At 38.1% G+C, this 144,179-nt stretch overlaps 6 protein-coding genes, 1 long non-coding RNA gene and 1 pseudogene across 8 annotated transcripts; 3 read left to right on the top strand and 5 right to left on the bottom strand.

Annotated features, from left to right (window-relative positions):
- Positions 1–593: 593 nt before the first annotated feature.
- ptgfrna (prostaglandin F2 receptor inhibitor a) lies at positions 594–28,426 on the bottom strand. Its single transcript, XM_059499581.1, has 8 exons — positions 28,065–28,426; positions 25,926–26,297; positions 24,001–24,417; positions 12,085–12,507; positions 9,020–9,424; positions 7,439–7,546; positions 2,783–3,082; positions 594–2,193 (listed from the first exon to the last, which is right to left on the bottom strand). The coding sequence occupies exons 1-8, from the start codon at positions 28,111–28,113 to the stop codon at positions 2,027–2,029; spliced, it is 2,241 nt and encodes a 746-aa protein (XP_059355564.1). The 5' UTR covers positions 28,114–28,426; the 3' UTR covers positions 594–2,026.
- Positions 28,427–37,184: 8,758 nt separating this feature from the next.
- LOC132094652 (hepatic and glial cell adhesion molecule-like) lies at positions 37,185–39,407 on the bottom strand. 2 transcript variants are annotated; one of them, XM_059499320.1, is made up of 6 exons: positions 39,280–39,407; positions 38,548–38,835; positions 38,152–38,400; positions 37,962–38,048; positions 37,576–37,707; positions 37,185–37,315 (listed from the first exon to the last, which is right to left on the bottom strand). In XM_059499320.1, coding segments are annotated over exons 1-5 (684 nt in total). In that variant the 5' UTR covers positions 39,338–39,407; the 3' UTR covers positions 37,185–37,315; positions 37,576–37,705. The 2 variants fall into 2 exon arrangements, with proteins under 2 accessions (XP_059355303.1, XP_059355302.1); XM_059499319.1 differs by lacking the exons at positions 37,185–37,315; positions 37,576–37,707 and having other exon boundaries at positions 37,726–38,048.
- An 839-nt stretch (positions 39,408–40,246) lies between these two features.
- Positions 40,247–43,008, bottom strand: LOC132094653 (hepatic and glial cell adhesion molecule-like). The gene is made up of 5 exons (XM_059499321.1): positions 42,734–43,008; positions 41,942–42,229; positions 41,569–41,817; positions 40,750–40,890; positions 40,247–40,520 (listed from the first exon to the last, which is right to left on the bottom strand). The coding sequence occupies exons 1-5, from the start codon at positions 42,786–42,788 to the stop codon at positions 40,432–40,434; spliced, it is 822 nt and encodes a 273-aa protein (XP_059355304.1). The 5' UTR covers positions 42,789–43,008; the 3' UTR covers positions 40,247–40,431.
- Positions 43,009–44,763: 1,755 nt separating this feature from the next.
- cd58 (CD58 molecule) lies at positions 44,764–53,315 on the top strand. Its single transcript, XM_059500773.1, has 7 exons — positions 44,764–45,083; positions 45,790–46,080; positions 47,959–48,204; positions 48,290–48,394; positions 50,252–51,544; positions 51,967–52,203; positions 52,443–53,315. The coding sequence occupies exons 1-7, from the start codon at positions 45,032–45,034 to the stop codon at positions 52,628–52,630; spliced, it is 2,412 nt and encodes an 803-aa protein (XP_059356756.1). The 5' UTR covers positions 44,764–45,031; the 3' UTR covers positions 52,631–53,315.
- Positions 53,316–54,007: 692 nt separating this feature from the next.
- Positions 54,008–64,022, top strand: LOC132094918 (immunoglobulin superfamily member 2-like). The gene is made up of 9 exons (XM_059499582.1): positions 54,008–54,210; positions 56,785–57,153; positions 57,452–57,868; positions 58,547–58,948; positions 59,575–59,955; positions 60,105–60,479; positions 61,104–61,487; positions 62,760–63,143; positions 63,504–64,022. Exons 1-9 carry the CDS (start codon positions 54,105–54,107, stop codon positions 63,707–63,709), a joined length of 3,024 nt encoding a protein of 1,007 aa, XP_059355565.1. The 5' UTR covers positions 54,008–54,104; the 3' UTR covers positions 63,710–64,022.
- Positions 64,023–66,728: 2,706 nt separating this feature from the next.
- On the top strand, positions 66,729–68,440 carry si:dkey-11f4.14 (uncharacterized). The gene is given in 5 exon segments (XM_059500774.1): positions 66,729–66,786; positions 67,033–67,323; positions 67,904–68,092; positions 68,095–68,148; positions 68,418–68,440. Coding segments are annotated over 5 exon segments (615 nt in total).
- Positions 68,441–76,589: 8,149 nt separating this feature from the next.
- Positions 76,590–78,646, bottom strand: LOC132094654 (eIF5-mimic protein 2-B-like; annotated as a pseudogene).
- Positions 78,647–78,913: 267 nt separating this feature from the next.
- Positions 78,914–79,780, bottom strand: LOC132094656 (uncharacterized). The gene is made up of 3 exons (XR_009422368.1): positions 79,721–79,780; positions 79,247–79,320; positions 78,914–78,941 (listed from the first exon to the last, which is right to left on the bottom strand). It is a non-coding gene; the product is annotated as an uncharacterized LOC132094656 (long non-coding RNA).
- Between the last annotated feature and the right edge of the window lie 64,399 nt (positions 79,781–144,179).

Below are 144,179 nucleotides of genomic sequence, written 5' to 3' on the forward strand. Positions count from 1 at the left end.
ATCTAATGCTGGTTTGCCTAAAGCGTTCATACCACTGATCTATCATAGATACCTAGCCATCAGTGTATTTATATTCTGGGTTGAAATCAAACCAAAGTACACAAAGATGTACAAGACAAGAAATAAGCCTTCTCCCACTGGCCAGTGTGTGATAATACACAGAAAACCCAGTCGTTCAAATTAAGGATAGCGAAATTAAGGACTGCAAATTAGGAAAATGAAACTCTTTGTAAGGACATGCCTCAGTGTCAAAGGTCAAGCCTCCTCAAGGCTCGGGTGCTTAAGCGAGTTAAAAATTTGTTTAACAAGTTCTGATGCTCTAGAAATAAACTCTGCCTGACATCACACAACTAAGAACCTTCATAAGCACTTAAATAATAACTCATCATTTTATATATTAAAATAATATGAAATAATCTGAATAACAAAAATAAAAAACAAGGAGTAAATTTAAATGTATATTTATAAAAAAAGAAAAAGAAAAACAGAGTTCAAGTCAAAGAGATTAAATTAAGTAAATGACGGTAAAAAATGAAACTGTCAATTGTGAGGACTGCAAAGAAATATGATGCAATTTTATGCATATAAAATGCATCTTCATTAATAATTAAAATGACACCAAAGCCTTTCCCAGGGGCTTCTCATCAGATTTAGCATAAACAGAAATCTCAAATCAACACACTGTCGTACTTTTTTAAATTTTGTTTTTATTGAGAAATATTTGTTTTTGTTGGTTTGCTATTGAGAGCAAGAATGAGTCGGTCAATGAATAACAAAACAACAAAAAAAAGAAAAATACTTATTGCAAGGGTTGGTAAAAGCACATACAATTTCTCACAACTAAAATAAAAGAACAATTCTTAAAAAACAAAAACAAAAAAAGCAAACATCCATTCAATAATATCCATAAATGAACTAAAGTAAAACATCTTGGTGAAATTACTTTTAACATCCATCTATAAATGTGGCTCTGAATATATTCTCTCTCACTCTGAGATACAGTAAAACAGCCTCTCGCTCATACCAACAGCTTCCCTTCTCAGAAAATACTGATCTGACCACATTGTGGATAAAGAGAACATTTGAACAAAAGGATCTACAACAATCATGTTAGTGCGGGTCAGTTGTGTCAGTATAATGAGTGCATTCTGACAAGAAAAGAAAATGCAAGTTCGGGAAACAGATGCATTTTGGCATTCCTTTTTGTTTGTGGGCAGGAAAGAGAGAGTGAGGAATGAGTTAATGACAACAGTGTGGATATCAGTTATCAGGGCTTTTGAAATGCCTAACAAGCAAACTTTAAGGCAGAGCGCTTAAAGCCAAGCCACGGTTTGACAAACTGTTTGGTCAGTTCCCTCAAGTGGTCACTTCTGGATCCCAGAATGATGCAGTGCAGCCTTGAAGCACCCATCCATCAGACATATTTCCTTTAGCCTGTGGATCAACACTATGCTTTGCTGTGGAGAGGAAGGGTCAGTCATTTTCGGTTCCCTACTGTTGACGGCATAACTCTGATAGACAGGCAGAGCAGGGGGCACGGCAGACCTCCGACAAACAAAGCCTCTGGGACTGCAGCGGTTTAAAAGGTCAATCTAAAATTGGAGTTTCTGTCACACTCACAACTGACAAGTTTTTGGCTCTTTCGTTAGAGTCCTTCCTATAAAATGCTATAAAATAATCATCCTCATCTGTACAAACTGCAACATTGCTGGTTTGGCCATTGTGCAGCCCAAAGTTTGTACTTAACAAAATATTTCATTCCTGGTGCTCTCATCCTATCAGCAGTCAGGATGTGTAGAGGGGAAAAAACATTGGATGCTTTATTCTTAAGAATAATAAGTCTATTGCTCCTAAGTGGGAATATGGAGACGTCAATTGGAGTGGCTCAATCCTCGGAGTGTATATAGACAGGTTCTCCATCTCTTATTAAGTAATGTGCATATCCACATTCTGTTTGAAAGCATAATACATCAAGTCAGTCGAAGTGGTTTTGGGCAGGGCCACAGCAGTGCAAAGGGGGACTGGATTAATCCATATCCAGGTCCATAAGCTTGTTACGGGGACGGGGCGTGTGAATGGGGTTCCTGGAGAAACAGCAGTGGGCGACAGCAAGACCCAGCAGCACTGAGAGAAGACCAGCGATCACAGCAGCAGCCAAACCATATCCCACTGGCATCATCAAAGATTCCCAGACTGCAGAATAACAAACAGAATGATCGCTGTCAATCACAAACTTTCATAAAGACACCAGATATGACAATATAAATGCTATGGAAGCAAAGTTTGGGAGGAGCAGCTGGGGATCTTTATTTCAGAAGAGTTCCTGTAGTTTTTGACATAAACGGTGAAGAGAGGATATGAAGTCATCAATTTTAAAAATGTTACATTTTATTGCCAATAAAGCCTCCCAGACTCTGTAGAAGTCTCCATCCCAGATGTTCCTCCCAAGCTTGCTATATTGGTAGACCGTGGAAACCTTCATGAAATGACTTAATAGCCTTTCTCCTGGGAGTGCCACATTCTTGCAAAGTTTAGCTCCACCACAACTGTCTGCATGTTTCTAGTAATACTGAAAACCTTGATTAGCTTGGTTCAGGTGTGTTAACATGTGGTTGAAGCTAAAATCTGCAGGATGGTAACTCTCGAGAAACAGGGTTGGAAACCCCTTTTCTAAAGGTATACTTGCAGAGACAGTTTTTTTCCCTGCTTGCTTTCTTTTGCTCACGTATCTGGGAACTGGACTTTAACAATTCCCATCCCTAGACACAACCAGGATTCTTACATTCTGTTTTGACGGACAGAAATGATGAAGCAGAGGTGAGGTCCTTCTCCTTGTTCCAGGCTCCAGTAGCAGGGGACAGGAGCCAGGGTGTGGCAGAACAGTAGTATTCTCCAACATCTCTATCCTTAATCTTGTGTAAGCTCAGGACAAACGTGTTCCTGTCGATGCGCTCCAGACTGGTGTCATTGGAGTCGATCTTCTTTACCACTCCCCAGCGGTCCATGCTGATGAGAGGTTGGACTCCGTTATCTAAAGCCCAGTCTGTTTTCTGGAACCAGCGCACTTCAAATGCCATATCACCTGTGGGACGGAGAGAGTAAAACTAATTATTTTAGCCAGCATGGAATTTAAATTTCCATTTAAACCTCTTCTGTTTCAGAATCTAGCGTCAAGAGTTGCTCTACAATATTTGTAACCCAAAATCGTTTTTCAGTCAAAAACATGTCTGATTATAGAAGGTAAATAGGTTTTGGGTGGGATTCTACACTGACTTTAATCATGAGAGGTAGTTTAACGTGAATGCCAAGGTGGAGTCAATACGATTGTTCATAGGCGTTCTTATGTAATGCTCCAAACAGTCGTGCTGTTGCTGCGGCTTATTCAAGGAAGTGTGTGCCATAACCACAAGGGTATTCAAGTAGTGTATGGAAAGAAAACAAAGCTAAACGGTGTCTTTCAAGTGGTTCAATGTTGTATATACTCCCTGATGATCCAGAGCGAGGCAGCAGAAGTCAGCCAGACTCAGACAGGTCTATGCACGCTGTCCTCACTACTATGTGTGGAATCTCAATGAAGGCCACTGTGTAATCAGAAACTGACAGCCATGAGCACAGCTCAAGCCCACCACAGTTCACCACAGCATTCTGCTACTCATCAAGTACAAGCCAAGAGTACATCTCATAGCAGAATCCAGTGACAACAGCAGAGCTTATGATTCTTGAAGCGTATGGATCATCATATTTATTTATGAGTTTGTGACATTTAAATAGCTGCAGAATTGTTTTAGCTAAATCTTGAATTTCTTACACTATATACTAATTTTCTCTGACATTTTTTAAATGTATGTTTATGTATTTTTATTTTTTTACATGGTTTGGAAATACATTTATTTTCAGTGCTGTATTTATTTGATGAAACTAGAGTAAAAATGGTTATATTGTAAAATATTTCAATTTCAAACAACAGTTAGTATATATTTGTATTCCTGTGAAGCAAGGCTGAATTCCAGTCTTAACTTCACATACTTCAGAAATAATTCTAAAGTGCTGACTTGGTGCTCAAATACATTTCTTCTTATTAGCAATGTTATAAACAGTTGTGCTGCTTAATATTTTTGAAAAAAAGAAGAATCTATGAGTAATATTTTGCAACAATGTGGAAGTCTTTATTGTAACCTTAGTTAAGTATTATAACTTTTCTGCTATTTCATCTTATCCCTATTATAAATTTAATTAATTAATTAATTATTATACAGTAATCAATTATCTTACAAATAAATCTCCAAATTAAATTTAAGATCCATTCCAACCAAGACTCTAGATGAGAAATTAAGGAAAGGCTTTGAAACCGTGGCCCTGAATAGCTTTATTTACATAAATCCTTTCATCAGTGGATGAGGAATGACAAGCACTTATTTCTGGCCTCGAGTGTGGATGAACAGCATAAAAGCTAAGTCGATTGTTCCTCACATTTGCTGGATGATTGTGTCTTTACTACATTTATGCTGTCGGTGGTGATTAATGACTGAACTGTACTTCCTCAGTTGGACATCTACAGCTGCAAGACATTACGAATCATGCGAGAGAAATGCATCAAAGCCTTATAAAGTGATTCTCAAGCTTTTTTTTTTTTTTACCAGTTAGGCAACAGTGAATTAAAAGCCTTTAAATGATAATATTATGTTTGATGCAGAAAAGCTCTAACAAACAACCACAGCTGTGTTAGACCCGCTTCATATTATCATCTCATTCATAAAATAAAAATAAAGTAAAAGTTAAAAAAAAAAGATCAAATAAGACAGATGGAGCAGCCACTAATTACTATAAGGGTATCATTTATTATAAATCAAACAATTCCCCAGTGGGAAAAAAAGCTATTATTATGAAAGTGAACACATGTCATTGTTTCACAATGGCCTCCTAAATGTAAATGCCTAAAATAAAATAAATTAAAAATACTCATAGTGCCTTCCGCCTGAAATGTTTTGTGTAGGACTAAATACATTGGATGCTGTTAAACTGCACAGGCGTTTTCTATGAACCTGAGATCATAAGGAGCCTAAGGAGAGCAGCACTGCCCTTATTCTCAACCACTGTGAACAACAACCAGGCCAAAATTAGCCTTAAAACAAGGAAATGTTCTTTCTGCTCTAATCGAGCCCAGAATAAACGAAGAAACCCTCTCAGAATTCATGAGTAACTCTGACTGTGCTCATGGGTACTTCCATCATCCGGCCTTCCGCTACCTTTCAGCTAAAGCACATGTTCTTGACTGTATTACTCGAGTACATTAGTCAGCCTGTGTGCAAGAACAAGCAATGCAGACATTAAGATTTATGAATTTAATTAAAAATTAAACATTGTAATGTGACTTCCCAATACAATGCTGTAGATGAACAGTTCACCCAAATAGGTGAATATTTCATTCCCAACTTATATTCTACTCGTATTCAGTGGAACACAAAAGTAATATTCACGCAGCTCATGGCAGATAATTAAGACAAAAATGACAATTCTGGCATCATTTACTTACCCTCATGTTGTTGTTTATTTCTTCTTTGGAAGATAAACTGATCAATGTTCCACTGAAAATGGAAGCCATTGGGCTTATTTGATTGCCAATGGTTTGGAACAGCATGAGGATGACTAAATTATGATAATTTTGGTTTATGGGTGGACTCTCTCTTTTTATTATTCATTTATTTATTTATTTATTTTTTTTTTGTCAAACAAAAATTATTAAAGCTTTGGAATATAGTGAAAGACTTGAGGGTGAGTAAATGATGACTGAATTTTCATTCTTAGGTCAATTCTCCCTTCAATGGGAAAATCCTCAGAGACATACAGTAGTGTCTATTGCTGCTTGACTCCCTAAGGATCACTCTAAGAGAAACACAATAGAAAAACAATAGAAACAAAAACTTCTCTTCCTTCAGGGCCATGAGCTTTTAAAAACCAGCACAAAAGCATCTCTCGTTTCTCTATACTGTATTTTGAAAGAGAGAAGTGTGAACATTGTGCTGACATGTATCTATGAGTACAGCATGTGTGTACCTGCCTGTGGCTACAGACTGATGAGGAAGGAACGTTGTACTTCGTGTTTCGGAGTATTACCCAACTTTTTTGACTGATACAATCACAGCAGGCAATGTGACCAACTGCAGCCCGCAGCTCTGTATCACTAGGATCACTTAAAGTAAACATCCAACCACTCACATCTAATACAACTTTCCTAATAACTAATTATCTAACACATTTCCTGTAGAAAACAGCAGTGCTTGAAAGGCAGCAATGTAACAGTTTTATATTTCACAGACAAGCAATTAGTCTCTCCACACCAAATCAAATTTTTAATTCCATTCTACCGATTTTCACCAAAAATCTTTGGAAAAATGCCAAAGTGCTAACCTTTCCAAAAGCATGCTTGTTCTGTTGACCACGGCAGCCTCAAATGTAAAGTTAATGCACTTTTGTAAAACTGCTAAATGCTCTTTATAAAGACACAAGTAAATGTCCTACCTCACATTTCCTACTGTGCATACAGTATTTATGAGTAACTATTAACCAACAGGAAGAAAAGGAAAATATGCTTTGTCACTCCCATGCAGGATGTGACTCAGAGTAAAGTTCAGGAGATAATTTCCATCTGGTTCAAATTAGTTTATACTATCAACTGTGAATAACCACAAAAAACACACCCAACACAAACAATATATGTATTCCCTGGGAATCAAACCTATGACCTTTTGCACTGCTAACGCAATTCTCTACCATTGAGCCACAGGAACACTTCACTAATTAAGAAGTTAAACATGGACACTGCTGTTAAAACATGCCACCCAGACAGCCTACAAGGTCAGACTGGACTAAGGCAAGAAACTGAGCAATGAATAGACACTAAAATAACTGGTGAAAGGCTAAAGTGTTTAACAAAAACCTTTAAATAATTAAAAACACCTAAGAAAGCATTCGGTTACTTCTGAGATTCTGTTCCTTTTATACATCAGAATGTGACATGAAATGAACTGGGAGATTTAAGTTCACTGGGGATGCATCTCAAAAAAAATCTGTCAGGATGGAACATCAAATATTTCCAAATATTTCGCCCCCAAATAAAATCTCTCATTACTTCAATGTGTCCAAAAATAAAGATACAGTGACCTTAAAAAGCATTTGGAAATAAACCACAATTAAAAGGAATGAATGTCAATGGATTAGACAACAAAACCGCAAACTACTGTACTTAATGTAAAAGTAAGATTAACAAAAGGTTCAACAACAAGAAGTTTGTTGTTGGATAAAAGGGTTTTACATTTTAAAGGAGAAAAGCTCCAGTGACATTTATTTAAATACTATTTAGCTTAGAAATTCATTTCTCTTAAACTTTCTATAAATTTATATTATAATTAATTCTATACATTACACAAACAGTACTTGCCAGTGTTCGGAGAAGCTTGCAGGATGGATATGATGCACTTCATGTGGACTGTGTTTCCCGGTAACACATTGTTTGCTTCTGAATGAATGGAGATGTTGAATACTGGGCCTGCAGGAGAAACAAACATTTGCTGTTTAAAAACTCTAGATTTCAGAGTCAACTGGAAGTTGAGAACGTAAATGTGTATATATATAAGAAGAAATTTATTCAACCTTTCGTTTGAATTCATTTACTAACATGCAGAGAGTGTTTTTTAAAATGTTTTTTATAAGGTAGGATGCTAATTGAAATTAAACCTCAAAATGACTGATTTGTAAAACTCTGTGCTACAAAAGAGAGACTTGCCTCTTAATTGATTTTTAAAAGTTTGCCATTAGCATGTTGATAAGTTAATGATGCAATGTTTCACATAAAATACAAAGCACACACAAATATTGGCTACAATGGTTCATTTGAATTAGTCTAGACTATTATTATAGATACTTATCCATAAACAAATGTTGATGAATAAGAGATAGAGAGCAGGGATGAAATTTTATATTATAAATCTAGAAACTATTTATTATTTCAGCACTTCCGGTTCCATCGTCCTGACGTTAATGGATTTTTTAATGGGCTTTTGGTTAAAAGCCTGAAATAAAGTCTATGGTCAACACAAGTTCAAGATATTCTATACATCATTAATAACCTCTTGTGATTTTTTTTTAAAGCTTTTGCTTGTCATGAAAAAGGTGGTTGCTAACAAGTGGCTAAATGGCATTAGGGAAACTAAACATCATTATTTCGAACAGGTAGACTCATCTACTCACTAGTCCACAGCCGTATCTTAAAATTATCTTAAAATGTCGCTCTTGCAAACCATCCTAACAAACTTTTAGGGACATGATTTTTAGTGCTAGTGATGGTAAAGTCATGAGACCGTGTTGTAGTTCATTTGTAGCCTTTTTACTTCTGCCGATTGGGATTAGGCTATAAAATTAATAAAAGTTGTGCTCATTTGTGAAGATTATCATGAGGAACAAGCATGTAAGAATCAAACCATTGCTGACCACAAAACTTGTTTCCCACAATAATCCAAAAGCAATTGGAAAAAATCATTTTTGATTTTGTTGAAGGAACCAGGGTGATGTGAACAATTAGGCTGGCCAATAAAACTGCAACTGTGCAACATCACTAAGAGTATTTTTATAATCATCCTTCTACTTGTTTTGTCCGCAATCGTGGGTTTAATTTTCCCATTATGTGATCACCTTCACTTTGAAGGAAACATTTTTGAATTTGGTCTTAGTTTAGCTTTAAAAACCAGCTTTCACATGAGAGCATATCTGTGATGTTTTGTTATACTGCCTATAAACGAAAGAGAGTGAGCGATAAAGAGAGTCTCTGTAAGCAGCAGGAATCTGCCCTGAGGGCGACACTATAGAGGTCTACTCATCCAGAATCAGACAGAAAGAGGGAACTACAGAAAGTGTGTGAGAGGGTAACATGACCTAAGCTGTAAACATAGCCTACAGACAATTCAGCATCATCCTTTTGAGTATTAAAGCTCACTTAGGTGTAGAGTAGTTAGCATGATAATACCTGTGTGTACAAAAGCGATCTCAATCTTATTGGACTCCGCACTGATGGCTTTGATCCAGTCTTGGCTCTGATGCCGTGTCCAGGCTGTGACTTCACAATAGTATAACCCACGATCTGTGACCTGGGCCCCATACAAACGAAAGCGGTACTCGAGCTGCCCGGTCTTCTCCAGAACCACACTGTCAATGCGGCTCGGCTCGCTCCACTCCTCTAGCTGCAAGACTGAGTCCTGACTGAGTGACAATACTTTTCGGGACTTTCCTCCCAAGGTCTCCTCGAAGCGGATGAGGACAGAGTAGCCGGGATTCTTCAGGTTCTGACCAGTCACCCGACAGCTCATCTCAAATGTGGATCCAGCAGTCGAGGCTTCTCTCACACGATGGGCTACTACTTGCAAATCTGGAACTAAAAAGATCAAATAAATACTCATTAAACTATTGCACAATACAGTTTGAGTACAATGAAATAACTTTCCGCAAAGAGTATTACCTATGTAATATAATTGTGAGCAACTTCAGTTAGTTGACCTGAGAATGAAAATCTTCTACTCACCCTCGAAGCATCCTAGGTGTATTTGACTTTCTTCATTCAGAATAATCCAATCGAAGTTGTAATAAAAATTGTCCTTGCTCTTTAAAGCCGTTAAATGGGGGTAAGCGGGTGTTTGTTGAAAACGGTTCAGAAGACGTGAAATAAAGTGACCGAATCTGTAATAAAACATCCATCACATAGCTCCCAGGGGTGAATAAAGCCCCCCTGTAGCAAATCCATGTGTTTTTGTAAGATAAATATCCAGATTTCAAAGACAATAAACACTTTTTTTCTAACATCTGCTGACTGTAGGACATCGAAGATGTGCAGGCATAAGATGTAAGACGTATGCGTCGCACCCGTCTCTGGGAAATGTAGAAGCAAAGGAAACAAAATTTCCTTACTTAAGCAAAGGAAAAACAGTCTCCTCATGGTTTATTTTGAAATATAATGACATTTCTCTTTACAAATCCTCGTTTTGTGCTTCTAATTCGTGGCCTAACCACACTAACCACACAGCACTGACGAACTACAACATCTGCACGTCTTCCGGTTCACAACAGACAGCAGAAGTAAGAAAAAAAAGTGTTAATTACGTTTGATATGTGGATATTTATCTTACAAAAACGCATGGATTCACTACAGGGAGCCTTTATTCAACCCCCAGAGCTGTGTGAGGGACGTTTTATTACAGATGTGTGTACTTTCTTTGTGTGTACTTTCTGTATTTCTTGTCTTCTGAACTGTTGACAACAAACACCAGCTTACCCCCATTGAAAGGCTTGGAAGAGCAAGGACAATTTTTAATACAATTTCAATTGGATTATTCTGAAAGAAGAAAGTGACGTACACCTGCAGTAGGATGCTTCGAGGGTGAGTAGAAGATGGACGAATTTTCATTCTCGAGTGAACTAACCCTTTACTTTATTTTTTAGATATTTATATTTCTTAAGTGTTCCTTAAAAAACAGACCCTAATTTGGTGGCTCTGCAGTCTTCTAAAACCAATTGGATAGAGATTTATTGAAAATCCTTCAATATTATGAGGCTTCTTATCATGTTTTGGTAAAGATTGACCATTTTTAGGAATAGCTTCAAAATATAATCATAGTAAATGAATTTTGTAGATAAAACTAGTGTGCCAAATTGCAAATTTTGCTCCTTGTTCAGTGGTTGCCACCATATACATTTAGTCAGTATCAGATATAGTTTCAGTACACAGCCTAAGCTAAATCAAGGGTGCAATAGACCAAGACAGAGTGACCATTGTGAGCTACATATGTCTTCACATAGAAGATGTCATCACAAAGACACAATTAAAGCCATTTACTCCAATCCCTTATTGAGAGCTGAAAAATGAGAGACACTGGAGACTTTCAAACAACAAGCTTTGATGCATTCTTTTTAAAACAGTGCACTAAGTGCTACAACTGTCACAGTTGCTGGAAGCACCTAGCTCATGGGGTAAAAATGAAATATCTAAAGAGTGACCGCAAATCCTAAAAACAAGCTGGGGACAGTTAGTTACTTTGTTGCTAAAGGCCAGAAAACATACTATCTAAAAGCTAAGGAGGGCAAACAATTTTAGATAAAAAAGACTGTGTGGTTGATTTCTGAATTCAATACAAAATGCGCGTTGCATTATTAACTTTTATGCAGTAAGCAGACATTAGCATTAGTGTTCTGTGTCCAATTTTGCCTAGAGATCAATTACAGTCAAAGTGGAGCAGCATTTTTAAGATGATATTGCTAACTCTTGCTACTTGAATAATAACACATCTGATTTGAAGGAACAGGCATTTAAAGTAACTCTATAGACCTTATGTAGCTCTGCCCTTTGTTAGAAATTCACTTGTTAGCTGTTTCTATCCACCTATTTTTAATCTGCATTTTGGAATATTGCGTTAAAATAAAAAATAAAAACACTGGATGGAAACGCCAAGATGCTAATTCATTTTAAAAATGCACATAAAAAACTGTGCGCACAATTGATGGTTTAAACATTTTATCCGATAAAAAAAAATTGCATAAACTACGATGGAAACACATTTACTGAATAAATTTCACCATGTGCATCAAAAAAAGTCATGTAAATTTACACGATAACCAGTGGAAAGATCTCGTTGCACAGCATCTGAAATTTTGTTTTGGTTATTCCGAAATGCCTGAGAAAAGTCTGTTATCAAAGTATTTCTGTATAATTGTCACGACTGCGTTCCCAAACAGCAGCAGGCATCCACCTCCGGAAGCAAGGACAGCATTTAATGTGTTTCGTCTGCTCACTCTGAGGCACAAGTAATTTATCATATATGAAAATTATTATTTTCAGTGGCTTCTTATACTTTCCTTAGTGATATTTAGTGTCGGTTAACCAGAAAGGACCAACAGGACCAAAATGTGTTAGCCAAGCACTCAGGTTTGCATACTTGCTTAAAGAACGTAGGAATGCTGAAAGAATGTCAAAGTGTTTCATAGCCAAAAAACAGACCTAAAAGGAAGCTTCACAAAAACAAATGCCCCAAATTTAGAGCTTACTCTTTGGTGTCCACTGAACAGTGACAGGCGTTGACTGGACTTCCATAGCTTTTTCCCATCCACTTTGCTGCGTGGGTTTCCATGCTGTTACAGCACAGGAATAAGAGCCCATGTCTGCATCTCGAGTCTGAAGCATTCGCAGAATGAAGATGTTAGACTCTCTCCTGGTCACTGCTATGTCCCCAGTGTCCAGCCTCTGCTGGTACCGACTGTCTGCAATCAGCGCTCCTTGTTCATTCAGGGAGGCTATAGTAAGTTTCTTCTGAGATACATCTCCAGATGTGTTTGTAGAGTAAGACCAGGTCACACCCAGGAGGCCATCTTGGAGGTGGAGGAGGTCAACCACATCACAGCGCAGTTCAGTGGGCTCGCTGGTGGACTGAGAGTTCAGAGACGCTGTAAGGGTCACCTTGAATTGCAGCTCTGTGAGAGAAGAAGGGAACATAAATGACGTCAGTCACAGACTGTGAGACATGAGCAACTTACAAAAAAACATTTGCATGCATCTTTTCATGAGATTTCAAATGTATTGCCCAACCCATTGGTCAGCCAAACAGACAGTCCCACCTCAAACCCATACCACCGTTCAACAACCCAAGTAATGTAAATCACAGCATTTACACTTTTTGGGGAAATCAACTCACAAAGGAAAATAAAAAAATTAAAAATTCCATCGTCACATTAAACTGATTTCACAAACCTGTCTTGCAACTCCACTCTGATTTTAACTTCAGTACCAAAATTAACAATTTAATTCAAAAATGATTCAAGGAATTACTTCAGTCACCACTTGCTTTATTGCTGTTCCACTCAAAGAATAATGAAACAAATGTATTTCAGTTTTAATAACAAAAGAAAAAAATGTGACGCTGAAGACTGGAGTAATGGCTGCTGATAATTTGGCTTTGCCATCAGAGGGATAAACTACATAATATTACTGTTTTACTGTAGCCTTGGTGAGCATAAAATACTTTTCACAAAGCACAAAAACTTTTATTGTATGTATGTAAAGTGGTTTACTGTGAATTGTTATATTTGTGTGTACATCTATGTGAAAAATATTTTAAAAAAAATTATTTACTTTAATTTAGTGAACAAAGTGTTTTACTTTTTGCAGGAAACTTTTTGAATCTTGGTTCCAAATACTTTTGCTAAAAATAAATCAACTGCCATTCCAGATCAAATACATTTAAAAAGATACGGTTGTATCAGGAATACCACCCAGTCATAGTGACTGCAGTGCAGAGGTATTGTAGTCGACCTAGTTTTTTGTCTCTGGATATGAAGGGAAGGGCAAGGGTGCACATTCTCTCAATTTGCAGCTGTCATTGTTCAAGCTATGGTAAGCTCACACACACACAGGTCTGGCTTTGTGTATTTGACACCAGGCCAGCTCTCACACTACCACTTAAGTAACACATTGTGCCCAGCTGTTGTGTACTTTGAGAAAAGACACCTGTTTGTATGGTAAGAAAACACTTTTTTTAGTTCTCTATTGTAAGTACGGAACTCCTAAAGACAAAGGACCTGAACTGATAAAATTAGTCTCTGCAGATGTTTAACTAGTTCCTCTACACTCTTAAAAAATAAAGGTGCTTCACAATGCCATAGAATAACCTTTTTGTCTAATAGTTCAATAAAGAAACTTTAACATCTGAAGAACCTTTCTGTTTCACAAAAGGTTCTTTGTGGTGAAAGGTTCTTTAGATTATAAAAGGGTAAGAAAGAGATGGTTCTTTAAAGAACCTTTGACTGAATGGTTTTTTGTGGAACCAAAAATGGTTCTTCTAGAGCATCGCTGTGAAGAATCTTTTAAAGGGGTCATCAGATGCCCATTTTCCACAAGTTGATATGATTTCTTTAGGGTCTAAATGAAAAGTCTGCAACATAGTTTGGTTAAAATTGGCAGTGTAAAAACACCTTTTACCCGGTCAAAAACAGCTCTTTTCAGAACAAGCCGTTTTGTATCATTTTCCTTTCAATGTTAATGAGCACTGCTGACCCCGCCGCTCTCATTCGAGCTACTCTCTGGGGGACTGTTCACTTTAGATGTATTCATCGTGGCGTCACACAGACAGCCAGGCATCTGAGATCGGCTCGATGTAAAAAAAGGGGTAAAGATTGGAGCGGATTATTATAAATTAATTATTATTTTTTTTATCATTACAGGGTGGTTGTGCACACACTGCCAACACACATTTCAGTTCAAACAACTTTTAAAAGTGCATGCAGCATCATATGACCCATTTAAGCACCTTTATTTTTAAGAGTGTACTCCTCCCTAGTGTAATCTTAAACCGACCCATAACACATTATACAAAATACATGTACTTCCTCCAGCACTGTTGCCAAAAACATCTTTAAAAAAACAGCTATCATTGGGTTATAAAATAAAAAGCTTGAACAAAGAGATCCGATCCTTATGCACATTGCATTAAGCTGTATTATGTAGCATAGCTTTGAATAAACTACTACAAGAAAAAAAGGAAATTCCCCAAGCTGAATTCAAAGTGCAGTTAGAATATGCAAAACAGTGATTAACATTTAACGTTGAGGGAGAAGACTTCAAAAATAAAGCAGCATGTTGCACAGAAATCCTTGACATGATTCTATCACCAGGGGCAAACATGGGGAGGAAAAAAAGAAAGAAAAAAGCCAGTAGTGTGCTGGTGCTCTGGATGCAAGCACGCAATGAAGAGTATAAAAAAATTTAACAGAGACAGAACTCTACAATTAACAGTTGTAATGTTTCTGAATGAGCAATCAGAATGAAAGGAATGCATCAATGAGTCCTCAAGAGAGGAACTTTGGTACTGTCAATATATATATATATATTTGTATATATATATTTGTATATATATATATTTGTATATATATATATATATATATATATATATACATAGTTTTGGAAAGAAGTTTCTTCTGCTCATCAAGCCTGCATTTATTTGATCAAAAATACAGAAAAAAAATTTAATATTGTGATATATTATTACAATTTAAAATAATTGTTTTTAAATTTATTATACTTTAAATTATCATTTATTTCTGTGATGCAAAGCTGAATTTTTAGGATCATTATCACATGATCCTTTAGAAATCATTCTAATATGATGATTCATTATCAAAGTTGGAAACAGTTCTGCTGCTTAATATTTTTTTAGAACATGTGATACTTTTTTAGGATACTTTGATGAATAAAAATGAATGAAAATTATGATTTTTTTTTGCTTTCTTTTTTTGTGATAGTAAAGAAAATATATTATTAGAATATATATTAGAATTTTTGCAGTTCCTTTTAACCTTTTATTCATCAAATATATTAGACAGCAGAACTGTTTCCAACACTCATAATAAATCAGAATATTAGAATGATTTCTAAATGATCATGTAATAGACTGGATGTTACATGTGACACTGAAGGCTGGAGTAATGATGCTGAAAATTCAGCTTTGCATCACAGGAATAATTTTTTTTTAAGTATATTCAAATAGAAAACTATTATTTTAAGTTGTAATAATATTTCACAATATTACTGTTTTTTTCTGTATTTTTGATCAAATAAAGGCAGGCTTGATGAGCAGAAGAAACTTCTTTAAAAAACATTAAAAATAGTAATGTTTCCAAACTTTTGGTCTGTACTGTATATATATATATATATATATATATATATATATATATATATATATATATATATATATATATTGTAGTGTGTGACACCTCTACATAACTGAAAGGTCCAAGCTAATTATGCATTATGCTTACAGAATTTAAAAGATAACTTTTCTGTATATAATCAGAATGCAGGAGTTTAACATTCCCTTTCTTAAGATGAAGGCACAACTTTGCAATCGCTTATCTAATCCTTAACCATACACAGGGATACTTGCTTCAAAAGGTACTTATCTAATTATATCTGCTTTATAGTATAAGTGCTAGCTTATACTTTTAGACAAATTGCATACCGGATGGCTTTTTAAAAAACAACAGTTTGTTTTGTAAGCTGCTTTCGATAAGTGTCTAATAAAAGAATGCAAATGCACAAAACAGCCTTGAAACACTGTCCAGTGTGACATGCAAAACTACTTGAATAACATGCCATTTTCATGACTTCATGTTGTACTTTTCAAAAATTGTTACAACATTTAAAGGTGCCATAGAATGCAAAAATCACTATTATAAGGTGACTGAACACATGTTGTGTGGCCACAGTGTGTGAAAACAACCAGCCTATAATCGTAAAAATACACCAACACATTGTTTTATAACCTCAATAATTCATAAACGGTCTATCCGCACTATAGCAGTTCCAGATTTCTCACTATGATGATGGCATAGAGGCATGAGCAGCAACTCATTTTCATTTAAAGGGGACAAACACAAATAACAGTGTGTTTTGGCTCATACCCTAAAAATGGCAATTTCAACATTGTGTTTCATTTTCAAAAGTGGTCCTTTAGCTCAATTGATAGAGCGTTGCGCTATCAAGTGTAAGGTTGGGGGTTCGATTCCCTGGGAACACATGATAGGTAAAATTTGATAGCCTGAATTCTAGGGATGGGTATCGTTAAGGTTTTAACGGTATTACTACTCTTACCGATACTGCTTAATGGTCCGGTACTTTAACGGTATTCTTATCGGTACTTTGTGTTGTGTTACTTTGTGTTGTGTTAGGCAGTCGAAAACTTTGCATTTCTCTGCCTGCACATAATGCACTTTTGAAAGATGCTTTGACAGATTGCTTGTGTTTCCGCCCTTACATGCAAAAATTTGCACTTATGACAACCAGCGTTTTCTGCATCAACTCTAGTGAAGTATAACCACACTTTGGAACGTTTTGCTTTCTCCGCCATCGTCACTCTTTCTATTACGCAGGAGTTTTCATACTGTAAGGGGCCGTTCACATATCGCGTCTAAAAACGCGTAGAAAACGCTAGGCACGCCGCTTTCTGATTTTTTTCCCAAAAGCCTTCGGGCACTTGTGATCCTGAGGAGTCTGCCGTTGCTAAGCAACCATGACCTGCTCTCTCCATGAAGACGCGGAAATTTCAGCAATGGATAAATGGATTTGCAGCACTAAAAACTGCTTGCAGTAGCACTGCTACTAAATTAATTTAAAAATCCACATACAGCTATCAGCTGTTCCTTCATCTTGACTGAGCTTTCAACGTTGTTACGGAAAAGGTGAGGAAGTTACATGACCTGCGGTGCGCTTGCGGCATTCTGAAAAGTTGAGATGTTTTTAACTTGATGCGGTGCGGACGTGCCTGGAAAAAACGAGCTCGTCGCACCGTGTGCGCGTCATGACCGCGTCGCTTGCATTATGAGCGCGCATACCGCATGCCTACATTTGAAATAATGAATTTGAGCGCGCAAAAGACGCGATATGTGAACAACCCCTTATGCGTGTGTGTGCGCAGCGCTCTGTCTTCTTGTGTGTGTGTGTGACTGACAGACAGCCTCCGCGGTGCGCATGAGAGATCTCGCAGATCTCACAGACAAACGTCTTAATATGATCGCACATTAGAAATGTTTGGTAAGATAAAATGTGCACAATTACATTAAGCAAAAATATATAGTACATTAATTTTTTCCCCTCCAGTACCAAAAGCAGAACCGATACAGTCAGATCTTACTGATACTACAGTCTTTCATAATTTAGCCCCGGGGCCATTTTAATACCGGGTTTCGGTACCCATCCCTACTGAATGCACTGTAAGTCGCTTTGGATAAAAGCGTCTGCTAAATGCATATATTTAGTTTAATTTAACAAGCTATGAAAAATTATCTGTGGCGTAATGAATTCTGAGATAAACTTCATATACACACACTGGGGACATCAGAGAACAATTTAAACTAGATAAAAATATTTGTCAAGACAAACTTCAAGTTGGCTTGAGAAAGTCGGACCAGAAATTTTGAAAAGGTTTAAAAAGTTTTAAGTTTGATGGTTTTCAGTCTGAAATAGTATTATTTTTAAAAGCATATAGTTTGAATGACTGAAGGCAATACAGTCTGTCAGAGTTAGGTGTTAAGGTGTTGCTATGCAGTTAATAGGGTATCTGGGATGGTTGCTAGGGTGTTACTATGCGGTTGGTAGGGTACCAGGGGCAGTTGCTAAGGTGTTGCTATGCGGTTGCTAAGATACTCGGTGTGGTTGCTAGTAGGGCTGCACGATGTGTTGTTTAAGCATCGATATTGCGATGTATGAATCCACGATAGTCACATCGCAGGATGTGCGATGTAGGCTGTCGTAGTTGATCCGTTATTCATTAACTGTACGGGCCAGCTGCTCCTCCGCCCTTGACGAATGTGATTCGCAGAGACCGCGAGAGAGAGAGCGCGCGAGAGAGAGCGCGCGAGAGAGAGCGCGCGAAAGAGAGAGTGAGAGAGAGCGCGAGACAGAGAGAGAGAGCGCGCGCACGAGAGAGAGAGAGCGCGAGAGCGTGCGAGAGAGAGAGAGAGAGAGAGAGAGAGAGAGAGAGAGACAGAGGGAGAGAGAGAGCGCTTCAAACAACACGATCGCTGTCTTGCTCTCTTTCCCTCGCGCATATTAATCAATTGATACGATGGTGTCGATGTTTAAAATGAGAATTTGTTTGTAAGAAAAAATTAGATTAGATTTCATATCGCAATATATATCGCAGAAAAATAAAATATCGCAATGTCATTTTTTCCCAATATCGTGCAGTCCTAGTTGCTAGGGTACCCAGGATTTTTGCTAGGGTGTTTCTATGCGATTGCTAGGGTACCCGGAGTGGTTGCTAGAGTGTTGCCATGCAGTTGCTAGGGTACCTGGGATGGTTTGCTAGCATGTTGCTAGCATGATTACCAAGTTAGTAGCATTTTCCTAGCAAGTTACTACCATGCCACTAGCATGATTAGCACGTTAATAGCATGTCATTGGCATGTTTTAGCATGTTCCTAGGATGATTTACAAGTCATTTGCATGTCGCTAGCATGATTAGCAAGTTACTAGCATGTCATTAGCATGTTTCTAGCATGATTAGCTTGTTGTTAGCATGTTTCTAGCATGATTAACTTGTCACTAACATGTTCCTAGCATGATTAGCAATTGACTAGCATGTCGCTAACATGATTAGCAAGTTAGTAGCAGGTTGTTAGCATTTCTCTAGCATGATTAGCTTCTCACTAGCATGTCCCTAACATGATTAGCCAGTTACTAGCATGCCACTAGCATGTTTCTAGCATGATTAGCAAGTGACTAGCATGTCATTAACATGATTAGCAAGTTACTAGCATGCCACTAGCATGTTTCTAGCAAGATTAGCAAGTGACTAGCATGTCACTAGCATGCATCTAGCCTGATTAGCATGTCTCTAGCATGATAAGCTTCTTACTAGCAAGTCCCTAGCATGATTAGCCAGTTACTAGCATGTTGCTAACATGTTTCTAGCATGATTAACAAGTGACTAGCATGCCCCTAGCATGATTCACTAGCATGATGAGCATGTGACTAGCATGTTTCTAACATTATTAGCATGTTAGATAACTAGCAAGACAGACGGATATAGTCAGATGAGTATAAATGCATTCTATGGCATCTTTAAAATGAGCTAGAGTTTGTCAACTTCCTATAGAGTCCAGCCCTACTTTACATATGTAAAACAGGTTTTTTTTTTCTCCTGCTATCACATGACACTGCAAAGCCTTAGAAACAGAATCTTCTTCCCTTTCATTAGTCAAGCCACTGTAACTGTCATGTACCGCAGGAAAATAACTGGATCAATCATTCACAGACAAACAACAGGTTAGAGATTATCCATCTCCGCTGAAGCCAGAGTGAACTATGCACAGACACAAAGAGTTAATTTACTTCAACAATGGACTAAAGGAAAAGAAAACGGATTCATAAGTGACAGTGTCTTTAAATAAAGTCATTAAACTGGTTTTGTTTGATCAAATATGACTTCTTAAAACATGGTCGCCAAGATCTGCTTTCCATTTATGAAGGGTGTAATGCAGCGCACACAGATAAAGCAGCCAGTGGTAAACTTCAAAGATCCCTCACACATTGTAGCACTGCAGTCTGGAGGCCGGTAAGAGATAACATCAGGGCCAACAGCAAACAAAACTGGCTAAATTACCGACAGAAACACTGATGTTAAAACTTCGTCCAGTACTTTCTGAAGTAGTTTTGACAGCAGGCATCTAGTAATCTTACATAGTTTAAAGGTGAAATAGGGAAGAGTATGCTTGGGGAGAAAGTATGTTTGCACGTCTGGAAGTGTTTGGGACTTTCTGTTCCCCTGGGGGAGTTTCTAGTCTTGTGAGCAAGTCAGAAATAGAAACAAAAAAAGTGATTAGCTGTGCCACCAAACATAATGCTAAATTATCTCTCAGTTGTCCATGCATGCCGTGTTGTCAGTAAACTATATAGCAAAATCTAAAATGGTGTGATCTGCACCAAAATTGACACTGCACCATTTTTTACAGAACATAACTCAGATAAAATGCCTGAAATGGTGTAATTACTTAAGTTTGTCCATTGATTGCTACCTGGATAAAACGCTTTAAAGATTAAGTCTATGGAAAACCACTGAAACTTTAAATGGCCATTTCTCCATAATGGTGCGGCAATCTGCACCAATTTTGGGAATCCCTTCAGCTCGAGGAACCCTCTTGAACATGAATAGAGAAAATACACAAAAAATGTGTATGTTGGTGGCAAAAGTTGTAGTTAATGGTTTGTTAATAGCAAAAATTGGACTTTTAAATAAACTGTGACCATATTTTGTCCTTTTGGACTACATTGGGCATCCTTAGATGTTATGACTTTGAACAGAATCAGTCATTTTCAAAATCTGTAATCCCTCAGGGCCTCTTTACAACTTCAGGTCAAGCTGAGATGAAATGAACACATTTTTTTAAATGAGAGCCTCATGAAAGAACTTGGATGGGCAGGAGTGCTTTTAATAAAAAACTATAAAAAGGTCACAGCCACAGTCTAGAAATCCCTTAGAGTGTGCTATCATTGTTCGTAAGGCTATATAATAGCAGGGACTTAGAAAGCAGCATCGTCTCCTGTCTGGTGTCTACAGGCAATAATTTATCGTACAAATCCCAGCATAAATTACAAAGAGTTCAAGGAATGTTTTCTGCAACCCAGACAACCATGCTAATCTCAGGCTCAGACGACAAACCTACAGCATGTTTTCTAATGCATATTGCACACAAAATACAAATACTGAAATGTTCCAGGTTGATTTTAAATCAGCTAGACAATCTATTTTTCTCAAAACAATCTCTCTGATTCAAATTTCCGCAAAAGTTTTGAGGCTGAACAATTCATTTAAAGTCCATCAGTTTAACACTAATATTGGACATAAACTAACACTTTAAATATAAAGTATTTCAAAACAGGTAAGTTCATATATCTGTAGTAAAGTTGAAATGCTGCATCATTCATACAGCGCTCCAGACCGCGCGTCACATGACGAGACCGACGCACCGCCACAGAAATGAGATGCATTCTCACATAACTGTGGCATTAACCTCAGTTAGTGAGGGCTCGTTTAAAATATTACACATATATAGGCCATTCAGATTACTTGTTAAAGTGTCATGAAATACAATGTACGTCTGTTTGTGGACGGAGACTTTGTAATGGCCAAAACTATGTATTTTGCATGCATTATATTATAGTGCGGTGTGCATGAAACTAATATCAAGGTGGCAGAGCGAACTTATCCATAGTGGTTCTCACATAGTCCTTCTACATCATCAGCACATAGTGAGTGTTATAAGTTAAGTGATCAGTCTTTAAGAGAAGGACTACGTGAGAGCCTTTATGGATGTTATTATTTTGTCTTTTCTTTATTTGTAAGCCAAGAAAGAGTTAATCTCTCATGTTAGGAAGAGCGTGTTGCCATGTAGCAGCTGTTAAATGTGTGGGACACCAACTCATCGTTTTCTATCTCTTTTATTTCATGGATTTAACGAGTTATCCGAGTCAAAGCATTACAACTCAGCGACTAACGTTACAGGCTCTAATCCTCTATTGCGCGCACGCGCTGTGTGTGTGTGTGTGTGTGTGTGTGTGTGTGAGTGAGAGAGAGAGAGAGAGAGAGAGAGAGAGAGAGAGAGAGAGAGAGAGAAATGCAATGCTGAAGTGAAATAGCTGGGCAGTTTGATAACCGAATTATAATAGGCTGCCTAATAAAAATAAAAATAATGGTTATTATTATTATAAACTAATACATTAATAGGAGAAAGATCCTAATATCATCTTGACTATCGACAGAGAAATCTGCTTACATCGATATTTCTGACAATCGTCGATACACGATAATATCGTCTATCGGTACAACCCTAGTCAGTCACACACATCACAGCGAGTCTTTACTTGATTTGAGAAGCTTGTTTTTTTGTAAAACTATAAAAACTAAACTTAAAACTCGTCCTCGTATACCAAATATGCCCATTGTCAAGCATTGTGGCTGGGGGTATTACCTGTACACATCAATGTAATGTGTGTTTGGTAAAAACATGAACTATCACTTATTTGGAGGGGGGGGGGGCTCTAAACCAGTGTGCATCAGCTGCTCACTACAGACCAGAACAGTCAGGTGCTGGAAATAAACGTACCATTCATTTTGTTCTTCTAGAAACTGATTTAACAAATAATGCTTTCAAGTCATATTTACTTCCAGCTCTGAGGTTAAGAAACCGTATTCTACAGAAGGCAATAATCAGTGTAATTTTTTAATTTAATAAATAAAATTTACTTAAAATGCCATCATTTCTGCTGGAGAACTACATTATAATCCAGAAGGAAAAATCAACCAGTGACAGAAGTTGCTGTTGCCACTGAAATGGAAATTGTGGCAAAATTGTACAGCAGTGTCCACCTACTCCCATGAAATGTAGAAAATTATATAAGTGAGTATATCGAGACTCTCAAAACTACTTTTAAGCTTATTGCTAAACTTTTTTACTGCATCAGTTTATAATATTGATTGAATAAAAATGGATGAAAATTAATTAAAAAAAAACATTTAACTCTTTCCCCGTGATTGACAAGTTATCTCATCATTTAGAAGACAACGCTTCCCCACCAAAGACGGGTTTTTACGAGGATCTCTTATGTGAACAGATGCATTTCTGCATATGAATATTAAAAATAATGCGATCATCAGCAATAGACAGCATATAAATGAAACTGCATAATTTTACGGAGTAAAGTTTTGATCCAGGAAGTGGTATATGTCTGTTTTGGAGTTGTTGATGGAAGCGATTTACTGGATTTATGCTTTGATAATCATACTAAATATTATCCAGATGTAGTTTTAGATTTAAAAAAAAAAATCTTTTGCTCAAAAATTATGCATTTGTATGAAACCTACCTATATTCAATGGTTGATTTAAAAAAAAGAATGCTTTAAGCCAGAATAAAAAACGGAGTGTTTTTTTTTTTTTTTTTTGTGGAGGCTCTGATATTTACTTTGTTGTATTGCATATTAAATTATTCATACAGCAAAATATACTGGAGGCCATTAAATTAAGTGAAAATCATCAAAGTCGCTTGCAGTGGCTGGCAAACTTTTTTCAAAAATGCTGGCAGGGAAAGAGTTAAGATCCGAAGCAAAGCCACTAATTTAAGGGGGCATTACTGTTGTGCTTTATATTATTCTGCTGGAAATGTCATTACAACTTCTTCACAGTCTCAAGTGTTCAGAAATGGAGAATATTCAAATCTTGTAAAAGAACTGCATAGTAACAGGCTATCAGGGATTAATCACAATACCAGCTATTTTTAAAAACACAACCTAATAATCATGTCGCTGGTAATAGAATCATCAGTGTCTTTATGTTTTCGTGAACCAAGACCCATGATTGTAGTCACAATCAACAAACTTGCATGATCGGGAACTGAGGAGAGAATGAGATGTGACTCACCTGTGGGTGTAACAACAACCTTTCCCATTTCCTCAGACTTCTCCAGAATCATGCGCCAGTTTCTTCCTTCTTCACCCTGTCTGACCCACTCCTGGGCCACACACACATACTCCCCTTGATCTGATGGCTTTGCTCTTTTCAGGACCAGTCCGTAAAAACCACCTCCACGGAGGTCCAACTGAAGTCCACCATCTGTGTAACGCCGAGTGTAGTTGCGTCCTACTTTGATCTTATCATCAGGCCCAAATGTCAAGATTTCCTCCAGCGGGCTGCTCCCTTTCCTGATGGACCAAGTAACGGAGAGGAAGGTGTGCTCCGTGAAGCCCCGTGTTGCATTGCACTGGAGTTCCACTGATTCTCCCTCAGACACCGCTGATTTGGGAATGGCTGGAGCCACCTTCAGACTGTCCCCGATCACTGGACACAACAAATGACACTTTAAAGCAGGCAGAAGAAGGGCGCTGTTTCAAAAGCTTTCAAAAGTGAAGTGTGTGATTTCCACATTGCCAAAAAGACTTGCAAAAATAATGCTGAGACATAAAGTTTACTTTGATTTATATATAAAAAAAATAATATATAAAAAATAATAATAAAAAAGTTTTCCTGACAAAAAGTAATTCCTTAACAGTCCTCTCTAAGGCCTGACACCAAACAATTCCCAGAGGGAAAACAAAACTTAGAAATAAAAGGAAAAGCTCCAGATACGAACATTATCTCATTTACTGATCCAGAAAATCTACAAATAAGGCCGGATCAGTAAAATGGAATCTTACATAGGCAGATATAACAATTCATTAAACATTTTGATCTATTCTTCATATTTTATGCTCCTTGTGTTGTTCTGTTTTGATTGTGCTATTATGTTTCTATTGGTGGTGGTGGTGCAGAAGAGTTCTTTTTATCCATCTCCAAAAGTGGAGCTTCAGAGCTCCTCTGTTAACCTCCACAGGCTTTTCTCTAGCCGACAGAACAAAGAATAAGTCTTTGTATTTTTGTCTTCAAGCCTTGCAGTGCATCACGTTCCATTTATACTTCAAGTGCAACCTTGTTTAACTTTATAAACTTACTGTATCATATCGGATACATCAACAGGATCCAATTTTTGCTGAAAGAACTATTAGTACACAATCTTTTAAATGCAATCTGTCATCTGGTTGATAGTCTTTACATTTGAAAGTAAAAGGTTAGTTAAAAGGTTTTTTTCAGGTTGTGGCTCATATGTCTTTTAACTGTGAAATCTTTACTAATTTTGACGATGTAAATGTAAGAAGAAATTCTATATTTAGTAATATTTGTGCTCCTCCTTGAGTATTAGCTTCATATTCACCTACTATAGTAGCCATACAAGATTGATGTATCATGTTACATTTAGACTTTGTTTTTTATATTTAGCCTAAGATTCAATAAACTTTTTTAATCTTTGAATATGTGAGGTTTTGCAGGGTTAAGAAGTTGGAGTGTAAGAGTAGCCTGCAATTTATTTCCATCAACTCAGTTTGCTTTTGTCTGTATTTGACAGTTAGAACAGGCCTCTGCCGTTTTATTTTCATTTGCATTAGATAAGTTATCATTTCTTTGAAGTTGAGATTTTGTTGTTCCATTTAGGTGACCAAGGCCTTTTCAGTACCAACACAGATTTATAGAGCACAGGGCAACTGATACAAGCACAAAATATCACTCAATATATAAGTCTATCACTAACATTGTCATTCTGTCTAAATTTAAATACATAAATACTAAAAGGAGGATAATATGAAAAAATAAACCTGTTTTGGGGTGAATATTAGTACATTAGAGTAGTAATATGTACTCTTAAGGTACCCTTTGAGGGTGCTACACCAAAAGGTAAAGGTTTTGCATATTGTTTTTTCTAAAAGTGAAGTAAAGATCTTTAAAAAGTAAAGTAATTTAAAGGCTTGACTTACCTTTGAGCTCCACATCGGCGTAGTAGTTCCCGCTGATGACCGAATCTGTGCTCGGGGTACTGCAGCGATACATGCCACTGTCTGTTGCTCTGACCTTCTTGAATTTGAGTTCAATAGCAGCATCTCCCAGCTTTTTATAACTGATATCACCACTGTTAACCCGGTCCCTCACTGAAGAGTCCACAAAAGTACCATCAAAGGTGGAGATGAGCTGGAGCAATTTATCTCCAGCAAGGACCAAAGACCACTCAAAATCCTGATCGCGGGGTCCCTGGTAGTCAGACACATCACAGTGAATGGAGACAGCTTGCCCCGCGACATGTACCAGAGGACCGACTGGAACCTTCACCACACGGCCCTCACAGAACGACACTGAGAGAAGAAGAGAAGATTCCTCAGGAAACTAAAAACAGGAGCTTGAGTTCTGTGAGACACATTAATGGACCACTGGGGAAAAAACTGTTCTGAAGTGACAATATGATCAAAAACAAAGTATCAGTCAAATATCAGTATCAGAGTGCAGGATGAATCATTCAAATTGTTGGTCTGTTTCAAAAAATGTATTAATTAATAAATGCATTTATCTGTTTAAAAAGTTTTGTTAGAACTACACTAGCACAAAGATGACCTTGAAGAGATGCGGCTATTTATGGAAATGTTAATTGTTAATATCCATATTAGGTTATGGATGAGTTCAAAGCACCGGAATGAAAACACACCATCTTATCTAAAAGTGAATATTAACATTTTATTGTGTTGCGAATTAAGTCCTCTGAGACGAATTATATCAGCATGGCAGCTGAAGAGAGAAAATTCACGAAACACGGAACAAGCCGGAAGATTTCACTGGAGGAAACAAGCCGAAAAGAAGAGCAGAGGGACATAAACCAAAACTGAGAGAAGGTGACATGTCAAAACTTGCCTCTTCATGAGGGACTGGCTGTTCTCATAAGGCAGATGATGTAATTCAAATAACAGACAAACATATTAGACAAACATAGTAGAAACTAGTGAAATATTTGGTAAATTAACCTTCTGTGTTAAGGGTCATGCAATTTAGGTCAAAAGCTGTAGTATTAAAACGGGACACAGTGAAAGTAAGTGAGTGCGAGCAGATCAGAGCTGATTGCATGATTGATAATGAATAGGAACATGCTGAAACAAAATAGGAAGAACAAAGGAAACACTAAACAGCAATTCTAAAGTCATGTACTGATGTGATGGAAAAATAAATGAGGTTTTAATGATCATGTATAAGGAAGAAAATTCTTCTTGTATCTTTCGTTGTTGACGTCAAAAGTCAAACTTGAATTTTTTTGTCACATGACAAAAGGTTTTAGACAAGCAAATTTTGGTGAATTATCAGTTTAGAGCATGGAAACTGACACTCAAGCGACACTTTTAAAAGAAATTGGCAAATTAATAATTTTCAAATGCTGTTGGACTTTTACAGTTTATTAGTAACATTAAGGTAACTGGTTAATGTTAAGGCCATATTTGTTACTTTTGTATGATACACTTATTTGACACATTTTAGTGTGCAGTGTTCTGAAGCAAAATAAGAACCACTAATAGGTAAACATGATTCTTGAAAAACAGGTTTGTGCTATCTGCTTGCAGTAAACTTATTTTACACCTGAACTAGCCCCTGGTTCACTTCACAGCCCTAAATTAGAAGCTAACTGAGACCTGGAGCATTCACACTGTACATCACACACATACAGTAACTTAGCTCTGAAGGTCGGGGTTTGGCGATTTGGTGATTAATCTTAAAAGAAAAAAAAAATAACTTAAGTTCATTAACAGACCAATGTAATATTGTTGGTTAAAAGTAAATGGCCTATAGGCCTAATGAGGAAAAAATGTAAACGCCTCTCTTTAGACCGAATTAAGACTTCTACTGAAATGTGAGGTCGATCTGAAAAAACATTGAGGTGAATTGTGTCATAAAATAATACAACAAACACCAATATTAAGAGTTTACAATAAAGACACAATGTTTGTCTATAACGCTTTTGTCGTTATCCAAACTAATTGAATGCAAACATACACTTTTTCCACGCGTTTTATAAACCAACCTACTTGTAACCTTAAAATAATAAGTACAGGCGTTTTTTAACCTAGAACTGGTCAGCTTACCAAGAGCAATGATCAAAATCACAGGACGGAGTCCCGTTCCTTTATCCATGTTGTGAAGGCGCGTGTTTTTCCCACGGGATCGCCTTTGTCATTCAAACCGGCCAGAGAGTGTGAAAACCCCCCGTGAGAGAGAGGTGAACGAGACTATATCCCGTTACTAAAGTTGAATTAAGTTTTGCGAGAGTCGCGCTGTTTAGTCCGTTAGCGTTGAGAATGCTGGTACATCTGCGCATGCTGCATGATAAAACTCAGGACAGAGGGTTGGCTTGGCACAGTCGTGTCCGGAAGTGGATGTGTGTGTGTGTGTGTGTGTGTGTGTGTGTGTGTGTGTGTGTGTGTGTGTTCTCTCTATTGGAGAAGGGAGGGGACACGGCCGTGCTGTTCGCCGCAGGTGAAGTACGCCGCTCCCGTCGCTGCGCAGCGCTGAGTCGTGACAGTGCAGGCAAAACACAGGCACTAATTATCTCCCAGAATAACTCCAAAAGCCCGGAGAGACCCCCGAACCACCCACTTATATCGTCACATGTTCCCAGAACGGTGAAGAATGAATCATTTATGGCAAGAAATCGTCCTCATTAGCCTCTCCGTCCTTTCATCTCTGAGAGAAAGACATTGAATATCCGCAAATAGATTTTTTTTAAATCATATTTAGACTGCTTTCATATAGCTATTTTATACATAAATACACTGAAAACCAAAAATTTGAATATTTAAAATAAATAAATAAATAATTCATCTTAGAATGAATTACAAGTTTTAGGATTTTTAAATAGAAAGGCAAGTGTAAAATGAACATGAAGTCTTTTAAATTCTGCACTTTAATGCACCAATCAACAATCAGATTTTAATATTTTATTTTATTTTGAGTGGAGCACAAATTGAAATTTGGATTATTCTCAAATCATGCAGAATAATCAGGTTTTACACAAACTCAAAGAGTTTATTGCATGCTGTTATTGAAAAAATATTAAATAATAATAATTATATAAAAAAAGATTATTAAATTCCTAAGTTGATAGTCGCTTTCCAGAGCCTTCACTTTAAACCTGAGCAACATTTAAGAAACACCTGAAGACAAACCTTTGTTTTTGTGCACTAAAAGTAAACTAAAACCATAAAACAACCAAAAAAAATAAAATAAAAAAACTATCTACTTGTTTTCCTCTATGTGTTTATATATCTATTATATATATAGTATCTGCACTGCGATATACTGATGTTCCTCAGGGGTAAGATGTTTAAAATAAAATCTATTTAATCTACTAAAAAATCTACTAAATAATTTAAAGCAAATGATAAAATAATTTGCAATCAATAATATGGTATTCAAATAGAAAAGAAAACACAAAAGAAGCATTATCATCAGTGCTGGATCCCATTGTAAATGCTTATGTATATCTGTGAACATACCTGGCGTATACTGTACACAGACACACATATGAATTAGTGTACAAACATCCCAGATACTCAGGATGTTATATAGAGGTCAGGTGATGAAGTGGGCATGTGTTCTTTAAGGTCAGTGTACCTTTTGGTAAGTCAAGTCGATGTATGTGCTACTATTTTTACTTGTTGATGCAGAGCATATGGTTGTTGGCCCAGGACCCCAGTCACACTGCAGTGACCTCCTGCGACACACACACGCATGCACAGCATGACCATAAACCCAAAATCCGTTAAGGTACAATCACACTCCTTTTTCACAGTCCTCCAGACCTTCGTTGAGAACAGCTCCTCCCAGTATTAACACAACACACCCTTCAGACATGCCTATAACAAAAGACCAGCTAGCTGGCTCTGTGCTGGATTTACTGTACGGCCCAACCCAGATTACCATACTGTACGCAAACATGAATACTACTGTGACAGTGACTAATGACAGTGGGCTGTCAAGCAAACTCATAATGTTCTCACCAGTACTGAGTCTGATCTTAAGCTTAGCAAATTGACCACGTGTTACTCATTTCAAACCTAAATACTAATACTATCTGCACTTAGTCATGCTATTCCTGTCAGTACATAACAGAATAGATAAGGTAGAGAAGAACAGAACAGCTCAGAGGAGAGTTATGTTGTTCTGCCTCATCTTCATATAATCAAAAAGTCGGGATGGATAAGTTTGTTATTTTACAATGAAAGTGATATACTGATGTACTGATGTTATTGAGGAAAGAAGAGAGATAAGCAGAGAAACTATTGTATATCAAATGCAGGCTAAAGTTTTGTGAATCAAACGTAGATTGACCAAAAGCTCCCTCTAGTGCTGATAATCTCTTTTTTTCTTGCAAGTGGAAGTAAAGCAGGAGAATGTGTCTGGTGTTGTTTATAAACTCATAACTTAAGTAGCCTAGTTAGTTGTTAAACTACAGTAAAGCTAAGCTACCCTATAGCAGGAATTAACTTAAAATGCAATTAAATTTATGCATTTAGCAGACGCTTTATTTTCTTTGTATTTGAAAATTATCAATCCAAGGTTTCCAGAAAATTATTAAGCAGTGCAATAGTGTTCCACATCGATAATAAGTAATAATAATACATGATAAATTAATAATAATAAAAATAATAAATTAATAATGGTAACAATAAATAATAAATACTTGTTAAGCACCAGATCATCATATTAGAAGGATTTCTGAAGGGTCATGTGACACTGAAGACTGGAGTAATACTGAAAATTCAGATTTGACATCACAGGAATAAATATAATTTTATGATATTTCTAATGCATCTCATTTTTTTATATAAATATTATGATTATTAAAAGTTTTAAATCCTTATATAATTAACATTCAAATAGTATGTAGTATAAACATACAATTTAATAAATTCTACCTCAGCTAATGTTATAATTAATTTCTTTTTGTTTTTAGATATAATAATCAACACTCAAAAAAAAAAAAAAAAAAAAAGAAATGTAAACGAGGTGTGGACATACTGAATGACTTGCTTGAAGTAAATGTAATTCTAACTCTCATTTTATTTAATACCTCCCTATGTTGATTATGGCCCCCAAGCCACCAGGGGGCCCCCTTGCTCTCAGTCAAATCATGTAACGTGTCTGTTATAATAATAATAAATAAATAAATAAATATATATATATATATATATAATATAAAATATATATATATATATTTAAAAAGTATGCTTAAAGCGGCATATACAAAACCATACAACAAACAATGTGTCTTTAGTAATATAGAGACTTCTGCTGGATGTGCTCGATACTAAAAAAGAGTTGTGAGCATATTGAGCTGTAAAAGAGACACAGACACAGAAGTATAGGACACTTGGCTTCAGGTGCATGCTTAAATGGATAAATACACACACAAAAATATGTTGAAATATCACATTCATGAGTTTTCACTTAAAAAAAATTCAATTTTGTCATAAGTGAACATAAACAAAAATATTGGATGTGGATCAGTATGAATCTGTGCATTCAGTCTTAAAGTAACAGCAGCATACTAAACCTAAATGTTTATTATTTAAATGTCTTTGTCATGTAAAGTTACTCAGAAAGGAAGGAATACAAGAGAATCATTCATTGCTCTTCACTAAGTAAGTTAACTAACTTTAAAAAGAGTGAAGACTGTTATTTTTACATTTGATTAATTAACTGATAAGGGCCCCCTTACAAAATTTAGCTTAGGGACTGGAACTGAGAAATCTGTTTTATTGTAGTCTTTTCAGGGTTGAAAGACTGACTGAGTGGTTACATGAGACAAGATATGTTCATTCATGTTTATTTAATATTATAACTAAAAAGGAAGGGATGATTGTGTTCACTCGCTCTCTGCGCTGCTGTTTAAACTGAGGCACTTTCTGTCACACCACACCAAAGAGTGTCAAAACTACATGAACTGTTTGAATTTCCTGAATAAATTATACAGTATTTGAAGAAAGAGACATGACATTCAGCCAAGTATGGTGACCCATACTCAGAATTCGTGCTCTGCTTTTAACCCATCCAAAGTGCACACACACAGAGCAGTGATAACACACACACACACACTGTGAACACACACCCGGAGCAGTGGGCAGCCATTTATGCTGCGGCGCCCGGGGAGCAGTTGGGGGTTCAGTGCCTTGCTCAAGGGTTCCTCAGTCATGGTATTGCAGGTGGAGAACTGTACATGCACTCCCCCCACCCACAATTCCTGCCGGCCCAAGGCTCGAACTCACAACCTTTTGATTGGGAGTCCGACTTCTCTAACCATTAGGCCACAAATTAGACAAAGTCTCTTATTGAATGTTTATACAAAACTAGAAGTTCACGTTCATTGGAATTAACTTGAAACTTCTAGTTTTACACATACTGGGGGACTTGGGGGGCGCTGCACTGTGGCAACCAGTAGAAGCAGTAGCGTAGAAGTAGTAACGTTCTTTGTTCGTTGTTTGTTGTTTGTTTGTTTGGTTTCTTTTTTTTCCCTCCATTGTCTACACTGAACTATCATGATGATATATCGCACGTTGGTGAACCATCTGATCGTTTGCCTACTCTTTGGATATCTTGTGAGAGGACAGCATGGGCGCCTTCACTATAGCCGTGACTTTCTTATGGAGTGCCGTGTTTTTGACTAAGGCACGTTGGATCAAATCCGCGACTGGCCGGCAGAAATTTTAAGGACTGAGTTTTCCACCGCGGGCACAGAAAAGACTACTAGCCAGAAGGTGAGGAAACGGGGAAAGAAGGGGGGACTGCGTCAGAGACTGCGTAAACGGGGATTGAATCTTATTCCACTTGCTTCAATAATTTTAGCCAACTGCCAGTCTCTCAGGAATAAACTGGACGAATTACAATCAAATGTTCGGTTTCTTTCGGATTATAGGAATGCATGTGTTATTTCCTTGACTGAGACTTGGCTTAAAGAACATGATTTAGACTCTGATCTGGAAATTGAGGGCTTTGGTGTTCCAGTGCGGTTGGATAGGGATGCCACTGTGACTGGAAAATCTTTGGGTGGAGGTGTATGCATCTATGTTAACCAGCGTTGGTGCAAGTCTGTGATTCTGAGAGAATCTGTGTGCAGTCCTGACATTGAACTGTTGTCGATATCATTTCGCCCCTTTTACTTGCCTCGAGAGTTCCCACAAATATTCATTTCTGTTGTATATATTCACCCAAAGGCTAATGTGGAAAATGCATCTGACATTTTATGTAAAGTGGTGCACCGGCTGCAAAGCATCTCCCCTGATGCACCAAACATTGTGATGGGAGATTTTAATCATTGTAAAATGAAGACATCACTTAACCACTTTGATCAATATGTGGACTGTCCAACCAGATATGGAAAATGTTTGGATCTGTGTTATGGGTCTATTAAAGGGGCATATAAGTCGTCTTTGAGAGCCCCCTTGGGCCAGTCTGATCATAATGTTGTTTATCTGGCCCCTGTTTATAAACCCACCTTGAAAAGGGAAAAAACAGAGAAGATATTAGTTCCTGTGTGGTCTGAAGACTCAATTGAAGAGTTGAGGGGATGCTTTGAATGTACCGATTGGGAACTGTTTAAATCCGAGTGTACTGATGTAGACGATCTTACTGAAACTGTGACTAATTATATTGTATTTTGTGAAGATTTGGTAATTCAAAAGAAACCTTGTATAGTTTTCCGAATAATAAGCCTTGGATCACTAAACATGTCAAAAACTCGATTAATCGAAGGAATATTTATTTTAAACAAGGTGATAGTATTCAGTACAAAGAGGCTAACAAACTAGTTAGAAATTAGGTGAAATTAGCAAAATTACGGTATAAGGAAAAGATAGAAACTAAATGGGAAGTCTCATGTAGCCTGGGATGGAGTAAAATCTATAATTGGAATTAAACAGAAGAATAAATGTATTACTTTAGGAGGGAAATCTGATCATGAATTAGCTGATGATTTTAACTCTTTTTAAACACGTTTTGATAATCATGATTTTTCAAAAGATTTATCTGATTATTGTGGGAATTCAGTGACTCAGAATACTGTTAAATTTCAAATTAATAAGGCTGATGTACGTAGTTGTTTTGGTCAGGTTAAGGTTGGGAAAAGTCCAGGCCCTGATTATGTTGGTGGTAGGCTGTTGAGGAATTGTGCAGAGCAGCTTTCAGGGATTTATTCATTTATTTTTAATGAATCATTAAAACTTTCTAAAGTCCCTCATCTATGGAAAGATGCAATTGTGGTGCCAATTGCGAAAAAAAGAAATTCTCCTTCTCTTAAAGATTATAGGCCTGTTGCATTAACCTCTTTGGTTATGAAATCTTTTGAAAAAATAATAAGGAAGGAGATTTTAGCCTCAACACAGTCAGCACTTGACCCTATGCAGTTTGCATATAGATCTGGTAGAGGAGTTGATGACGCCACTTGTACCCTACTGAATATGATTTTAAGACATTTGGAAGGAAAAAAGAATCATGTACGTTTGCTATTTATTGACTTTTCTTCTGCTTTTAATTGTGTTCAGCCTTTTATCTTGGCAAAGAAATTGAGAGATAATTTTCATTTAGATTTAAACATTGTGCGTTGGTTGGTGGATTTTTTAACCAATAGATCCCAAAGAGTACGTGTCAATGGAGTGTTGTTGAATGTATTATTGTCTTCCACAGGTACCCCACAGGGTTGCGTTTTGTCCCCTCTTTTGTTTTTTAATGGGAGACACCGTGATTGTGTCTCTTCTTAATGAGTTTGAATCAGATTCTGGTCCAGTGACAGATCATTTTATCCAATGGTGTGATGCTTCATTTTTAAATATTAATGCTTCGAAAACAAAAGAGATGTTCATTGATTTCCGTAAGAAGAGCTCTGTACCTGTGTTGCCCTCTGTCATCAAGGGACATCAGGTAGAAGTGGTTACCCAGTACAAATATTTATGATATAAATTACAAATCTTTGTATTTATGATGATATGATGATAAATTACAATTTGAGGCAAACACTGATATTATTAGAGGAAAAGCTCTTCAGCGTATGTATTTTCTAAGGAAACTTCGATCCTTCAACATGGATGTTTCTTTCATGAAAATGTTTTATACTTATTTTATTGAAGCGGTTTTAAGTTTTTCTATTGTTTGTTGGTATGGTAATCTTAATGTTAAGAATAGGAGGAAGTTGTCAAGCATATGTCACAAAAACAAGAGCACACACACACACACACACACACATACATACATATATATATATATATCCTGAAGAAGTTTGACTTTGTTTCTTATCAAAAGTATTGATTGATTGATTGATTAAACTTTATTGTCCTCAAGGGCAATTCTTTGTGTAGACAGCAGTATACACATACATATAACAACACAACACACAAATTACAATAACTCATTTAAAAACCTAAGTGCAGTAAGATAGTGGGGATCGAATTAAGGACTATCACACAAATTTATGAGCATAGGACGACTAGGAAGGGCCAGTTAGTCCTTTCCGATGTCACTCATCCACTGTGTGTTGATCTTCAATTACTTCCTTCAGGACGGAGATTTAAACTCCCCTTGTGTAAATCAAATAGATATAGAAATTCATTTATACCTGCTGCAATTAGGTTTTTAAATGAGTTATTGTAATTTGTGTGTTGTGTTGTTATATGTATGTGTATACTGCTGTCTACACAAAGAATTGCCCTTGAGGACAATAAAGTTTAATCAATCAATCAATCAATACTTTTGATAAGAAACAAAGTCAAACTTCTTCAGGATATATATATATATATATATGTGTGTGTGTGTGTGTGTGTGTGTGTGTGTGTGTGCTCTTGTTTTTTTGACATATCAGGACACAACTCTGTATAATGACATGGGTATGACACAGGTATTACATTGTATATTCATGAGATCGTTTTACTCATTTTGAAAGCGTGTGGAAATATGTTACCAGTACGTTCCATTTACTCTTCACAAGAGCATAACCAAGGTTATCTTGAGACTGCAGAGTTTCTCACGTGGAGCTCAGATGAGAAATTCAGTTATTCCCAGTGAGGTAGGCAGACGCTAACACACATACCATCACAATCACACATCTAAAGCAAATGTCACAATTATGTTTCCCTTCACCACGTGTGAAACCTCAGGGCAACTCATGCTGTGGTTTAATTTGAAATGTTACCTTCTTATTTGAACGGTGTGAGTCACAAAAAAAGACTTAAGTTCACAATTTTCATAAAGTGAGACCCAAATCTTTTCATGAATATATAATGTTCCTTTTAAATACCTTTGCTAACTTAAACTTAAATTTGTTCAGCTGTATGTTTCTTGATGCTTTTGAAGAGTAAGTGTGTAGTAAGTAAGGTGTCATGTGACTAATGGACTGAGCGACTGTGTGTGAGAAAAATAAGTATTGTTGTGTGTTCTTTTTTATCTGGAGCACATCTTGCGACCACAATTTAGTAACATCAGTTAAAACAGGAAAAGTGCAAGTTCAAGTCAGTTGTGCTTGCATGTACAAAGGTGGTCTTGCAGAGACAAAAAGTCACGTAGAACTGCATATACTCGACGGAAATGACCTAGATTCAGTGGAATCATTGGTATTTACAAAGGAATCGTTGAACTTAAGTTTAAGTTCTAGACATTTTTTTATTATTATTATAATCTAGGAGTTAAAAACTTCATACAAACTCAAACATACAATACCAAACCAACATTTTAATATAAGGCTTTCTTTTGATCCGGCTTAAAGATGACTTTACAATTATTATAAATTGTAAAACATAATACACACACTGCCATTCAAGATAATGCAATAATAGATTTTATATTAATGTTTTTTAAACAAGTATCTTATGCTCATCAAAAATACAGTAAAGACAATAATATTGTGTCACATGATCCTTCAGAAATCACTCTGATATACTGATTTGCTCTCCATTTTCATCAATTAGTATTGGGGATCAGTTATTAACAATGGCTCTTATTATTATCAATGTGGTGCTGCTTAATATTTTTTTGTGATACATTTATTATTTTAGCGTTGCTGAACCGAGACTCAAAATTATATTATTTTATTTATTATTTTTATTTTTTTAATTATAAATTTAATTATAAATTCTATATACAAACAATGTTCCATTCAGTCTTGGTCTTGGTCTCAATGTTTCTGGAAGGCCAGGTTATGGGGGTCCCACACAAGAGGGACCTTGGGTGCTGGGTAACGGTGGAAGAGGACGCTGGCTTTTAGAAGACCTCTGAGATGTGGTTTGCATGTACTGCTCATCAGGCGGATCTGTGTGATCTGGCATTAGAGATGTAAGCCGGTACTCTTCTTCCTCTGCCCAACAGACAGATACAGGAGAATGAGAAATCACTGGTTTTAAATGAGGGAGAATTGGTGAATATTTTAAGAATATTTTAATTTAAATTTCAGAATAATTAGAACGTTTTTTTTTTTTGCTCCTGTATTTACTTGTCGTTGTAAAACATAACCACGCTGATATTATTACCTCCATCACACCTAATAGATGTTCTCATCTGTTTAAAGTCAGAATACAAAGACAATATGTTTCTGAATGTAGTTCACTGTAAGCGTACCTTTTGCCTTCCTCTTGTTTCGTCTGTACCATCGGCAGACACAGATGAGGCAGATGATGAAGAGTATGAGGAAACTTCCTCCTCCTATCAGGATCACCAGCATCAACCACAGTTCCAAGCCTAGAAATGTCTCTAAGGAAGGATAAAAAAACAAACAAACAAACAAATAGAGTGAATTATCAACAATATCATGACCAGCATTTATAATTTTATGAAAGATGAGTAAATTCTTGACATTGTATCCAACATTCTGGGATTCAAAAACATGATTTTGCTTTTTTCATGAAGGGCAATATAACATAAATGGATAATAAACATTAGTCAGCAGATCTTTGTTATTTTACATGTCACTAAAGGTTAATAAAAGGAGCTCCATGGTCAGGAACATGAGCAATTACCTTTTATATTTTTATTTTCACTCTGGTTGTTCATTTCTCTTGTTTTGTCTTCATTGGCAGTTGTTGTGTGTAAATCTTTAAATGGGTTATAAAACATATTTTAAGAGTCCACATTTTTCATAGACACCAATGTTGTTATGCATGAGAATATATATATCAAGTGATTTTGATACTGGACCTGTTACAACGCAACCTGGCTTAACTACTTCTGCTGACTTCTTGCTTATCTGGTTGCTGACTGTGCATGAGAAATTATCTCCAGATTTGAGCTCAGATGAAGTGACATGTAAAAAGAGACGAGTCGCACTAGTCTTAATGCCATTTTTCATCCAGGACACAACCACCTCAGCATTGTTCACTGCACTACAATTCAGATTTACTCCTTTTTCGACACACTCAAAGAGGACTGTAGGTTCAGGCACTGGCTCTGAAACGCACACAACAACAACAAGTCTTATTGCAGAAACACACTTGATCTTGTATGATTTTCTGGGGCAAACAGAGAGGAGAGAAATGAGATTTGACCAGAATGCATGTTTGAATAGTAACAGGACACAAGCTGTACAGTACATACCCAGAACACAGAGCTGTTGCACGGTTTCCGTTATTAACTTTCCATCTGTATCATAGATGATGCCCTTGTACTCTCCAGATTGATCTTTCTGTATGTTCTCCAGTATCAGAGATCCATCTTCACTAACGTTGAGCTGGTTGAGCTTAATTTGGGAGCCTTTTCTTAAATAAACTTTCTGTTTATCATGTGTCCATTTCAGTTCATTGTCCTTTTGTAATATTGCATCATCAAATGAAATCACAACTTTGTCACCCACAGCTTTGTAGATACATGAAGAGACAAATTTACCTAAAATAAAGTGGTATAAAAATTGTAAGCAAAAGTATCAGTAATAGAGAGAAAATGTTGCTGTGTGTTTCGTATGTATCATTCACACAGTCACCTTGACCTTCATACTGCTGCCATTATTTGATTTAACACATTCATGGGAAAAAAAGACAATCAATCTTACATATTGATACATATGACAGAGTAAATAAATGATTCACACAGAACCGTATGAAATGCAATGCAGCAAAGATTGCAAGCAAAAAAAAAAAAATCCATAAAAAGAAAACCGTTTCTGTTACACATCTTTGATGACTGACAAAGTAGAATTTCACCAAAAACCATGCAAAATATTTCTTATGTGGTTTACTGATAATTGACTTGACAAGAAAATCTGATCAGACAAGTGACATAGGAAATATAAAGATAATAATAGGCCTATAATATAATTGAACAACAACCTACCAGCGGAGAACATGAAGATTAAATTGATGAGGAGAGTTATGATCCGGTTTGGCAGCATTTTCAGGCAGATTTCTGAGTGAGTTGTTCTGTTTTAAGATGTCAAGCTCACAGTGGCACAGTTTCCTGTTCGTTGCGTCTCTGAGTGTGTGGGGGTGAGTGGCAGTAATTCAGTACTGTTCAAAGTTTTGGGTAGATTACATTTATAATAATTATTTTTTATAACAATTAATTAGATTATTATAAAGATTGGCATATTTTTAATATTAGTTAAAAACTTAAAATTGTTTTTAAGATTTAATTTGATGCGTTTTTGCTTTTAATTTGATAGGACAGTGTAGAGAGTCAGGATGCAAAGTGGGAGAGAGAAGAGGACGAGTCGAGAAAGATCCTTGACATATTCACACAATAGCGCTGTATGTCTGTTTTAATGTGTAAAGCTTTATGTGTTTTAATTGACATATTTATTATGTATCTTCTTTGTTACTCCTAAATCTCGATATGAATAGTTTAGAAACATTAACATATGCTGATGATTAATTAAAGAAGTCAGATGGCTAGCAAGGAGTGACCACATGTTTAGAGTGTCCTCTCGCCTCGGTCCCGAGATATTGGGACTGACTCCAGCCCTAGAAGATGGACTGGATTGACCAAAGATAGCCATATTTCACATATTAACACAAATCAGGACCAGTCGATATATTTATTTAGCAACAGATAACAATCATTGCACAATCTTTTTAAACAAAAAGAAAAGTATGCTCACTCTGCATTTTCTGACAAGGTTAATAGCCTCAAATTAATTTTATCTCACACAATTAGGTTTCCAGTACTAGTTCAGTGGAAGATGAAGTGCTATTACTTTCTCAGTGCAATGCTGCTATCTGGAGGAGATGTGAAGAGAGGCAAAAGCAAAGAAATCATGCAATGCTTATGTTTAGTATAAGCCACTCTATATGTTGCTACAGCAGATCAAATGTACAGGTCAGTGTGAAGCATAGAAAACTCCCGCAGGGTTAATGTTAACGCAGGGCAAACAAGTGCATGGCCAGTAGGAGCGCCAGATGAAAATCCATTGAAAAAAATCCTTTTTAAAAACTGTTAAAATGCAGAAAGATGTCTGTTAAAGTTAGGGTTAGTTTAACCTATTTATAATTAGCCAAAAGAGGTTACTGGCTTTTGTTGGTCATCTGGCTGATTTAAGTAATGTGGCATTAAAGAGACAAGCTGATGCTGTTCTTCCCCTGAACAAAAGAGAGAAACAGTGGAATGTAATTGGTTGTTGTTAATGAACAATTCAACAATATTCAGACTCTATAAGTTGCAGTTGTGCTTCCTCTATTTTAATGTGTCATTGAGAAACACATCCACATGATTATCTCAGTCACACACAAAAATGGATGTTCTAATCTTTTCCAAGAGTGTATGAAAAATCAGTATTTGACAAATGTATTTGGAAATAGTTTACTATACGTTTTGTTTTCCTCTTGCTTGATCTGCAGCAGCGGGAGACACAGACGAGGCAGATGATGAAGAGGATGAGGAGGAAACCTGTCAGGATCACCAGCATCCACCATAAATCCAAGCCAAAGAGATATTTGTTCTCAGAGTTATCTAAGAAAGGATAAAAATAAAGTGAATTATCAACAATATCATGACCGGCATTCATAATTTAATGAAATGCCAAATTATGCAAAAACGAAAGATGAATTAATTTCAGTCTATAACGTAAAAGATGATTTAGATTTAGCCACTCGTTATCACAACATAAACACCTAAAACACCTGACCATCTTTTCATCTAAGTTGAAAGTATGTTATTGTGTGAGGAATGAGACTAATATGTAATTTCAGAGACATGAAACACAGTGATGCAGATGTGACTACAGTCAGTTATAAGGGTTAGCATCATTATTCAAAAATATTTCACAGATCAGAAAAAAAATACTGTGTAAAACAGTATGTGATCACTATAATATTTTAACAATAATGATGTAATTTTCTGTAATATGTGTATCTGATTTCATTTGACAAATGTTTGAGGTTAATAAAGGGAACTTGATGATGGATTTTTTCTCGGTGGCTGTTTTGTGGTGAAACATGGTCATAAGGAACTTTGTGAGGGAAATAGACAAAAACCATTTGTATTTTCATTTCCGCTGTTGATCTTCACTACGTGTCTATTGGCATTTGTTGCAAGTAGACCTATAAAACCTGGACCTTTAAAAATGAGTTTCATCGAAACCAGTATTGTCATGCAATATGTGTGTCAAGTGATTTTGATATACTGGACCTGTTTCAGAGCACTCTGGCTCAACTTTTTTTGCTGACTTCTTGCTTATCTGGTTTCTGACTGTGCATGAGAAATGATATCCAGGTTTGAGCTCAGACGAACTGATGTGTAAAACAGCATGTGTCATGTTAGCCTTCTTGCCATTTTTCATCCAGGACACAACCACCTCATCATTGTTCACTGCACTACAATTCAGATTTACTCCGTTTTCCACACATTCAACCAAAACTATTGGTTCAGCCACTGGCTCTGAAACACACACAACAACAGCAAGTCTTATTGCAGAAACATACTTGATCTTACAAAACAAATAAAGAGGAGAGAAATGATATTTGTTTGAATAGTAACAGGACACAAGCTGTACAGTACATACCCAGAACACAGAGCTGTTGCACGGTTTCCGTTATTAAATTTCCTTCTACATCATAGATGTTGCCCTTGTACTCTCCAGATTGATCTTTCTGTATGTTCTCCAGTATCAAAGATCCATCTTCACTAACGTTGAGCTGGTTGAGCTTAATTTGGGAGCCTTTTCTTAAATAAACTTTCTGTTTATCATGTGTCCATTTCAGTTCATTGTCCTTTTGTAATATTGCATCATCAAATGAAATCACAACTTTATCACCTGCAGCTTTGTAGATACATGAAGAGACAAATTTACCTAAAAAAAAAAAAGTGGTATAAAAAGTTCAGCAAAAAGTGGACCCAAAGTATAAAAATGTTCCCATGTGTTGCATTTCAAGCTCACAGTACCCTTGACCTGTAAATATTGCTGACATGAGATTTAACACTTTTGTGAAAAAAACAAAACTTTAAAATGTTCAAACTGTTTTACATATCAATCTGACATGAGAAACATATAACTAAATTATTCATATAGAATATGAAATTATATTAAATGTGAAAGAATTTTACTTGCAAGAAAATACAATTATTTTACAACAATCTACTATCTGTATCTAAAATGCAGAAAATACGTTTCTGTTTCTGTTTTACAACATTTAAGAATGATAAATTAAACTTAAATTTGATCTAAAGGCAAAAACCATGCACAAGAATTTTAATGTAGGCTATACTTATAACTCACTAAGAGGAAAATGTGCCTGTAATCAGACAAGTGGGATTGCAGAAGACATTTAGGCTATAACACTTAACAACAACTTACCAGGGGGGAACATGAGGATTAAACTGAAGAGAATTGATGTCAAGTTTAGCAGCATTTTCACTCAGGTCTCTGAGCTGCTCTGTTTTAAGATGACAAGCTCGAAGCTGTGTAAGTTCCTGTATGTGCATCTCTGTGAGTGTGTGGGGGTGAGAAAACATGATTTCACCAAGTAAAACATGTTCCTGAATTAACATCCGTGTTGATGCTGGAACAACATTTCATCCAACCAATACAGTAAAATCTGAAATATTTGAGAGGTTTACAGTTAATGTCAAATTTAGGCTTACAACAAGGGTAAGGGGCTTCTACACAATTTTTATTCACTTATCATTTCCCTCTGGTTTTATGCATATGTTTAAGTTAACGTATTCAGAGGTGCTTATAGAATTAGATCATATATATATATATATATATATATATATATATACATATATATGTGTGTGTGTGTGTGTGTGTGTGTGTGTGTGTGTGTGTCTGTGTGTGTGTGTGTGTGTGTGTGTGTGTGTGTGTGTGTGTGTGTGTCTGTGTGTGTGTCTGTGTGTGCGTGTGTGTGTGTGTGTGTATACAAACACTGCCGGTCAAAAGTTTGGGATCAGTAAGATTTTTTATATTTTTTTAAAAGACGTTTATTCTGCTCATCAAGGCTATTTGATCAAAAATACAGAAATACATTTTATTTTGTGACATATTATTGTATTAGTTTTCTATTTTAATATACTTAAAATATAATTTATACATGTGATCAAAGTTTGATTTCAGTATCATTACTCAAGATCATGTCACATGATCCACCAGAAATCATTCTGATATGCTGATTTATAATCAGAGCTGGAGACTGTTGTGTTGCTTCATATTTTCTTTGGAACCTGTAATATTTTCTTTAGGATTTTCTGATTAATTAAACTTTAAAAAGAACAGCATTTATTAATAATAATAATAATAATAATGTAACAATATAAGCTGCTATTCAAAAGCTGATACATTTTTTCTTTTTAAATTAATACTTTTATTCAGGAGGGATGTGTTAACTTTTCGATTTTGAATAAACGCTGTTCTTTTTAACTTTGTATTCATCAAAGAATCAAAGAAAAAAGTATCACAGGTTCCAAAAAACAATATGAAGCAGCACAACAGTTTCAACGCTGATGATAAATCAGCATATTAGAATGATTTCTGAAGGAGCGTCTGACAGTAATGATGCTGAAAATTCAGCGCTGCTTCACAGAAATAAATGATATTTTAAAGTATATTAAATTAGGAAACCAATATTAGAATATTGATATTCACAATATTACTGTTTTTCTTGTATTTTTTATCGAATAAATACAGCCTTGATGAGCAGATGAGACTCCCTTAAAAATATGAATATATATATATATATATATTCATGAATATACATACATACATATATCATATACATATATGAATATACATACATATATCAAAATCAAATAAATTTAGCTTGCACAATTAGGTTTCCAAAACCAGTGCAGCTGAACATGAGATGCTGTCATTCTTTCGATGCAATGCTGCCATCTGGAGGAAATGTGAAGATAGAGGCAAAAAGGCAAAATGCAAATATATTATGCAATCCAATCCCAAGGTTGAATGTACAGTATATAACTCCAGATAGGGTGCAATATAATTCAAGTACACATGTCGCTTAACAGATCAAATGAACAGGGCTCATGTATTCATGACCAGCTGAATGCCCCAAAAGAAAGTCCACGAATAAATAAATAAATAAAACATGTATTGCTTTTTTTTGTTTATTTATTTAAACATTTCAATATATTTTATAATAGCCTACTTTATATTTCAAAATGAAGATATCCTTTTCAAATCACGGCCAACAAACAGCAGGTTCTCAATCTGACAAATGTGTTATTTAATTTACTAATAAAGCATTTGTGTTTGTGTGTTTGTATGTGTGTGTGTGTGTGTGTGTGTGTGTGTGTGTCCTTTCCTAGTCGCTTTTAGTGTGAATATTGCCATGGAAGAAGTATGAAAACAAAGCAGGAACAGGAGCCTGTTTGGTTACTGATCGATGCACTCATAAAGGTGCGTTCACCTTCTGGCTCCGCCCATTTCAAAGGTCGCTCGAGACCTTTCGACGGGGATTTTTACTTTCTTTTCTCACTGCCTCAGAACACTGTGGCAACCTTTAAATGTTTAATTGGCCTGTTTTTATCTTCCTGTTTAGCCTCGACTGTCGAGATTAATGTAGCAAATGTGTTTTACCTTCCAAATCGCCATTAAGTAGCTCTTCCCACACAGAAGAAACACTATCGAGTGAAGATGGCAGATGTTATGTTTTTGGTTTATTTTACATGTTTCTGTTTGTATCAAGGTAAGTCCGGAATCTTTTAAACATGTAGTAACTCGTAGCATGTAGTAACTTTTTAAACGAAGTAACTTATAATACAAGGAAATACTATTTTAGACCCGCCAGGTGCAAGTGTCTGGTTTGTCGAAACGATGACAGGCATTCAGGGAAATATTTCTTTACTGAGTCGTAGGCCAAGTTAAAGAATTCTGGAGATGGTTTCGAATCATTTTAGACAGTAGAATAACATTAAGGCATAGTTGAAGCATAGTTTAACAAGATTAAAAGATAAACGAGTAGTATCCTGTAAACTCTGCTCTCTTTAAATCAGGGTCTTACACTGAACTTTATACTGAAAAATGTACTATGTATTTTTTTTGTGCATATACTGTAAAGTACAATAATGTACTTTAATGCACAATTGGATTATTTACAACAGGATTAACTTGTGTGTGTGTTCCTTGTTATTGTTCAATTTAATTTGACCAATTACAAACAATGTATTACAATATCTTTACTGTTATGCAGTAGAGATTGCTTTATCACATTAATGACAATCATTGTCACTCAGAATACATTACTGTGTCCAAGTGTATTTCGCTATAGATTATTAAACATGCTTAATAATCTTTCATCATAATATAAAGTTTTGTATTTATCTTTAGTGATAGATGGCCCGGATATGTTTTTCTGAGTTGTTTCACTAATGGGATTTTTTCATCTTCTTTAGATTTAGTTTTCTGTGATGACTATGGCGAAAGTGGAAACAAGATCACACTAAATCCAGTCATCCGTGGAAAACCTGAAGAAATACTGTGGACACATAATGGAAACAAGGTTCTGGAGTATGACGGGAGGCAGATGGCCACATATGGCTCATTTAAAGACCGTGTAGATCTTGATTTTGAAACAGGACAGCTCACAATAAGAAAACTTAACAACCAAGACAGTGGCACATATCAGTCTGAAATTGTGATCAGTAAGAAGGTTCATACCTCCAGTCATACTTTGGCAGTTTTGGGTAAGCTATCTATATATCTCAGATGATTATGTGCAGATTTGTGCCTTGTAGTCTCCTACAGTGGATTATTGTGAATTGACAGTATACATGTATATCAGGTTTAACTGTTTGACTTCCTGTAACAATCATTTTCAGTTCAAATTGGAGAAGACATGAACAGCATGCACTTAGACCTACTTTACAGTGGCATTCATAAAGTTTAGGTGTTGTATCTAATTGTCAATGTAATAATAAAACCTTTGTAATCGTCGGGAAGGAGGAGGCGGGAACCGGCGGACAATCAAATGAAACTTTAATAATAAAATAAACACAAAACAGCGCATCAGCCCCTCACGGACGACTGATGCGCACAAAATAAAACCAAAACATAAAATAAAGCCCAGGCCCGGTCCTCTCTCATCCTTCACTTTCGTCGCTCCAGTTTTCTATCCTTCCATCTCTGTGGGACTCAAGACCGGTGGTGGGTCGCAGGTGTCGCTGATTCCCCAATCACTCCACCGGCCTCGCTCGTGTTCCCACGTCCCTCGGGCCCGCCCCACTCGTCGCATACCCCCATCGCCCCTCGCAGGCCGGGGGGTACCCGCTCACAGGGACCTGTGGGAACCTGGGGCTAGGACAGACGAGGCGAGAGAAAAGGAGATGGAAGGAGGAGCGACAGAGAGGGGAGAGAGGAAAAAAATAAATAAATAAAAATCCGGTTCCCAGACGCACTGCTGCTCGGCCCTCCACCAACTGGTTGATCTCCTCCGCGGTGCCTGGCGGTGGCACTGGGCGGCCCTCGGCGGACGGCACAACACTCCTTCGCCGCCCAGTGGACGGCGACGGCTCCTCCGGTTTTGGGCAGCCGGCAGCAGTCCCCCGTTCCCTGCTCCTCCCCATTCAGGCGGACGGCAGCAGGCTCCGGCTCTCTGGCGAACGGCGCCGACTCCTCCGCTCCCTCACGGACGGCAGCCGTCTCTCCACATCGTGGGCGGCCGGTAGCGAGCTCGCCCGTCCCCGGCAACTCACTCCAGCCCACCGCCTCGAGCGTCCATGGCAGCATCCTCCTCGCCTGCCCGATGGCACCGCGGATTCACCACAGCGGCGAGGGATCTTCAGCAGCGCGTCCCTCCTTCTCCCGGGTTTCGGCACCAGTGTAGTATGTTCGTGGGTGGAAAGGAAGAGGAAAAAGGGGTCGGCTGGACTGCTGACGTATTTATTAACTTAAAATAACTGAAACTTCACAAACACCAAATGGTGACTTTTACTTTGACACGTTTGCACAACACTTTCGGTTTACGCCTTCCGGTTTTCGTTTCCAGTTCGGGTCAGCAGTCTGTCTCTCTCTCCTGATCGGTCCTCAAGTCCAGCAGGGCCTGGTGTTGTTCGCGGTGCAGGACCGCGAGGGAGGCGATGATGTCCGCAAGCGGCGTGGAGGACGGGCTTTGCATGGCGGCGGCGGCGGCGGCGGTCCTTCTTCCTTCCCGGGTTTCGGCACCACTGTAATAATAAAACCTTTGTAATCGTCGGGAAGAAGGAGGCGGGAACCGGCGGACAATCAAATGAAATTTTAATAATAAAATAAACACAAAACAGCGCATCAGCCCCTCACGGACGACTGATGCGAACAAAATAAAACCAAAACATAAAATAAAGCCCAGGCCTGGTCCTCTCTCGTCCTTCACTGTCGTCGCTCCAGTTTTATATCCTTCCATCTCCTCTGTGGGACTCGAGACCAGTGGTGGGTCGCAGGTGTCGCTGATTTCCCAATCACTCCACCGGCCTCGCTCGTGTTCCCAAATCCCTTGGCCCCGTAAATTTTAATTGTTGAATGATAATCTCAGAATGACAAAATATCAGCTGGTTATCACTAAATATCTGCCTGCTTCTGTGTCTTAGATGCTCTGCCAGAGCCTCTGGTAACCTGTGAAGTGAACAAGACTTCAAATGCGAAAAAACTGTCCTGTTCAGTGGAATCCCAGACTGAGCCGAGCTATGAATGGAGTGGATCTAATGTAAAACAGCCAGGGCCAATACTTGTTGTTAATGAACAGGAGGAAAACCTTAACTCAGTCTTTACCTGCACTGTCAAGAATAAAGCTGGAAGCAGGACCACAGACTTTAATCTGCAAGACTGCACCACAGGTGAGCTAGTAAATCATTCAACACAATACCTTGAGAGTTTGATGATAGATGCTGTAAACTGTTTCTTGAATGGTTTTGTTTGCAGGCAGAGCAAACCCTGCTGTGGTTGTTCCAGTTTTAATAGTTACAGTGCTTCTCATTCTGCTTGCTGTGCTGGCATTTTACTTCTACAGATGTAAAAGACAACAGTGTAAGTGCCATGAAAAAATATTCAACATATCACCATCAAAACGCATCTTTAGTTGACTCCCATGTCTCACAAAGATTATAGTGCATAGATTAACATAATTTTCTTTTTGTCATGTACAGTCATGGCCAAAAGTTTTGAGAATTACATAAATATTGGAAATTGGAAAAGTTGCTGCTTAAGTTTTTATAATAGCAATTTGCATATACTCCAGAATGTTATGAAGAGTGATCAGATGAATTGCATAGTCCTTCTTTGCCATGAAAATTAACTTAATCCCAAAAAACATTTCCACTGCATTTCATTGCTGTCATTAAAGGACCTGCTGAGATCATTTCAGTAATCGTCTTGTTAACTCAGGTGAGAAAGTTGACGAGCACAAGGCTGGAGATCATTATCTCAGGCTGATTGGGTTAGAATGGCAGACTTGACATGTTAAAAGGAGGGTGATGCTTGAAATCATTGTTCTTCCATTGTTAACCATGGTGACCTGCAAAGAAACGCGTGCATCCATCATTGCGTTCCATAAAAATGGCTTCACAGGCAAGGATATTGTGGCTACTAAGGTTGCACCTAAATCAACAATTTATAGGATCATCAAGAACTTCAAGGAAAGAGGTTCCATTCTTATAAAGAAGGCTTCAGGGCGTCCAAGAATGTCCAGCAAGTGCCAGGATCGTCTCCTAAAGAGGATTCAGCTGCGGGATCGGAGTGCCACCAGTGCAGAGCTTGCTCAGGAACGGCAGCAGGCAGGTGTGAGCGCATCTGCACGCACAGTGAGGCCAAGACTTTTGGAAGATGGCCTGGTGTCAAGAAGGGCAGCAAAGAAGCCACTTCTCTCCAAAAAACATCAGGGATAGATTGTTCTTCTGCAGAAATTATAGTGAATGGACTGCTGAGGACTGGGGCAAAGTCATATTCTCCGATGAAGCCCCTTTCCGATTGTTTGGGGCATCTGGAAAAAGGCTTGTCCGGAGAAGAAAAGGTGAGCGCTACCATCAGTCCTGTGTCATGCCTACAGTAAAGCATCCTGACACCATTCATGTGTGGGGTTGCTTCTCATCCAAGGGAGTGGACTCACTCACAATTCTGCCCAATAACACAGCCATGAATAAAGAATGGTACTAAAACACCCTCCAACAGCAACTTCTTCCAACAATCCAACAACAGTTTGGTGAAGAACAATGCATTTTCCAGCATGATGGAGCACCGTGCCATAAGGCAAAAGTGATAACTAAGTGGCTCGGGGACCAGAATGTTGAAATTTTGGGTCCATGGCCTGGAAACTCCCCAGATCTTAATCCCATTGAGAACTAACAAAAACTCACTAATTCTGACAAACTCCAAGAAGTGATTATGAAAGAATGGGTTGCCATCAGTCAGGATTTGGCCCAGAAGTTGATTGAGAGCATGTCCAGTCGAATTGCAGAGGTCCTGAAAAAAAAGAGCCAACCCTGCAAATACTGACTCTTTGAATAAATGTCATGTAATTGTCGATAAAAGCCTTTGAAACGTATGAAGTGCTTGTAATTATATTTCAGCACATCACAGAAACAACTGAAACAAAGATCTAAAAGCAGTTTAGCAGCAAACTTTTTGAAAACTAATATTTATGTAATTCTCAAAACTTTTGGCCACAACTGTACATGCACGAGAAGTAAGGAAGCCCTCCACTAGATACAGTGGAACTTGAAAAAGGTAGGATAAGAATTTTTGAAAACTTAGATAAGGGAATTAATAGAGCATGAGCATTTATATAATGAATTTTTTTTTTGTATTTTTTTGCTCTTATTGAGAATGAATGACTTTCAAGGTTGACACTTGAATCTGTTGTTAATGTCTCTGAGTGGTTTGTTTTAGCTTCATCTCAAGCCACACTCCCTTGCTGTAACAGACTTACTGCTCCAAATAAAAAATGGGATCAGGAAAGTGAATTGGAGAATGGATATGAATCTCATGAAGGACAAAAACTTTTGAAGCAAAATCCGCAATCTGCTACAACAGGAAAAAATAAAGACGACACAGGAAATACAAATGGAGAACTTGACGAATATAAGGAAAACAGCGGAAATGCAGATGAAGCAGAAGAAAGCGCTAACAGCGAAGCTGAAAAAACAAACACAGAAATAGAGAGCCAGAAATTCTTAGAAACCCAAGAAGAAAAGGAGAAAAGTCAGATACTAAAAAATAAGAGGGAAGATGAAGAAAAGAAACATGAGGATCCGTCTCGGAATCTAGGAGGGCAGGAAAATACAAATGCAGATAAAAATAAGAACGACGATGAAGAGAAGGAACATGAGGATCCGTCTCGGAATCTAGGAGGGCAGGAAAATACAAATGCAGATAAAAATAAGAACGACGAAAAAGAGAAGGAACATGAGGATCCGTCTCAGAATCTAGGAGGGCAGGAAAATAAAAATGCAGATAAAAATAAGAACGACGATAAAGAGAAGGAACATGAGGATCCGTCTCAGAATCTAGGAGGGCAGGAAAATAAAAATGCAGATAAAAATAAGAACGACGATAAAGAGAAGGAACATGAGGATCCGTCTCAGAATCTAGGAGGGCAGGAAAATAAAAATGCAGATAAAAATAAGAACGACGATGAAGAGAAGGAACATGAGGATCCTTCTCAGAATCTAGGAGGGCAGGAAAATAAAAATGCAGATAAAAATAAGAACGACGATGAAGAGAAGGAACATGAAGATCCGTCTCAGAATCTAGGAGGGCAGGAAAATAAAAATGCAGATAAAAATAAGAACGACGATGAAGAGAAGGAACATGAGGATCCTTCTCAGAATCTAGGAGGGCAGGAAAATAAAAATGCAGATAAAAATAAGAACGACGATAAAGAGAAGGAACATGAGGATCCGTCTCAGAATCTAGGAGGGCAGGAAAATAAAAATGCAGATAAAAATAAGAACGACGATAAAGAGAAGGAACATGAAGATCCGTCTCAGAATCTAGGAGGGCAGGAAAATAAAAATGCAGATAAAAATAAGAACGACGATGAAGAGAAGGAACATGAGGATCCTTCTCAGAATCTAGGAGAGCAGGAAAATAAAAATGCAGATGAAAATGAGGAAGACCGGGAACCTAAAGTGAACAAAGAGAAGGAAGAGGAAAACAAAGAAATAGACAACACGAACAAAGGTACAGATTATAAACTTTTCTAGAAAAACAAAACTTTGCTTGCTTTGTATTTCAATCAACTAATAGACCTAAATATTGTACACTGACAATCTCAAGTTAAATTTGCTACCAGACATCAGTTTTGATGTAAGTGATGTTTAATGATGTCATGGGTGTCCAGCCTGATGTCATTCATCAAGAAGAGCCATATTTGATTGAGATTGTAGCATTTTGAAGAATTGAAAAGTGAAAAACTATTTAAATTTCAGTCTTGTTTATCACACCAAGCAATCATGAGACTGAATTAAACACATGAAATGTATAGACAACTACAGACAACTTATCATACTTTCATTGTGATTTTATGGTGCTTTTTTGTCCTTTTTGGAGCTTGGTAACAGAAACACACACTGTGTCATTTTTATTTTTATTTTCAAACATAGAGATTGTGAGTCCACAGTCTGCTGTGACAGGAAGAATTAAAGTGGACACAGGAAATGTAGAGGAACAACTACACAAAAATGAGAAGAGCAGCCAAAAGGAAAATAGTGACCAGTCAACTGAGCAGCAGAACAAGGGCCTATCTATTAATGAGGATGACCAGAGGCCAGAAGGGGAAAGGGAGGAGGAAGAGAAAACTGAAAAGAAAAACCACGAGGTGACTGGCATACTACACACAGGTAAAAATACAGATTATGTTTATAAAGAGAAACAAAACCTCTTAGAGAAATCACTACAGTAGTAAATATCTGATCTGATGTTTTGCTCACCATTTTTTAGCTGAACATTTTAATCCACCTTTGCATAGCGAAGCTCCCAATGATCCATTTTCTTTCTATTCAGAAGTTTATATTGATTTAGTCATTAGTATTTTGACTTGTTGGATGAGATTTTTCATCTTGTTTATTTTTTGTTATAGATTCACCATCTAACCTGGACACCAGAATCCCATCTTCAAACCTGAAAGTGGAATTTGAAAATAATCAAGCTGCATCCTTACCTCAAGAGGAAGATGATGATGGTGAACAGACAGATAAGAGCAGCGAGTCAGAACAAGGCAGGAAGGAAAAAAAGGATGTTCCAGAAATTAAAGAGACAAAAAAATAACTTTCTAGACAACACAAACAATTACCTATATGTGGCCAGAGGACAAGAAAGCAGAAACAGAGACCAACAGCTTCCCAAAACATGCAATGAAGGAAGATCATAGTTCAGAAATTAGAGAACAGTTTTTAAACAAATAGTTTTGTACAAATTATGATGATAAAGTTTATAGTAAGGAAAGCAAAATGGGCTCAGTTTTATCAGCTGTGAAAGAGGAAGAGAAAATCTGTCAACTAGAGCCATGTGAAGGAAGTAAAGTTAGTTAAGACACTCGAGGGTGGAAAAGATGAAGTATGAGCTTGAACAAGGTGTGGAGAAGTAATATTCAAATACTTAAGCATAAAAAATAGGGCTGTCAGTTTATTAATGTAGAACAAATAACTTAGTAAAATTAATTTTATATAACTGATTGTACTACATGAAGAAAAAAAATTGTTTATGTAAATATGTGTAAGTAGAATACCATTACCCCCTTGTATATTTCCATGAAATTTCTTTAAAGCTGTCTGTCTGCATCTGTATACAAACCAACTATCAGAAATAGTAGATTGAGCACTAAACACATCCTTTGTGAATGGCCACTATAAGTCTACTTCAGACTGATGGACAAACTCTATTGGACAGTGTATTGGTGTGGACTGTTGTCCAGTAAAATAATTTAGCAGACATAAACATTATATTGACAGTCTTTTCATGTCTGCTCAGTGTATCACTCATCTGCACAACAATGTGATACGGAGGCAGCAGACTATAGGCAGCTCACTAGGTTTAGGAACAAAGTCACCAAAAAGAATGCAAGGAAAAGATCCTGAAGAAGTTATGAAGACACATATTGTGAAAATTATAAAACTGTTGTATATACCTGTGGATTTTATATAATCATGTTCATTTTGAATAGGTGAATATTAGTCATGATTTAACTCTTCTTTTTTTATGATTTTTTTTTTTTTGCCAAAATCATATCTGTGGTGTGATAAAAGTACTGTAATTTAGAGCATGTTGTCCTCAAAAAGCATATAGCGGGGAACCCAGAATCAACAATTGTGTGTGTGTGTGAACTTCTTTTAACTTTTTTTTATACAACAAATTAACAAAATAAATGTTTTGACCAAATTGATTTTTTCTTTTTTTAAATTGATTAAACTAATCTAAACATTAAAAATTTTCTTGGCTGGTTTCTTGCCTTAAAACAGGACATGTAGGGCAGCTACACAGGAAAGGAAGCCATACAGTTTGGGAAAGACACACGAGTAAATTATGAAATAATCACTTTTAGAGTGTTTTGATGGTTTCAGGATAATATTCAAAATAATATATAGTTTAATTTATGTTACTGAGAAATTGGACCATCTCTTTATCTGACAATTCCTTTTTTTCCCAGACGTGAAAGAGTTTCGATGTGTGTTTCACAATCGCTTGCGTCAAAGAGGATCTGTCAGGTTTAGGCGCTCTTGTTAAAACCTGTATAACTGCAGAGATGAGGGAGAAAGCGGAAGGATCGATCAGTTCAAGGATGATGGACCTTTGGTGCCGACTGTGGCACCTGCCACTAATGCTGTATATCTCGGGACTCCTGCAGTTTGGTAAGACTGAACACAATTTTACTATAAATTACAAATACATAGTCCGAATTGACATTTTTCTCTTAATTTAAGTGCATGCATGGGTATAGGCTACCTATAGGCTTATGTTCTCTTTCTGTCATTGACGACGTAAAGTTGTAGAATACTTTAAATGCTCACACCAAAATGAAAACGGTGTCCTCGTGTTGACCCAAATCAAACAGAATGTGGAATGCAACATGTTAATAAACATTAAAAAGAAAAAAAACAAGCTGCTGAACGATTTTCAGTGAACGACTTTCACGAGGCTCCAAAACTTACAAAACGATACCATGAAAGTTAATTGTTTTATGCGCCTTGTAAAATATATTCTGAAGCGAAACAATACCTTTGTGCCATTTAAGTGTTATTAACGTTAAGCATAATGTTGTAACAACATAAAAAGGTTGTTATGGCAAAATAAACCCGGAGAGGGTCAGATCAGATCTCGACGCGAAGCTTCCGTGAAGAGGTTAAAAGCGATGAGGTCATACAAACGAACAAGTGAAAGAACGACGACATTCTAAAAGACACGGATTTCACCAAATAAATGATTACTTGGGCGTGAAATATTAATTTGAGTGGGGGGAAAATCACAAACTCTTGCCTGTTTATTACAGACTAAACTCTCAACAAGGGTACAAAAGCTGTCACTGGGGCGGTACCCTTTCACCAGGTAACCTACACCTTTGTATCTTATTAACCCCTAAAGGGTTTCCTTAAAGATACATAGACCTAGTAACAAAAGTGTTCATATTAGTACTCAATCGGTATATTAATAGCTAAAGCATAGCTTATGAAAGGATAGGCTTACATCGTTTTTTTTTTTTTTTCGTTTTTTTTTGTAATCTGTGTAATCTGTAAACAAAACACTTCTGGCAACACTACACAATAAAACGAACTTCAAATATGGCAGTACCTACTACAAAATGTGCAGCTTCCCTTTTCACAGAATTGTTTCTACATCGTAAATCTAACGTTTGGTTGCAGTTTATTGTATGCTGTCCGTGTTGTTACCGTGTAATTGTACATTGCAGTGATTAGTAATATTAATTAACAATATTTACTATAGGGTTATAGTTAGGATTAGGGTTTGGTTTAGGTTTATTAAATGCAATTATTGAATTTAGTGTTGTTACTATAGTGAGTAGGCTACATCCCAGATAGCATACATATCCGGGCCTCATCTGGGCCAACTATGGCACATCTGGCTCAGTTCTGGCAGCGGCAGAGGTTATCTGGGCCATCTCTGGCCCACACACATCAAGCCGGTTTTAGTTTGAGATGTAATGTGTAAAAAGGACAATGTAAAATAAACCATTAACCAATATTTTTTTGTATAATTAATTTATAATACTGTACTTTGCGATATAGTTTCACATTGGCATTACATTTCAGAAAACTACTTAAAAATGTTTTGTGGATGTTTATAAAAATGGCAAATTCTCTCTTTAGACCACAGTTATAAAAACAGTATATTGCTTTTCTCTCTCTCTTTTGGAAAGTCATAGGCATGTGATTGTGGATTTTTATGTATTTTTATTTTGCTTCTAGTACAAACGGGAATTAAATTTTCACACACATACATTTGTAGATCCCATTCACCACTATAGACATTTACCCAACTATGGCACTTTTGTTTCTGAGAACCCTACTTATGCCACTTATACAATGCTTTATTTACTATTAAAAAAAAGGGATGGGGGAGGGGTCATACTACTTACGTTTGATCTGCTAGTCATGGGACTTCATGTGGAGAATTCATGTTTTTGCATAATGATGTATTTAAAAGCTAATGGCCAAATATCAACAAGCTTGATATTCATTATTAATTACTCATTAATTATACACTAAACCTCTCTGTTGGTCTATAACTGCATTTTTTCCTCTCCATGTTTGTAGATCTGATCTACAGTTCTTGAGGGTCATTTTATCTGTTAGACCAGTGTTATTCAAATCTTGCCCTGGAGGGCCAGTGCACTGCAGAGTGCACTCAGCACCTAAACATGTTAATCAATGGTAGGTAGGTTTGATCAGGGTTGGAGCTAAACTCTGCAGTGCACTGGCCCTCCAGGACAAGATTTGAATAACCCTTTGTTAGAGTATGCATGAGTATTCATTTTAAATTTCCACCAGGAATATTCGAACATTTGTGAACGTTTGTAATATTAATTTTAACACACTAGGATTTGTGAACAAACACATTTCATTATACCAAATACACAAAATAATGTTCTTTTTAGTAATATCACATGATCCATTTAAAACTACTGCTGGGTTGAAATGATAAAATGAACCCAAAATGGTTTGTAAATTAAAAGAATAATTTTAATACATGCAGAATGATTACAGTAACAACACAAGCAACCATAATAATCAAAAGCTGAAATTTATTGATATACAGCAACACCTAAAAATGGACAAAAATACAGGCAAAGTTATAGTTATACACTATGTGCATGTGAGTGAGAAAAAAAATGCAAAAACAATGGCAAATCAAAGTGAAATTTATCTTAAAGGTTTGCCTCTAACAATCTAATGCCTCTCTCCACACAGATCTGTGCAGTGGTCAGATTCAGGTCCAGATCCAGGAAGGTCCTCTGTTTAGAGTGAAAGGATACCCCATCTCCATATCCTGTAATGTTACAGGGTTTACAGGCCCATCTAAGCGGGATTTTGAGTTCATTCTCAAGAAACCAAATATAGAGTTAAATATAATCAGTACCAGTGACCCAAACTTTGCCTACGGAATATTCTCCGATAGAATAAGAAAAAAAGAGATTTATGTTGAAAGGCTGTCAGGATCTTCAGTTGTCTTGTGGATCAAAGATTTACAGGAGAATGATGCAGGTGATCTGCTCTGTGGGACCATACACACAGGTGGTACATATTTCGGAGATTATGATGATGAAGCAAAGCTTAATGGTAAGATATCTATTTATTTTGAGGGTTTGGGTGATTAATGAGATGATCTGAGAGAAATCTATTATTTAAAATCCATTCACATTCCCATGTATCCCAAAAGAATGTCTTTGGCTGTAAGATATATTCATATTAAACACTACTGCATCATCCATCAGTCACTGATGTAGTATCCGCTGATATCAGTTCTCTAGATGCTGGTACTGGCTTGAAAAATGCATATTGGTCAATCACTTTTTTTTCACTTTGTTAATACATTTTCAATTGCAAAAAAGAAATAAAAAGACTGTTTTCTCCACAGTGATTACAGACACCCTGGAGGCATCGTACTCGGGTTCTCCCTCTCAGAGCTTGTCTGAAGGTGATCCTCTTCAGCTTGAGTGCCAGGTCTCCAGCCAGACTTTTCAACACACTCATCTGTCGGTCACCTGGTTTCTCCATGGTGAATTGGATGAAAACCCCCGGCCAATCATTACCCTGGACAAAGATCTGACTGTAAAGCCAGGAGCTGGATTTGAGGATCGCTATCGTGCTGGTCTTATCAGCATGGATAAGGTGGAGGACACAACCTACAGACTGAAGATGCCTCAAGTGCAGCAGTCCGACCAGGGGAAGTTCTTCTGCAAAGCCATTGAGTGGATCCAAGACCCAGACCGTTCCTGGACACAGATTGCCCACAAAACCACTGCAGCATGCGATGTGGAGATTAAACGAATCGGTGAGATTTATATTCTGTCATTTAAACCAGAGGCTCTTGTAGATTTTACACTTAGTGACTCAACACAGTTCAGTGTACAAAAGTAAACATTGATGTTTATTATAATGTATGCCAATTTTTCATAAATTCATAAAAGGTCTCTTAAATTTTGATATTTTAATGGTTTCTATCAACCTTGAACCTGTATTTAATGTTTTCCGGGTCGTATTTTCTAGAGTAGTATTTTTATGTTTTTTATGTGTTTGTTTTGTTTTTCATGTTTTTTGAGGATGAAGGCCACAGCATAACTATGTTAGCATTTCTAGCTCTCATCAAATGGCAAATTAATTTTTGTCATACTGACTTGTTATACTGCAGAGTTGGTTTGGATGCATAGCTTTTACAAGAACAAGTTAAGGGAAGTATTTTCCCTCCTATTTAAAAGTTGTTAAGTATTCATATTAAGTATTCATACCTGTCTTTACTATACATGATTGTATTGTTAGTTGAATTCTGTTGGCATTTATTTTTATAGTAGGGTTTTGCTGTCTGTGTATCCATCACCCATTGAGAAACACTGATACAAACTATACAAGTCAGAACCTGTTGTAATGTCTGAGTGAGTATGAGTGCAGTCATACACAGGAAGTTGTGTAAGAGAACATGTTTAATCTCATGCTGTTTTCTGTGTCTCAAAAGTGGCCCCTGATGCCGACTCCTTCAGTGTTAATCTGAAGGCTTCAAAGGGGCCACTACAGGAGGGAGACGCACTGGACATCCGCTGCAGTGTGAATGCACAGAACCTTCCTGGTCATTTCTTCTCGGTGACTTGGCTGAAGGACCAGCAGAGAGTGGCCCAGATCGGATCCTCTGGGGTGCTCACCGTTTTTGACAGTTACAAAGAGCGAGAGAATGCAGCAGAGATGAGAGCAGTGAAAACCAGTCACATGGACTACCTGCTGACCATCCGTTCGGCTCGGACTGAGGACCACGGCCAATACCAGTGTGAAGTTTGGCAGGAAAACATGAATGAAGATGGCACCTTCAAAAAAATACAAAAACAAATATCCAGTCCAGAGACTGTGAGCATCACAGCTAAAGGTAATTAATGACAAAACTGTTTCTCCTATACAGTCATTGTAGAGTTTGCTAAAGTGTTCTGAATCAATGCATTGCTAGGGAATTGCAAGGTTATCCAGGGGGGGGGGGGGGGGGGGTGAATATGTTAGAAGGGTGCAAAACTAGTTGAATACTATGGCTAGCAATTAAAAAAAAAAGTTTTGCATTTTTTTGTGGTACATAATCTAGTCACAGGGGAAGTCGTGGCCTAATGGTTAGAGCGTCGGACTCGCAAACGAAAGGTTGTGAGTTCGAGTCTCAGGTCGGCAGGAATTGTGGGTGGGGGGAGTGCATGTACAGTTCTCTCTCCACCTTCAATACCACGACTTAGGAGCCCTTGAGCAAGGCACTGAACCACCAACTGCTCCCCGGGCGCCGCAGCATAAATGGCTGCCCACTGCTCCGGGTGTGTGTTCACAGTGTGTGTGTGTGTGTGTTCACTGCTCTGTGTGTGTGCACTTCGAATGGGTTAAATGCAGAGCACAAATTCTGAGTATGGGTCACCATACTTGGCTGAATGTCACCTCACTTTCACTTTCACTTTCAGTTTTCCCAAGGAATGCTTGCATTACAAGACATTAATTTTGCCTGTTTTTCTGTCTGGTCAGAGAGTAATCTGGCAGTGGTCATGCTGATGAAGGATGCGGTGACTGAGGGAGATGCACTACATGTCTCCTGCTCAGTGTCAGGATTCAAGGGTCCTTTATCAGTGTCATGGCAACACAAGAAAGACCCGGGGGCTTCCTTCAGTGATGTCGTTAGTCTGACCCATGAGGGAGTGATGAAAGATGTTGGGGCAAGGTATCAGAGCAGAAATGTCCAAACATTTCATTCTCCAGCTGGAAACTTTACTCTACAGCTTGGTGCATCTTCAATATCTGACAGTGGAGAATATAAGTGCATTGTGTCTGAATGGACAGTACAGAGCAATGGAGAGATGAAAGCCATCACCCAATCTCAGCAAAAAGCCATTACAGTTAAATCTGTTGGTAAGATTACTATATGATAACATATTATTCTCAGTAACAGAGAAAACTGTCAAGCAATTCTGTCATAAATTATTTGTCATTACTCTGCTCAAATTTGTTCTGTTACTGATGTTAGAATTGTAATAATCACTGCAGACGTTTCTTTTCAGATTCTCTAATGGTGGTGAGCTTGACAAGTCGTACAACAAAGGTGCCAATAGATTCTCCAGTACAACTGCTATGTCGAGTCAGAGGGCCTAAAGTGTCTTTGGCTCTACGCTGGATGTTTCAGCCCCACAATTCATCTGTTCAAACAAATATTTTATCCGTAAGTCACACTGGAGAAATGACCTGGAGAGCAGATCAGAGAAACTATCAACTGAACATTCAAGCACAGCCAGAGGACACTCGTTTCACTCTCATGGTGCCAAGAGCCAGCAAACAGCAAAAAGGACAGTACCAGTGTCAAGTTGATGCCTATCAAAAGGATGTACAGAAAGCCTTTAAGAACTCCAACCTGTTAGCTGTGATTGTACACAAACCTGGTAAATACAGCTACTTATTCAAAGTGTATTATGTCGAAAAGATACATTGACCTTCAAATATTTTGACCTACTCTAATCTTTATACTCAGTACCCTATCCCCAAACTGTTAAACTTACCTCAAACCCATCCTGGTCACATTTTATTTGTGTCCTTGTTACATATAATTGCACAGATAAGTCTGATTTAGTGTTATAATCACTTGTAATAATGCATAATTCACTGTTATTACTGTTTTTAGTAAATACACATAGTTCTAGAGACATTACTGTTGTTATAAAACACTATAAAAATAGTGATAAAGAATGAGCAGGTGTGTGTGCGAAATTTTGACATTTGGTACACGAAAGAAAATTGTGATTTTGATTATACCAGGTCTTTCAAAATTACAACATAATTGGACACTAAACCATGGCACCACAAACAGAAACACAAATGAGCATTAATGTGACACACACAATGCTAATATACATACCTATAGACTACTTTAAAAGAGACTAAAATGTGCATATGGTCTCTGCACATACTGTGCAAAATATTGGAACCCACCATTGTTTTTTTATTTATTTATTTTTAAGCATTATAATAACTGTAGTTTATTGAACATCACTCTGTCTCTTTCTCAGTCAGCAAGATGAGCCTGTTCTCACCCACTTCTCGTCTGGAAACCACTGTCAACACTGATGTTAAGCTTGAATGCTCAGTCACGAGGACAACCACAAATACGTCTCGTTTCACAATAACATGGATGTTTGGGTCCCAGGTGCTCTTAACTATGGACCTAGATGCTGTTGTCAAGTTTGGCCCTGCAGCCGGCCTAGAGTTGGACCAGAGGATCCGTTTGGAAATAAGACAGAAACAGAACTTCCAGATGATTATCCAGAAGGTCAGAACATCTGACAGTGGACAATATCAATGTGAGGTGGAAGAGTGGCTTCAGGATCCTCTTGGGGACTGGTATTCCCTCAAGAATATGTCTGTTTCCACAGAGCTGGTTGTCAAAGAGAAAGGTAAGAATATTTTACTTCACTGAAATGGTCTTTTAATTTAACCACAATATTCTAAACATAAAAATGCTTTAAATTGATTAGATTCTTTTTTGCTTTACTTTAATCAATGGTCAATGACAAATATAAGAGTGTCCAAGAGAAAGAAAAGGAACAATCTTCCAAAATGACTCAAAATGCATGTGCCAAATTATTAGAAATGGTCTTCCATGCTTTTTGGATGTTGGAAAAGAGGATCCTATCCATCACTACAGTTTCAGAATAGCCCAGAATCTGTTAATGGGATATCTTTATTGTCATACTCTTATAACAGTTGTCTATACACAGAAAACCAGCAACAAGCACAGGTTAGACTTCTGTAGACCTACACCTGATACTTTCCATCTGGTTGTTTTAAACTCTGATATAGGTGATAGTGGAAGCTACCAGTGAAGAGTTAAGCAATACCAACTTGATTGTGAGGGCCAGTGGAAACCAAGTCTGGCCATCTGTCTGGTTGTAGGTTGGAGAGTCCAGTTTTGAAATATTATATTGGCCTACCAGAACTTTATTTATCCTCCTCATAAGATCATTAATATTTTCTACTTTATCTAATGGTATAAAAAAAAACATTAATTCATTACAAATAAGGATGATTAATATTAAGTATCGACTGTTTTTGCTTTATCCAAGTAAAATAGTTTCAAACAGAGTCATAAGAGAACCATTGCTTCTCCCTTAAACACGGCTTTTTCTTTCCTGAAGTTTTCAACTTTTTTGAATGTATTAAGTAAGTCAACAATTCAATGAGCCATTCATGAAGACAGTTATGTGCTTAGTTTCAGAGTGAATCAGCCATTTTGAATGGATTGAATGAATGAATCACTGGCTTGCTACTACTAACTGGTGGTTTTAGTTTAATATTTAAAGTATAATTATTTTCCCCCCATTTACTGTTTCTATATTCCATTGATTTTTAAAACATTCAATGAATGGCATCTCTGAGCTCCATTTGGCATCTCTACAGTACATTTAAAAACCAATTCAGATGCCGCTATTGTGCCACATCTACAGTGCAAATTTGTTTTTGGTGATACTGATATCATGTATCATATGATTGGTAACAGTCCTGTGTTTTATTAATCGAATTGTTTATTGAAAAAATGCAAGAATTTACATGAAAAGGGTATGCAAACAAAAATGCCCCTGCAAATCAATGTAAGGGGTAAAAAATTGCCCTTTGATGAAAAAGTGAATCTCTTGATTGACCTTTGATGTTGTGTTTAATTTAAACAGAAAGTAAACTGCGTGTTCAGAAGGACAATCAAATGCTCAACATTACAAACCATCAGGCTGGGTTCACCATTGACTGTGTCATTACCTCACAATCCAGCGATAAATCAGTCTTTGAGGTCACCTGGTTCAAGGTTCAGGAAAAAGGACCAGTCACTATATTCAATGCCAGGCATGACGGTATCTTACACAGTGAAATTCCTGATAGAAATCTGGTGTTTGGACGACCACTTGCCACACACTATAAACTGACTGTGCCACAGATCAACCCCACTGATATTGGGCAATACTACTGTCAGGTTGAGGAATGGCTTCTAACTGCTAACACCTGGAAGAAATTTGCTTCAGATAAATCTGGAGAGCTCTCCATCTACGTTCACACTGAAGGTAAGATGTTCTAAGCATTTTTTTTATTTAGCTTGCAAGAAAATATATACATACGTACTGTTTGGCAAATTAAAATACATACAGTATATGCACAATGCTGCAGTACCAATTCAATCAAGCCTCGACTCAATGGCCAAATATGTAAAAAGTACAGATAATCATTTTCTGAATAGGTGGTTTGTCTAAAGGTCTCCGTGAATTATTTTATTTGAGTAATATCTATATCATGTAAGGGGATAACATCAAGTAAAAAACGTATAGCGCATTCATCCATTAACTCAAATGCAATAAGAAATAAGAATTAAATATATATTTTCCTTTACAGAAAGCAACAATCTAACATTTGATTTGTTTCCTCAGGTGAAAAACAGATAGACCCACTGCTAATAACATTGGCCATCGCTATTCCTCTGATTTGTTTTCTTATATTGGTCATAATATTGTTGTTGAGAAAGAGCCACAAGAAAAAATATGAAATAAATATGAAATATGAACTGAAGAAGAAGAAGAAGAAAGACTGTCTGTGGGCTGAAAAACATGCCCTTAATGGGCCTTCTATCGATTAGATTGTTGTTTTAACATGTTTCTTTATTATCAGTTATGATTACATACATTCACACTGTAATCATTTCACTTCTAAGAATGTTAATATTGCTGTACAGTAGGCCTAAACGTTTCCTAATTTTCTGTTGACTGCAAAGTTACATGTAAAAAAAAAAAAGAAAAGAAAGCATTTTGGTTGCTTGTTTTATCAACATTTCACATCTAATCAACTCCTGCCAAACATTTTAATTATTATTTGACATAACTCAGTGAGTTGTTTGATGTTTTACCATAGCGGTTGGCAACCAGTGCCATGACTGCCAACATTGGCACAGGGAGGAAAGACACATGAGCAAGACATACACACATGAGCAAGACACACACATGAGCAAGACATACACCAGTGAGCAAGACAGACACACACACGTGAGCAAGACAGACACACATGAGCAAGACATACACACATGAGCAAGACATACACACATCAGACATACACACATGAGCAAGACATACACACGTGAGCAAGACATACACACATGAGCAAGACATACACACGTGAGCAAGACATACACACATGAGCAAGACATACACACATGAGCAAGACAGACATACACACATGAGCAAGACAGACAGACACACATGAGCAAGACATACACACATGAGCAAGACATACACACATGAGCAAGACAGACACACATGAGCAAGACATACACACATGAGCAAGACATACACACATCAGACATACACACATGAGCAAGACATACACACGTGAGCAAGACATACACACATGAGCAAGACATACACACGTGAGCAAGACATACACACATGAGCAAGACATACACACATGAGCAAGACATACACACATGAGCAAGACAGACATACACACATGAGCAAGACAGACAGACACACATGAGCAAGACATACACACATGAGCAAGACATACACACATGAGCAAGACATACACACATGAGCAAGACAGACACACACACATGAGCAAGACAGACACACATGAGCAAGACATACACACATGAGCAAGACAGACATACACACATGAGCAAGACAGACACACATGAGCAAGACAGACACACATGAGCAAGACATACACACGTGAGCAAGACATACACACATGAGCAAGACATACACACATGAGCAAGACAGACATACACACATGAGCAAGACAGACAGACACACATGAGCAAGACATACACACATGAGCAAGACATACACACATGAACAAGACAGACACACATGAGCAAGACATACACACGTGAGCAAGACATACACACATGAGCAAGACATACACACATGAGCAAGACATACACACATGAGCAAGACAGACACACATGAGCAAGACATACACACATGAGCAAGACGGACAGACACACATGAGCAAGACATACACACATGAGCAAGACAGACACACATGAGCAAGAAAGAAACACATGAGCAAGACATACACACATCAGACATACACACATGAGCAAGACAGACACACACACACGTGAGCAAGACATACACACATGAGCAAGACATACACACATGAGCAAGACAGACATACACACATGAGCAAGACAGACACACATGAGCAAGACAGACACACATGAGCAAGACATACACACATGAGCAAGACATACACACATGAGCAAGACAGACACACATGAGCAAGACATACACACGTGAGCAGATGACAGATGAATGTATTTCTTTTAAAGTCACTCACAGCTGCCTGACAATCTATACTTTCAGTTTATCTTATTTTCTTTTCCTTTTTTTTTAAAGCCAAAAGTTTCACTATGAAAAAGTTTTACAGCCAGTTTCACTATGGAAAAATCCACTGTAACTGCAGTGCAGGTTAAAGTAGCAGCTAGCACTGTGCCTTCAGACAAGTACTTTTTTTCTTCAGTTGTGCTGCCAAACTTAGTGGATGGCAGCTTACAGTTTTGTTGTACTTGTTACTCTTAGCTTTGAGTGCGAAATAAATTATGTTATCAGTGTTGATGTTTTTCAGCTCAGTTTCTTTATATTTCCACGAGATGACAATTACAATGATGGGTTAACTACTATACAACATCAAGAGAGAAAATTAGAAATCGGTTATTCAAAGTCTAGCTTAAGCCGGAAAATAGACTACTTTTAGGATTGATTAAATGTTTTGGTTAAATGTTTAAAACACATTTAAATTGTCTGACAGTTGCTTCAGAAATATTTTAAATTGTGCTTTATTAATATTAATATGTCAGTCTGCGAATCAGTTAAGCCAGTCTGTGACTGGTAATGCTGATAACTTGAATGATTACTTTTCAACATTGACAGAAATACACATCAAACCAAAAAAAAAAAAAAAAAGTTTAGGTTTAGATTTTGGTTTGTACATAAATGTGCTTTTATGTTTGTTATAAATGTTGAGCCTTTGCTTTAGAAATATAACTTGTCTGATCTGCTACCACAAATGAATTATGTTTGTAAAGCTGTAGCTGAATGGTCATAATTCTCCCATAATGTAACCAGATTTGAGTCTGTGACTAGTATAGGGTCTAGACTTTCATTGGCACCATGTAAATAAATTTACTTATTTGTACACAATGTAAATGCATTTTCCTTCCAACTTTGATACTGGCTCTGTTGGCTTCGTGTTTATGAATGTTTGTTCATACTGTATAATGTAATGTTTTGTTAGTGGGGACCATCAACTGTTGTACTACGCATATTCTCCTAAATATCTTCTATTGGGTTCAACAGAAGAAATAAACAATTTAAGGTTAGGTAATAACACAATATTCATTTTTGAGTGAACTATCCCTTTAACAGCTGGGGTGGAGCTTATATAAACAGATGAATGTCACCTTTTCCATTGAGGAAGTTCTGGTGTGGCAACTTACAATAATGCAGTCAGGTAAAACTGTCAAGCCCGTCTACACACAGTCCACCCATTCGTTTAGACTAATTAACAACTGCACAAAAGCCTCACTACAGATCCCCTGAGGGTGGGTGGGTGGACCGGTTTTACCTGAAACAGCTGAATTGGTAAGAAAGTGAACGAAAATGAAAACCCTTGGGGAAGTATTTCATCTTTTCGTCTGTGTCATATTATCAAGATTCAGTAAGTAATGTTCTTTTCAATAATCTGTTCTAATCATTATGGGTTGCATAACAAGTGCGTTCTCAAGCGCATCAGAATGCTGAAGTAGCAGCCAAAAAGTTAGACCTTTTAGGAAACCAGCTAATACACTTTTGCATTGAGGTTCTCATTTTCACCGTAAAAAAAAAAAAAAAAACCTCTTGTTGCTGTTTTAGATGAGTATGTTTTAGATGTTTAACCGTGCACCACTTTATAAATGTTATTCAGATGCTGTAAGTTCTGTCATGTATGTTGAGAATGGGAAGAGTGTGACTCTACATCCAAATATACAAGGCATTCCTGAAGACATTTTGTTGACATTCAATGCAAACAAGGTGGCTGAACATGATTTGATTGAATTTCAAGATTATGGTCAATTCAGAGGAAGATCAGAGCTCCAAATCACTACTGGGCAGCTCACTGTTTTCCGCATGACCAGACAGGACAGTGGCATTTATAGGTCTGCAATACAGATCGATGGAAAGCTGCAAAATTCTGAAAATGAAGTTCAAGTGATTGGTAAGTGGCTTTTTGCAATGGAGAATGAAAAAAAGACATCAATATGGCTGGCATATCCGCATTATCATGCTTTTTGTCATTAAAGCACAGCTGGTGAAGCTGGATAATCAAGAAAATCCTGCTGGTTAAGCTAGTTAAGGAAACTAGCATACAAATTCTGTACCAACTATGCTGGTTTTTCAAGAGCCTGCGATGCTGCCATGTTCTGTTGATGAATGTAAAGAATCATATTGTGATGGTATAAACATGGTTTAAACAATAAAAGTATTTATAGACTTTCCAAGAAGTCAATTTTTTAAACAATGCAAAAAAAGCAACTACAATAATACTAATAATAGTATTACTACTACTACTACTACTACTAATAATAATGTCAAGCTGGACTATGTATGACAATAGAATGCAACAAAACATTATGGGTATTTTGGAGAATTTTACACTAAATAAATGTCATTAACCATCTTAAGCCCAGTAAGTCTCCTAGTTGGTATTTGTTTCAAACATTTCAGCTTCTTGTAGCCATGTTATTTACCTTGAGCGTGTTTCTATAAAGAAGCCGTATTCTCCATGTTTCTATCAGATGCTGTGCAGGAGCCTAATGTGACCTGTATACTGAACAATATCACAGAATCCAATATATTATTCTGCTCAGTTTCATCTCCGTTCCACACAACCTTTGAATGGACTGGGTCTAATTTGACACAACACTCTGGGCAAGAACTTCACATCAGCAAGGAGGAGAAGCCTGATTCAGTCTTTATCTGCACTGTGAAAATGAAGTTTGCCAAAAAAGCACCAGTTTTGCTTTGAAAGACTGCCTCACAGGTCAATTTCATGTCACATCACAATAACTGCTGGCTGAAGCGCCGCGTTTATGATGAATCTGAATTACGATCATTTATTGTTATGTTCTTGTAATTATGATTTCCACAAACAGATGAGAATAGCATTCTACCAGTTATTTTAGCCATCATCTGTGCTATTTTTGTGGTGATCCCAATGGCTATTGTCTTTTACTTAATTTACCAAAGACGAAATAAGGGTAAGACATATAAGTGTTCATAACCTCAAAATGTGTATGATATGGCTTTCAGTTTTCCCAGATGTGCAACAATAATGGCATAGTTCAAGAAGATTTGGTGCCAGGTGCATAAACTTAGCCATGTTAGAACTGAACTTACTTTTCCTACAACACAAAGAAGTATTATTGTTTGTATAAACGATCTACCTTTTCATAACTAAATTAAAAAAGTCATGAGCAGTCTTGAAGAGAAAAGAGTAGGTGACTAACTTTTTAAGTCTAGTTTAAAGAGATTATGCAACCAGTCCCTGGAGCTAAAAATTAGTCTTTATTTTGTGCTCTTTGAGTTGCATTTCAATTGATGCTCTACAAACGCTATTCATTAATTATCTGCTGTGTAATTTAGCTAAATATAGAACAAAACCAAATTTGACAGTAATGGGTGCATTCCCAGGGACAGAAGCACAAGGTAAGATTAAAATCACAAATTTTCACTACTTTTGAGTTTTGAATCTGAGTGTTGAGACCTGTGAAGCTCTGGTTGACATGGAGCATAAATATGGAAGTACATGTGTAGCGATATTCAATTTGGAATGTAATATGCAAAATGACAATGCAATATGTAAAATGACAATGCATTTCTGTATTTACATTTTCATTTTCCAATACATTTGTGCAACGTTTGGTGCAAAATGAAAATGAAAATTAAATTACATAATTTTTCATTTGCCATTTCATACCCCAGTTTTAATATGTAAAATGAAAACTAATTTTAACGCTTTATAAGTTGCAAAATTAAAATGAAAATGTATTACAGAAATGATAAGATATGTATAACATGTTCAAGCAAAAACTGTGGGAAAATTATCATTTAAATGCTATTTTTCTTAAATGCATTAACACACACAGTCAAGACATTTACGATTGCATTTTCATTCAGTGTCCCGCAATGAATGTAGCAAAATTCAATGTGCACATTGAAAATGCATTCCGAGCCGATCACGTGTCCGCCCCCTCGCACCATGTCAATCACTGCGTGAACAATGCGGGGCTTGCAGAAGGTCAGAGACTCAAATCTCAAGAAGAGGATTCAAGTGAGAGAACATGGACAAGACAGTTGGTCCGTGTACATTTTGATCATTTCGGTTTATGGCTTCAATATTACATTTGCACTTGTGGGCGGCGCTGAAACGCTGCTTTCATTTGATTGGTCGAATCGCTCCAGCTTCAGCTCGGTCTTTTCATTCTTTCAGGCAGAATAAGAAGCACCGCTCACTGTTAATTAGCATAATATTTGAATCAGATGTAGCTGGGCACATAATTCGTGCTGCTGAGACCTGCAAATTATTTCTAGGTTGTAGTATTGCATGAATATTGTCCCACTGATAAATACAGTGCAAATAGTTCTCTCTCTTTGGATAAAAGTGAAGTGGAAATAAAAATCAATAATAGACTGAACAGTTCCATGTCTGTAACATTTACCACTCTCATCTTTTAAGTCATAAGGCACTAGGTATGTGTGTGTGACATTAATAAATAATTGTAAAAATTAATATAGTTACATTTCTGAAATAAAAATAGTAAAATTAGCTCTATGCTGCTCAGTGCTCCTGTAGCCTACCCCAGAGCGCCCTCTTGCGGCGGTAGACGGTAATGTTTTCTCTTGGTTCTGAATAAATGCGACTTATATATGTTTTTTTTCCTCGTCATGACGTATTTTTGGACTGATGCAACTTATACCGAAAAATACGGGTAACATTATTATTATTATTTATTATGAGAGTAACTGACACAGACTAGAACTTTAATGTTTCACCAAATTCAGCTCAGATCTTCAGACTCGTCTGACTCGTATTGCTGTATAACTGGCCAGACTTACCTTCCCAAAAAATCCTATTTAATTTTATTTCATAAATTTAACTATATTTATTTCCACTTCACTGTTATCCAAGGAGACAGAACTATTTGCACAATTTTTATCAGTGGGACAATATTTATACAATACTATAACCTAGAAATAATTTAACGGGGTCTCTTGCAAGTTGCAGCAGCACGAATTATGTGGCCAGCATCATCTGATTCAAATATTATGCTAATTAACAGTGAGCGGTGGTTTCAGACATTACAGTGTTTCACTCGCACTGACTCTTATTCTGCCTGAAAGAATGGAAAGACCGAGTTGAAGGTGGAGCGATTTGACCAATCAGATGAAAGCAGCGTTTCAGCGCCGCCCACAAGTGCGAATGTAATATTGAAGCCATAAACCGAAATGATCAAAAACGTACACGGACCAACAGACTTGTCCATGTTCTCTCACTTGAATCCTCTTCTTGAGATTTGATTCTCTGACCTTCTACAAGCCCCGCCTTGTTCACGCAGTGATTGACATGGTGGGAGGGGGCGGACACGTGATCGGCTCGGAATGCATTTTCAATGTGCACATTGAATTTTGCTACATTCATTGCGGGACACTGAATGAAAATGCAATAGTAAGTGTCTTGACTGTGAGTGTTAATGCATTTAAGAAAAATAGCATTTAAATGATCATTTTGCCACAGTTTTTGCTTGAACATGTTAGACATATCTAATCATTTCTGTAATACATTTTCATTTTAATTTTGTACTTATAAAGTAAAATTAGTATTCATTTTACATATTAAAAATGGTGTATGAAATGGCAAATGAAAATTATGTAATTTAATTTTCATTTTCATTTTGCACCAAACTTTGCACAAATGTATTGGAAAATGTAAATGTAAATACAGAAATGCATTGTCATTTTACATATTGCATTGTCATTTTGCATATTACATTCCAAATTGAATAATGCTACCCATATGCTTCCATACATATATACCTACTTGTCTATTCAATGGCAGTGCATACTAACCATTTTTAAGATTTAAAAAAAAGTGCAAAAGTGTCAAATAAACAAAGCCCATGTGATACAGTTAGGTATATATATTTGGACACAGGCACAGTTTTTATTATTTTAGCTGTTTACCCAAACATATTCAGGTTACAGTTATATAATGAATATGGACTTACAGTGCACACTCTGAGCTTTAATTTGATGGTATTATCATCACAACTGGATTAAGGAATTACAGCTCTTCAATATGTAAATCCTGCCTTTTTTAAGGGCCATAAGTTGAATTCAATTCAATTCAAGTTTATTTGTAGCTATAGCGCTTTTTACAATATAAATCATTTCAAAGCAACTTTACAGAAAATTACGTTTCTACAATATTTAGTAGTAGCTTAAAAGTAATTGGACAACTGACTCAAAAGCCTTTTCATGGACAGATGATGGCTATTCCTTCATTATTACATGAATTAAGCAAGTAAAAGGTCTGGAGGTGATTCTACGTGTGCCATTTGCATTTGGAAGCTGATGCTGTGAACAACATCATGCAGTCAAAGGATCTCTCCATAGAAGTGAAACAGACTATTTTTAGTCTTTAAAAACTAACAAATCCATCAGAGAGACACATCAAAAGTTTGGTACATTCTGAGAGGAAAAGAACACACTGGAGAACTCAGCAACATAAAAAGACCTGGGCCCATATTCATAAAGATTCTAAGAATCCTCTCAGAAAACTCTTAATTTAGCTTAAAAACTTTTACGTAGGAGTCTTAGCTTAAGAGCGATTCGGGACTGATCTGAGAGCAACTCTGAGTAAGGAAAAGACAAAAAACTTTCGTCTTAGTGAGGAGGCGGGGTTGACCCCGTTGCTATGTATGACACAATCTTTTGAAGACTGTGATTGGTTGGTTGTCCAAGAAAGAAAAAAAAGAATGATTTTAAGTATAGGGTCTATTCTAATTCTCACTTTGAATTTACATGCGTAATTTTTCCTATTTGACAGTTCTCTCTCTCTCTCTCTCTCTCTCACACACACACACACACTTTATGTGTGTATATAAATCCTTTTTTTATTTACCATGCTTTTAATTTCCTATAAGGTATTTGATTGAATGATAAAAATTGTTCCACTCTTTCCAATTACAGTGATTGCTGTCCTATTTAAGTGGCGGTTTGAATGTTGGTTTTAATGTATCAAACATGGAATCAAAACCAAGAAGGGCGAGAAAGCCAAACTGGACAGAGGAACAGTGTTTACTGTTAGCCCAGTTAGTGGATGAACACAAGGTCATTCTTAAAGGAAAATTCGGGCCGGGTGTCACAGCAAAGGACAAGAAGCAGACATGGGAGCGTATAGCACAAACTATTAACGGTTCATTCCCCCTGCTTGTGCGCACCTATTAGCCTGCTATATTCATAAATGCAGTTTTTTGAGCCTGCAAGGTGGGAATGTCCAGTGAAAACGAAATGAACTGCGACACAATAAGATGTTCTGAAAGTGCTGAAATTGTTTGTGTGATCACTCTGCTTACAGAAGGTTGTGACAGACCCAAATCATCACTATTGTATTGTTGCATTTTCCCAGTTGCCAAATATCGTAATGTAGTGATTACTTTAATTTCTGGCGCTATGGCATTTCTGCGCTGTGTCGGAGATGTTTGCACGTCTCTAATAAGATCAGTCACAAACATGATCCCTGCACGATCTAATCTATAGCGTCTTATTAACTCATTGTCATCCGTTGTCTGCAACACATTTCTTCTGCCTCTTCGTCTTTCTGCCATTTTCTATTCTGCTAAAAAAAAACTCTTAAGCCTCTTAAAAGTCCTCGTCTGTGCTCCTAACAAGTTTGACCTTAAGACCTCTTTTAAGGGTTAAGATGCTTTCTGAATTACTTTTTTCTTTACTAGGATTTTTTCTTTAATTTTAAGAGTAAACGCCCACATTTCTAAGAATTTTCTTAGAATTTTGTCACTAGGAGCTACTTTTTGCATTAAGATTCTTTATGAATACGGGCCCTGGACGTCCACGGAGGACAAGAGTGGTGGATGATCGGAGAGTCCTCTCCATGGTAAAGAAAACCCTTTCATAATATCCAGCCAAGAGAATAACACACTCCAGAAGTTAGACGAGTCACTGTTTACATTACATTTTACATTTAACTGACGCTTTTATCCAAAGCGACAATTGCTATATATGTCAGAGGTCGCACGCCTCTGGAGCAACTAGGAGTTAAGTGTCTTGCTCAGGGACACATTGGTGTCGCACAGTGGATTCGAACCCGGGTCTCTCACACAAAAGGCATGTGTGCCACTGTTAAAGTCTACAAGAGAAGACTTCACCAGGGCAAATCGCAGATTTAAAAATTTCAGGACGGCTGTAATTAAGATCAACCTGTACAAGAATGAAAGGAAGAAAAAAGTCTGGAGAAGGCTTGGAACAGCTCGTGATCCAAAGCACACAACATCATCTGTGAAACATGGTGGAGCAGTATGATGGCAAGAGCATGCATGGATTCCAGTGGCACTCGGTCACTGGTGTTAGTGATGATGTGACAGAAGACAGAAGCAGCCGGATGAATTCTGAAGTGTATAAGGATATACTCTCTGCCCAGATTCAGTCAAATGCAGCAAAGTTGATTGGATGCCGCTTTATAGTGCAAATGGACAATTACCAAAAACATACAGCAAAAGCAACCCAGGAGTTTTTGAAGGTAAAAAAGTTGATTGTTCTGCAATGGCCAATTCAGTCTCCTGATCTCAACTGATTGAGCAGCATTTCACATACTGAAGACAAAACTAAAGACAGAAAGATCCACAAACAAACATCAACTGAAGTCAGCTGCAGTAAAAGCCTGGCAAAGCATCACAAATGAGGAAACCCAGTCTCTGGTGATGTCCATGAGTTTCAGACTTAATGCAGTTATTGCCTGCATAAGCAAGTCAACAATATATTAACATTTTATTTATGAGTAAATGTATTTGTCCAATTACATTTGAGCCGCTGAAAATGGGGGAACTGTGTATAAAATGGTTGTAATTCCTAAGAATTTTATGTTATAATTATGTTCAACCCCTTGAATTAAAGCTTAAAGTCTGCACTTCAATTTCATATTGATTGTTTCATTTTAATTCTATTCTTGTGGCATATAGAACTAAAATGAAATTGTTGTCAGTGTCCAAATATTTATGGACCTAACTGTATGTGTCATTATAGTGTACAAATCAAAAATAATAATAAAATGCATATCCTGAGATTAATGTCTCTGTTGGCTTCTGGTTGTCTGGTGATAGTCAGAATGACAGTCCTTTTGTACAAAAGTCATTAATTAGAACCTCAATTAATTATGTTATACATAATAGAAATAATAAAATCTATATTCAGTTCTTTGGCATTTACCAGGCAACCAAAGGGGAGCCAAAGTGGGTCTCATTTCATTTTGTTCCTTTATTTGATCATTTCTACAGATGATGTTAAGCAGGACAACTTGTTTCAGAGGACAACGCACAACAGGATACAAATGAAGATGGAAATGAGTCTGAAAACAATGAAGAAACAATGGGTGATTATAAGTAAAAAGTTGTAAGCAAGAGCGTGTAGTTTTGGATTATAAAAAAACAACAACAACATTCTCTATGGTTGATCAGTCTGGAACTTACATGACATACACAAGGGCTGTCAAGCAAAAATGCTTTCAAATACCAACTGGGCCTGTGTGAAATATTTGCCCCTGTAGTTAGGCCTACTAATTCCTACATCTATAAACCTGCATTCACAATGGGGTTCAGATGGACTACACAAACAGACCTGATTACTGCCAGCCCTGTTCATTTAAATCAACACTTAAATCAATTTTTATCTACAAAATTAATTTGATTAAAGTTGATTAAGATTTTACGCAGTAACACACATTTATCAGGCATCCAAGGAAAGCTGTCTGTTTCTTTGCATGTTTTTAACCATGAACTGGGTTAATTTCATTTTCTTTTCTTTTTCATGTTTAAATATGAAGATGTTAACCAGGCCCTCAAAAGCAATCATATGGCAGAGAACTAAAACTATTTGTGTGTTTGTGTGTGTGTTCTAGGTCAAGAATAATCAGGAAATTAGTAAAGCCCAATACCTCACTGGACCCGCACAAGACTGGAATATCCACGAATAACAAGTTAAATGACGAGCACTGAGCAGCAGGGACTCAGAAATAACTGTAACACATTACTATAAGGTTAATTTGTTACCATTAATGTATAAGGAACATGATCTAGCAATGAACAATATATTTTTACAGCATTTATTAACCATCAAGCATCCTTTGTGACATTTTTTTTTAAATAGTTTCCTTAATCTGAACGTTACAAAACTTGGCTACTTTTCCTAAGTTTGCCATCTGAACATACACCCAAAGTAAATATTACAAATATCTTTATTAGAAATAAATGATTACTTTGTCCCCTATTTGTCTCTTCCTTATAGCATGGTCAGAGTTGTCTGTAAGCATATTCTGGCATCTTTTTATAGTCTCACCCAGCAGTTTTTTATAATTTTTAAAAAAATATAATTCTAAAATTGTAACTTCTGATAAAATGTCAAGCCTGAGAGGTAAAGTTTGTTACAACAATGGCTTACAGTTTTCAGCCTGTATGCAACCATTGATTACTATAGCCATGAAGTGGCTATTGCCATTTTCTTATACCATCATTGGTATTTGATGTTTTGCCTGTCTGAACTTAATGGAATAATTTTTTTAACTGAATAAGTACACTTCACATAAAAATATGGTACTTTCAAAAAACAAAAACACAAAATGACAGTAATTGATAGCTTTTAATATTAGTGATAGGACATATGCCCAATTTTGTCCACGAAAAGGACAAATTAAGTGCCAAAGGTTAATGTCCATTCATTATGTATTAACTAATGTTAATAGATACATTTATATTAGTAAATCCTGTACTTACTAATATTAATAAATGCTGTATAAGTATTGTTCCCGTTAACTTAGTTTACTGATGTTAACAAATGAAACCACATTGTAAAGGGTTACCATCATGCTGTGTTTTTGGCTTCCAAGATGGATCTCTACTGTGTATGCTAATGTTCAAAAAGGACTTTCTCTCAAATAAAGTAGTTATGACAGACATATAAATCTAAATGAGTACATATGAGTAATATAACACATCAATATTTAAAAATTCCTGAAGACAGACTTGCAAAATATTCTTTATTTTAAGTCAAAAGTTACACTGTTGGTACTGTACAGTACATGAACATCCAGAACAACTTCACTAACATCTTAAAAAGGCCTTAGACAAGAGTTTCATAGATGTGAGAAGTCATTCTTCCTTGATATTGACTGCAATTTCAGCCTTAAAAAGGTACCAATTCTTGCTAAAAGGAGTTAAAAGCAACCTGTCTTCAGTCTCAGTCCGTTTCCTGCTCAGACTCCGATTCTGAAACAAGATTGTCATTTCTTTAATACATGAAGGACAAAGAAACACTCATGTTTAACCATAACTGATACTCACCCTCTTCAGCATTTTTCAGCCACTCCACAAACGTCTTCATCTGCTCCAGGAAGACACTGTTTCCTTTAGCTAAGTGAGCTTTAGTATACCACTTAAGAACATTCTCTTCACTCAAAACATCCACTAAAGGTAGGGATTAAAGTGTGAGAAAAGGTCTAGCAACAACCCTAATTAAACCTCTAGAATCACAGATTCATCATTTCAGAAATGCTACCTTTATAGAGCAGCAAAACAATCTTCTGCAAGGCTTTCATGAAGTGGATGTTGTCGTAACAGTACTCTTGAACTCTCAGCAGCAGAGTGAGCTCAGACTGGCCCTGTGTGGCAAAGGCCTTCAGAAGGGGGCTGTGTTGCTGAGAAAGAGAAACAGAGCCAAAAGTCAGGAATTAAGTTGGTCATAATACCAACAAGGCCATTGGTATTGACCGATAAAAACAATGAAAAAGCAAATTGGTTCTCCGTGAATAGAACAATGTTTAGGCATGTTAACTTGTTAACCCCACTGGAGTCTAAAGCCATGGTTACTTCCTTCTATGCTCAACGCTTACCTTCAAGTGTTTAATGGCTTGTTCAGTGACCAGTTCCTCTTTCTTATTCAATTCCACTGAGCTCATGACACTGGTCCACATGATACCAATCACCATCTGCTCAGAGATGCCACTCTTCTTCATTTCTTCTGTGACATACACAATGATCTTCATGACAAAGCAGAGATCAACAATGGCTCATTCGTCTTTAATCACAACGTAACTTGATTCAGAATTGACACAAGTAGAAGGGTCTTCACATGCCTCTTTAAAAGAAACCCCCTGAGACATCTGCTCTTAGAGCTCTTTCTGAAGCTCCTTGCGAGCTCCTAATGACCGCTGGAAACCCAGCATCAGTGAAGTATTTAGAGAAGTGGTCATAGCTTCGCTTGTTCACTGGAAACAGCTCCTGCAACAGAAGAGACAATGACAGGCTTTGAGTAAAGGTAAACCATAAAAGACCTGCCAGAGTTAAATTGCACAGGTTCACTTATGCTCTCAATGCATTAAGACTCACCATCAACCTGTTGTCCATGCCAACCTTACGCAGACTGGCAGCCACAGAGTTAATGTCCTTCTCATTGATCCACGCTTTTAAACAGCTTCACAGCAAAGGCCGGAGACACACCTATTAAAAAAAAAAAAAAAAAAAAACACCACATTTAGTACCAAAACCAAAGGAAATCAGAAAAAAGCCTAGCATGACCAAGTGTCAGACATACCTTCTTTGACCAAGTTGTCATTAAAGAGGCTGCCAAGGATTGAAGCCGATAGGCTACCATTAGCCAGTAAAATGCCAGTGAGCATGGCAAGCTTGTTACGCTCAGAACCCTTTTAAAAACAGGAGCAGCTTTTTAATCTCCTCTTCAAAACCTTTCTCCAGGTACTTGTAACGCTGGATTAATTTGTTAAAAACCTAAAATCAGGCAAGATTAATTAATGTAGATTAATGTTGAGTGCAAATTAATTTGATAATATTAACTCCATTAGACCCCATTTTTATCTTTAGACCCGGTTCTGGAAGCACATTGTCAACAGACCTACTAAGAAACTTGAGATACCTGAGCATAGGCTTTCATGGTCTTAACATCTTCTGGTGCGGTGAAGAGACAGAAGTTAGTCATGTCGTCGGATAAGGCACCTCCCGGAGCTAATGGGAACAAATACAAAAGCTCTAGTTAAACAATGATTCAGCCGAAACAGATGAGCTTCAAGAATCCAACACCCTCTTACCCAGCATCCCACCAGCCACCAGGATATCAAACATGGTTTCTGCATAGCGACGATAATCGAGCTTGGCTCCAGAGGAATCTAGGAACTTGGCAACAGCCTCTAAATCAGCACCAGTTTGATTTAATCCTTGTACAATGCTCTCCTGAAACTGTCAAGTCAAGTCAAGTCACCTTTATTTATATAGCGCTTTAAACAAGATACATTGCGTCAAAGCAACTTAACAACATTCATTAGGTGTGAATATATATGCATTCATTATTAGTGTCAATAATGCAAAATGATAGTTAAAGGCAGTTCATCATTGAATTCAGTGATGTCATCTCTGTTCAGTTAAATAGTGTCTGTGATTTTTATTTGCAATCAAGTCAACGATATATCACTGTAGATGAAGTGACCCCAACTAAGCAAGCCAGAGGCTTGTGTAGGGTCAAATCTCTCCTTTTCATCTGTTGAAAAGGAAGAAGGCAGAAGACAATTAGATGCAAGTTAGTGGCCAGTAGAGTGACACACAAGGCCTCAGTAATTACACGTTTTAGAGTAAAAGACCAAAAGAACATTCACTAGCTCACTAACATTTCAAACATTTAAATCTTAATTAGGAAAGCTGAATTATACTCCGCTAATTCTGGAATTTTTTAATACTGGCATATATCACACACAAAATTCAGCCAAGTAGTAACTAAACTGAACATTTTAAAGGCATGTCGTAAGTAATGGTCCAGGGCAAGCTAGTATAAAAGTAAAAACAAACCTCTCTTTCGAATCTTAAACCGCTGGCCTGTTAGCGTTGGCTTATGCTGCTTTTAATTACTCATAAAAGACACCCTGGAAAAGGAAACAAATGTTTAGCGCAATTCACGTGGGTATAAAACTCGAAGTAACGTTACAGTTGAGAAAGACGGGAAAGGACATCTCGGAAAGTTAATGTTACTCTCAAAAGGGAAAAAAAACACATCCATTGTGATAGTTGTAACAACTGAAAACTATCGACAGTAAAACAAAATGAGTGAGCACACGAAAAAAAAAAAAAAAAAACGTTAAAGAAATTAACCACTGAGTCTTTGATGTTCTTTTACGTTTAAGAAAGTTTTAGGATTTCATAAACCCACACAATTATTAAAAAAAAAAAAATCTAAAGTTTTAACATGAATTCCTGGGTCAATTAAGTTACATTAAAGAAGGTATAAGCTCACATTGAAAAATTACAAGACAAAGCAACGCTTACCGAAATATGAATAAAGACAACTGGTTCCGAGGAGTAACTCAACCGACCTGTGATCACCATAGACAGTAAAAGAAATGGACACAGCGACCCCATTGGAACTCAATTGAGACAAGTGAAGCCCATTTTTAGCAATTTTTAGCACTTCTGTTTCTGACGCGCAGACTCAAACTAAGCTTGATGACGTCAGCAACCTGTCTGACAGATGTAAATCGTCTAGTAGCTGTGCGTGAAAACTGCCATCGTTAATCTTGCAGAGACGGCGAGCTTGAGCGGGGAGTTCTTTGGCGTGAGTGAGCAGGAGTAAGTATTCTGTAAGTATACATTTTAAAATGTAACGCCAGTACGCCATATTAAGTTAATTGCCTGCGAGCTTCTCCTCCTGTCTGTACGGTAATTTCTCTACTGTGCGACAGAGAGTCGAGTGGTTATGACGCATTTGTTAGCCTATTTTTACAAAAACTGTTTCTACGGGGCCATAATGTAACATAGAAGGTAATGGAGCCCTTTATACATTGTCGTGTATCTTTAGAAATAAATAATGGACAAATGGAGTCTTTAAACGCTTCAGATGTAAAGTTATTCGCTGTCAAAGTGACGCCAAAATGTATGCAAAGTCAATGGGATGCTAACACAAGTGAAGTTCTGCTTCAAGATGGCAGCTCGCGGCCGACTTCAACTTCCAGTCGACTTCCTTGCCGCCTGGTGATCACAAGCACACTTCACCTCACACAAACTCAGCACGAAGTTGATAAACCTTCAGAGGGGGGACCAGTGACGACAAATGCGGGAAAAAAAAGGTATAAAAGCAACTAAGTGGCTCTGTTTTATTAGATTTTTTTAAAACAGTATTTGAATATAACCATGCAGCTTAAAAAAATACGTACTTTTAATATTTTTAAAAATATAACTTTACGTGTAAATTGGCCCCCCTCTGTATAGTGGCCAAATAGAAATCACTCGGTTTCCGGATTTTGTCATCATGAATCATATCCACCTTTTCCTTGTTGTAAAAATGGGCGTGGTCCTTTGTAAATTCGATGGGTCTGGCTTCCGGTCACATCTGTGTCCACTCCGTCCAGCTATTTTTAACTAAACAAAACGTTGGTGGATAGCTGAACCTTTGCTTACTAACTACCAGGCCTTTGGTTGTAGATTGTGTAATAAATCATTATTATTATTTATTATTATTATTATTATTTTTTTTAACAAAGATCATGTTGATCATTTAGAATTCTTAGAAATTTATCAGATATACGTTTAACTTGTGGGTTGAAAGTTCATTAGAGAACAAAAGGATTCCCAGAGGTTTGCCAGATAAGATGATTCTGTCTGTGAGGTGATCAAGAACCCCAAAATGGTGTCTTTCATTTTTATGGTGTAGTGTTTTATATTCATTTTATATTTTTATATTCATGCCTATTTAAACAAACAAACAAATAAACAAACAAGAGTGTTGATAAAAATAATGTTCTTTAAAGAAACAGTTTGCAGTAAAAAAAAAAAAAAACTTTATTAAACTGGTGATTCATAAAATGTTTATTTTTGAACATACATTCTGTTGTACATACAGTTATCATAAATTGGTCCCAGAAAGTACCCAAATATTTTAGATTCAGGGTAACATAACATAATACGTCACATTATGAGTCAATAAATGGCAAAAGATTCTGTATTTTTAAGCAACCTTCCCTGGAACAAATGTCTTTCACAACACTTTGCTGGGTCACATGACAGAGACATATCAAACTTGATTCCAGTAATTGTGACTAAAGTATCAACTTACATATAAAAATTACTCACATGATGCCTACGTATGACGTTTTTCATACAAAACACAGCTAGTTTAAGACATTTCATGACATTTTGTATGTTTTGTGTAAACGTTCTTGAAAATACTTGCCCTGTCTTCTTTAGCATTTGTTGTTATTATAAGACTAAGTCGGTATTGTACATGCAATGTACATCAACCGCAAAAGAAAAGCAAATAGCTTACTCAGCATTTTGGTTTCTAGTTATACAGAAAATTCTGTTCATTTAAAAAACACACCCACTGCTTCATGTGTTCTTTGCCATCCTTATTCCCAAAGGCAATGAAATCAAAATGCTGTCATTCATCTGACACACATGACCACAGACTTTAAACATAACACATTTTCAGACTTTCTCATTCTATAGTATCATGGGCTCTATTGCTCACTGTAAAAAAATGGCCCTGAATTTAATGGTAAAAGACTGTAAAAATGCTACAGTAAAAATCTGTTAAATGGTTAATGGTAAATTCCCCTACTATTTACAGTGAACAACTGTATTGGACATTACATGTAATTTTATGATAGTAAACCGTTTTCGGAAGTGAAAAAATACGGTATAATTTACAGTTAATAACCGTAAATTGACATTCCCAGACATTCCTGTTTTTTTTTTGTTGTTGTTTTTTTGTTGTGAAAACGGTTTCTTCTTAGTTTTTTCTTATCAGATTTGTATATTAGCGTTGTATGTTAGACCTAATGTTGTTAAATGAATGTTTATCGGATTATTTCAGATTCATGTGTTAACATGACGGTGTTTAGTGTTTGTGTGAATGACACTATGCACCTTCTATATATGTTATTTAAAAGCTGCTTGTGATAGGCTTTGGTTCATTGACACTTCCTCATCACCATTTGCATTTGGTGGTTATCAGTGTATTACAAAGGTACAAAACAGATTTCAGTACTACAGTAGGTTGGTATATTAACATTATATCATTTAATACAATCATGGTATTTAACTGCAAAAATGTAAGTTAAAACTGTAAAACCTAAACATGTTTTTTATGTCTATAACGCCTATAATTTTTTATGTCTATAACGCCTATTTAGTTTATTTCCAAAAGATCTGCTGTATCCACAAAGTATATGAACACTTTAAATATATAAATGTAATGAGCACAATTTTTCAATATGTCACAAACAGATTTGTTAGGTCTTAAATATTGTAACTAAAAATGTTCTGTTAAAAATTAACGCAAAAATATTGTTTACTTTGTGGTTAAGTTAGTGGATTATACTTTTTTTTTTAACAAGTCACAAACAGGTTGGATAGATTCGAAGACACTGACCAAAAATGCTAAAGAAAATTAAGTAACTGAGACAAGGTGAGAGATGTATGCTAATGTGACCACACAGATAAATAGTTAGTACACTTACTAGAGTATGTAAGCAATTAGGCCAAGTATTTAACAAAGGGGGTTTCTGACAACAAGAATACTAGTCTACAAACCAATAAATGGTATACTTTGTTGTATCCACTGTCATTTTGATGGGAAAAATCCTGAGCACTAATTCTGAGTATGAGTCACCATACTTGGCCTCACGTCACTTTCAACTTATGAATTTTACTCATAACCCTAGGGTATAGGTTTTTATTTTTTAACTGTGTTGTTTAGTGTTTGTTTGATAAATGAATTAATTTATTTAGATTTTGATTATTAATTTTAAATAAACGTATTTATTATTTGTCGAAATTACAAGTTTAACAAAAAGTGTTCCACTTCACCCTACAAAAATCTGCAGACACATAAGAACAAGCTCATACAATATGTTAAACTGTGACCTCAGATATCCTTAACATTCTTAATGTTAGACAGGACTTCAAGCATTAATGATACAACAACAATGTAACCACGTTGCTGACAAACTCCAAAATAAAATAAAATGAGATCAGAAGTGGAAGTCTCAAAGTGCTGGGGTCATATCAGCTGAGGTAATTTACTCATTGTTCAAACTTACAACATAGTACAAAATGTTGAATTATTCAAAGAAGCCATATTGCCTCACTACTTCTGTACAAGAAGCTTTTACAGAATGTATAAATGATATTGGTATGATTATTATTAATATATAAACATCCATAGAGTACATACATATTGTAACATGCCGGAAACAGAAGTAAGCAGACAGAGGTGTGAAAAAATATATGCAGGGTTTTTAATTAAATGACTAAGAAACAACGAGAACACTGGGGGACAGTGAACAAAAAGACAATTAATTTAATACATTCAACAGCTGGGGTTCAACAAGGGCTATATATACAGAGGAGAACAAAAGGGACCAATGATTAGCAGCAAACAAGGAAGGGTGTGGTCAATGAATTTCTTTGACAACTAAAGCCCAAAGTATATTTTGTTTTTGTACACGTATGCTAATGTATGCATACAGTTGAAGGGTGCAGGGGCAAAAAAAAATATTTTTTTGGAACACACTTCTGCGTTATCTTAACAACACGATAAAGGAGAATGCGCCTTCATCGCACTTTCTCACGAAGAGAAAAACATGTTTTACCTGGTTCAACTTGAAACTCGCTTTCATTTAGCTTTAACTCTTTATACTGTAAATCCTACTTGCAATGCCTATTTGCATAGAGAAGTCTTATTTTTTCATAAGAAATGGTCCATAACCCATCAAAACTGCTGTGTTATTAGAATTATTAATTTTGTTGCTGGTTTATATTGTAATTTACCTTCTGACTGGTTTAATGTATGTGTTTACACAAAACCTACTGCCTACTTAAACTGGACACAAAATTGGTGCTCTGCATTTAACCCATCCAAGTGCCCACACACAGAAGTGAGAAGTGAACACACATCTGGAGCAGTGGGCAGCTATAGATCCAGCACCCAGGGAGCAACTGGGGGTTCAGTGCCTTGCTCAAGGGCACTTCAGTCATGGGTATTGAGAATGGAAGAGAATGCCATTTATTCACTCCCTCCCACCTACAACTCCTGCCAGCAGCACCAAGACTCGAACCAGCAACCTTATGTTAACTAGTCCGGCTCTCTAACCATTAAGCACAGACTATGAATTCAGCTTTTGCATGCATTAGGCAGAATCTGGTTCCTCACTAAAGCTAAGCAGGTCAGAGCACGGTCATTTGTGAAGAAGTAGCTTGCTGCAGCGACCATTTTTAATCCAGCCAACAAGGAGTGCTCGTTCCCAGGCTTCAATGGGTGTAAAAGTCCTAATATTATGACACTAATTCCCCACCTCACTTAAGAATGTGCCCATATTCTGATGGCTGGTAGGCCATTTTGAAATACTAGCTTGCTGCTGGAGCTATTTTTATTCTGCCCAGCAGGGGGTGCTCACTGCTCACTCACTGACTTGTATGGGTCCAGAATTTTTGATGCATACTTCAGTCTGTAAACAGAAGCAACATTTTTCACAAATGGTCTCCCACCAGTGTACTGACCTGGCGTTGGCCTGCTTAGTTTTAGTGAGGAACCAGACTCTGCCTATTGAATAGAACAGCTGTTTTGTAGTTTTCACTTTAATAAAGTTGTTCTAATAGCATCCTGATAAGCTCAATACGGTCATTTAGATGCACTACCACCTTAAACAATGAGGTCAAATTCATGATTAAGATGGGGACTTATTGACAACAGAATGTCAGGAGGCCAGTTTAATGCATCATCTAAATATCACTCTGTGGCTGCTTTTATGCTTCATTAAAAGGTTGCTTCTGTTTACATTCTGAAGTCTGCGTCCTTATACTAAGACTTTTGGACCCATTCAAGTCAGGGAATGAGCACCACCTGCTGGCTTGAATAAAAATATCTCCAGCAGCAAGCTAGGTTTTCCAACCGGAGGCTGCAGTTTTAGGACCCCGTCTATTGAGAGTGAGGAGTTGTCGTCATAGCACAGAGCCCCTCCCCTCGATATCACAGTCTCCGCTATGTTGGCAGGACACCGGCGGCGAGATGTTCAATGTACACAAACGTTTCCAACATGTTTTGATGTAGGCTAAAGCTGTGTATGTTTAGTTATAATTTGATTTTAGCCCAATGACACATATTGTACCAGGTTTTTGTGTTGATACTTTGTGTTAGGCAGAATTTGATTAGAGGGCTGGACAAAGGTCTGGACTCTGGAAGCTGATTGAACAGGAGCCTGCATTATATTGGAGACTGCAGTGAAACAGATTTTACATGTTAGCAAAATTACATTTTGGAATGTCCACATAAATGGAACAATTGCATATATTGTGCCACTCAGTCTTAGTTACATAACATCACTGTTATACCTGGAAATAGAAGTCTAGTAGCTGGGCAGAGCTTTCTTTTTTAACTTCCTCTTCAGTATCAGATGTGTTGTAAATGGGATTGTGTCTAATAGAGAAATAAAACTTCAGATACATCTAGGAATTTCATGTTATGATTATTATTTCCACTTGTCATTCATTAATTGTGTTACCTGGATTTTCTTTTTTTAAACTTCTCAGTTTCTACTTCAGACTGAATGTCACTTGTGTCGCAGTTCTCCTGTAGGTATCTTTTCAAACCCTTCTCAGCTTCTTCATATGTGGCTGCAAGTTATATGTTGTGAGTGTAATAAAGTCCACAATAATTCAAATTCCAACTCATATTAATTTATACACTTACCCCGATTTGCAAGGTGTCTAACAGGTTCATAGGACAACCATTTCTCAGTAGGCAGCTCATATTTTTTCACTGCAGCTCGTATCTTGGCTGTGTCTTTGGGTGGATATGGTGGCCACAGAAGCTTATTTCCAATCAGCCAGCTGTGTGGCACAATTTCTGTGCCACCATTTTGAAATTGAACTATGCACCACTGCTTCATTTTTTAAAACAAAATAACTCCCCTATAAGATTAGGAATGTAAACTTTTCCTTGGAGATGGAAAAGCAGAAACTAATTATGTTAAGTACAAGCTTTTCTTACAACAGCAAAATTATGTTTTAATCTACAAACAATTAATTACGTCATATGGATGAGTGGCATGGCAATGAAAACATTCTTGTCAGGACAGAGGAAATATTTCAGCTTAATATCTTGGAGCCTGGCCATATCTAGATTGTCATGCAACTCCAAAACTTTATAACAACCTATGCTGGTTGACTCAAATGGGTAGGAGAAAAATGACTCTTGATTGTGAAACTTTTGAAACAGGACAAAAATCCCTACTCCATCTACCTTAATGATATTTCTTAAAATAGCAATGTGGCCAACTATTTGTTCACAATTATCTCCTTGCACTATTGACAGAGTGTACTTTTCAGAGTGTACGTTTGCCAAGACTAAGGCTATGGAGCACTGGACCGTCAAAATGTGTCTGACTTAAGTTGCACTCATGAGGCTTTGGTGAATCTGGACTTGTCATCTCAGATAACCTTTTCACAACTTGCTGTAAGGGTAAGTGAGGCTTGCGCAAAATACGTTTTATTTTCCCTAAATAATTCTCAAAAGGAAATGCTGACACATTATCCAAAGGTCCAAAGAGACGATATTCTTCAGCCAGATGAGTGAGCTGGTGTATATTGTAGACTATTTCATGTTTACCATACAGTTGTCCAAAGTGGCAAACAAATGAGACAAGCAATTCATGAGCACAATCAATCATCGCCTCTGGGGTTCCAGAGGATAAAAGCAAATGCATTGCAACAGAAAACAGCATAAAGTTCTCATACATCGGCATTTGAATGCTATTCTTAACATAAAAGAGCGCAGCTTAGTAGCTTTCCAGCGGTCAATTTCTGATAACCCTCTTGGTTTCCGACTAAACTCAACCGGCGTGTAGGAACTCAGCAGCTTTAACTTTTCAGAAATGTCAGCTACAGTTTGAGTGGACAACCTAGTAGTATGTGCTTTACCTCTGATCCATAAGTTCAAAAGTTTCCTAGTGACGCCTAGACAGCACAAGTGCATGTAATCTAATGGAAACATGGTAACCATTTTTACCAAGCCAGCTAAAGGAGAAAGTTTTTGGTTCAAGTGGTGGTCTTCATCAATCATATCATTAAAATCAGAATCCGTCCTCAACTTTGCATCAGTTTCTGGGTATGTCATTTTATTTTGCCACTCACCCACTTGAACACATTTGTCACAGCCTGAGTAGCCATTGTGAGATTTTATATTTTTAACAAAGGTTCTGGCAGGGGCATCACACAAAAGAGCTTTCTTCTACCAATATGTTTTGACCATTGTAAACAATACCACCCATAAGAACATCAGCTAAATCATCAATAAATGGCTTTAAGAACTCAAATATGCACTTGGGCTTTTTCATACCACAGTAAAGGCCAACGAGGAAGGGATGTTTAGTATAGTCACAATTGACAATGGCAAGAATTGGCCAGAACTGAAGTGTACAGCTTTTGAAAAGTGGAAGGCCATCTAAATTGAACTGTTCTTTAACTATTTTCAATTGTTCAGGCAGAATTAAGCTTTTCAAACACGACAATATCCCCTTTGCCAAGCCAAAATGATAATACTCCCCACCTTCCATCTTTATGGTAGATACATGGGTTTGGGTCTTAAGAATTGTCCTGGCATCTGTGGGCAATTCTGGATGAAACATTCTCAAAATACTTGACTGAGACTGAGAAGGTTGAGGCCCAATATCGCAAACTCCTTAAAAGAAACTCGTTAGAGCTTCTGACTCAGTATCAGAGTCAACGTCTGATAAGTTGACTGTGTCATTATTAACATTGTGTATATTGGTTGGATGCCACAGAACCTCATCAGACACCCCACCAGGGAACTCATCTGTGACTGAATCATTACAATCTGAACCAGCTGAGTCTATAACAACTTTAGGGTATTCAACATAATCTTTTACTGCTTCAACATGATTTTCTTCTGACACAGAATTTTGTGCACTGGTTTCATTGAATTGTTGTAGTATTTCTGACTCTGTGGACTTAATCATTGATTTCAATTTACGCCTCTTTGACCACCGTGAAGTCATTATTGCTGCAAGTGGTGCAACTGTTCAATTTGATAAAATCTGGCTCAGACTGTGCCTCTTTTCTTTTGGATTCTCTGAAGAAGTAAAATAAGTTCTCATACATATAACATACATACATACATAAAGTCACATAAAAATATATTGAAAATATAACATTTACTTTTAACTATTTATGAATACAGACAGTTAGCACATGATTTTAGTATCACTGATTTAAAATAATCTAAACTCTATTACTGTTTCAATATATTTTACATTTAGTGCTTTGAACATTTGCAAATGGAAGAGCTATAATACACAAGACTTCAGTATGTTGACGGTTTGTAAATTTTATGGCACCTAATTTACCAAGAACCTATTTATTGTAGCAAGTGAAATGTTCTGAATTTAGTTTGTGGGAACAGCTTAATTATAAAGCTGTTTCATTAAAGCTGCAGATTTACCTATTGCTAAACCATTAATCTATTTGAATATCACATGAAAACATCTTTGATTTTGAGTTGTACCTTTTAGAACTGTTACGTTTGATACTTTTTCAGGAATATGAATGTTTACCTAATAAATCTGCTAGCAGGAGATGGGATACAATCCAATCTTGTGGCAAGCAGTTATGCTGTGGACTACAACTCAATGTATGATCAATGTCAGCATGATTAAGGGTGTGCTTCTCTTTTCTTTAATTATCCATCCTCATCAGCCTTAACCCCTCCTACTGAATGCCTTGGAGTAATTGTAGAGTAACAGAAACATAGGCTATGTCAAGTTTAATATTCATGCTCATGAGCTCCTAGAGATCAGCTAAATATTGTAGAATTTTATCAATCAAGGCTAAAGATGAATTGGAGATAATTTTTCATCACCCACTTCCATTTTGGCTCTTGCCTTTAATCAAAATATCAATGATGATTCAACATGTTTTGGATGAAAACACTACATTGTATCAATGTCCCCATGCTACTGTGCAATTTATTTCAACACTTTTTACTTACTTTGAAAATTAATGTATGTTAGTAGATTTAGTAACAATAAATAAAATGCAAGTAAAAAGCATGCTAAAAACAGAAATTAATTATATGCACCATTGTTTGAAACTCAGAGAGTCATGCATGTCAAGACTTCCGTATAGGACGCACCTTATGTTTTCTCTCAATAAAGGAAGCATCAATGAACTATTGAAAAGCCCACATGCAAAACCAAAATGGGCGTATACCAATTAGTGCCAATTTTCAAACTACAATTGGTTTTTCAACCATTTTTCAAAAGACTTGCTAAAATCATGAGGGCCCACCCCTAAACCAAACCCCCAGTGTATTAGAGCAAATGAGGTAACACCATTGAAAGTGCCCATCATAAACTGAAACGCCCCACTGATTGGGAAACACCCAGTAGTGTTTTGCACAGATACATGCCTGCAAGATATTGTGCTCATGAACTAAGACTCAATGTTAGTTCAATGTCACTGTCTTCACCCATGTGTGCTGTTCCCTTTCATCAAAATTTCAATGCTGATCCAACACACTTTAAACATTGAAATTTTGATGTCAACCAAAATGATGGTTTGGATCAAAACTCAACATTGAATCAATGTTACCATGCTGTCTGGGTAGTGTCTTTTGTAAAGTTATTAGTACTTATTCATTAGATACTAGTGCTTATTTATTAGGTACTAGTACTTATTGATTAAATACTAGTACGTATTTATTAGATACTAGTACTTATTGATTAAACACTAGTACTTATTTATTAGATACTAGTACTTAATCATTAGATACTAGTACTTATTCATTAGATACTAGTGCTTATTTATTAGGTACTAGTACTTATTGATTAAATACTAGTACTTATTTATTAGATACTAGTACTTAATCATTAGATACAAGTACTTATTCATTAGATACTAGTGCTTATTTATTAGGTACTAGTACTTATTGATTAAATACTAGTACTTATTTATTAGATACTAGTACTTAATCATTAGATACAAGTACTTATTCATTAGATACTAGTGCTTATTTATTAGGTACTAGTACTTATTGATTAAATACCAGTACTTATTTATTAGATACTAGTACTTAATCATTAGATACAAGTACTTATTCATTAGATACTAGTGCTTATTTATTAGGTACTAGTACTTATTGATTAAATACTAGTACTTATTTATTAGATACTAGTATTTATTTATTAGACACTAGTACTTATTCATTAGATACTAGTACTTAATTCAATAGTGACTAGTAGCTTTTATATTGTTACTAGTAACGAATTCAAAATTTTTGCTATTGAATTCTATCGGGATCCGTCATTGAGATATCAACTATTGAGTTTTGACTAGTATGTATTCCACTAGTGACTAGTACTTAATTTTTATGTACTAGTAGTTATTCATTAGGTACTAGTATGTATTTTTTAGATACTCATTCATTACATACTTGTACCTATTAAATAGACACTAGTACTTATTCATTAGATATTAGTACTTATTATTAGATACTAGTACTTATCAATTAGATACTAGTACTTATTTTTTAGATACTAGTACTTATTTATTAGATACTAGTACTTGTTCATTAGGTACTAGTGCTTATTTATTAAAAACTAGTTCTCATTCATTAGATACTAGTACTTATTCTAAATGTTACTAGTATGATTTTTTATTTTACTAGTAATTATTTTGTTGAACCCTACTGTAGCCATTTGGACTAGTCATAACATAAGACGAGTAAAAAAGCAGATCTGACTAGTAAGATAAGAATAGTTACTAGTGATTAAAAAAGGTACTAGTGTCTAAAGAATAAGAACTAGTACCTAATGAATAACTACTAGTATCTATTAAATAAGAACTAGTATCTAATGAATAAGTACCAATATCTAAAAAATAAGTACTATCTAATGAATACTTACTAGTAATATTTAAATAGATACTAGATACTATTGCAATAATTACTAGTCAGAAATTAAAAGATGATATCAAAAACAGAATAACTCTGAGTCCCTGTTCGTTTGGAGATATCTTCAACCTCATTAAGAACTATTAAGAACCATAGTAAGAACGCATTTGGAGATATCTTCATTTAAACAGATCATTACATAAACATGAGTACCTCTCCACCGTCCAATCAGCGTCCACATGGTAATACAACACGCAGAATAAATTTGCATTAGGATTGCATTTTAAACTTTATTCTCATAAATCCTCTGGAGTCGATTAACGTGGATACGCGTTATGAGACATTTTCTCCTGATAACCCCAAAAAGAACTTAAATTACACTTTCAGTTTTAATCGTACAGATAAGAGCAATTCTTCAATCGAATCTGTAAAGGGTCTACTTTATTTTGGATACAGACATAATAACAACAAAACTTTGTGGACTTATAAAATAAAGATAACAAACAAGGTGTGCTGTCTGCAGCCTTTTTCTGCGCTGATCTTCATTTACAAACACGTCATTAAAATGAACTGTAACTCCGTGAATACTCAACGAAGAGACATGAGAGAGATATCTATAGAAAGCTTGACATGTCTACTTTTAAACTAAACAAGTACCGCCGAAAATATATAGTTACTATATATACTATATATAGTTGGTTAGATATTCTGTGATAAAGTATTCCATATGAAAACAACGCGATGTCCGTTTTTCACATAGACCAACGCTACTTTTGCGTCAAGGGTAACGCCCCTTTTTTGGGGAAAACAAACGGATTCCCCTGATACAGAACCATAGACAGTAAAAGAAATGGACACAGCGACCCCATTGGAACTCAATTGAGACAAGTGAAGCCCATTTTTAGCAATTTTTAGCACTTCCGTTTCTGACGCGCAGACTCAAACTAAGCTTGATGACGTCAGCAACCTGTCTGACAGATGTAAATCTTCTAAGTGGCTGTGCGTGCAAACTGCCATCGTTAATCTTGCAGAGACGGCGAGCTTGAGCGGGGAGTTCTTTGGCATGAGTGAGAAGGAGTAAGTATTCTGATTAGTTATTTTGTATAGTATTTTAAAATGTAACGCCAGTACGCCATATTAAGTTAATTACCTGCGAGCTTCTCCTCCTGTCTGTACGGTAATGTCTCTACTGTGCGACAGAGAGTCGAGTGGTTATGACGCAATCGTTAGCTTATTTTTACAAAAACTGTTTCTACGGGGCCATAATGAAACATAGAAGGTAATGGAGCACTTTCTACATTGTCGTGTATCTTTAGAAATAAATAATGGACAAATGGAGTCTTTAAACGCCTCAGATGTAAAGTTATTCGCTGTCAAAGTGACACCAAAATGAATGCAAAGTCAATGGAATGCTAACGCAAGTGAAGTTCTGCTACAAGATGGCAGCTCGCGGCCGACTTCAACTTCCGGTCGACTTCCTTGCCGCCTGTACAGAACTCGCTCTAGTTTCTTGATAGCAAAAATGGCACAAACATACACACTCTCTTTGCTGGCCGAGGACCGTGAGCGGTATTTAAAGAAGCTACTGGATACGGTGTTTACAGAGGTGTCCCTTTGAAATGGTCGAAAACTGGATTAATGACCCCACGCAGAGGCCAAATATGGACATCTAACGTTACCATTATCTCGTGGAATCACCAAGTAGCCTATTTTTTGTCATTAAAACACTCACAGTATGATAAACTAGACGATGAGCCCATGTCAAGAGGAGTCGGTGGTTTACTTGGATCATATTTAACTTGATTTAAGCTATTGACAGTTTTGTTGTTGACTAGCTATACTAGTTAGAAATACGAAGCTGCTAGCAGCTACGTGATTAACGTTAGCTCTCATTAGGCATGCCTTGGCTGTTAACTGATTTTACGTTTGAAATATTCACGAATGTCTGAAGCCCTATACCATGCCGCCAATCCTATTGGCCAAATAGCGCTTGGCACCGCCCTACGCATGCGTACGCATCGTATACCTGGGTGCCGCGCGCCATTTCGCTCAGATTTCATTCCTTCAGGGAAGCGAATCATCTGTGCCCTAGGATTCATCTCGCGTTCTCCAGCGGTTTCTACGAGCAGTGTTAACTCCTCTTCGCGGACGCGATGAGTCAACGAAAGGTTAGAGCCGTATATGGGTTTATCACGGGGAGGCACTCATGAGAGGTTCGTTTGAAGCCTCTCCACATGTTCTCTCCATGATAGCCTACAGCTACAGTAAAAAAAAAAAAAAAAAAAAGGAATCCGCGCTCTCGAGTGTATTTCTATAAGTCGCCTCGCGTCTAACCCCCACCGTTTCACTTCTGCGGTCGCCGAGGCCCCGCACGAGGTGTTGGTTAGGGGCTATATGTGCAGCTTGACTATGAATACAGTGATGCACTGGAGTTTTTCACTTGCTCACTCTCCCCCAATCGAGCGTGTTAATCAGCAGATTTGCTTTTTCAAAATATGTTTGTCCAACCGGAGGTTCTATCCCTCCGAGGGGAAAGGAGAAACGCGCCTCCCCTTCCTCAGTGAGCTATTTATGTGGCTACCCGCGTGGTGTTTCTAGGTCCTGGAAGCAGCCTTAATCTGCGCACGTCACGAACGCCGCGGGTTTCGCCACCATTGATGACATGGCAGACTGCTGTTACAGCGATGCCGCTTTTTCACTACTCTCTTTATAAAAAAAAAAAAAGGCGGTTCTTAACGAGAAAGCCTCTCGTCCTCAACCCCCACGCTCTAACATTGACTGTCTCGCAGCAAAAGCACCTCGAGCATCATTGGATTGAGCTATTATTTGAGCACCCCCTCAGACACTCTGCACAATCCAGTCTTCAGAGTTTGTGGGACGGCACAAGAGGCTGGCAAAGACGGCCAGTTTATGATGGCTCACACAGCTGCCGCGTTCTCGCTAGCGGAGTGGCCCGATATTTATCTTGTTGGATTAAATCCTGCCGTGGATACGCTTCAGGATTATACACAACAAAACGCATCGAGTTTGACGCATGAGCTTCCCTTCCTGTTTGAACCAGGGACTGTGCCCTCCACTAGAGAGTGCTGTTGGACTGCTAATGCACATCCAACCCTCTCACTGCAGTCCCCATGCTCTAACATTTACTGTCTCGCAGCAAAGGCACCTCGAGCATCATTGGATTGAGCTATTATTTGAGCGCCCCCTCAGACACTCTGCACAATCCAGTCTTCAGAGTTTGAGGGACGGCACAAGAGGCTGGCAAAGATGGCCAGTTTATGACGGCTCACACAGCTGCCGCGTTCTCGCTAGTGGAGTGGCCCGATATTTATCTTGTTGGAATAAATCCTGCCGTGGATACGCTTCAGGATTATACACAACGAAATGCAGCTTCCCTTCCTTCCTGTTTGAACCAGGGACTGTGCCCTCCACTAGAGAGTGCTGTTGGACTGCTAATGCACATCCAACCCTCTCACTGCAGTCCCCATGCTCTAACACTGACTGTCTCGCAGCAAACAGCGCTTTGAGCAGCATTGGATCGAGCTGTAACGCCAAACGTTCCCTCAGACACTCTGCGCAATAAAGCTTTCAGAATTCGAGTGGAGATTCAAGGGTCCTTCACAGACGACCTGTTTATGACGGCTCGCACAGCCGCCGCTTTTTGGCTAGCAGCAGAGCACGATGTTCAATCTGTTGGCCTAATTCCTGCCGTGGACACGTTTCAGGATTATACACAACAAGACGCAACGGCTTTTACGCATACACTTCCCCTGTGCACGAACGCCACAAGCTTTTCGTGCCCGGACATTTTAACGTGTATGATAGCGTTGCAGGAAGCGGAAAATTTGAGACCGCTAGTATTGTTTCGGACCGCGTGGGAACGCTTGCCCGATATTTCTCAATGGGTGTTACGCGCAATTTGTCACGGATACACCATTCAGTTTCGAAGAGGCCCACCTACTTTCCGCGGAATTTTTTCCACGGTGGTGAAACGGATGGAAATAGCGGTGCTGCGACAGGAGATGTCAGCTCTGCTGAGCAAAGGGGCTATAGAAGAAGTACACCCCTCTCAGATGGAGTCAGGGTTTTACAGCCATTATTTTGTGTTACCCAAAAAAAAAAAAAGAAAAGTGGCGGATTGCGACCCATTCTGGCTTTACGCCGTCTGAATCTTGCACTCAGGCCGAGCAAATCAATTGCGCACAGTCGATTGCGTCATGCGTGCAGTGCTTCAAAGCGGATCGCACAGTGACAGTGAGATTGTGCCTCAGACTTTTAGGTCTAATGGCAGCGGCATTCCCCGTAATTCGTCTGGGATTACTTCACATGTGCCCTTTTCAGTGGTGGACGAAAAGACGAAATATTTCACCCCGTTGTCTTCTGCATTGGATGATTTCGGTGACACGGAGGTGTGTGATGTCGTTAAAACTATGGATGTCAACCGAATTTCTCCTAACCGGCGTTCGCCTGGGGATTTGTGCTTTCCGAGAGACCGTCACAACGGATGCGTCATTGACCGGTTGGGGAGCTGTTTGTCAAGGGCGCCCAGCCCACGGAGTGTGGACAGCGGCGCAACACAGTTGGCACATAAACAGGTTGGAATTACTGCCGGTTTTTCTGGCACTCCAGTATTTCTCGAATCTGCTGATCGGCCGTCATGTGCTGCTCAGATCAGACAATACAGCGGTTGTGTCATACCTGAATCATCAGGGAGGATTATGCTCTCGCCCCCTGTGCAGGCTGGCTTGACGTGTTCTTCTTTGGTCTCAGAACAAATTTCTGGCGATCCGAGCTGTTCATGTCCCCGGACGTTTGAACTTTGGAGCGGATTTGCTATCCAGACAGACTCTGGAGCAAGGGGAATGGAGATTACACCCCCAAACGGTGAATCTCTTATGGCAGATTTTCGGAGAAGCGAGAGTGGATTTATTCGCGTCGAATATGACTACGCATTGCCCGCTATGTTTCTCCCTATGCCCCCCCATCGCCTTGGGCTTGGATGCGTTAGCTCACAGTTGGCCCAGGACCAGTTTGTATGCTTTTCCCCCAATTCGTTTGATCCCAGCGGTATTATCCAGAATACGGCTGGACAGAGTGGAACAGCTGCTGCTGGTGGACCTGATCAGTCTGTTAGCGGGCTCTCCATGGGAGATTCCCCTCAGACAGGATTTATTATCACAAGCACAGGGACTGATTTGGCACCCGAGGCCAGATCTATGGAAACTGTGGGCGTGGCCTCTGAGCGGAGTGAGTTAGTATGTCCCGGTCTTTCTGTTGAAACTACCGAGACTATACTGAATTCTAGAGCAGCTTCTACGAGACGCTTATATGCTTTCAAGTGGGGACTGTTTACGACCTGGTGTGAAATTCGTAATATGGATCCAGTTTACTGCCCAGTGGCTTCAGTACTGGAGTTCCTTCAGGACCATTTTTCGGATGGAGTGACACCAGCCACTCTAAGATTTACGTGGCAGCAATTTCAGCTTACCACGAGCATATAGATGGTGCCTCGGTGGGCCGTCATCCACTGGTTTCTCATTCATACAGGGTGCGCGACGGATGAGGCCTTTCCGCCCCGTGCGAGTTCCTTCATGGGATTTATCCATTGTGTTGCACGGTTTATCAGGGCATCCATTTGAGCCCTTGGAAACTGTACCGGATAAAATCCTGCCTCTGAAGACGATTCTTCTTATGGCTTTATCCTCCCTCAAGAGAGTTGGAGATTTACAGGGTCTCTCTGTTTCACCTTCATGCATGGAATTTGCACCAGGCTCTGTGAAGGTGTTGTTGCGACCGAGGCCTAATTATCTCCCTAAGGTCGCATCTAATCCCTTTCGCTTTCAGCAGGTGGTCCTGGAAGCTTTATCCCCTGCTGAGGCGGGGTCTGGAGATCTAAGATCTTTGCCCTGTGAGAGCTTTAAAGATTTATATGGATCGTACTGCCCCATGGCGTGAGTATGACCAGCTGTTTGTCTGTTTTGGACATAGAATAAAGGCCATGCGGTTACAAAACAGCGCATGTCACTTTGGCTGCTGGAGGCAATATCTTTAGCCTATGAGGCACGCGGGCTCGCTTCGCCCTTAGGAGTTAAAGCTCATTCCACGAGAGCAGTGGGTTCTTCTCGAGCTTTTCTCAGTGGATCTTCTATGGATGATATCTGTGCTGCGGCAGGTTGGTCCTCACCGAGCACTTTTATCAAGTCTTACAGTCTGGATGTGAGGATGGCTCCTGGCTCCTGGCTCCCGGGTTCTCTCCGCTTAAGCAGATGCTTCCTTGGATCCCAGCTATCAGGTACGTCAGGCGTTATGGTATAGCGTTCCCATAGCAGGTGACGTCACCACAGCATCGAAGTGACCTATGAAAGGGAACATCTCGGTTACGTATGTAACCATGGTTCCCTGAATAGGGAACGAGATGTTGCGGTCCTGGCCGTGCCGTACCTTGATAGCATTCTACTTCTTCAGTCATGAAATCGGAGCGAAATGGCACGCGGCACCCAGGTATACGATGCGTACGCATGCGTAGGGCAGTGCCAAGCACTATTTGGCCAATAGGATTGGCGGGATGGAATAGGGCTTCAGACATTCGTCACACTGAGGGGTGTTCCCATAGCAGGTGACGTCACCGCAGCATCTCGTTCCCTATTCAGGGAACCATGGTTACATACGTAACCGAGATTAATCCTTTTGTTTTCCCCCAAAAAGGGGCGTTACCCTTCGATGACGCAAAAGTAGCGTTGGTCTATCTCCCTTCATTATATCTATAAGACCACGCCACCGCACTAAACGCGCTATTCAGATTCAAACTGAAGCGCGCGGCTTGAATACGCCCACACAACAGAAGACAACGCAGAGAGACTGTTCTTCAAGTTTTTTTATTTTACTGTTTGCTTCGCGATGAGAGGAATAAGACATAATTCACCCCAAAAAGATGTGATGTGGTTGAGGATTTGAGAAATGGATTTCCTCAGAAAAAAAAAGAATGAAGCACTTTATTCAGCAGAGATCATAAACGTGAGTAAGTCTCTTTTTATTTATTTATATACTTGCACTAGTTTTCACATAACGTGTAAACATTTTACTAGTTAGACTTTTTCCAAAGACTTTTTCCAAACTATAATTCCTGACTTAATGTTTAATCAAGTGAAACATTCTGAAGTTTCAATAATAATATACAATACCATTCAAAAGCTTGATGTAAATAATATAAATGTAACAAATAGATAACTGTAACAAATGTAAAACAGGGGCGGATCTAGAAAAATATTGATGGGGTGGCGAGAAGGGGGCAGGAATTTTTGAGGGGTGGCAACATATGGCAGACGTATATATACTGAATTTAGTCACAGTTATCACAGTTTGATGATAAATAGTATATGTGCACACTACAAAAGGGCACAGGCTGCCATTTACAAACTTAATCTCATGTAATCAATGTCTTGCATTTGAAACAGTTCATATAAGGATTAGGAATAAGTGACCATACCCCATAAGCACCACCACACTCACTAATACATACAGTATGCATCGACATCTAATTAAGAGCATTATAAAAGGTTCAGTGTTATCAATATGTCAATTTATTAAGATAAACACAAGACTTTAATAGTCAATGACATTTACATATGGGGAGACTCAACTGATTTTCTACTGTTTAGTGTTAATCACCATTTAACTCAACCAGTCAAGAGCTACATTTAGCCTTAGATGTTATATGAATATGGTCCCTGAAGCATAGTTTTTTTTTAGCTGACAATAATAATAAATAAATAAACATTATAGGCACAAATACAAATGTACTTTTAGAAATTGTTTTTAAAAAATTTGGTGTTATTGTTTTGGCAAGTTTAAATTAAAACATCTATGAAAACGTACTCGGTTACTAACGTAACCTCGGTTCTCTCTAGAAGTGGGAACGAGTACTGCGTCGAAATACTGAAGCAAAAAATTATTTTGAATAATTTAATTTTGAATTTTTGTAAAGGGCATTTGCAGCAGTACACAGCCATAGGCGAGACGGCTCGCTCGCTCATTGGCTGCTCTGCAGCAAGTGCACAGCCTATCGAGCGCAGGCTAATGCAATATCAGACCAATTAGGACGCTTCGCGCCCATCACGCCACTTCCCGCCGAAACGGGTGTGGCCCAACCCTATAAAAGGAGCTCGAAAAGGCTGACTCACCTGATTTATTTCATCGCCGAAGCGAACCAGAGTGAATCGTACGCACGGCAGAGAACGCAGTACTCGTTCCCTCTTCTAGAGAGAAACGAGGTTACGTTAGTAACCGAGTACGTTCTCTTACGAGAGTTCTCTCGTACTGCATCTTAGCTAAGACGCTACGGGAACCCCATGTAAAACGCCGTGCGCGCAGGGATCACACACCAATAAACCTGAAGCAACGCCCAGGATATACAGTGCACAGTCACCCGAGGGACTCCAGGACAGGAAAGGGGGGGAGCCCTCCGTCCCATATCTAGCAGCACCCGTAGATGCGGCAAGGCCTGACCAATGTGGCAATGCGGGTCTTACGCAATACTGCCCATATAACAGTTGGCAGCGCATAATGCTCACGAACTCAGAATTCCCATCAGGGCCCTGATTCGGCTATACCGACAACAGCCTTGCTTGCAAGGCGGGAACCTCCAGGTTATAGAACCTGATAAATGCAGACGGCGAGGCCCAACCTGCCGCCATACATATATCCTGCAAGGAGATCCCAGTAGACCACGCCCACGACGAGGCGACGCCCCTTGTGGAGTGTGCTCTGACGCCTAGTGGGCACTGAAGGCCCCTGGAAGACTATCCATCTGGATAGAGTCTGTCTCAAAACAGCCATTGCCTTGGAACGTCCACTGAACGAGACAAACAGGTGCTCAGTCTGTCGAAAGACAGCAGAGCGAGACACATAAGCTCTTAAAACCCTAACAGGGCAAAGAAGACTCGAGTCTCCATCCTCTCCTGACACCGACAGGGCAGACAGGGCAATAACCTGAGCCCGAAACGGCGTGTTGAGGGACTTCGGCACATAACCGTGCCTAGGTTTGAGTATGACCCTTGAGTCATTAGGCCCAAACTCCAGGCACGACAGGCTCACCGAGAGCGCGTGCAGGTCACCCACACGCTTCACTGAAGCGAGAGCAAACAAGAATACTGTCTTGAACGACAGATGCTGGAGGCTAATCGATTGGATAGGCTCAGAAGGGGGACCCTTCATGGCCTCCAAAACCGCCGCGAGGTCCCATATAGGGACTGACTGGAGGTCTGGGAGGATTCAGCCTCCTAGCTCCTCTAAGGAAGCGGATGACCAAATCGTTCCTTCCTATTGACTGACCGAGCGCTGTTCAGAAAACGCTGCGATGGCCGCCACATAAACTTCGAGCGTGGATGGGGCTCTGCCCTTATCCAACAGCTCCTGTAGGAAGGAGAGAACCTCCATCACCTCACAACTAAGGGGTGAACATCCCCGAGCCGTGCACCAGCTGGAGAACACCGACCACTTCGAGGCATACAGCCGTCGTGTCGACGGAGCTCTAGCCTGAGTGATGGTATTTAGCACTCCCACTGAGAGATCAGCGGGTAACCGTTGAGCGCCCACACATGGAGGGACCACAACTCCGGTTGAGGGTGCCAAATCAAGCCCCTGGCCTGCGAGAGGAGGTCCCTCCTCAACGGCACTGGCCACGGGGCGATGTCTGCTAACTGCATCAAATCTGGGAACCATGGTTGGTTCTTCCAAAAAGGTGCTACAAGCAGTATTGAACATCTCGTTTCTCTCACCCGTTCTATCACCTGCGGAAGGAGGGAGACGGGAGGGAAAGCATAAAGCGGGCAGCACGGCCATCTCCGTGACAGCGCGCTTTCGTCCTTGGAAAAGAACGCGGGGCAGTGAGCGTTTTCGTGGGACGCGAAGAGGTCCACCTCCGCCCTGCCAAATCTCTCCCACAACAGCCGGACTGTTTGTGGGTGTAGAGACCATTTGCCTGTGGGAATGTTGCTTCTGGACAGCCTGTCTGGACACAGATTCTGTAGCACATGAACTGCCCTCAGCGAGCGCAAATTGCGCTGAGCCCGAACTAGGAGGCGTTCTGCCAACCTGTACAGGTTTCGGGACCCGAGACCGCCCTGGCGATTTCTGTAGGACACCACAGACATGTCGTCCGAACAGACTAAGACGTGGTGTCCCTTGATTCGGGGACAAAAGCGCGTCAGCGCGTTCTCCACTGCCAGCATTCCCAGACAGTTGATATGTTGGAGCCTTTCCCGTTCTGACCACAGGCCAAAGGACGGTCTGCCCTCGAGCAGCGCTCCCCATCCTGAAGTGGAGGCGTCCGTCGACACCATCTTCACTTTTGAGGAAGTCCCCAGGCTTACACCTGATTGGTACCAGTCGTTTGCTGTCCAGGGTTTCAGGGCTGTAACACAGCCCTGATTGACCTTGAGACGCAGTCGACCAGATACCCGCGCTTTCAGCCAGAACTGCAGGGGGCGCATGCGGAGCAGGCCCAACTGCAGAACCGGAGATGCTGAGGCCATGAGACCCAGCATCCTCTGACATTCTCTGAGCGAAACGGTCGCGCCGCAGCGGAGAGAACTCTCCGCACGCTGAATGCCCAACGCGCGCGTGGTGACAGCCGCGCCGTCATGGAACATGAGTCCAGAACTAAACCCAAAACAGTATCGTCTGACTGGGGTTCAGCGACTCTTCGTCCAGTTGACACTGAGAGCGAGTTTCTCGAGGTGATCGAGTAAAACGGCCCTGTGCTCCACGAGCTCCGCTTGTGATTGAGCCAGAATCAGCCAGTCGTCCAAATAGTTCAGCACTCGCATGCCTCTGAGTCTGAGAGGAGCGAGCGCTGTGTCCATGCACCTCGTAAACGTACGAGGAGCTACGGACAAGCCGAACGGCAGGACTGCAAACTGGTATGCCTGTCCCTCGAAGGCGAATCTCAAATATCGCCTGTGACTTGACGCCATCTGTATTTGAAAATACGCGTCCTTCAGATCTATTGACATGAAACAGTCTCCTCTGCGAATATGCGCGAGGAGCTTCCTGGTCGTAAGCATTCTGAAACTGCGTCTTAGATCCAGTATGGGCCTGAGACCCCCATCTCTCTTGGGCACTAGAAAGTATCTGCTGTACACCCCCCCCCCTCGCTTTGAGCTTGAGACACAGGCTCTACAGCCCCTCTGCTCAACAGTTTTGATATTTCGGCCCGAAGTATGCGTGCTACTTCTGTTTTGACTGTGGTTTCGACGCGCGCTAAAAAGCGCGGAGGGCGTCGAAAAAACTGTAGCGAGTAGCCTCTCCTTATAATGCCTAGCACCCAATCCGAAACCCCTGGAAGCGCTGAACATGCATCTGCATGAATGGCTAAGGGCTGGATGCGAAGCGCGCTCTGTTGACTGAGCAACGGCGGCGCTTCGGTGTGCTGTAACATGGGCGTTACGCCTGTGGCATTTGAGGTGGGGAGCGCGCTGATCACAGCGGGCAGATCGCTCCTCCTCGACCCCGTCCCGGCGCTTAACCGATTGAGGGAGGGCTGAGTGGGTCCCGTGGGACTCGTGATGCGTGCGAGTAACTGTGGGCTGCAAGTGTGCACATTTACTGCTTTCGACTCGCTGTCTGCCTGGGCAGAGCGTACGTGCACGGGTTTCGTTTTTACAGAAACCACGCGCCGTGTGTGACATAGTGTTTGTGGGCACTGAGGAGTGGGCACGTTTACTATGTGGAGCGCGTGACCGATCTGAGTCGATCTTATAGGCGCGAGCCCTGTGTGCAGGGCTGTGCTTACATGCGGAGATGGGCACTGAGGAGTGGGCATAGTCACTACATTTATAGCACCATCGGCTGTGGCCGGACGAACGTGCACAGGTTTTGTTTTTACAGAAACTACATGACGCGTGTGACATAGTGATTGTGGGCACTGAGGAGTGGGCACGTTTACTATGCAGTGCGCGCGATCGACTTGAGTCGCTTTCATGGGCGCGAGCCCTGTGAAGGGCTGTGCTTATATGTGGAGATTGGCACTGAGCAGTGGGCATCGTCTCTACATTTATAGCACCATCGGCCGTGCCCGGACGAACGTGCACAGGTTTCGTTTTTACAGAAACCACATGACGCGTGTGACATAGTGATTGTGGGCACTGAGGAGTGGGCGCATTTACTATGCAGTGCGCGCGATCGACTTGAGTCGCTTTCATGGGCGCGAGCCCTGTGTGAAGGGCTGTGCTTATATGTGGAGATGGGCACTGAGCAGTGGGCATTTTTCGGGAAATATCTTTTTTTTTTTGTTTTTTTTTAGGCACAAGCGGGCCACCGTACAGGCTTGCGCATTGCAAAAGACGCTGAAACAGTCACAATCCCTGGAACTGAAACAGCGGCGCGCTTAGGTGAGAGAGTTCGGCCACGGCGACTCGTACACCGGCGCTTTCCTAGGATGGCTTCGTGGCTCCCAGCCTCACCGTAATCCTCTGCCGCGGTCCCCACGGTGCGGGGCGATGGCCGGTAGAGCGAGAACGGGGGTCTCGAGCTGCGCTGCAGAAAACGCTGAGACAGTCACAATTCCTGGAACTGAAACAGCGGCGCGCTTGGGTGAGAGCTCGGCCACAGTGGAACTCGTACACCGGCGCTTCAATGAAGCACCCATCGTGTGCAGTGCAGACGCAGCCTGCTCAGCAGCAGAAGATTCGCGCGAGCAGAGGTGACGTCATGCAGCAGGCTTTAGATGGCAACACCGCTTTCGTCCGCCGTCCAGCAGAGGGTGGACAAAGGTGCGTCGCTATCGCCTGTTCCACCGGCGGAAGTGACTGGTAGTTCCTGTTTTTAGCATCATCCAGTGTGGAGAATGCTAGTGAGACAGACGAACGAGTTCGCACTGAATATGGAGCGTTCCAAGCCTTTGCCACCTCTTCGTGAAGCTCAGGAAGAAATGAGGCGGCCTTTGAGAAGTACGCTCATCCGAGAGGAAACTACCATCCAGCCGGGAACGAGAGGGGCGCTGGTGCAGACCACTCGAGGCCGAGACTCGTCGCGGCCAGCGTGAGCACTCGCCTCGGCTCCTTCTCGATGTCAGCTCGTTTGCTGGGCTTCTGAGCAGAAGGTGCGAGATCCTCGGAGCTCGCCCAGCCCTCACTGCCCGAAGCTAGCAGAGTGCGGCGCCTCAGCGCAGCGGAGAATGCAGGCTCAGAGAAAAGGCCAAGCGAGTCCTCAGAGTCACCATGGCAACAGCTCGCAGTGAGGGCATCTGCCGTCAGCGAGCGCGAGCGCTGCATGATCTTCACACAGGCAGGAGACACAGATGACGTACCGGTCTCCCTCCCTGAGTGGGGCTCTGACGAGCCGCAGGAAGGCATCTTAAAAAAGACGCAAGCTCTTTTACGAGCATAAAGAACAGCTGGATATAATAGAATTGAAAGGATATGTGCGGCGTAGAAGGCGGCGAAGGCCAGCAGCTTCAGAATGGCTCGTCCCGCTGAGATGCTTCTCAGACGGCGCTTGCTTCCTCCGTGATCCAGCGATGCGTGAGCTTCGCTGAAGAGATGAAAAGTCAGGTGAGTCAGCCTTTTCGAGCTCCTTTTATAGGGTTGAGCCACACCCGTTTCGGAGGGAAGTGGCGTGATGGGCGCGAAGCGTCCTAATTGGTCTGATATTGCATCAGCCTGCGCTCGATAGGCTGTGCACTTGCTGCAGAGCAGCCATTGAGCGAGCAAGCCGTCTCGCCTATGGCTATGTACTGCTGCAAATGCGCTTTACAAAAATTCAAAATTAAGGATAATTTTTTGCTTCAGTATTTCGTGAAAAGAGACTTTTCCCGTAGCGTCTTAGCTAAGACGCAGTACGAGAGAACTCTCGTAAGAGAACTTCCTTTAAAATAACGTTTTAGTGTATATATTTTTAAGTATATTTTACTGTGCAATTTCTTACATAATTTCTTTGAGTTAGACCAAACTTTTACTTTGGTGAGTTGTAGACAGAGTTTCTGTGTTTTATTAATAAACTATTATTATTAGCTAGGTCTACTTGACATATAGCATACTCTACTGTGCAATAGTACTATATTTCTGTTTGAATTTCTTCAAAGTTATACCAAATTTTATTTTGACAGGTTGTGATAAAGACATTGCCACTTCTGTCAGTCTGTGTATACGATACGAATGAATGACGATAGTTTTATCAAATGAAATGGTGAAATCCTCGCATAGCGTGCTGGCGTGCACATATGTAGCCTACATCATGTGTCAATATAGTGAAGAGTTGAAAACACCACGTGTGCTTCAGTGTGTGTGTGTGTAGTAGAGCACGCATACCCAGAGACGTGTATAACAACACCTTCAGGGCCGCTGCTGGCCAAATGGGTGCCCTAAGCACGTATTGTTGTGCCCCCCTTCCTCAAATATGATGATGAAAAAAACACCTACTATAGGGGTGAAAAAAGAACTTTAATCAAATAAAAAACTAAATGAATAAATTGTATTTTTACAAATTACAATTGTAGCTCTTGACATTTACCTATGGCTATAACTTTATTATGACTTTAATTTATTTTATAGTCTCAAGCATAAAGAAATCATGCAAAAGGAAATTAAGCAGTTTTACTATGATAAAACCATGGTTTATTTTTGTAAGAGTTGTGATATGAAGAAATTATAAAGGCTGTGTCATCTACAGCAACAAGGTGGCCAAAAATGAAAGATTAAGTGAATATTTAAATTAAATGTTTGGTCAGTAGCCTAAACAGGTATTTTATTGTCCTGTAAGTGTAACAGCAGCAATTACATGGCATTTGGATCCCTTTGCAGGCATTTGTAATAATGTACATACATTGATTGTTTTGTATTTGCCTACATTATGTATTTTAACAGTGTTATTATTAACCAATAATTATTGCCTCATTGTTTTTTATATAATGAATTTTAAGTCATTTTAAGCTATTGATGGCTTAGGTCTGTTTTTATAGAAACAACAACATCAAAAAAATATTAAGGGCTTTTGTGGTGTTATTGTTAAAACCACTGGTAATTTTCATAAGGGAACCTGAAAAACAAATTTCACAGGAATGTGCCTGAAAGTGATAAACGGACCTTGTTTTTACCTAAATGATTTATAATTTATTTTAATATATATTAAAAATGTATAAAATGTGCATTGTAGCTGACACCTAAATTAACACATTACAATTGTTTTATGACTGCAAGTCTTTCTCCTCAAATGCTATTGAGCTTCAAATTTGAGTTTGAGCCCATGTGAAAAAGTAGCATAATTTACATATGATTTAGTTTATTTTAATAAATATCAAACATTCAATTCAATAGTGCATTATAGCTGACACCCAAATGAACAATTACAGTTGTTTTTATGACTGTAAGTCATTCTCCTCAAATGCTACTGACGTTAGAAAAGTGTATACCAATATCGCATGTAACTTTAGAGTCTACTTTTCAGTGACCATTGTTTTTTTTAGTTTTTTTACTTTTTAAATGTTGAATCATGTGGTTTACAAGTTGTTGTTTTTTTTTTTTACTGTATGCATTTATTTTCATACACTTAATTGAGGCATTTTGCCAGCTTGTAAGCAGTGCTGAGGTTCTTTTGGGCCTTGATGTGGCATGCTTTTTTATATTGTTGCCACCTGTTAAGGGTGATGTCCAAATGTCTATGTCTATACTTAAGTACAGGCCCGTTTGTGTGAGTTGGTATATTACCAAGCTTGTAAGAGGAACCCCTTGTCAAAAAATCCTAAAGGATTCCAATAAGAAAACTGTACAGGATTCTAATTGGATTTTCTATCATATTTTGGAACCGTTCCTACAGGATTCTGATAGGAATAGTCTTGTAGGACAAGACATAAATATCCTGTAGGATCATTCCTATAGGATTTTAATGGGATCCAGTTGGGTGACTGTTTATATGGGATTTTTTTTTTTTTATTCTAAAGGTACACTTTTCCATTGTATTTGTTTTATGAACAAATAGTACTTGCTGTTTGCTTAAACTCACCATGATGTAGACATTGTTCATTGTATGTTGCATGACCTTCAGTAACATTGTAAAAAACATGAGAGGTGATTTGTGCAACATACAGCATTAGTTCAAAATTTCTAAGGCACTGATAATGGATTGATCACACACACACACACAATTTGCATCCAATGTAAATATACACTAAACCAGTTCTAGAACCAAATGGAGTAACATATCTAGAGTGAGGAGGAATATATAAAGTGTATACAGGAGACCAGAAGTTGAATATAAAAATAACACTTTACTGTAACAATAATAATAATAGCAAATACAATCACATCACAACACAGAACAATAAAACATTAAACAATATGTAGAATTTGATATTCTAAATCATTATAATACACCTCAAAGGGAATTTAAACTGTTCATTTCATGTAATAAAGTACTGTTTGTGTGTAATGTAAAAACAGAGAAAAAAAAACTGAAAAATATTGTATCAAATATATTCCAAAGCAAACACTAATGCTCTGTCAACTGAACATATGCACGATTACTTCCTGGTTTTAGATAAGCCAGCTCAGTCATTTTCAGTCAGTTGTACTGTGCTTTTCTCAGCTTCCCTACAAAATCTATTCACAATTTGAAGAAAATTTTTGTTTATCTAAGAGGATGAAACGTCCACATTTACCATTTCAGAAATGACAAACACGAGTGTTAAATATTACGCAGGTAAATCTGCTAAATTGTTCTGGACTCATTGCTTTGAGTGACAGTAAAACGGAAGACAAGCCAAATTCAAAATAGAGAGGTCCATTATGTGATTTAAACTAAATTCAGAGTAACAAAACTACAACAGTAACAAGTCTGTGTTGACTGAATATATTTAGCAGCTTTTACAGTTAAAGATAAAACTTTAAAAATGTATTTACTAAATTAAATCTAAAAATAGAAAAAAAATATTTAATGCATTATTTGTTATACCATTAATATTTAACTTAATTTGTATTTAACTAGTTAAGTATTTAAATAATTCTCCCTTATACACTGTTAGTGTCGGGACATATATATTTTTTTTAATTAAATGATATGAGACTTTTTGATTCCTGCACTTGCTATACTTTATACTTCAGTACAAAAAAAAGTACACATTTGGAGTCAAAATCTTTAAAGTGAATTTTACTGCACAGCTATAGAGTTGAGCGGGCAAGTATTGTAAGGGTTTAAAATGTGTTCATGACTATGTAAGTAAGTAATTGATAAGTAATTGATTATTAATCATAGCAATGTGATGTCATTTGGGAGATAGCATCACTAATGTTAGCCTACACCTAAACCAGTGGTTCTCAAAGTGTGCTAGGAGTCCCTCTAGTGGTACACAGACAAATCACTTATTTAATTATAAATTAATGTTAAAACACAATACTTTTGAACTTAAATGTAAAAACAACTCTACTCAAATAAATATTAAGTACAATACAGTTTTTATTTAACTTTTAGTTACAACACATTTTAATTTAATCATTATTTCCGTTTTTTTTTATTTACCTGTTTGTAAGCACATTGTAGTGTTATTGTTAATGTTCAAAATGTATATTAACAATGTTAAAGTGGCTGACAACAGTAAATATAATAAAAGTTAGGCCTACTACGCTACTGAATTTTAATACATGTAATTGGTATAAGATTTTGAGAACCACTGGCCTATAAACAGTTACTAGTGTTTAATTGTCAGCATTTCAATGTTACGTGTCTAGGTAATCGCCTGGGATTACTAGGCTTGGCATATACAATTATGTGTTGTTAAATAACATAAAACTGTATGTATGTTAATGCCATCATCTATCATTATTGTTATGCTATCATTATTTATGAAGATGGAAGGTTTTTTTTTTAAATTTCTGACAAGAACTAGGCAGGAGATGTTTCTGTACCTGTATAAACCACAACATTAAATCAGCTTTACCGGAAGTTTACAAGTATTGGCTTATCTTTATGCGGAAGTTCCATGCATATGGTCAATAAGTTACCAGGCAATGTAACAGAGCGCGGTTAAGTTGGTTTTGTTTTCGATATTCGTGACACATTCAGCGGTAAACGCCAATAACTCCAAAACGAATTGCCCTAAAAAAATCTAAACAGTGTGACCGCCAAAAGGGCAAAGCTGATCATGTTTCACAGCCTTCTTTTTCTATTTTTTCCCTCGATATAATAAGCACGGCCCCGTACTAGCCGTCGCAATGTGCAGAAAGCCGGGAGAGAACGTTCTCAGCAGAGCCCTCAGTTAGGGACCGTGGGGAAAGTGCAAACTTTCTTCGTTTTTTGCTATAGCTCAGTAGGCGGTGTTTTTGTAATAGTTGTTTGGTTAAAGGGCATATAGACATGATAACAGTGTCAATCAATAGTGGGGAACCGTGGACGTTTTTCACAACCTCTTTTTTGCCCCTACTGGTAGAAAAGGGAATTGCATGTCCAAATTTAACCTTCTTTTTGTAATAACTTTCTACAGCAGGGAGACAGAGACATGAAACTACTGTCAATCAATAGAGGGAGAGAGTTGAAATTTTTCACAACCTTTAATTTTACCCCAAGTGGCTGATTAGGGAACTGCATGTCCAAAATTAACCTTCTTTTTGTAATAACTTTCTACAGCAGTGAGACAGAGACATGGAACCAGTGTCAATCAATAGAGGGGGACAATGGACATTTTTCACAACCTTTCTTTTTGCCCCTACTGGTAGAAAAGGGAATTGCATGTCCAAATTTAACCTTCTTTTTGTAATATCTTTCTACAGCAGGGAGACAGAGACATGAAACCACTGTCAATCAATACAGGGAGAGAGTGGACATTTTTCACAACCTTTCATTTTACCCCAAGTGGCTGATTAGGGAACTGCATGTCCAAAATTAACCTTCTTTTTGTAATAACTTTCTACAGCAGTGAGACAGAGACATGAAACCAGTGTCAATCAATAGTGAGGGACAGTGGACATTTTTCACAACCTTTCCTTTTACCCCTACTGGTAGAAAAGGGAATTCCATGTCCAAAATTAACCTTATTTTTGTAATAACGTTCTACAGCAGGGACACAGAGACATGAAACCAGTTCAAATCAATAAAGGGAGAGAGTGGACATTTTTAACAACCTTTAATTTTACCCCTAGTGGCTGATTAGGGAATTTACATGTCCAAAATTAACTGCCTTTTTGTAAAAACTTTCTTAAGCAGGGAGACAGAGACAAGAAACCAGTGCGAATCAGTAGAGAGAGAGAGAGTGGAAATTTTTCACTTCATTTCATTTTACCCCAAGTGGCTGATTAGGGAATTGCATGTCCAACATACCCTTTTTGTAATAACTTTCTACAGCAGGGAGACAGAGACATGAATCCAGAGTCAAATCAGTGGAGAGAGAGAGTGGACATTTTTCACAACCTTTCTTTTTACCCCTACTGTTAGAAGAGGGAATTGCATGTCCACAATTAACCTTCTTTTTGTAATAACTTTCTACAGCAGTGAGACAGATACATGAAACCAGTTTCAATCAATAGAGGGGGGCAGTGGACATTTTTCACAACCTTTCTTTCTACCCCTGCTGGTAGAAAAGGGAACTGCATGTCCAAAATTAACATTATTTTTGTAATAACTTTCTACAGCAGGGAGACAGAGACATGAAACCACTGTAAATCAATAGAAGGAGTGAGTGGACATTTTTCACAACCTTTCTTTTTACCCCTACTGGTAGAAAAGGGAACTGGATGTCCAAAATTAACCTTCTTTTTGTAATAACTTTCTACAGCAGGGAGACAGAGACATGAAACCAGTGTCAATCAATAGAAGGGGACAGTGGACATTTTTCACAACCTTTCTTTTTACCCCTACTGGTAGAAAAGGGAACTGCATGTCCAAATTTAACCTTCTTTTTGTAATAACTTTCTACAGCAGTGAGACAGAGACATGAAATCTGTGTAAATCAATAAAGGGGGACAGTGGACATTTTTCACAACCTTGCTTTTTGCCCCTACTGGTAGAAAAGGGACTTGCATGTCCAAAATTAACTTCCTTTTTGTAATAACTTTCTATAGCAGTGAGACAGAGACATGAATCCAGAGTCAAATCAGTGGAGAGAGAGAGTGGACATTTTTCACAACCTTTCTTTTTACCCCTACTGTTAGAAGAGGGAATTGCATGTCCAAAATTAACCTTCTTTTTGTAATAACTTTCTACAGCAGTGAGACAGATACATGAAACCAGTGTCAATCAATAGAGGGGGGTAGTGGACATTTTTCACAACCTTTCTTTTTACCCCTGCTGGTAGGAAAGGGAACTGCATGTCCAAAATTAACATTATTTTTGTAATAACTTTCTACAGCAGGGAGACAGAGACATGAAACCACTGTAAATCAATAGAAGGAGAGAGTGGACATTTTTCACAACCTTTCTTTTTACCCCTACTGGTAGAAAAGGGAACTGGATGTCCAAAATTAACCTTCTTTTTGTAATAACTTTCTACAGCAGGGAGACAGAGACATGAAACCAGTGTCAATCAATAGAGGGGGACAGTGGACATTTTTCACAACCTTTCTTTTTACCCCTACTGGTAGAAAAGGGAACTGCATGTCCAAATGTAACCTTCTTTTTGTAATAACTTTCTACAGCAGTGAGACAGAGACATGAAATCTGTGTAAATCAATAAAGGGGGACAGTGGACATTTTTCACAACCTTGCTTTTTGCCCCTACTGGTAGAAAAGGGACTTGCATGTCCAAAATTAACTTCCTTTTTGTAATAACTTTCTATAGCAGTGAGACAGAGACATGAAACCTGTGTGAATCAATAGAGGGGGACAGTGGACATTTTTCACAACCTTTTTTTTTACCCCTACCGGTAGAAAAGGGAATTGCACGTCCAACTGTAACTTTCTTTTTGTAATAACTTTCTACAGCAGGGAGACAGAGACATGAAACCACTGTCAATCAATAAAAGGAGAGAGTGGACATTTTTCACAACCTTTCTTTTTACCCCTACTGGTAGAAAAGGGAATTGGATGTCCAAAATTAACCTTCTTTTTGTAATAACTTTCTACAGCAGGGAGACAGAGACATGAAACCAGTGTCTATCAATAGAGGGAGACAGTGGACATTTTTCGCAACCTTTTTACCCCTACTGGTAGAAAAGGGAATTGCATGTCCAAATTTATCCTTCTTTATGTAATAACTTTCTACAGCAGGGAGACAGAGACATGAAACCTATGTCAATCAATAGAGGGAGAGAGTGGACATTTTTCACAACCTTTCTTTTTACACCTACTGGTAGAAAAGGGAATTGCATGTCCAAATTTAACCTTCTTTTTGTAATAACTTTCTACAGCAGGGAGACAGAGACATGAAACCACTGTCAATCAATAGAGGGGGACAGTGGACATTTTTCACAACCTTTCTTTTTACCCCTACTGGTAAAAAAGGGAATCGCATGTCCAATTAACCTTCGTTTTGTAATAACTTTCTACAGCAGTGAGACAGAGACATGAAACCTGTGTCAGTCAATAAAGGGGGCCAGTGGACATTTTTCACAACCTTGCTTTTTGCCCCTACTGATAGAAAATAGAGTTGCATGTCCAAATTTAACTTTGTTTTTGTAACAACTTTCTACAGCAGGGAGACAGAGACATAAAACCAGTGTCAATCAATAGAGGGGGACAGTGGACATTTTTCACAACCTTTCTTTTTAGCCCTACTGGTAAAAAGGGAATCGCATGTCCAAATTTAACCTTCTTTTTGTAATAACTTTCTACAGCAGTGAGACAGAGACATGAAACCTGTGTCAATCAATAAAGGGGGACAGTAGACATTTTTCACAACCTTGCTTTTTGCCCCTACTGGTAGAAAAGGGAATTGCATGTCCAAATTTAACTTTCTTTTTGTAATAACTTTCTACAGCAGGAGACAGAGACATGAAACCAGTGTCAATCAATAGAGGGAGACAGTGGACATTTTGCACAACCTTTCATTTTACCCCAAGTGGCTGATTAGGGAACTGCATGTCCAAAATTAACCTCCTTTTTGTAATAACTTTCTACAGCAGTGAGTCAGAGACATGAAACCAGTGTCAATCAATAGAGGGGGACAGTGGACATTTTTCACAACCTTTCTTTTTACCCCTACTGGTAGAACCCCTACTGGTAGAAAAGGGAATTGCATGTCCAAATGTAACCTTCTTTTTGTAATAACTTTCTACAGCAGGGAGACAGAGACTTGAAACCAGTGTCAATCAATAGAGGGGGACAGTGGACATTTTTCATAACCTTTCTTTTTACCCCTACTGGTAGAATCGGGAATTGCATGTCCAAATTGAACCTTCTTTTTGTAATAACTTTCTACAGCAGGGAGACAGATACATTAAACTACTGTCAATCAATAGAGGGAGAGAGTGGAAATTTTTCACAACCTTTCATTTTACCCCAAGTGGCTGATTAGGGAACTGCATGTCCAAAATTAACCTTCTTTCTGTAATAACTTTCTACAGCAGGGAGACAGAGACATGGAACCAGTGTCAATCAATAGAGGGGGACAGTGGACATTTTTCACAACCTTTCTTTTTACCCCTACTGGTAGGAAAGAAAAATGACTTTTCTTCAACAGTTTTGTGTCAACATACCGGTTGATCAAAACATACTTTAACATTACGACAGAAATTTTTATTTAGTTTTATTCATTTACTTTTAGTAGTTTTTTTTTTTTTTTGCAACACAACATTATTTGTATTTATTTATTTATTATCTATAATACATTTATTTTATTAATTAATTTGTTTATTATTATTTATTTATATATATATATATATATATATATATATATATATATATTACTCTTTTTTCTATTTTATTAAAAGGTTTTTAGAAGTAAATCAATAACTATTAACATTTTACAATATTTAAAGTCTAACACATATAAAAGCTAAAAGCTATTGAATAAAAACCAAAAAAGAGCTTAATTGGAGAAAAACAGGTGTTTGGCAGTAACATTAAAGTTACACACAGATTTTAAGATTTTGAAATCATGTGCCTCAAACTTATGGGACATATCTAATCAAAATGTAGCTATGTAAGAGAGAGGGACACATTAATATTTCCTGTTCATAAATGTAGGGGTGTAGTTAAAATCAATTTCGGCCAATACAGCAAAACATTTGCAAATTTACAAATAAAATATAAAAGATAAACACACACACACACACACACACATATATATATATATATATATATATATATATATATATTCGAACATCACTATTTAAAAAAAAAATCCAAAATTTGTTTTTAAAATAAAAAATTATTTAACATTTAAAAATTATTTTATAACATGAAATTTAGAGGTTACGGTTCGGGGCAGCCACCAGCCATTGGAAAGTACCCAAAAAATTATAATTATGATACAGTTTTAAGTTTACTGATATTTTACATTTTATGGGGGGTTTAAATAAATAACACAAGGATCTTGGTAAATATCTAATGTTTGAATACTTAAATGCATTTTTCAATTGTTTTTTGGTTTTGGGACATTACTTGGCACCAATTCTGTGCTGCTCATATTCATATCAGGCATTTTAGTTGACAGATGAAGGCTGTGATACTGTAGTTGTTCACTAGATGGATTCTAGAAGATGCAATGACCAACAAATACATAAATTATGTTAGTATGTACTGTAAGTATAGTATTATTACTGCACTACTAGATCATTAAAATAATTTAAATAATGTTTTTACATAATTACAAGTTTTGGTAGTATTTTAAAAATAGGTCTAATTTGTTAACACTATTTAATGCATTACTACACATTAACTGAATATGAACAATATATATTTTTGGAGCATTTATCAATCTTTTAATGTTTTAATGTTACTTGATTTATTTTTCTTCATGTTGATCCACGGTACATTAACTGATGTTAACAGATACACAACTGAAAGTTAATAATGTATTTTTAGTATGTAATTATAGAATTACTACTATAAAACATATTGTTCAAGTTAACATGCACAGTTAAGTACTGTTAACATATTAAAGGAACATTCCACTTTTTTGGAAATGGGCTCATTCTCAAACTCCCAGTTCATACCATTTTTGAATCCATTCAGCCGATCTCAGGTTTTGAGACCAGCAGCATGGCATTCAGAAATGACCAAAGAGTATGGATATTTTTCCTATTTAAAACTTTCCTCTTTTGTAGTTATATTGTGTACTAAGACCGGTGGAAAATGTCAAGTTGTGATTTTCTAGGCCGATATGATTAAAAACTATACTCATTCCGGTGTAATAATCAGGGAACGGTGCAGCCATAACATGAGCGCAGCAGTCGCAGTGATATCACTGCAGTAAAACTCAACTTATTAACTCATATTTCCAAAAAAAGGGGAGTGTTCCTTTAAACCTTATTGTAAACCATTATTAAAGGTTTATATTTTGTTGTCTGTGTGCATGGTGTTTAACCATTTCATTGCTGTAACCCTGTAACCTGCTGTAAACCAGACTGCCAAACGGTTAATATCAATGCATGCACACCTCTTTCCCAATGACACTAGAGGATGGTGGTTGCACTAGTGACTTAGTAACATTTATAAGGAGCTGATCAAAACAAAAACAACAACAAAAAAACATTCAAGAGTAAACAATAAATTTGAACACCTACACTTGTAAAGTACTTTTTACTTATAGAAAACACACAATCACTTTCTCGTCTTCCATTTTTGTACCTCTTTTTAATTCATTCCGAGACAGACAGAGTGGTACCATTTTTTACAGTTGCTGCACTGAGTCTAGTGGAAATAATAATTGTCACAAGTAAACTTAATTTTTAATTATATTGAACATATGTTACGTTCGGGAAACCAGGGAAACACAGGAGACGAGAGATCCAAACGCACTGTGAGTTTAATGGGTAATCCAAATTCAGAATCCAAAAAGCAGGGGTCAAAACCAAAAATCCATCAAAACAAACAAACAGGAATAGGAATAGGAACAGGAATAGAACTTGAAACTCGGAAGGCGAGGAAACTGGGTGACGGAAAAAAAGGACTCCATGAAAACAAACAGAAACAGACCGGTTAATATAGGCAGGGTAATGACTATCAAGTGAAGACACCTGAGTGCAATTAACAGGAGTGCAATTACTGAGATTGGATGACAAATAATTTTCTCCAATTAAATTCGGATAAGACAGAGATATTAATTATTGGACCAAAAAACACCACACAGAATCTTGTAGATTACAATCTGCAACTAGACGGATGTACTGTTACTTCCTCTACAGTCAGAAATCTGGGTGTTATATTGGACAGCAATTTGTCTTTTGAAAATCATATTTCCAATGTTACAAAAACAGCATTCTTCCATCTTAGAAACATTGCCAAGCTACGAAACATGTTATCTGTTTCTGATGCAGAAAAGCTAGTTCATGCTTTCATGACCTCTAGACTGGACTATTGTAATGCACTTCTAGGTGGTTGTCCTGCTTCGTCAATAAACAAGCTACAGGTAGTCCAAAATGCAGCAGCTAGAGTTCTTACCAGGTCAAGAAAATATGATCATATTACCCCAATTTTACAGTCTCCGCACTGGCTACCTATTAAGTTCCGTATCAGTTACAAATTATCATTAGTTACCTATAAGGCCCTAAATGGTTTAGCTCCTGCGTACCTAACTAGCCTTCTACCATGCTACAACCCATCACGCACCCTAAGGTCACAAAACGCTGGACTTTTGGTAGTTCCTAGGATAGCAAAGTCCACTAAAGGAGGTAGAGCTTTTTCACATTTGGCTCCCAAACTCTGGAATAGCCTTCCTGATAATGTTCGGGGTTCAGACACACTCTCTCTGTTTAAATCTAGATTAAAAACACATCTCTTTCGCCAAGCATTCGAATAATGTATCTCTTAAATTGTGAGTGTAGTTGCATCTGCATTTTTATTCTTTAGCTTGGGTTAAACTAATTTTACTTTGTTGGATCAGCAGCTATGCTAATGATGTCTCTATTTTGTTTCTATGTTTTGCGTAACTAGGATTTACACAAGCTCCAGTCTGGATCCAGAACACCTGAGAAGAGATTATGCTGACCTTCAGAGGACCCCAGATGATCCTAACCTTGAATCAACAAACAGAACTAACAATTATTGCTACATGTGTGACTGCATCATATAAATACTATTAATTAATAATATTGATAGTTCATCATCTAGCTGACTACGTCTTGTATTATTATTATTATTTTTATTTTTCTAAAATCCTGTCAAACGTGCACAAACTACTAGCTACTACTAAATATTGTAGAAACATAATTTTCTGTAAAGTTGCTTTGTAACGATTTGTATTGTAAAAAGCGCTATACAAATAAACTTGAATTGAATTGAATACTGTGATGAAGGGACAAGGCTTTGTGCTAATTGTAGTGCCTGCGGTGAGGTGTCTATGGGGAAGTGAGACCACTAGTGGAGACTCAGGGAAACAGAGACCAGACAGCTTAACAACATATTAAGTTAAAAATAAACTGTAATTCATTCTTTTATTACTCCATTATTAAGATATTAATTGAAATTTCAGCTTAAAATCATCAAATTGAAATATAGACAATTGAACAAACAGTAAAAATAATAAAACCTTTTGATCTGTATTGACCTAATACAAAATACTACTTAATATTTGATGTAAAGTCATTTCTGTATTAACTGCATACTAATTATCGGCATAATAATAATCTATTTAGTTGAAATAATTTAACATTTCAGCTCTACAGATTGTATAATACCTCATCTTCATGGGGAAGTTGTGGCCTAGTCCCAACTGCTCCCCGGGCGCTGCAGCATAAATGGCTGCCCACTGCTCCGGTGTGTGTTCATGGTGTGTGCACTTTGGATGGGTTAAATGCAGAGCACAAATACTGAGTATGGGTCACCATACTTGGCTTTATGTCATGTCACTTCACTAATTACTAATTTCTCAATGAAGGAGCCATGCTTCCAACTGGACACTCTTTTCCACACAGGGAGCAATGCTGTTTGGGGTTAAATACTGAAAATACAATATCACAAATCAAAGTTTTATTTTAACCATTTGGTCAGACAGACAGACAGACCGACCAGTGTATCGACAAACAGATAGACAGACAGACATACACTAACCTGAAGGATTATTAGGAACACCATACTAATACTGTGTTTGACCCCCTTTCGCCTTCAGAACTGCCTTAATTCTATGTTGCATTGATTCAATAAGGTGCTGAAAGCATTCTTTAGAAATGTTGGCCCATATTGATAGGATAGCATCTTAGAGATTTGTGGGATGCACATACAGGGCACGAAGCTCCCGTTCCACCACATCCCAAAGATGCTCTATTTGGTTGAGATCTGGTGACTTTGGGGCCATTTTAGTACAGTGAACTCATTGTCATGTTCAAGAAACCAATTTGAAATGATTCGAGCTTTGTGACATGGTGCATTATCCTGCTGGAAGTAACCAGTAGTGGATGGGTACATGGTGGTCATAAAGGGATGGACATGGTCAGAAACAATGCTCAGGTAGGTCGTGGCATTTAAACGATGCCCAATTGGCACTAAGGGGCCTAAAGTGTGCTAAGAAAACATCCCCCACACCATTACACCAACACCACCAGCCTGCACAGTGGTAACAAGGCATGATGGATCCATGTTCTCATTCTGTTTATGCCAAATTCTGACTCTACCATCTAAATAAATCTAAATACCATCATAAATATAAAATAGGTACATATAACAGTGTTCTTTATAAGTGGATAGCATGTTCTATCCACTAAATCAGAAAGATGTATTTTAATGTTGTCTCATAAAATTTTTTTCAGGTACCTTTATTTTTAATTGCATAGACATAAAACCATACATTGTTGACAAGGATTGTGCTATATGTAGTGAAGTGAAGTAAAGCAACATGATGGTGAAGTATAATAATAACAAATACTTGGAATTTGTGGAGTTTATCCCATCCACATGCACCTGGCATATACTTTGTATATTTACACAAAACTCCTGTCATTGTGTCAACAGTGTATGGTTTATGTCTATCCTTTATGTTTTTGTAAGCATAATGAACTCTTAACTCTACTTATCACAATTTGTTAGTTTGGACTTAGTCTGTCTTTCATACTTTGTCATTTGACCTATATTTTGTCTCACATTTTGATTACATAAGTTCACCTGTGGTGTTGCTAATTATTTCATTTGTTCTGTCTAGTTACGTTCTTGTCCTTTTAGTTTGACTTTGTCGGGTAATGTTTTTGACCTCATGACTGCTATCTGTGGATACCCTTTTCCTATGTCATGTGGAATAAATACCTTCTGAATCTTCTCCTATGTGCAACTTTTTCTACAACCTAGCTTCAAAGTGAAACTACAAAATATAAGGTTCTTTAAAAGTTTAAGATCTTAAGAACTACCATCACCATGTTTCAAGTGAAAACACTTTATTAGTAATATGTAGTAACCAAACCACAATCAAATAAAATAAATATTCACTCATGCAAATTAAATACATGTAATTAATTAAAATAATTAGTAACACTATATTTCAGGGTCTATTAACCAGTTGCTTATAAGTATGCATATTTATAGAATATTAGCCATTTATTAGTAGTAAGCACATATTAAAAGAGGTGTAAAATACTTGAGTCATTTTACTTGATTACTGTACTTAAGGATTATTTTGGGGGATTTGTACTTTACTCAAATACATTTTAAACTGACTACTTGTACTTTTACTCGTTTACATTTCTATGGAAAAAAACCTTTACAATTTGATTTAATCTTGAAAAGTACATTATATTTTTATTTTATCTTATGCACATTAAATATGGTAAACAGAAAGTCAAACGTGTGTGCCTGACGTGGGAACTAATAATCATTGTTTTCATGCATCAAACACACACATTTCTACTTTAATTATTACTTTTGTCAGGTAAATGTCTGGCTTCAAAAGTTCACCATCAAATCTGAGGGAGCATATTGAGGTAGCAAAGTTGCGTTTCCCCCACAAAAAAAGTTTATTCCTTATTTGTTCTGTTTTGATAGAGCCATTAGCTATGATAAACTGAATGCACAAAATAGTGCAAATAAAATCTGTGATGAGAATTTAAATACTATTAATATTTTTGTGGGATTTTTTTCTCATTAATCTAATTAGTCACAAATAACAATTTATCAATATTTGCTAGGAAAAACTACTGTATAAATGCCCAAAATGAAAATTGTAAAGATTAATTGTCCTTTTAGACAGTGATGCTGAATAGACAACACAAATAAAGTGGACTTTAAATATTTTGTATGTATTAATTCTATAACTCTCATTAATTGAACACATTCTTGTTTTCTGTTTGGAATATATTTCTAGCCTCTCTATCACATCTAGCTCTTCTGTCACAGTCTTGTGTCTTTCTGTCACTGTTTTCTGTGAGTGTTGTGTTTGTTTGGTGCCATGTGCTCTCTCCTGTCTTTTTTTGACCCCACCCATCATGTTACCTCATTATTGTTTAGTTGCTCCACCTGTGTTTCTCAATTGCTCCCGGACTCATTACCTTCACTCTGCACAGCTGTTTCATCCACTCACACACTTACACACACACCTGGTGCCCATTGTCAATGAGTATATATTCTCCACTCTCACACCACTCTGTCAGGCTGTATTAATTGTGTAATGTAAATTGTGATTTGTAAGTGTTCCTGGATACTCGTGTTTTTGCATCTTGGCTGCGTCTGCTCTTGTCTCCGTGATTTGTTTTCTGTTTTGTTTTGCCTTGTTGGCCTTTTAGTTCTCATTTATTAAAAAGTAATTTCTTCCCTGCACTTGGACCCAGACCCTGTTCTTTCCACTGCTCCGTTTCTACCACGCCCTGACATCTTCAAAGGGATAATTCACTCATAAATGAAAATTCTATCACCATTTACTGACCTCTGTCATCCCAGATTTTTATGACTTTATTACTTTATTACTTCACATGAACACAAGCAAAAAAATTGTATTTTTATTTTGAACATGCAATTCTCTAATCAGCCACTGAAAGGTTAAAATGAAAGGTTGTGAAAAATGTCCACTCTCTCCCTCTATTGATTGACACTGGTTTCATGTCTCTATCTTCCTGCTGTAGAAAGTTACTACAAAAATAATTCTTCAGGACATCTGAACTCCATTGTGAAGCCTCAGAATATAACGCACGAGTCATACTAAAAAATATCCATTCTCTCTCTATATAGATTAACAGTGGTTTCATGTCTCTGTGTCCCTGCTGTAGAAAGTTATTACAAAGAGAATGTTAATTTTGGACATACAATTCCCTTTTATACCAGTAGGGTTAAAAAGAAAGGTTGTGAAAAATGTCGACTGTCCCCCTCTATTGATTGACACTGGTTTCATGTCTCTGTCTCCCTGCTTAAGAAAGTTATTACAAAAAGAAGGTTAATTTTGGACATGCAATTCCCTTTCCTACCAGTAGGGGTAAAATGAAAGGTAGTGAAAAATGTCCACTGTCTCCCTCTATTGATAGACACTGGTTTCATGTCTCTGTCTCCCTGCTGTAGAAAGTTATTACAAAAAGAAGGTTAATTTTGGACATCCAATTTCCTTTTCTACCAGTAGGGGTAAAAAGAAAGGTTGTGAAAAATGTCCACTCTCTCCTTCTATTGATTGCCAGTGGTTTCATGGCTCTGTCTCCCTGCTGTAGAAAGTTATTACAAAAAGAAAGTTAAATTTGGACATGCAATTCTATTTTCTACCAGTAAGGGTAAAAAAAAAGGTTGTGAAAAATGTCCACTGTCCCCCTCTATTGATTCACACTGGTTTCATGTCTCTGTCTCACTGCTATAGAAAGTTATTACAAAAAGGAAGTTAATTTTGGACATGCAATTCCCTTTTCTACCAGTAGGGGCAAAAAGCAAGGTTGTGAAAAATATCCACTGGTCCCCTTTATTGATTGACACAGGTTTCATGTCTCTGTCTGACTGCTGTAGAAAGTTATTACAAAACGAAGGTTAAATTGGACATGCGATTCCCTTTTTTACCAGTAGGGGTAAAAAGGTTGCGAAAAATGTCCACTGTCCCCTTTATTGATTGCCACGGGTCTCATGTCTCTATCTTCCTGCTGAAGAAAGTTACTACAAAAAGAAGGTTTTTCTACCAGTAGGGGTAAAAAGAAAGGTTTTGAAAAATGTCCACTCTCTCCCTCTATTGATTTGAACTGGTTTCATGTCTTTGTGTCACTGCTGTAGAAAGTAATTACAAAAAGAAGCTTCATTTTGGACATGCAATTCCCTTTTCTACCAATAGGGGTAAAAAAAAAAAGGTTGTGAAAAATGTCCACTGTCCCCCACTATTGATTGACGCTGGTTTCATGTATCTGTCTCACTGCCGTAGAAAGTTATTACAAAAAAGGTTAATTTTGGACATGCAATTCCCTAATCAGCCACTTGGGGTAAAATAAAAGAATGTGAAAAATATCCACTCTCTCTCTCTATAGATTGACAGTGGTTTCATGTCTCTGTGTCCCTGCTGTAGAAAGTTATTACAAAGAGAAGGTTAATTTTGGACATACAATTCCCTTTTATACCAGTAGGGGTAAAAAGAAAGGTTGTGGAAAAATGTCCACTGTCCTCCTCTATAGATTGACACTGGTTTCATGTCTCTGTCTCCCTGCTTAAGAATGTTATTACAAAAAGAAGGTTAATTTTGGACATGCAATTCACTAATCAGCCACTTGGGGTAAAATGAAAGGATGTGAAAAATGTCCACTCTCTCCCTCTATTGAGTGATACTGGTTTCATCTCTATATCTTCCTGCCGAACAAAGTTATTACAAAAATAATGTTATTTTTGGACATGCAATTCCCTATTCAGCCACTTGGGGTAAAATTAAAGTATGTGAAAAATATCCACTCTCTCCCTCTATTGATTGACACTGGTTTCATGTCTCTATCTTCCTGCTGTAGAAAGTTATTACAAAAAGAAGGTTAATTTTGGACATGCAATTCCCTTTTCTACCAGTAGTGGTAAAAAGAAAGGTTGTTAAAAATGTCCACTGTCCCCCACTTTTGATTAACACTGGTTTCATGTCTAAATGCCCTTTAACTAAAAAGCTATTACAAAAACATACTGAGCTATAGCAAAAAACGAAGAAAGTTTGCACTTTCCCCACGGTCCCTAACTGAAGGCTCTGCTGAGAGCGTTCCCTCCCGGCTTTCTGCACATTGCGACGGCTAGTACGGGGCCGTGCTTATTATATCGAGGGAAAATATAGTAAAAGAAGGATGTGAAACATGATCAACTTTGCCCTTTTGGCGGTCACACTGCTCAGATTTTTTTAGGGCAATTCGTTTTGGAGTTATTGGCGTTTACCGCTGAATGTGTCACGAATATCGAAAACAAAACCAACTTGACCCCGCTATGTAACAGGTCCTCTCACTGACAAAGGCTCGCCATCTATTCTCTTGTCATGCGTGTCTTCTCCATGTACAAACACATATCACGATTCACGGGAGAACTGTATCATGTCAAACTTTTTAACTGGAACAGAAAACCTGACCTGCACAACAGAACATATTAATCCATCAATACAAATAAAGCGCTACACAAAACCGTGAATCACAATTCAAAACGCTCAAAATGGTGGCAGAACAGGCATTTTGTACTCGCTGCTTCAGTGTTTTATACAATTACATTTTATTATAAACGGCATACATTAATATTTCATTAATATCAGTTGTTAAATTAGCTTTTGCTATGTATGGCAGACTCCTGTACTAATCAGCAGAGTAACGAGATCAACAACTCGCCAACAGATATCTCTTGGTCGGCATTACGTCACAAATCATGTGACCTGCATAGCAACAAGCCGCCGCCGTGTTTGAAGGGTAAAACAAACCGAAGGCAATCAAGGCAAAGCCCGAGGAAAATCAAAAAGGTATCTATTCACAGAAGTTTTGTTGTGGATTATGTCAGTTATGGATACTAACGGACTACTTTGTATTAATGATGAATGATATCTGTGTATTCGAATGTATGTCTGTGGTGAGAAGTGAAGTGAATGTAATAATAAAACACTCATGTAAAGCTCTTTGTGACTAACGTTAGCTAACGTTACATGTATGTGAAGGGCGCTAGCAGCTATACAAATACAGATCTTCTTTCTTCTATTACAGAATGTCTTATCAATATATAGAAAGTCTACTTGCGCCTGCATTGACCAGGTACCACAGAAAGCTGTCGCTTGTAGGTTTAACGTTACAATCTTGTCCCTATCGACATCCAGCCTGGGAGTCCTGGGAGAACAACCCAAAGGCATGGCACAGGCTCGAGTATCCAGACATATACAATTACCTCATCAAATCCCCTGGTATGAACACCATGTGTACATACCATGTGTCCTACACTTGCAGTCATGTTTAAATACCCATCAAGCATCGATTACATTAACTGTTCATTTAGAAAAAAAAAAATGTTTATTCAAAAGCACTGTGTTACACAATGGCTGTAATGAGCTCAGTCTGTCAGTGGCACAGCTTGTACAGTGTCAGTGAGGGACACGGTTTTTTCAAAAAAGCAAAAATAGACTAACTGCAGAAACGTATCTTATTCCCCACACAACTAGTGCATTTCATTGTTGCTTATCAGTGTAGAGCTGCCGACCATTATGCATAGCAATGTCATAACATAGCAACAGAAAATTGAGTGGCCATCTCTGCAGTGGTATTATTTTGTTATTCTTTGATTTGCCGAATCATTGCTAATTTTTTAATTCTCGGCAGTTTTCTCGACATATCTGGGCTCATTTGTCTTCCGCTTCGTGTTGCTTAATGGCGAGCGCTTGTTTGTTTTACCCTTCGCCGCGGTTGCTATGCGCGGTGGGAGTAATTATGGGAGTAAAATTATGGGAGTAAAAGTCCCGGATGTCCGACCTCGAGAATAGTTACTTCACCCAAAATGGTTCGTTTGGGATGCAGCTCAGATAAGTATCATTATTTCTTCCTTTTTAGCGTCTTTCAATAAACTTTTAACAAGTTAAACAACGTTAATCACTCGATTTCTCAGCTTCCTCACCTGACCGTTACCGTTCAAAATATGCACGCTACAGGGTCACGCGCACTACATTCGGATTTCTTAAAGGGGAAGCGTCAACAATACCATTATAGATGTTTGTGTTTCTATGAATTCTTAGTCACATGTAATACATTTTAACTTATTCGGATATTATATCATTTAACATATTTGCCTTACTGTATTATGAATTTCATTTTTTTATATTTGTGTATATGTAGGCTGCATTTTTATGGGTTACAAGTACACACACACACACACACACACACACACACACACAGTGCCACTCTAAAAAAGTAAAGTTACTCTTAAAAAGTAATTAACAGAATCAAATAAGATCCTACAGGACAAAGTGAATTTCCATTTAAAAATCACAATGTCCAATACAAATCAATAAAAGATCACATGAAAAAATTAAATCCCATTAAATTAAACACAATGTCCAAAAAGATTCTAAACATCAAATAAAATCCTACAGGACAAAGTGAAATTCCATTAAAATCAATCAGAATGTCCAATAGGATCCTAAGAATCCAGTAAGATCCAATAGGACAAAGTGAAATTCCATTAAAATCAATCAGAATGTCCAATAGGATTCTAAGAATCCAGTAAGATCCAATAGGACAAAGTGAAATTCCATTAAAATCAATCAGAATGTCCAATAGGATCGTAAGATCCAATAGGACAAAGTGAAATTCCATTAAAATCAATCAGAATGTCCAATAGGATTCTAAGAGTCCAGTAAGATCCAATAGGACAAAGTGAAATTCCATTAAAATCAATCAGAATATCCAATAGGATTCTAAGAATCCAGTAAGATCCAATAGGACAAAGTGAAATTCCAATAGGATTTTTTGACAAGGGACATGGTTTCCCTTGTAGCCTTGACTGTTTTTATAACTTTACGGTCTGACAGTGTTTAAGTGTATGGAATGTGTGTGTGTGTGTGTGTGTGTGTGTGTATTATTGGTTTAGTTTGTGTATTCTTCTACAATTGGGGCGGCAGAAGGATTAGGAGTGGTTTCTTATTACTCTCGTTGGTGGTAGTCTTCACTGATTGCCGTGCTCCATAGTGAGGTGAAGTGTGTTTGTGTTTGTGTGCACATGTGGTTGACGTGGATTTTGTGTCCTTCTCTTTTTGTTTTTAGATAGGATAATTTTTGGGACTTATTCCTGAAGAGGAGTTGGATGCCGACCCCAATCTATGTTTTTGTTTTATGGTGATGTGCATTGTCATTTTGTGAATCATATTCTTTTGCTAGTGTTTGTGATGTATTGTGTGGTGCCTCTGTTTTTGTACTAAATAAATATTTTGTAAAATCTTTGTCTCATACCTGATCCCACCGAACTGAACCTGTGAGCTTATTCTCATTAAAAGTAATTCCCCTATAATCAAACTTGGGGTAGCGTAGTCAGTCTTATTTGGGCTTTTAATTTTGTTGCCCTGTAATTCGTATCTGCCACACTCTTATGGACGACACTTCGATTCAGAAATAAGTGTTTTTGAAGGCTGCATTTACTTAAAATAGTAATATTAATATAAATAGTAATGCTTGCAATTATAACACATTCTGTCTTCTCACCTTATTAGTTTACCGAACCAAGATATACTGGCTCTCACATTGCTGCAGCAAAGCCAAATCTTAGTGTGACCAGGAGACCTTCTTAGGTTGAAGACCAGACCAGCACAGCACAGCAGTGTCTAGTGCCTCTATACCAAGCACTACAGTCTCTGTAAGTAAAGGCATAATCTATATTATACTCTATGAAGACACGTTCCATCCTATACAAATCATTAAACTTTTAAAAATATTTTCAATACCAGAAAACCATATTTTAATAAAGAAAAAAACAATATTTTATAAATATATTTCATACAAACTACCATTCAAAAGTTATTGATATTATGATATTGATACTTTTATTGAAAAAGGAGGCATTAAACTTTTCAAAAATCTCAGTAAAGACATTTAATGTTACAAAAGATTTCTATTCAACATGATGTTACAAAGGATTTCTATTTCAAATAAATGCTGTTCTTCAAACTTAATTCAGAACTATTAGACATCCATCAATTAGTGATGAAAAAAAATTGCCACACTGGTGGAAACAAAACACGAGGCCATGCTGCTGTAACTGCCAAGAGCGACTTGACGGTGTAGGGTCCCGCCAGCAGCAGTACAGCTGAACAGTTCTGCATTCAAAATAAAAAAATAAAACAAAATAATTATTCAAATACATACAATATGCTTAAGCTTGTCATAAAGCAACAGCAAAAGTAATTACCATAAATGTGACAGGGAAAATAAGGAGATATTTGAATTATTTACTAATAAGTGTTTTACTAATAAGTGTTTTCTGAGTCTGTGTCGCAAGGATGAAGTTGCCGATCCTGACTCGCCATCTCCTCAGACGTGTCTTTAGAGAGAAATGCATATTTACGGATTATGATTATTATGAAAGAGTTTTTGTTTTCGATTTTTCTTATTTAATTAAATAGACATTTAAAGCTTTCTATGGATATATTTATCATGTCTGTGAGTCATGTGTCCACTTAGTGTTGGTTCATTTTTGTTCTCCTGTTGAAAACGAGATGACAGAAAGCACAACGTTTTGTTGATATTGTGAATGCACACAAATAAAAGACTCTTTGCAGTTACGAATGATCAATTACTCTTTAGAATATCATAAGAAAGTCGTTGTGAGCCAACCACTACTTCAGCACTGGGTCATTTTATGCTCATAAATGTATGTACTGAATTCAGTTGGAATCATCATCTGTACTCCCCTGAATTGCCAGTTCATGGCATGCAAGATGTTGAATGGATGATAAAACAGGCAATAAAACAATTATTTCATCTTCCATCTGCTTATGTATACCTAAATTAAGAGCGGTTACTGGTGAACATGATATCACCAAGTGCAACATGTTCTTGGATCAACATCCTTGTTGATCCTGGAACAACATTCCAAGCAAACAATCAGAATTGAGGGATAACTTTTCAGGAAATATCTTTTTTAGGCTTATAATTAGGGTTAGGTGATTCTACACCCTTGATTAACACTTATCATTTCCCAATGATTTTAGGAATAAATTATGGGTAGGATTAGGTTTAGGGATAGGTACGGTGGCCAAGAGAGCTTAACACGCTGCAACTTAAGAAAACACATGCAAACTGAAAAAAACACCAGCAAATGAAGAAAACATCTTCATTAGTTTGACAACACAAGTGTTGCAAATCCTTCACAACAAATGCTTATGAAAAACGCACTGCAAATCATCACAACACATGCATATAAAAAAAGCGCTGCAAATCATCACAACACATGCATATAACGAAACGCGCTGCAAATCATCACAACACATTCATATAACGAAACGCGCTGCAAATCCTCACAGCACATGCACATTAAGAAAAATTAATGAAGCATTGCAAATTTATTTTCATTAACCTTGAAATTATATTTAGCTGAGGATATTAAAGTTAGCCATCTTAAGTAACGTAATTAAGTAATTCAGGTAATTTAGGCTAATAATATCTAAAAGATAAATAAATCATGCAATCACGGTGTTAAAAAAACAACAACTCTTCTTTCAGTTCACCAACAACTCCACTGATCAGTAGCCACTGCACAATAAGCAAATCCCAGCCGGGTCCGAAATTTTTTGGGGTCTCTTTGAAACATTTCCATTGTGGTCAGTGCTATTTGCAGCAGGATTTGCAGGGTTTCTTAATTTGCATGTGTTGTGAAGGATTTGCAGCGCGTTTCGTTATATACATGTGTTGTGAGATTTTGCAGCGCGTTTCGTTATATGCATGTGTTGTGAGATTTTGCAGCGCGTTTCGTTATATGCATGTGTTGTGAAGGATTTGCAGCGGGTTTCCTTATATGCATGTGTTGTGAGATTTTGCAGCGCGTTTCGTTATATGCATGTGTTGTGACGGATTTGCAGTGTGTTTTGTTATGTGCATCGTTTCTGAAGGATTTGCAGCGCATTTCGTTATATGCATGTGTTGTGAAAGATTTGCAGCGCGTTTCATTATATGCATGTGTTGTGACGGATTTGCAGTGCGTTTTGTTATGTGCATCTGTTGTGAAGGATTTGCAGCGCGTTTCGTTATATGCATGTGTTGTGAAGGAATTTCAGCACGTTTCGTTATATGCATGTGTTGTGATGATTTGCAACACTTGTGTTGTCAAATTGATGAAGATGTTTTTATTTATTTGCTGGTGTTTTCAATTTGCATGTGTTTTCTTAAATTGCAGCACGTTGAACTGTCTCGGCCACTGTAGATAGGGATTGGGTTAAGTCTACATTTTTGGACTGTTAATGTTCCCTGTCAAAAAACAAACAAACAAACAACAAACAATAGAACCATCACAGAAAATTCTAATGGTTTCCACTACAAAAACTATTACAAACATTACAAGCCATCAACTTTGTTGATGTTGTGAATTTTTTTTTTTTTTTTTTATAATAAGAGCTGTATATATTTTGTCTATTAGATTTAGATTTATAAGCTGTCTATTTGATGACTAGTAGTTCTTGGGCTATGGTTAGACATATAAAATTTTCACTGACAGTCCAAATTCAGCCTTGTTTTAGCCTACCCCCATATTCACTGTCTATTAGACCTATATATGCAGTCGATTAATACCGATCTAACTGATATCTAGTCTATTTTTGGGCTGTGATTAGACATCTATCAAATTTTCACTGACAGTCCAAATTATAGCTTTGTTTTAGCATAGACATCTGGGCTGTGTTTGGACGGCTACTAGACATCTTTTAAACTGAAAAATAGTTGTGGGTGATCTCTGCTGTATCAAACTGCCACATTCTTCTTTTTCCAAAGCTTAGAACTTTTAGAAGCGGTTTTAGATGTAAGACTGTGCCCACTGTTACTTCCTCCAATTTTGAAGTCCAGCTTTTGAAGGTTGATGTAAAGGGGTCTGTACTATGTGCTTTGGTTTACAGACCCCCCTAAATGGAATAAGGATTTTATTTGTACATTTTCAGATTTCTGTCAGATCTGGTGAATTGGGCTGATAGATTTCTAATTAAATTAAATTCAAGTTTATTTGTACAGTATAGCACTTTTTACGATACAAATCATTGCAAAGCAACTTTACAGAAATTTTAGTTTCTACGATATTTAGTAGTAGCTTATCAGTGGTGACTCTCAGTTTATGTGCACATGATAGAAATGTACAAAAAAATCATTAAAGACATACAAACAGACGATGAACACTATTAACAGCAATTTTGATCTGATGCAAAAAAAAAAAAACGTAAAGCACAGTTTGGTTATTCTGTATGTTTTTTCAGGGTTAGCATCATCTGAGGTCATCTGAGGGGTTGGCATCATCTCTTTTCAGGTGTTCTGGATCAAGACTGAAGCTTGTGTAAATCCTAGTTACCACGGGATGTAAATCCTGGGCAAAACAGAGAAACAAATGGAGACATAATTAGTGTAGCTGCTGTTCTACACCAAGTAAAATGAATTAGTTTAACCCAAGCTAAGAATAATAATGCACATTTGATCAGATATAACTGCAACCCCAAACATTATCAGGAAGGCTATTTCAGAGTTTGGAAGCCAAATGCAGAAAAAGCCTCCTTTAGTGGACTTTGCTATCCTAGGTGCTACAAAAAGTCCAGCATTTTGTGACCTTAGGGAGCATGATGGATTGTAGCATTGTAGAAGACTAATTAGTACCTAATTAGTCTTCTACGATGCTACAATCCATCACAGGAGCTAAACCATTAAGGGCCTTATAGGTAAGTAATAATATTTTGTAACTGATACGGAACTTAATAGGTAGCCAGTGCAGAGACTGTAGAATTGGGGTATTATGATCATATTTTCTTGACCAGGTAAGGACAGTAGCCGCTGCCTTTTGGACTACCTATAGCTTGTTTATTGAAGATGCAGGACAACCACCTAGAAGTGCATTACAATAGTCCAGTCTAGAATCCAAGAACTAGAATAGATCAAGAATCCATGTACTAGCTTTTCTGCATCAGAAACAGGTAACATGTTTCGTAGCTTGGTAATGTTTCTAAGTTGGAAGAATGCTGTTTTTGTAATATGGGAAATATGGTTCTCAAAAGACAAGATGCTGTCTAATATAACACTCCAATTTTTGACTGTAGAGGAAGTAACAGTACATCCAACGAGATGACAGAAAGCACAACGTTTTGTTGATATTGTGAATGCACACAAATAAAAGACTCTTTGCAGTTACGAATGATCAATTACTCTTTAGAATATCATAAGAAAGTCGTTGTGAGCCAACCACTACTTCAGCACTGGGTCATTTTATGCTCATAAATGTATGTACTGAATTCAGTTGGAATCATCATCTGTACTCCCCTGAATTGCCAGTTCATGGCATGCAAGATGTTGAATGGATGATAAAACAGGCAATAAAACAATTATTTCATCTTCCATCTGCTTATGTATACCTAAATTAAGAGCGGTTACTGGTGAACATGATATCACCAAGTGCAACATGTTCTTGGATCAACATCCTTGTTGATCCTGGAACAACATTCCAAGCAAACAATCAGAATTGAGGGATAACTTTTCAGGAAATATCTTTTTTAGGCTTATAATTAGGGTTAGGTGATTCTACACCCTTGATTAACACTTATCATTTCCCAATGATTTTAGGAATAAATTATGGGTAGGATTAGGTTTAGGGATAGGTACGGTGGCCAAGAGAGCTTAACACGCTGCAACTTAAGAAAACACATGCAAACTGAAAAAAACACCAGCAAATGAAGAAAACATCTTCATTAGTTTGACAACACAAGTGTTGCAAATCCTTCACAACAAATGCTTATGAAAAACGCACTGCAAATCATCACAACACATGCATATAAAAAAAGCGCTGCAAATCATCACAACACATGCATATAACGAAACGCGCTGCAAATCATCACAACACATTCATATAACGAAACGCGCTGCAAATCCTCACAGCACATGCACATTAAGAAAAATTAATGAAGCATTGCAAATTTATTTTCATTAACCTTGAAATTATATTTAGCTGAGGATATTAAAGTTAGCCATCTTAAGTAACGTAATTAAGTAATTCAGGTAATTTAGGCTAATAATATCTAAAAGATAAATAAATCATGCAATCACGGTGTTAAAAAAACAACAACTCTTCTTTCAGTTCACCAACAACTCCACTGATCAGTAGCCACTGCACAATAAGCAAATCCCAGCCGGGTCCGAAATTTTTTGGGGTCTCTTTGAAACATTTCCATTGTGGTCAGTGCTATTTGCAGCAGGATTTGCAGGGTTTCTTAATTTGCATGTGTTGTGAAGGATTTGCAGCGCGTTTCGTTATATACATGTGTTGTGAGATTTTGCAGCGCGTTTCGTTATATGCATGTGTTGTGAGATTTTGCAGCGCGTTTCGTTATATGCATGTGTTGTGAAGGATTTGCAGCGCGTTTCCTTATATGCATGTGTTGTGAGATTTTGCAGCGCGTTTCGTTATATGCATGTGTTGTGACGGATTTGCAGTGTGTTTTGTTATGTGCATCGTTTCTGAAGGATTTGCAGCGCATTTCGTTATATGCATGTGTTGTGAAAGATTTGCAGCGCGTTTCATTATATGCATGTGTTGTGACGGATTTGCAGTGCGTTTTGTTATGTGCATCTGTTGTGAAGGATTTGCAGCGCGTTTCGTTATATGCATGTGTTGTGAAGGAATTTCAGCACGTTTCGTTATATGCATGTGTTGTGATGATTTGCAACACTTGTGTTGTCAAATTGATGAAGATGTTTTTATTTATTTGCTGGTGTTTTCAATTTGCATGTGTTTTCTTAAATTGCAGCACGTTGAACTGTCTCGGCCACTGTAGATAGGGATTGGGTTAAGTCTACATTTTTGGACTGTTAATGTTCCCTGTCAAAAAACAAACAAACAAACAACAAACAATAGAACCATCACAGAAAATTCTAATGGTTTCCACTACAAAAACTATTACAAACATTACAAGCCATCAACTTTGTTGATGTTGTGAATTTTTTTTTTTTTTTTTTATAATAAGAGCTGTATATATTTTGTCTATTAGATTTAGATTTATAAGCTGTCTATTTGATGACTAGTAGTTCTTGGGCTATGGTTAGACATATAAAATTTTCACTGACAGTCCAAATTCAGCCTTGTTTTAGCCTACCCCCATATTCACTGTCTATTAGACCTATATATGCAGTCGATTAATACCGATCTAACTGATATCTAGTCTATTTTTGGGCTGTGATTAGACATCTATCAAATTTTCACTGACAGTCCAAATTATAGCTTTGTTTTAGCATAGACATCTGGGCTGTGTTTGGACGGCTACTAGACATCTTTTAAACTGAAAAATAGTTGTGGGTGATCTCTGCTGTATCAAACTGCCACATTCTTCTTTTTCCAAAGACATCCAAAGCTTAGAACTTTTAGAAGCGGTTTTAGATGTAAGACTGTGCCCACTGTTACTTCCTCCAATTTTGAAGTCCAGCTTTTGAAGGTTGATGTAAAGGGGTCTGTACTATGTGCTTTGGTTTACAGACCCCCCTAAATGGAATAAGGATTTTATTTGTACATTTTCAGATTTCTGTCAGATCTGGTGAATTGGGCTGATAGATTTCTAATTAAATTAAATTCAAGTTTATTTGTACAGTATAGCACTTTTTACGATACAAATCATTGCAAAGCAACTTTACAGAAATTTTAGTTTCTACGATATTTAGTAGTAGCTTATCAGTGGTGACTCTCAGTTTATGTGCACATGATAGAAATGTACAAAAAAATCATTAAAGACATACAAACAGACGATGAACACTATTAACAGCAATTTTGATCTGATGCAAAAAAAAAAAAACGTAAAGCACAGTTTGGTTATTCTGTATGTTTTTTCAGGGTTAGCATCATCTGAGGTCATCTGAGGGGTTGGCATCATCTCTTTTCAGGTGTTCTGGATCAAGACTGAAGCTTGTGTAAATCCTAGTTACCACGGGATGTAAATCCTGGGCAAAACAGAGAAACAAATGGAGACATAATTAGTGTAGCTGCTGTTCTACACCAAGTAAAATGAATTAGTTTAACCCAAGCTAAGAATAATAATGCACATTTGATCAGATATAACTGCAACCCCAAACATTATCAGGAAGGCTATTTCAGAGTTTGGAAGCCAAATGCAGAAAAAGCCTCCTTTAGTGGACTTTGCTATCCTAGGTGCTACAAAAAGTCCAGCATTTTGTGACCTTAGGGAGCATGATGGATTGTAGCATTGTAGAAGACTAATTAGTACCTAATTAGTCTTCTACGATGCTACAATCCATCACAGGAGCTAAACCATTAAGGGCCTTATAGGTAAGTAATAATATTTTGTAACTGATACGGAACTTAATAGGTAGCCAGTGCAGAGACTGTAGAATTGGGGTATTATGATCATATTTTCTTGACCAGGTAAGGACAGTAGCCGCTGCCTTTTGGACTACCTATAGCTTGTTTATTGAAGATGCAGGACAACCACCTAGAAGTGCATTACAATAGTCCAGTCTAGAATCCAAGAACTAGAATAGATCAAGAATCCATGTACTAGCTTTTCTGCATCAGAAACAGGTAACATGTTTCGTAGCTTGGTAATGTTTCTAAGTTGGAAGAATGCTGTTTTTGTAATATGGGAAATATGGTTCTCAAAAGACAAGATGCTGTCTAATATAACACTCCAATTTTTGACTGTAGAGGAAGTAACAGTACATCCATCTAGTTGCGAATTGTAATCTATGAGGTTCTGTGTAATGTTTTTTGGTCCATAAAGTATCTCTGTCTTATCCAAATTTAATAGGAGAAAATTATTGGTCAGCCAATCTTTTACATTTTTAACACACTTAGCTTAGATACTTTAGAAATTGCATCTGCTCTCATTGAGATATATAGTTGAGTATCATCATCATAACAGTGGAAACTAACCTCCTATTTTCTAATAATACAGGTGTTGGTCATATAATTAGAATATCATCAAAAAGTTCATTTATTTCACTAATTCCATTCAAAAAGTGAAACTTGTATGTTATATTTAGCCATTAGACACAGACTGATATATTTCAAATGTTTATTTCTTTTCATTTTGAGGATTATAACTGACAACTAAGGAAAATCCCAAATTCAGTATCTCAGAAAATGTTAATATTGTGAAAAGGTTCAATATTGAAGACACCTGCTGCCACACTATAATCAGCTAATTAACTCAAAACACCTGCAGCTGGAGTCAGTGCTTCAAGAACCATTATGCACAGATGTATGCAAGACATGGGTTTCAGCTGTCGGATTCCTTGTGTCAAGCCACTCTTGAACAACAGACAGCGTCAGAAGCGTCTAAAGACAAAAAGGACTGGACTGCTACACAATCCACGTTGCTTGAGGTCCAGTGTAAAGTTTCCACAGTCTGTGATGGTTTGGAGTGCCATGTCATCTTCTGGTGTTGGTCCACTCTGTTTTCTGAGGTCCAAGGTCAACGCAGCTGTATGCCAGGAAGTTTTAGAGCACTTCATGCTTCCTGCTGCTGACCAACTTTATGGAGATGCAGATTTAATATTCCAACCGGACTTGGCACCTGCACAGAGTGGCAAAGCTACCAGTACCTGGTTTAAGGACCATGGTATCCCTGTTCTTAATTGGCCAGCAAACTCACCTGACCTTGACCCCATAGCAAATCAATGGGGTATTGTGAAGAGGAAGATGCGATATGCCAGACCCAACAATGCAGAAGAGCTGAAGGCCACTATCAGAGCAACCTGGGCTCTCGGCTCCATGCCATGCCGAATTGCTGCAGTAATTCAGGCAAAAGGAGCCCTGACTAAGTATTGAGTGCATGCTTATACTTTTCATGTTCATGCTTTTCAGTTGGCCAAAATTTCTTAAAATCCTTTCTTTGTATTGGTCTTAAGTAATATTCTAATTTTCTGAGATACTAAATTTAAGATTTTCCTTCGTTGTCAGTTACAATCATCAAAATTAAAAGAAATAAACATTTGAAATATATCAGTCTGTGTGTAATGAATGAATATAATATACAAGTTTTACTTTTTGAATGGAATTAGTGAAATAAATCAACTTTTTAATGATAATCTAATTATATGACCAGAACCTGTATTACCAAGGTGCAACATGTATATTGAAAATAGCAGAGGACCTAGGACAGATCCTTGTGGCACTCCATATTTTACTGGTGATAAATGAGATGACTCCCCATTTAAATAAACAAAGTTGTAGCGATTGGAGAGGTAGGATCTAAACCATCTTAAATCCTGTCCTTGAAAACCTGTATAGTTTTGTAAAAGATCTATGATTATGTCATGATCTGTGGTGTCAAACACAGTACTAAGATCAAGTAAAACTTACAATGAGATGCAGCCTTGATCTGACGCAAGAAACAAGTCATTTGTAATTTTAACAATGCAGTTTCTATGCTATAGTGGGGCCTGAAACCTGATTGAAAATCTTTATACAGATTGTTTTTTTTTTGCAGGAAGGAGCACAATTGAGCAGACAACTTTTTCTACAATTTTAGACATAAATGCAAGACTTGAAACGGGCCTATAATTTGCCAGTTCACTAGGATCTAGTTGTAGTTTCTTAATAAGGGGCTTAATAAGCAATCATTGTGGATTGTAATATTCATTTTTGTTGACTTTCAAAACCATTGGTCAATTAATTTGTAACTCTTTTAGAGTCACTGAATATTGAACAATATGTATTTGGCCCAACTCATAATATGGGTCATACACTTGATTTAGTGTAGTCCCGTGGCCTTTTTTATCTCAAACATGGAGGTTACTGAGGCATGTGTGTCTGATCATTATCCAGTTCTGTTTGAATCTGAATGCTACTTCCATCACCTACTTTCACTCAGCATTCACAATGTTCTTAGAGTTATTAATTCTAACACTGCAAATTTGTGGCCCACTGTTGTAGCAGTGTTTTTTCACTTTCAAAAGGGTCCCAAAAAGGGGCGTGACCAACTGTGAAAAGCTAGGAGGGTAGAGTCTGGAAAGAGGGTAGGGTTTTGCATAAAAAAGGGAGTTTCACTGAGTGCATACAGACTGCCTTATTTGCATATGGCAGTGCACACACACACACACACACACACACAGTTGAAATGGATAGTTATACAGAGTACAGCAGTTACAGTGGTTCTGAGAGCTGTCTGGAAATGGAGGAATTCTCCCCAAAAGAATCCCCTGAATCGCACTGTGGTCATATTGACGACAGTGCAGGTCCAGCGCTTTATCAGTTTGAAGGGTTTTAAGGGGAAGTTGTTGCCTAGTGGTTAGAGAGTATGACTCCTAGGTTGTGGGTTCGAGTCTCGGGCCGGCGATACCATGACTTAGGCCTCCTTGGACAAGGCACCACACCCCCAACTGCACCCTGGGTGCCACAGCATAAAATGGCTGCCCACTGCTCTGGGTGTGTGTTCACTGCTGTGTGTGTGCACTTTGGATGGGTTAAATGCAGAGCACAAATTCTGAGTATGAGTCCACATACTTGGCAGTATGTCACACCACTTTTTTTTTTAACCTTTAGACCCTCAAATACAGTACATAAAGGAGAAAGTGAAGACGAAACTGATGAAGCAGTCAAGGTAAATTGTCAGTTGAAAGCTCTCTTGTTGGATTGGCCTTCAGTATGTACCAAAAATCTTGGACGTACAGGCCTCATCAAGCATGAGATTAAAACTAGTGACTACTTTCCTATAAGAAAGAGACCTTACAGAGTTTCAAAAGTTGAAGAGTTACTTCAGTTAAAAATCATCAAACTGTAAGATCAATAAGGTAATTAAGATCAATATAACTAAAAGGTGATTGAATTACAGTGAATAAGAACCGGATTAGTATGCAAATTATAAAGAATTAATATTTAACACTTTATCAACTATTTGTCCAACGATAAATTGAGATTAGGGTATTTTATCAATTCTGGACAAAATATTATCCCGTGGCCTACGGTAATAATATCATACAATTATGATAACTGACTATGAGCAAGGTAACAGAATCTACAGTTTAAGGCAGTAACTTGTAAGCACACAGCACAAGACACTGGTATGTAAAATCAACCAAGGCTTTATTGAACTACTCTAATACACACAAACTAAACTAACGAAAACACACAAACATTCAAACAGTGACAAAGAAAAGTGATGTTATTAACGGAGGGTGAATGGAGTCCCAAGTGTCTAGCGTTAGACACTATTTCTTGACCGCAACCTGAGAGAATCAATCTACTAGCACTTTAATCTTAGTTCGTTTTCTTAATAAGATTTGCACCAGTTCAGCCAGAATTTAGGAGATATTGTGTACTTGCGTTTGGATGTTCCTGTGGGCGCGTGCATTCCCTTCTGTAACGAAGTTGCTGGAGAGGGAATCATTTACCCATCTAATAGGTACCAAAATACATATACTTCCCATAGTTGAGGTGGAAGTAAATAAGGATTTAGCCGTGATAAGTGTTTAACACACAAAATTAACTTGAGTAATATAAAGCATGCATAATACAGAGAATACACATGTATGAGGCAACTTCTGGTGATTAGTTCTTATAACTGAGGTAGAAAACCCTACAAATAGGCTGTAATGAAAGTTAAACACACAGAAATAATTCCACAGGTTATATAAAACATACATTATACTTAAAATATATGTGAGGTAAATACTGGTAATCAATTCAGCTTATTGGAAGCAATTTTGAGACCACAAGTGGGTTAATTTCAGTCTATTGGTTTTGAAGACAAAGTCTCCTGCAGAAAGGAGGTGTTCCCTGGTTTAAGGTTTGTGGTGACCCTTGGCCATAGGAATGCCTTAGCATCCTTCGTTTCCTGATAAGGCTGCGGATTTATGTATTGGGGTCACCACAGGGTTTCTTGGCCATTTGGTCTTAAGTTTGGGGAACAAAGAGAAATCTTTTCCTGCTGTCCTGGCATCGCTGGTATGATATTAGACAGGAAAAAAAGGGAAAGGGGGGGGGGGGGGGGGTGACATCTCCTTTAGCCATCTCGGCACCATGACTGTGTTTTATGATGCACTAATGGTTCGATGGGGAATCGTTCCGAACTGTGGAATGCGGTGTTGGTTCAAAGATTCAAAGATAATCCTACAAAACCTTCTACATCTCCTTGGGCCTCACCAGTGGTAGTTGTTTACATTTACATTTACATTTAATCATTTAGCAGACGCTTTTATCCAAAGCGACTTACAAATGAGAACAATAGAAGCAGTCAGGTCAACAAGAGAACAACAACAGTATACAAGTGCCATGACAAGTCTCAGTTAGTCTAGTTTTGAACACATAGGTAGGTTTTTTTTTATTTTATTTTTTTTTATAAAATTAAAAGACAAGAAAAGGAAAAGTGCTAGTGTTAGTTGGTTAAGTGCAGGCGAAAAAGATGAGTCTTTAGATGTTTCTTGAAAATGAGTAAAGACTCGAGGTCATTCCACCAGCTGGGCACAGTCCAGGAAAAGGTCAGTGAGAGTGATTTTGAACTTCTTTGGGATGGTACCACAAGGCGTCGTTCACTTGCAGAGCGCAAACTTCTGGAGGGCACATAAGATTTAACCAATGAGTTTAGGTAAGCTGGTGCCGTGCCAGTGGTCGTCTTGTAGGCTAACATCAGTACCTTGAATTTGATGCAAGCAGCTACTGGTAGCCAGTGTAACCTGATGAGGAGAGGAGTAACATGAGCTTTTTTTGGCTCATTGAAGACAACCCTCGCTGCTGCATTCTGGAACAATTGCAGAGGCTTGACAGTACATGCAGGAAGGCCCGCCAGGAGAGCATTACAATAGTCCAGTCTGGAGAGAACAAGAGCTTGGACAAGAAGTTGGGTTGCTTGCTCTGACAGGAAGGGTCTGATTTTCCTAATGTTGTATAAGGCAAACCTGCAGGACCGGGTAGTTGTAGCAAAGTGTTGTAGACAAAAAAGATAAGGGATCAAGGTTATCCACCGATCACCGAGGTCTGAATGCAAAGACACCCTTGATGCATACCCGATGCCTCAAATCACAGACATGCTGGACTCTCTCCAAGGAGCCAAGGTGTTAACCACGTTTGATTTAAAGAGTGGCCGTCCGTAGAGAAGCTCAAAGGGGGAAAATCCCGTGGAGGCTTGTGGGACCTCTTGCACAACGAATAACAAGGGCTCTAGCCACTTATCCCAATTCTTGGCGTCTTCTTGAACAAATTTACGGATCATGGATTTAAGCGTGCGATTAAATCGTTCGACCAAACCGTTGGCCTGTGGGTGATAGACGCTAGTTCAAATCGATTTAATGCCCAATAATCCATACAGTTCGCATAGTGTACATGACATAAACGCCATGCCCTGATCGGTGAGGATCCCCCACCTGGGAGATTAGATGAAACAGGGCATCCACAACACTCTTAGCGGAAATCCTGCGGAGGGCCACTGCTTCAGGATATCGTGTTGCATAGTCAACTATGACTAATGCAAAGCGATGTCCCCGTGCAGATCGCTCAAATGGCCCGATGAGGTCCATACAAATTCTCTCGAAGGGGACCTGCATTAAGGGAAGGGGGCGCAAAGGCGCTTTTGGGGCGGTCGGTGGATTCACCAACTGACATTCTGGGCAAGACGCACACCACCTGCGCACATTGTCGTGAATGCCCAGCCAAAAGAAACGGGTCATGAGGCGATTTAGTGTTGCTGCCTGTCCCCAATGGCACGCCATAGGATTAGAGTGAGCCGCATGGAAAAGCATTTCCCTGCGGCTCTTTGGAATCAACAACTAGGTTGTATTTACTTTTGTCCGAGTGTCTCGGGTCACTCGATACAACCGATCTCTTAAAATGGCAAAATACGGATAGGTGAGCGGGTGGGCTGGTTGGAGAGGCTGGCCATCGATGGAGCGGACCTGTTGAAAAGCATGTTTTAATGTCTCATCCTGAGACTGCTCCAGAGGAAAGTCATCATTTCGCTCAGTTCCTCTGAAGCAGAACCCAGTGGTCCTGGCTCAGTTTCTCCCATCTGCACCCACGCGGCCCCCTTCCGTGCCTTATTTCCCCAAGAGGCATCTGCACATAACGACCCCAATAAAACAGTAAACGCGGGCCAATTCGTTCCCAAAATTATCGGATGCCGGAGATGGGAACTAACCGCCACCTCCATACTATGCTTTTGACCCCTGAATTGAATAGTAATCAGGACCACCGGATACTCCACCACATCCCCGTGTACCCCTGGATCATTGTCCCCATCTCCATCACTGGACACCTGTCCACAAAATGCTCTGTGTCCCCGCAACTCCAACAGGCCAGCCCAGACCTCCCCGCCGCCCCAGTGGCAGGGAGTGGATTGGAGAATTGGCGCGGAGAGAGCGGAGAAACAGAAGCGCTGTCCTCCACTGGGCGGGGCCCTTTGGAATCACGTGATGCCCTTGGTCAAACGACACGAGGAGGGCCGCGTGGACGGGACCTAGGGAGAGGGACAGGTCGAGAGAGAGAAGGAGGGGGCAGAGAGGGAGAGAGAGAGACTGATGTTAAGGGTTTGCCGACCCCTGGGCACGCCACCATGTGGTCTTCCGCTAGCTAGATGGCCGAGTCCTGAATGATGGCCCTCTTCAGGTCATCGAAGACCAGGAGGTTCGCCACCAGTAGCAGTTGTGCGGCCACCTGGGACTCACCCGAGAGCAGGGGGATCAGTCGGACTGGCCAATGGTCGCGGGGCCAGCCGCACGCTTCTGCTGCTTTCTCAAAGAGTTCTAGGAACACTTCCGGGTAGTCTTGCGGTCCCATCTTGTGGAGGGGTAAATGCGCGGGTACAACAGGTGGTCCCGTGGCCTCAGCCACGCAAATGGCGTGGAGGACGGGCTCTGCATGGCGGCAGCACTCCTTCTTCCTTTCCCGGGTTTCGGCACCAGTGTAGTAAGTTCATAGGAGGAAAGGAAGAGGACAAGGGGTCGGATGGACTGTTGACAAGTTTTTAATAATAAACGAAAAGTAATCTTTACAAACACCAATTGGTGACTTTTATTTTGACACTAGCACACACACTATGGCCAAACGCTTCCGGGTAACTCCTTCCGGTTCCAGTCAGCAGTCCGTCTCTCTCTTGACTGCTTCTGTCTCTCCTGGCATTTTATACTCTCTCCACGCCAATTACTGAAACAAGAAACAGATGTTGATCGTATCCGCCCAAACCACTCACTTACCGTTCGTCTCCTGATTCTCTCTCCCGCTACCGACTTCGCTAAACCACACCCCCCTGCCACAAGTGGTTACTGGCAAGTCGAAATGGATCCTGGAGGTGTACAAAAGACTGCTTTCATCAGATCTTTAGGCCTATATGAATTTCTATGTCTTCCTTTTGGGCTGAAAAATGCCTCAGCATCATTCCAACGGCTTATGGAACAGGTCTTAAGGGAGCATAAGAAGAAATGTTGCATGGTCAAAATAATCGACATCATTATATACTCCCCAGACATCCAGTCTCACATGCATCCTCTCAAGCTAGTGTTCCAGAGTTTACACAACGCCAGTCTCACACTTAACATCGCAAAATGTAAGTTCATCTGTTCTTCTCTTGACTACCTAGGACACACTATCACGGCAGACGGAGTTAAGATAAATGCAGACAAAGTGGATGCGATCAAGACATTTCCTGCTCCTAAGAACTAGAAGGAGATGCAGCGATTTCTGGGTCTTGCAGCTTGGTACCATCAATTTGTCCCTGATTTTTCTAGTAAAACAGCACGATTGCACGCACTGAAGAAAAAAGATGCCAAGTGGAATTGGACTGAAGAGTGCCAACGTTCATTTGAGGATGAACTTACTAAGGCACCTGTTTTAAACACTCCTAACTTTGAATCTTCTTTTAAAGTACAGGCTGATGAAAACAATGTGGGTCTAGGAGCTGTGTTAACACAAGAGGTGGATGGCCAGGAGAAAGTAATTGCCTATGCGTCACGATTGCTGAGAATTCTTATTCAACATCAGAAAAAGTGTGTCTTGCAGTGGTATGGGCTATAGAGAAGTGGCACTATTACCTAGAGGGAAGAGCGTTCGAAGTGATCACAGATCATGCTTCCCTAGTCTGGCTATTCCAGCATCCAAAACTAACATCTAGACTGGAAAGATGGACTATAAGGCTGCAGGGGTATAATTTTGCTGTACGGTACAGAAGAGGATAATGTAATGTAGTGCCTGACGTATTGTCCAGAAGGTATGCAGTTGAGTCACCAGCTGTGGTGTTACATACACAAGCTAAGTTTGGGTTTAATCCTGTCACATGTGATCTGCCAGTGGATTTGTCACAAATTGCAGCAGAACAGAAACTAGACCCAGAGTTCCAAGAATTTATAGTTAAAGGCGAGGACCAGAAATCCACTGACTTGAAGAGAACACACTATGTTTTTTTAAGAACGCAGTTTTATTTAGGAGTGTACCAGACGTCAAAGATTCCAAGTTGTCATTCCTGCAAAGTTGAAGGAAGCAATTTTAACTTTATGCACATGACAATCCCCTGAGTGCACACTTGGGTCAATTTAAAACACTTATGAGACTTTTAGAGTTCGCCTATTGGCCCTCAATTCGCACAGATGTATGGCAACACTGCAGGAATTGTCAGAAATGTTAGCAACATAAGCCGACTAATTTAAAACCAGCTGTGACTCTACAAAGTGTACCCCCCTAGTCGAGCCCAGTTATATGCTGGGAATGGACATCATGGGACCATTT

This window comes from Carassius carassius, chromosome 19 (assembly GCF_963082965.1).
Source record: "Carassius carassius chromosome 19, fCarCar2.1, whole genome shotgun sequence".
Lineage (NCBI taxonomy): Eukaryota > Metazoa > Chordata > Actinopteri > Cypriniformes > Cyprinidae > Carassius > Carassius carassius.

Coding starts and splice junctions, on each gene's coding strand:
- ptgfrna (XM_059499581.1), bottom strand. CDS start 28,113: ATGGATAAAGGAACGGGACTCCGTCCTGTGATTTTGATCATTGCTCTT. Junction 26,298..28,064: donor GATTTTGATCATTGCTCTTG/GTAAGCTGACCA, acceptor TTCTTCTCTCAG/TGTCGTTCTGTGAGGGCCGT. Junction 2,194..2,782: donor TCTGTCCGTCAAAACAGAAT/GTAAGAATCCTG, acceptor GTTATTCTGCAG/TCTGGGAATCTTTGATGATG.
- LOC132094652 (XM_059499319.1), bottom strand. CDS start 39,337: ATGCTGCCAAACCGGATCATAACTCTCCTCATCAATTTAATCTTCATG. Junction 38,836..39,279: donor AATCTTCATGTTCTCCGCTG/GTAGGTTGTTGT, acceptor ACTTTATTTTAG/GTAAATTTGTCTCTTCATGT. Junction 38,401..38,547: donor GCAACAGCTCTGTGTTCTGG/GTATGTACTGTA, acceptor TGTGCGTTTCAG/AGCCAGTGCCTGAACCTACA.
- LOC132094653 (XM_059499321.1), bottom strand. CDS start 42,788: ATGCTGCTAAACTTGACATCAATTCTCTTCAGTTTAATCCTCATGTTC. Junction 42,230..42,733: donor AATCCTCATGTTCCCCCCTG/GTAAGTTGTTGT, acceptor TTTTTTTTTTAG/GTAAATTTGTCTCTTCATGT. Junction 40,891..41,568: donor GCCAGAGTGCTCTGAAACAG/GTCCAGTATATC, acceptor ATCCTTTCTTAG/ATAACTCTGAGAACAAATAT.
- cd58 (XM_059500773.1), top strand. CDS start 45,032: ATGGCAGATGTTATGTTTTTGGTTTATTTTACATGTTTCTGTTTGTAT. Junction 46,081..47,958: donor TCATACTTTGGCAGTTTTGG/GTAAGCTATCTA, acceptor TCTGTGTCTTAG/ATGCTCTGCCAGAGCCTCTG. Junction 52,204..52,442: donor GACTGGCATACTACACACAG/GTAAAAATACAG, acceptor TTTTTGTTATAG/ATTCACCATCTAACCTGGAC.
- LOC132094918 (XM_059499582.1), top strand. CDS start 54,105: ATGAGGGAGAAAGCGGAAGGATCGATCAGTTCAAGGATGATGGACCTT. Junction 57,154..57,451: donor TGATGAAGCAAAGCTTAATG/GTAAGATATCTA, acceptor TTTTCTCCACAG/TGATTACAGACACCCTGGAG. Junction 57,869..58,546: donor TGTGGAGATTAAACGAATCG/GTGAGATTTATA, acceptor GTGTCTCAAAAG/TGGCCCCTGATGCCGACTCC.